The sequence below is a fragment of the Chiroxiphia lanceolata genome, chromosome 5 (assembly GCF_009829145.1).
Source record: "Chiroxiphia lanceolata isolate bChiLan1 chromosome 5, bChiLan1.pri, whole genome shotgun sequence".
NCBI classification, from domain to species: domain Eukaryota; kingdom Metazoa; phylum Chordata; class Aves; order Passeriformes; family Pipridae; genus Chiroxiphia; species Chiroxiphia lanceolata.
In genome coordinates, this window is record NC_045641.1 from 18,635,656 (window position 1) to 18,757,551 (window position 121,896).

The 121,896-nt window shown below is 36.6% G+C and overlaps 1 protein-coding gene and 1 non-coding gene across 6 annotated transcripts; one reads left to right on the plus strand and one right to left on the minus strand.

The window, feature by feature from the left end:
• Positions 1 to 5,849: 5,849 nt before the first annotated feature.
• On the plus strand, positions 5,850 to 5,921 carry TRNAD-GUC. Its single transcript has one exon. It is a non-coding gene; the product is annotated as a tRNA-Asp (tRNA).
• Positions 5,922 to 64,485: 58,564 nt separating this feature from the next.
• BRD1 (bromodomain containing 1) lies at positions 64,486 to 121,641 on the minus strand. Of its 5 annotated transcripts, none has more exons than XM_032688605.1 (13): positions 121,309 to 121,641; positions 115,542 to 116,922; positions 103,201 to 103,357; positions 96,624 to 96,755; positions 94,283 to 94,411; positions 93,008 to 93,320; positions 91,994 to 92,254; positions 88,309 to 88,797; positions 74,108 to 74,243; positions 73,301 to 73,428; positions 71,576 to 71,685; positions 69,115 to 69,269; positions 64,486 to 66,381 (listed from the first exon to the last, which is right to left on the minus strand). In XM_032688605.1, the coding sequence occupies exons 2-13, from the start codon at positions 116,906 to 116,908 to the stop codon at positions 66,198 to 66,200; spliced, it is 3,561 nt and encodes a 1,186-aa protein (XP_032544496.1). In that variant the 5' UTR covers positions 116,909 to 116,922; positions 121,309 to 121,641; the 3' UTR covers positions 64,486 to 66,197. The 5 variants fall into 5 exon arrangements, with proteins under 5 accessions (XP_032544496.1, XP_032544497.1, XP_032544498.1 ...); XM_032688606.1 differs by lacking the exon at positions 121,309 to 121,641 and adding an exon at positions 120,424 to 120,593; XM_032688607.1 differs by lacking the exon at positions 121,309 to 121,641 and having other exon boundaries at positions 88,309 to 88,413.
• Between the last annotated feature and the right edge of the window lie 255 nt (positions 121,642 to 121,896).

Below are 121,896 nucleotides of genomic sequence, written 5' to 3' on the forward strand. Positions count from 1 at the left end.
CCCAGTACTGAACCTTGGGGGACACCACTAGTGACAGGCCTCCAACTAGTCTTTGTGCCACTGATCATAACACCCTGTGATCTGCCATTCAGCCAGTTCTCAATCCACCTCACTGTCCACCCATCCCATCCACACTTCCTGAGTTTGCCTATGAAGATGTTGGAAAAGATGTGTTAGATGGTCTTCACTGTAGATTAATATAAGATAATAATATATCTAGGGAAAAATAATCTAAGCCATGCCTGTGCAATGCTCACCACAAAAGTAGCAGTTGTAATTCAGGAAAGAGACATTGGGATCATTAACAGTTCACTGAAATCATCAGTTCTGTATGCAATAGCAGTCAAGAAAGTCAACAAGATACTTGGAAGAATACTGAGACCAAGAAAAATGTATCATTTTTATGTCATATAAAACTGAGAGATGACCATATCCTGAATGGTGTGTGTTGCTCTGGTCTCTGTATGTCAAGGAGGACATGTTAGAAATCAGCTGAAGTGCTAAAAGCAATAAAGCAGCTACTGTATAAGGAGAGATTAAAGACTCTGGCTCTTCAATTTGGAAAGCAGAGAGATAAGAGATATGATGAAAGTTTACAAAACTCAAGTTGTCCGTGGCTAAGACAAATGCAAAACAAAATTCACTAAATTCCTCAATGCAAGAATAGGGAGTGTTTGATAAAAACAGTAGGAGTTCCATTTAAAACAGACAAAAGAATATTTATTTATACAGAATGTAAGAATGAAAGTCATATTTCTTTTCAAAATGTACTAAATTTCTGGAATGTGCTACCAGAGGACATTTTGAAAGCAGACACCATCAGCAGGTTTGGAAAGGTAAAAAAATTCATGGGCAGCAAATTCGTAAACAAATCCAGGTAACTCAATAGTAAGGAATGTATCCTCTTCCACTTCTAACATAACAGCTATGGGTGCCAAAGTGCCTACATGGAGAACAGATCACAAAAAAGTGGTGAGGCTGGTGCTCTTCCTAAATACCTTGTCTTGTTACTGCTACTTTTTTCCAGATTTCTGGAAGGACTGCAATCAGTACAAGGTAATACACAGATTATACAGAGCTAGCTTCCAGTACCAACCTCAAAAATCTATCTAATATATAGTTCCCAAACCAAGGACTACCAGTTATTAAACTTTTAATAGCAAATTGAAGACTAGATTCATTGGGTGGCTATTTTTAGTATTGTCAGAAAAGGTTAAAGCAACAGTTTCTTGATACCTCTTAACTAAGCTATTTCTAAGGCTCCCAATCTCCAGTACCATATCCTGTTTGAGTACTGTTCTATTTTCCACAGTTATATACTGAGGGCATTAGTTCCCATGCCTTGAAGAAACAGTAGGCCTCAATAGGTTGCATATACATCTTTGTCTTTTAGCCAATTCAAAACCCAATAGTTAATTACCTCTTTTTTTCTCCAGAAGTCCTCAGTTTTTCCTTTGGAAAGAGTACAACAACAAAATTCAGACAACAGGTACAGGCTTTCCCATGTGAAACCATCCTGTTCCTAATAACTTTCCTGCTTGTCTAATACAGAGCCTACAGAACCTCCATTCTGAATGACAGTAGTCACTGAATTTATGGTTCCATCCTTTTTGAAATACACCTTTATACAGTAGCCATTCTTGGGGGAAGAAATTTAACAGCAGCTAGCTGAGAAGATTAAACCCTTCATTTCAAAGCTTATTTCAACTTAATGTGCAAAACCAGAATGCTTCAAAAACATCCATGCCCCAAAAACTACTGGGAACTCAGAGGAAGCTGTAACTAGACACAAACTTAAGGGGATTCAGGTATTCTGCTGTGCACTGTGCAGCAGAGTAGCTTGGGATTTGTACTGTACAGAAAAAAACACATGCAGTGCAATACAAATATCCATCAGAAGCTGGAACCATCTGATTAAGCAACATCTTGTTTGCATAAGAACTAATATATCTTGGTTCTTCCTGGTTGGAGACTTTGCAGTGACACTGTGCAGGGACATACTGTTCCTGTATAAAGCAGGGATTTGTAGCTTCTCACCCAATGGGGTAATAATACTTAACCTCAGACATTGCTTGTCATTAGGCTCTGTTTGAATTATCCTAATGTATATTGTGAAAACAAGACTTTCATACACGTTTAGTCGCAAATTTGCAAGGCTGATGTATTTAAATTCTGACTATGCACCTTCAGTTTACGACTGGATTACAACTTAACTCTTACATGGTTAAAATCTTGAACAAGCTGCAGTTGCAGCTGTATGTATAAAATCTCTGACTTAGTTGAGGGTTCTTATGTACTTAAAACCTTCCATGAAGTGAAGCTTTAGCCTATCAGAAAAGTCAAGTATCTGAAGCTTTGAACTTTTGAAAAGAAACTCTGTAATCTCTTTGTGTCGCTATATACTTGATCTGATTATGTTGCTATATACTTGATGTGATTGAGTATTTACAAAGGAAAAAGGTGTATCCTGCATTACACTGGAACAAAATCTGTGATTTTTGCTACTCCCTTCAAAAAGTACAGCAAAAGGAGGGATTCTTTACGCTTTCATACCCTATCAGAAGAGCTATGGGCCAATGCATTCAAATTAGCCTGAACACAGGCAGAAGTTGAATTATATGAACCTACTAATATATATACATTCTTGACCAACTATCAGAACTATGTTATGTACTCAGATAAAATATTTTTCTTTCTTTTTTCTCCTTTGATAGAGCAACTCAGGCAGTCTACCACTACTTCACTATTTTAAATGTATATATTCTGAAACAGACTGTGATCATCTGCTGAAACTAAAGAGGAGAGGCATGTATGGTAGATATTCATTGGTTTATTAATACATTAGTTAGCTTATACATGCATTATGTTAGTAATGTATTTCCTAGGCAAATATAAAGAGAGAAAATATGCCTTTGACAGTACATCCATAGTATAAAGATAACAGGCTCTTCATCAGTCAGTTTTTTTAGCATCTAGGAAAGCAAGACATGCTGAAAGAATGACTATTGCACTGATTTTAGCAGGTGTCTTGCACAGGTTGAATGTAGACATTCTCTTGCCTGCTTCAAAGAACCTACTTCTCTAAATTCTTTCCTTCAACTCCTGTATTTTGGGCAAAAAAGTAGAGAGTCTTTGAAGACATTTTGCACCTCTTTGTAGTTTCATTCATGCTTCAAAGTGGCATAAAACATGATTTCTGCTTTTATTTCTCTCTTCTGGAAGTGTGCTTCATCCCTGAGTTCCAGTGAGCGCAGGCGAGTGCTACAGAGTGCCAGGAAGCCAGACTTTCACTGCCACTGGATTTCTTTATGACCTCTTCAACCACTCTTCAATCACCTTAAAAAAAGCATAGGGAACCATTTTCTTTTATACAGAGACTTTTTACTTTCTGTTGGCCTAAACATAAAAAATTTCACACCAACTCCTTCTGGTTTTCTCTTTGAAGTTTCACCAGTACCTGTAGGACTACTAGGGCTGCTGTAGTAATGCCAATACTAGAGTAATCCAAGAAACCGGATCTTTTTATTATTTACTATTTTCAAGAGATTTTTTTCTCTAAGTTTGTGTGTTTTATTATAGTTTCTAAGTCTTTAGAATATACTTGGATAACATTTCCAAGCAGTTTTGTGTACAAACTGAAGTGGGGATTCCCTGTATATTAGGAAGTTACAGAAACAATGTTGAGTGCCATTAACACTGGATCTTCTCAACTTCTTTTAGCAGAAAAGCACAAAAAGACATGCTCCCAAAGGAGTAAAAGAGAATCCTTTATAATCAAAGTGTGAATAAACTTGATTTTGTTTCATTTTCTAGAATTCTTCACTGTCCTAACTTTCTTTCTGAGCTGAAACAAGTAGCACCCACCATAGATAATATAGGTAGCTTATGTGAAGACTAATTTCCCTCTTCCTGTCAGTATTATGAGAATATTTCCTTGAAGACCTTATGGTGCCTTAACCTCATGGTTAAATTAAGAATTTCATCTGACTTCAGTACAAAAAAACCCAGTAACGTGGCTCAACCAAACTAGAAATTTGGGGTTCATGCTGCTTAAAACCAACACACCAGGAAACTCTCACAAAGTTCCAAGTAGGGTCAGTGAAATTCTGCACTCAGTTCTCCTTATGAGGTTTTTCCATACTTCATTGCCTGAGTTAGTTCTTTATCCTCAATATCGTGCTGCAACAAATCATATAAAGAGAAAATAAAACCTTCCAAATTATTTAAAAGTATTTATGTTTATGGAATAATGATACTGAGTTGCCTAATTTCTCCTTTTCCTAAGTAAGTTTAAATACCTCCATAAAAGATAAGATTTTGTTGTTACCATAACGTTACTCAACCTGGCAGGTTACCATTATTGCCTGCAAAATCCAGCTATTTTTGCTCAAAGCCAAATCATTGACATTTAATTATTAGGGAGAAACTTTGTTTCACCAGACAGACTTTATATAAAATTAGATCTCCCAGTGTTTTGTTTTATATCTCATGAAAATATAAAATGTGCTTTTGCGCTTTGATTCAAATGCAATCCATAGCTCACAAAACATATCACTGTTTAACAATGAGTAATGTGGTGGAAAAGATAAAATAATGTTCTCTAACCAATATCAGTGAATTACCAGATAAGGAAGCAATGATATATGAAACCTCCTTAATCTTGAAAAAGCTACAGCTTGATAGAGAAGGATTACATGACACAAACACATTATCTGACATTTATTTCTGGTTTATCATAAAATATTTGTCCCTCTTATACAGTAAGAGTTGAACCAACCTGGAGCTAAAAAAGAAAGGTAGGACTAAGAATAGTCTCCTTACTCTCATGTTCAACAGAGACGTCTAAAGCTGAACATCAATTGAATAGTTTAATTAAACTTATAAGTGTCGCTGCTTTAAGGTTTGTATCATTTATCAACAAGTTATCAAATGTTCACAAAACCTTTAATGGCACTGAGATTCTTAAGTGAAGAAGAATAAATCAGTCAATTCCTTCTGTAAAAAAAAAGTAAAACTAGAGAGGATCATTATTTTGGGGGGGGAAAAAAAGCCAAAATCAGAACAAAACCAAACCAAACATAAAAAACATTAATATTTCAGATAACTACTCCAGAAAAATCTGTTGTTGTACCCCCTACCCTTCTTTTGCAAAGATAATTGATAAAAAATTATAGTTCAAATTTTTCATGCACTTGAATAATTTGTAGTTTAGAACTGTTTTCTATCTTCTCCTTGATTAATTTAACAGCAAGTAGTTATTATAGCAGCTATTGTAAAAGATTCTGTTATTCTTGTTATTCTGCTTGCTCGTATGAATAAGAAAATTAAGATAAAGTTGCAACTTGGAATGAATGACTGTCATTATTAGATATAACCATTACTTCAAAAAACCTTATGGGGAGGGAGGGAGAAAGAAATACCTACCCATGATGAAAAGTGTAAATTTTAATTGCCAAAAAAATCTAAACTGAGGCTCACTCTACATGCGCTGTGGAAAATTACAGGAAATAAAATTATTTGTATGATTTATCAATATGCCCAGAAGAATGCAGAAAAAAGCTTTCAATCTCATGCAGCGTCCATTAAATAATCATTTAAGCTGTGTAAAATTGTGAAAGATCTCTTCGGTGTTTCCAATATGGCAGAAAATAATTCAAACATAAATTTAGATGGTTTATCTGAAAAGTACTTTTTAAAACAATCCACTAGATTTATAAATAGTCAGGTAACACTGATGAGGAGTCTGTTTATCGATGATAATCATTTTTACCTTTTAAATCCCATTTATGTGTTTGTGCAACTTTGAACGGTGGTGCTTTTCCAGAATATTAATAACTGTTCTTAGGGGACCCCTGGTGGTCTAGTGGTTAGGATGCAGCACTGTCACTGCTGCGGCCCGGGTTTGATTCCCGGTCAGGGAAACTCCCCCGGGCAGATGGAGCTCGTCAGCCCTGTAAGGCCATCCATCTAAGAGAAGGTCACTCTAAACAAACCTACATCCTGAGGACCTCGCTGCCACTGTCCGAGCTCACTCAGCCCCGGCAGATGAACCTTAGGATTAAAGGGTGGGCTCAGCTCAGCGCACACTGTGTCTCACCTAAAAAATCCACTGCGCAGGCTCGAAGGGTAAAGACCTTTCCCAAATCTTCGTTCGTGAAGACGGGCCATACAATAACTGTTCTTATTATTACTTAGAAAGACAAAGAAAAAGATTACAGTGTTCAGCTGTGTCATTTTTAGTTCCAACACGTCAGAAATATATCATGATAGAGTTTACATTGTTCAAATATTAATCAATGAATGGTGGAACGTCTGTTGATTACACTGCCCTAGAAAACAAAAAACAGGGTGAAATTTCTTTAAACACATTCCCAGTTTAAAGTGTCTATCTATGCATATGTATTCATTTCTATTTAAAAATACAGTAAAAAGCAATAAAGAGTACAGAACAAATCATCTACTAATGCCACTATCATGTGTGTGCTATGTCTTTTCCTGACTTTGGCTATGGAATTGGACTGAATATTCACAGCAATATCAGCTGGAATAAGGGGGGACTTACTGTAAATGACAGGACATATCATGGGGTTGAATCTTGGTGAATCTCAAATTTAGATAGATTGTTATGCCCCTTATATGGTATCTAAGGCCACTGCAATCCCTCTGTAAGCTCTTCAAGTGAGTATCTGCTATTCTATATGTAACATCTGGAACAAAAAAACCTCTGTTGGCTCTTGGGCACTACTGTAACATGAATAATAGCAAAGGCATATTACAAATGAGGTAACAGCTGTGCTAGGGAAACATTAAATGGAAGTAAAGTAAGGACCACATCACCTAAGACAATCTTTTCACTGAAGTTAGTTTTAAAAACTGCATTGTGTAATGTGCAATGTACACCTGTTTTGATGCAACAGGGTCACTGTCAAGGCAGGAATAACACAGAACCAATTACAACAGCACTACACGAGTATTTTGTGCCAGTATATAAAAGCATTCAAGAGCAGCTATTTAATCATAACCACAGTGACACAAAAAATCCAGTTTTCATTTCCATAACTGTGTGCCCAAGAGCACGATCACCTTTAAAGAATCTAACTGTAACTCTATAAGGACACACCTACCCAAGGCATGTGAAACTCAGCTGCAGAATCAATCATTATAAGGGATTCTGCTTGCAGCTGCAGCTTTATTAAATCCCATGTGGGGAGGGGTGGAGGGAAAGAATATTTTCATTGTAAATAAATGCTAGTCTTCTATTCTTGATGCATCTGAAATTTCTATGACAGTCAAGGAAGCAGTCAGGGAGGCCTCGCTATAATGACAGGTAAGTGATTTAGGCACTTTGAACACTCCTCTGTAAGGAGAAAGAGACCTACCCTGCCACTCTACCTATAATTTTAGCCTGAGTCTTCCAAACGTGAGAAGGCTGTGCTCCATCCTATGGACTAAATTTAAGAGTCAGGCACAATGAGCCAGGGTTAAACCACAATAGCTACGTGAACATTGGAAGGAAAACAAAAACATTACTTCCTGCAGTGGATTGGCATTGACTAGCACATGCCAGCTGCCCACCCAACCACTCCCTCGTTCTTCCTCCTCAACAGAACAAAGGAGAAAATATCATGAAAAAACCCAGGGGTTGAGATAAAGACTGGGGGAAAATTAATTTGTTGCCAACTAAAATAGATTTGTGTAGCAAGAAACAAAAATAAAAATTAAACCAATACCTTTCTCCCACCCACTTTCACACCTCTGTTCCTTACTCTTCAACCTTTTCACCTCCTGAGTAGTGCAGGAGGACAGGAAATAGGGTGTTGTGGTCAGTCCTTAAAACTCTTGTTTGCCACTTTGTCCCTCTCACCCTTTTCCTCTGCTCTAGTGTGGGTCCTATCACAAGCTGCAGTTTTTCAGGATAAACCTGCTCCACACCTGTCTCTCCATGGGCTGCAGAGAAGTCTCTTCTTCAGAGCCTCAAGCTCCTCCTCCTCTTCCTTGTCTGACCTTGGTATGTCTGTGGCTGTTTGACATTTTGTCACTCCTCTCTCAGAGCTGCTGCACAGCTGGTTTCACCCTTTTTGAAACGTTATCACAGAGGTGCCACCAGCATTGCTGATGGGCTCAGCTTTGGCCCGTTTGTGGTTCTGTTTTGGATCCAGCTGGAACAGCTGTGTCTGGCTCAGGGCAGCCCCATGCTTCCCTCACAGAGGCTGCCCCAGAGCCCTCAGCACCTGGCACTGACATTCCCCTACGTAAAATTACCAGTTAGGGGGCCTTGGTTTCATCATATTGCTTATACCGTAAAAGCCAAGAATGCTATAATACCACTCTGATTCAAGACTGTTTGCTACTTAAGTGATAATTTTTTACCATTATAAAAATTACTGTAATTTCAAAATACATCGATAAAAACTACAATTCAAGAGCACAGCTAAAATTCAGTACATATATGAATTTATATTTTCAAAAATATTTTAATGAGTATTATTAATCAAAAAACTTTTAGCTTTTTATTAAAGGCTTTGATGAACACACTTTATCAAAAAAGAAATGGAAATTTTTGGGCAAGTGTTTAATTCAGCCTCATACCCTGTGATTCTCTTGAGTAATATCTGAGGTTCCATTTTGGATGCAGCATCTAGCTCACAATAGTTCACAATGGCTTTCAGAAGAAGAGTTGCAAATGACTGACACATGCTATCACAGATGCACACATTCATGACAAAATTTCTTCCCCAAACAGAGTAGGATGCAGCCCTCCAGCTCTAAAACACCTTTATCTGGCAGGCTTTCAGGAGGCTCAATTAGAATAGAAAGAGATATCAGAGACTGCCCAATTCACATGTACTAACAATCAGGTTAAAGAAAAAGGAAAAAGAAATCAGAATATAAAATCAACCCCATAAGGTTGGACTAGACAGGTTCCTAAAAATGACACTTACAAAAAAACAGTAGTATTCAAAGTCAAAAAGCATTTCCAGTTTATACTCATGCAAGGAAGTTGTTGGGGTTTTTCCTTTGTTTTTTCTACTTTAAGCACATTAAAGTAAAATATTTCCATACTCAGTAAACCCCAACCAGATGTTGATATCCTTATTCAGCTGTAAAATACAGACCTATACGCTAAAAGAGTTTCCAGCATCATTCAGATTCATGGACAAAAGCATGACTTAAGTGTGGGTATCAAAATCCAACCTACAAATGTTCTTAACCCCTTTTTTTGTTCTCTTCTAATTTCACCGTTTAAGAGAAACTTCATTCAAGTTATGTTAAATGTAGCTTGCTGTCTCCAAAAGGGGCAGACCAGAGAGTTAAAATGGTTCCATAGAGAGGAGCTTATTCAAAACAGTTTTTTAAAGGCCATCTTTTGTAAGAATAGTAAATTTAAGTAATTGTTATTTGTATCATTCTGTATGCAAAAAGGCATGTATACAATTGCCTTGTGGTATGTCTATGTGAAAATGATGGGGAAGTGCATCATAAAATAAAATAAAAGACATATAGGCAGATGAGGAGAATATTTTTAAATATTTTTTCTGTAATGCTGATAGGTAGTGGACTTCTACAAGCAGCAGGTGTTTTCTTATCTTCCCCAGATAATCAGTAAATTGCTTGCATTGTGTATGTGTCAGGTTTGCCATGACTCTTTCAGTGTCTGTTTCTATTTCATACAATCTGGGAGTCTTTAGTGTAGTTCACTCTCCTGACAGCTGTTATAACCTCTTCCCATCACCTCCATTCTTGTAGTTTTCAAAAACATGGAAGTCAGACCTTTTATTTCAGGACAATTCCCTTTAGGAGATTTAATATTTTTTTCTTAGAAAGATAGAAATTTTACTGGAAAAGTTTAGTGCATCGTTTCGGTGGCTGGTTTGTTTGGATATTTTTTTAATGTTGCAAAACTATTACAGCATTCTAACTGAAAGTATTTGTTTCTTCCAACAAAAGAAACAATGTGAGGTTAGGAGCACAGCAGTGCTAAATGATCTTACATGTGGGGATGCTGAAGAGTAAGGGAGGAATTACATTCCCTTGCAGGGAAGAAGGGGCTTCTTTACCTCACGACAAGTCCAGGTGAGAAGTGCCCAGATTCAATACTTGATGACCAAGGAAGCCCTGAGTAACTTTCCCTAACACCAACCCTAACCCTGGGTGGGACTGTAGGTCGCTTACAACCCAGGCCAGACTATGATTCAATTTCTTGCTGTCCAAAGATACTATCTACCCCTTCCACTCCTGAAATCTTACCCATGACCTGCTTTGTCCTAGAGGTCCTTCACATTTCCCAGGTTAGAGCCACCTTTCTTCATCCTTTTTCAGACCAAGCTCTCTCCCATACTAGTGCCAGCTCCTTCACTTCCACCAGAGTAGTCTATTCACCCATCTCAAAACCTTTGTTTCTCTTGCTTCCATGCCAAATTCTTTAATTCAATTTCTAGTTAATTCTTTTAAACTTTAATGTTTTAGTCTTCTAACCCCAAAAGGAGATGGAGCATAAGTGTATGTATATGTGTGTGTGTGTGCAAAGGGGAATAATGGGCACATTTTCTGGATACAGAAAAGAGAAGTCAGCCTTCCTATGAGAAATTACTGACTTTCAGTGTTCACAGGGGTCATAGTCATTATTTGCTACTCAATAACATCACTCTTTACACCAAAACCAAACCTTTCTTGTCAAAGCTTTGGGAGGGAGGTGACTAAATGTTTTACTATAAAGCAAGGATCAGCTGACTCACAAATGGGTTATGGGAGCCTGGACTGTTGCACAGCCACTTTCTCCTATAGAGCATTCATTCGGCTTTAAGAGGGTTATAAAAGGAGGAAAAAAAAAAGTAAAGAAAAAAAAGAAAAAGAAAAAGCCAAAACAAGCCCCAACTGATTTAAGCTGAAATTAAGAAAATGTATGCAAACAGTTCAGTTATGTATTAGTTTCTTTTTTTCAGAGCATACCTTGTTCAACAACTGTGTTTCTTTGTAGAAGTCATAAAAGTCTTACAAAGAAAAAAATAATAGAGTTTGAAGTACTACTGTTCAGCAAATATATCCTTCTTCATTCTGAATTCTGAGATGCAGCGTTACGCAATAGATTTTCTCTGCATACTCAAAATTCATACATAACTACTTATCGAAAAGACACTTTGTGAGGTTAATTACAATGAGATGACTTAGCTTTCCATTGAAAAAAAATCTTGTAACATATTCTTATATATTTTATATCCTTTTCTTTTTCACTGAAAAAACCCTAAATCACCCATTTTAAAGATTATTTACGTTCTTATATGGTATCTTTTTTCTAAGATTTCTATTAAATATTATTTTTAATAACTAAGTGGTTTTATCAGGCCTGGATTGAGGACAAAATTACTAATTATTCTAAATCATATTTTTTAATAAAATTATTAAGTATAGTATAGTAAACAATGGAGGAAATGCGAAATATTTACACAAAAGCTATCACTTCTAAAAAATATTAACATGCGACTTTTCAGCAGCTCTTTCTATCATTTCAACCAATCATATCACAAGCAGATATCTTCTAATCCATATCTAAATAATTTTGCTATAATAAACTGCAGCACATGGATGGCAAGGTTAGACTAAACATCCATCTAAATATTCTTAATGCTATTCATTCATCCTTATAGCAACGTATGTTTAATAATAAAATCTAAGTGTATGTCTTATTTCTAGATATAGTTACATCCCCTGGGTCTTCAGTCAGAAAGGGCAATTTAAAACACCCAGATGAAAAGAAAAAAAATATAAGGATACATAGCAAGTGTGATGCTATGTCTGATTCAATTCAGTCTGAATAATAGAGGTTCTTATTTCAAGCTTCAACCTTTGCAAACACATATATGTCTTCTGTCAATGACTTCATATGCATTTTTCTAATAAATTAATACTCTAATAAATTAATATGAATTAAACAAAATAATTTAAAAAGTATTTTCATACATTTTTGAGTACATTCCTAAGAAAAAAAAATGAAATGAAGTGTTAATGTTTTAGTTTACGTTTGTTGATAATTTTTCAGAATACAATTTTCCACTGGTAAATTATTTCTGTTACTTCTTAGATAAGTAATCAGTAGATGTACTTTTTAGATGAACTTTTCATTCAAATTGCTTACAATTTTTAAAATAGCACAAAACTGTTTCTTGCATTTCATATTTTTCAAGGAGATCATCTCCAAAGCAGGTGTACATTAGAGTATCCAAGTTTTTTGATACTCATTATCCCAAAATCTTGAATTTTTTAAGTAGCTGTTCTCCACATCTAAACTTTCAAGCTTTTCCTCCAGTAAATAAAAAGACTAATTATATTATGCAGAAAGCTCAAATCAAGGAAATATTAATTAAATTATGCAGAAGGCTCAAAGTATGGAAATATATTTCACTGTACTTAATTCTGATTTGTGGTTCCAACAGTTACACTGTGTTTCTTGCTGAAGTGCTTTGCTGCTTTGTGTGTCCTCAACAGAGCAAAGATTTCTCTGGCACCATCAAACTTCACCATTTTTCAAACCTCTCTCTTCCTTTTTGATAAAAATATCTTCTTTCAACAAATTCAGCATGCAGCGGGAGGCACAGTTATTACACTGTTATTAAGTTTCTCATTTTGTTTCATTTATATAAATAAAACATTTGCACGTTCTAAACAGAATTTCTTACACACTGCAATGTTTTCCCAATCTTTTGTCAGTCATCTGAATCTCTAACGTAAGGTGCTGGAAAGTTCATCTTTCCTTCTTTAAAATATAGGACGAAGACATCTCAGGCTTTAATCTGCTTTCAAGGAAATGATCTAACTTTTTAGAGATGACAAGTAGAGATGTCAATGAAAAGTAAATATTATTAAAATTACAAAAATAATATCTAAAATATTATTTTAAATACCAGATAATTATATTTTCTTTCCAAGGCACCCTTTCTTTTTCTCTTTTGCTAAAACTAGAGCTAGCTGAATCTACAATGGTGCTGTAATTTATAACCACGGCTGCATCATTAGGCAAAAAGATTGCCTTGATGAATTCTTACAGTCAATGAAGTGGTCCCCAATTACTCCTAGATCCTGTTTTATTCCACATAAATGAGCAAATAATTTAAAATTCTACTACTACCTTTTTTCCCTGAACATTAAGCATCTGGTTATAGAAGAAGTTGAGACATCGACGCCTTGCAAATGGTGCAACTGGTCATCTAGAATACATTCAGGTGAGAGATATCTATTACATGTGCTTGTGAAGATTAAAATCCTTGTCAAATACCCTCCAGATTTGGCATTTTAATTATGCAATTGAAACACAGACACAAACTATGGCATTTCTTAATTTAAACTTTTGTTAAAAGCTTAAATGCTCAAAAGACCAAACTCATAAATGATGTAACTGCAAATTTTTCTTTCAGATAATTATTTTAGAGTAAATCTGATCTACTAAGAAGTTATATTAAGGAATTATACCACATGCAGTAGATGTTCCCCCAGTAATCCATTTTTATTGTATTGGACACTAATTTTTAAATAAAAAATATCTCCTGAAATAAAAGGAGAGAAATTCATCAGCGAAATTGTTTTTCATTTCATCAAAGGTTCAAATCCTGAATTATAAGCTGATTTTTTTTATATCATATGGTACCATTAGAGGATTTTCTTGGAACAGAATTACTGAGTTAGGTACAGTCCTTTGTACTCTTGGAATAGCCTGATAACTTTGTGCAGCCACAAAACTATAAAGTCTTTTAGCAAAATAAATTACTTCTCTAGATTACTTGACTCAATGCAAACTAATTGTATTCCACTCAGATATATATGCAGTTCTCATGACTTATTCCTGTACTTGACTAGCATCTTTTTGAAATCTCTAATATCTATTAAAATAACTGAGTCTTAGTCCATTCCCCTAAGAACTCTGTGTAAAGGGGTGTACAGACCCAAAATGGAAAAGCCTTGGCAGAATAAGTTGCTGTTTCTTCATTCTCCAGTTCTCACATAGGGAACTGTATATACTCCAAGATGTGCGTGTGACCAAAGTCCAAACAGGCAGACCAGGAGGTAGCCTTGACATAAATTAAGACTTGTAACATCACATTTCTTATCTCACAGGAAAATAATAGTGCTTTCGTCCCACGTACACCTTCATGTGTTTGTAAAGCCATTTGAGACTCAAGGCCTTGGATCCAGGTGCTGCTACCAAGCAAGAACAGTTTAGCTAACATTCTGCTGACAGAGAGCAAAAGGTGCTCAGTACAAAGTGAAAACATGCAAGCAAAGAACCATCACCAGCATACCCTGGCCCTTGACAGCTTTCAGAAGCCAGAGTTATCACAGTCCCTGTAATTGTTCTCCATCACCACAAACCTTTTGCTTTTTGAAAAAATGAAAGGGAGAAAAGCATTCCAAGAGAAAACTTGCAGGGATAGTTTCTGCTTTGCATTGTACCCTCAATTCTTCCTCATAATAGGAAAGAGCTGTCCCCGCATTTTTCTATACCTCAAACATGAAAGAAGATAATCACTAAAATTGTTGTCAGATTGACTTTTTCATTATCATAAGAGAAAATTTTAGTAGTGCATGATGCATTTCAAGCTATGCAATTATAGCAACTTTACCTTCCTAAATCCATTCCCTCCTCCAAGGTGCTGCTTAGCTCTTCTAAGGTGAGTAAGTACACTTAGTGATTTTAGGTGTATTCATTATGATTCAAAATCACAGAAATTTCACAATTGTAGTCAATTTTAAAACAGGTAAATTGGGGCAATTATTTAATGAGGCTATATGTTTAACTGCTTAGAAGTCTACTGTGGAATTTTATTCACTGCAATGCTGAGAAGAGTGGGAATAAATGATGCAGTATAGAAAGAATTAATATTGCAAAACAGATGTTCAACAAGTCTCTGTCTAGATTTGGGGTTTGCCGTAACAATCAAGAATTCATAACTGGTACGCAGATTTTTCCATAACAGAATCCCACTTGTGCATAAAATAACCCTTCAAGGTAGTTTTTACTCAATAACATTGTTATATATTGAAGGATAGATGAATCATCTCATTACTGCTTATTGTTTGGCACCATTTATTTGGTTATACTTCAAGTTGCATGTCAGAGAATATATCAAGAAAATTCTCATTCTAATATTCCTGCAAAAGCTGCATTAGGTTTTAGTCCAAACAAAGTCCAATGGATTTACCTGGACTGGTTCCAACAGTACTTTTGGATTTGTCTGATCTTAAGTTAGTGCAAAAGCTAGGCAAGTTAGCCTTTACTTTGCCTCAAATAATCGTAGTCAATTCATCTGTAAGTACTGGCAATCCCACAGGAAGTAGTTGTCATCCTTAAGACCTCAAAGAAAAGGATAAATGGAATATGAAAGGAATGTGTAATGCAACATTTAACGCTCTGGCTTATAATGAAAGAAGAAAGAATCAAAGTTCTCATTCCTAAAAACTCTGTTCTAACCAGAAGCCCAGTAATTTGAGGTAAGAGACACCCAGACATCTCTGTACAAGTATAGCAATTCTTAATGGGATATAGAGATGCTCTGGAAAAAATGAAAACGAGAGAATTACAGACCAACAACCAGACCAGTACATTGAGTCCCACTACTGAGCAAACACAGGCTGAAATAATTGTGTTTCTATAAAGCTTTCTAAAGCAACAGTTCTTTAATAAGCAGTAATATCCTCCTGAATACCAGTAACGCAGGAGTCAGCCTCAGGATGGTTTATCAACAATCCAACAGTGCCATCTATCAGATTTCATTAGAATAATATTTTTCCATATGGCAACACAACTGTGTAGTGCTAAACAATTGCAAGATTTGAACTACAGAAAGCGTACAAAAGACTAAACACTGATCATCTATATATTAAATTAATGCCTGTAGAGTTCTAGGTAATCATAAAGCTATCAGGATGGAAGGGGGGGGGAAGAAAAAAAGGCAAGACCAGCTTATCTTTCAAAAAGTGTTACAACTATTTACTAGAGAACATTCATTAAATTCTTCAGCAATTTCCTTATCTTCTCATGTGATCATCAAATGATTTTCTGCAGTTAGAGGTCTAAAATAATCTCTAAAACTTACCACCTAGCAGTCTTACTGTATCATCTAAAATACTGAAATGAGGTAGCTCCATGAACACAATTATTTTTTAAACTTAGTATCTGAAAAACTATCATTAGCAAAAAATATGTCTTCTCCTGAAAAGTCAGCAGACAGGATAAATAAAAGGTTATCCTACCATGAAATTCCCAAAATCTATGTAGGATGCAATTAGAACTTCAGAAGTACAAGACAGCTATGTTGTACTTGACTTTCAGTTTAATGTGCAGTTTCTTCCTTCAATGAAGTAAACTACATTGTGTAAACTTAAAGCAATTTAAATAAAAAAAATGTGCAAGTGAGTAGGAGGACAGGTAATACTCTTAAGACAGAAGGTTCAGGTAGGATAGATGTCATCTGCACAATTAAATAAAATTGTCCCTTCTTAAAATACATCAGAGAATGAAGCAGTGGTACTTGTCAGAACTCAAGTGGAACTGCTTTCAATTAAACTGGACTTGGAACTGATTTGTTGTAATTGTGTAGTAGTAAACACAAAAGAATATAAATGTTACCTGTTCAATAAACACATAAGTTCTCTGGTGCTCAAGGGAAAAGTGAGTAGATTCCACTCCTCTTTACTATATCTACACAACTTGCAACTAGTTGCAACTATACAGTACTGTACAAGGATGGTCCTCTTCCCAGACCAGTAAGAAGTACAGATCTATCACAAACAGATATGCAGATTTAAGTTCTCCTATGATGAAGCAGGATGAAAATTAGATGTTTCTGGTCTCAAATTTACGTGATGAGTTTTATTCTATGAGCAAATCAGATTAAATATTACTTGACAAATTCCATGAAAGTCATTACATACATTATTCAGTAATATTTTTCTTAGTGTTGTCAAATTTATAGAGATAGTAGAACAATTAGTAAATTATTCAGAGATATATTAATCTCTCTTCCAGGATACTGGCACTAAAATATTCTATATTGTATGCAGAATATCATATTCTTTTGCAAGACACCCAAAGTTATTTATAAATTCAACTAACATCTGAAATTTTTGATAATTCATGTCCATTTAAATTGACAGTATAATAAAGCAGGTTCCTGCTCAAAATGTCAAGATTATTATAACAGAAATCCTTCTTTTACAATGAATAGCAAAATTAATTTGGTTATGACATCTTAAATAATTAATGGTGTCTTCTGTTCTTTGCTGGAAAACTTCAGCAGGAAGATTTGTCTTGAATAGTGTACTGGCTGGCCTTGACTTGGACACTTAATTTCCTGACATTTAAACTTGGGTGAGACAGATTTCATCAGATACTTGGGAACCACTGAACTGCACAAACTTATAGTTAAACCACTAGTTTTCATTATGAATAATCCAATAGTACTTTTCAAATCTACGTAAAGTGAGATTTTCAAAAGCCCACAGTATTGGCCTAACTCTGCCCCCACCAATGTCAGTGGAAGTTTTAACACTTACTTGAGGAAGTACTCAAGAAGAAGAAAGGGGGTGATCGAAAGCCTCTGATGGGGGAAAATTGGCAACATCTGTAGAAGGTACCTCTGGTGAAGAGGAGAAATTTCTTGTTTGGAAGCAGCAGCTAGGAAGGACACCAGCCGAGGCAACAGCAGACGAGAATATGCTGTGAAGTGTTACTTTGTGACCATATCAGAATAGAGACTGTTAACTCAACCAGACTATTAGAAACTGTTAATGCATGCACTGAATTTATTGTACCCCTGGTTTTACCAAGCTCTATAGCATTTTTTCCGTCACTTTTATCTCCTATTTTCTTATTGGCTAAGATTCACTGCAATGCAGATGTTTCCCTTATTGATCCTTGTTCCATGCTCCCTCCTTCCTTCCCTGATTGATTACAACCTCTGTCAGTCCCATGCTCCTCCCTTCTTTCTAGAGCCTTCCTTACCTACCCTATAAATAGAGCGAACCACACTTAATAAAGTGTGATAGCTGCTTGAAGTTATCACTCTGTTTGAACCCCCTCAGTCGTCACGTGAACTTTTCCCGATCGACTGAGGCAGCATCAGCTCAGGACCGAGTGCTTTAAAGTCTTACCCCAAAGTTAAATATGTTCTTAGCTATTTTCATGCATTTACAAAGTATGAAAGTGAGTCTCATAAATAAAACTACTGTGAATCCATATGTTTATTTGGAACTGTTGGAGGGAGATATAAGCTAAATAAGAAAGCAGTGGCTCCTTTTTCCCCTATAGCAATGCCTATTCAAGAAACATTTTGGTAGAACAAACCTTAAAACCTCCCTCAACATTATATTTCACTATTTTAGCTGAGACTCGAACTTAAATCTTGTAGACTAAATTCAGACAATATGTGTGTGCTTTAATGATAGTATAACATCACCCTGAGCCTGTGTTTAGTGCAGAGAGGATTGTTTCTTGTGCAGGTTATTCCTTCAGATTCAAGACCAGTGTACCTGAGATGAAGGACAATGGGGTCACAGAAGGTATTGTTAGATCCCACAAATACATTTTAATCAGAAACATTTTCTGTTTCAGCTAGAAATGTTCATGATTTCTACCATATATTTTTGTCATGCCTACCCTACTTTATCATATGACATTCTACCATAATGAGCATGAATTCTGTCATCTTTGGGGAGACCACAACATGGGCATTCATACTCCACCCTTACAATTCCTCTATTCAAATTTATCATAATATTCATGTATCTAGCTAAAACACACAACCAGAAATTGACCTTCTGTGTTAGCTGTCTTCAGCAAAGAAAAAAAAAACCAAAGCCAATCATAACAGTTCTGAAGCAGTAATTGATGAAAAGAGAGTACTCTTTTAAATTATCTAAACGAAAAATTCCTCTGCAAATGCAAATATGCAGCAACTACAGTTCTAGCAGTGGTGTAGCAGTCCTCTGTTTATAACAAAACACATTGATATTCAATAAACAGTGCTGCATAAATTTCATCTCCCTGTAGGGAAAATTTAAACTTATTTGATTATTCCATTGGAATATTTTAAATGAGAAAAAAATGAAGATAAACTGCAGTTGACCCTAGGCATTACAAATGCCATTAAGGCTCTCGCTCTGTTAGGCCCATCTGTTGCTTTTCAGGCCAGCTATTCATTAACCTTATTAGCACCAGCCCCCATAGCCTTGAGTTGACATTTCCCTGGTTAATATGGAAAGCCCATTTCCTAGCACACATGAAGAGGCTGATTAAAGAATTTGTATGAATTTTCTAATAGATGCAGTAGGACAGAGAAACAACAGATCTGTTTTTTTCCAAATCCAATACAAAATTCCTTTCTGCAGGCTTCTAGGGGACTGCAGTTTTCTTGTATATTAATATGTAGCTTTGCACAGTTACTGTCCTAATCAAATCAGCAGAAAATCAGTCTTCTTGGCATCAGTAATAATCTCTGTCTGTTGCAGCAATATAAATCCAACTAGTATAGTATCAGATTTTGTACTAGATTTACTGATGAGCGAAAAAAAACCCAGTAAATATATTCATTTAACAGATATGCCCAGCAGCTTAAATTGATATGAATACATAAACAGTTTATCATGTTTAACCCATTGATACGAAGTCACAGTAAGGTGAATTGTTTAGTATTTAATCCCAGTGCTTTTTCATGCTGGGCATTCATGTAGTTTTTTAAATCCCACAGAGAATATTGTGAGCAATTAAATCCACAGAATGAGTTTGGAGAAAGTGTTTTTTCTCTCTCCATTTTAGCTTAGGTATTGCAAGCATAAACGAAATTCCACGTATTTCTAAACCTGCACATACCAAAACAAATGTTTCAGAAAGCAAACAATAACAATTCCTTTCACATGGGCTATTTGGTGACAACAGCTGACACCATTTCGCACACTAAAAGGAAATGATGAACTCTTTTTTTGTCAAGAAGTTGTTCTCATTTTTTTCTGAAAAGTCTAAGGGTGAAAGTGAAAAAACTAATGGGTTAAGCTAGACAGGAACAGTAGAGCAGCCTTTGGCACTTCTGATTCTTCTTGTATCTGTGGCAATACAAGGTAATTTCCAGATAATTTTTTCCCATAAGTGGAATGTCAGGATAATTTATAGAGGTGCCCTATTCTTCCCAACCAGTTTATTTAGTTAGAAGTAAGACTTTAAGGATTTTAAAGCTAGAATTAAGACTGTCTTTCCTAAAAACACCCAATTCAGCAATTCATCAACTCAGTTAATTAAAAATAAGATCTGACCTACAGAAACTACTGCAATCACTGTAGGTAGAATGTATTGGAAAACACAGAGCTGACCAAATCTCTTTCAGTGCAAGGACCTATTAATCAAGTATTCTACCTCTGTTAATCATTGTATGTCTTTTCTTGTGAAGTTATCTGTCTCTACTGTACCTGTTCTAAGCCTGTGTAAGACACAGACTCTCTTTTCACATTTGAGTCTTTTTCAACTATCAGCATCCCAGCATTAGCTGATAGGTAAAACAAAGCTAATAATAGTCATAAATGATTCTGGTCTTCATCAGAAGCCAGTGAAATCAATGGAAAGACTTACAGAAACTGTGTGTGTGTTTGGAGTACAGGGAGTCCACTGAGTGTCTTGCATAAGGGTGTGTGTCGCTGATAATTTTACCTGTGTACACCTCCTCCTTTTGACATCACTGGGATAATCTCTACCAACTCAATGTCTTGACTTATACACACCTGATGACTGAGCCAGCACCTGTATTCTCTCGAAGGAATCCTGATATTTACAAGTGTCAAGTAACCAAAATGTCACCTCACAGGAGCTACTTAGAAGTGGTGCTTTAATGCAAAGATGGAAAAGCAGTTTCTGTTGGAATTTCTGCCAAAAATGGATTAATTTTAGAGACACGATTCAAGCTTTATAAGTACCTCCAAGTTTGGACGTCTATCTGAAAGTTTTTGGCTAAAAATCTAAATGATTTGCAGCTGCTTGGTTTAGCTGGGTATTTCAGGAAAATAATCTGTTTCTTGAGGCATAGCTAGTAGATATAACTGAGGACATGGAAAGATAATTGTAAAGTACAAGGCCTGAAAAGAAGAACAAAAAGAAAAATAACTAAATTTCTTCAGACCTCAAAAACGTATTTTATTCAAGAAATAGATTAAGAAATGGATTGACTCATTCGTTTTATTTATGTCATCGCTTTTAGTTGTTAATATTACTTTAGTTGTTAATATTGAAAAAACCCAAACCCTACAGTCTGATAAAAACTTGCTTAGCATTTCAATGAGACACAGAGGGAGATGAAAAGAACAGTTTTTGCCTGCTCCTCTGCCTTCACTCCTCTGCAATGTGCAGAGCTATAAGTTGAAGCTCTGTAATACAAAACCTTTCCCCATTCTGGTGCAACAGATGTTTTCACAAATGCTTCGACTCCCAGAGAAGCAAGGCTGGAGATAACTCCCTCATCCTAACAGAACAGCACATTGCCCAGCAATCACGAAGCAGCCTTTATGTGAGATTTCATATAAAAATTATAAAGTACCAAAAAAAGAAATTTCACACCTAGGAAGCTACTGGGTTTTTTTTTTAATGTAATTATTCCTTTTTCTCCTGCATATGCAGCTCTTTCAGCTTCTGGGGTTGTGACAGTACATTTATCAATTTACTGGCTTGAAATTTGCGCTTTCCCTTAACTTGCATAATGCTACCTCATAGTTCAGTTCCGAATTCAAAACAAGATTTCTCTTACAAAGCCCTGTACATAGAGAAGAAAAGGCTCTGTGCCTTATCCTTTATAACTGAACAAAGATAAAATGGAGAAAGTGTGAGAAAGATAAAAAGTAGAAAGTGTGAGAAAAATAGACATTCTTATTCCTAGTTTTAGATGAAATGTTCTTCTTTTTGTTCTGCAGTCCTTTGTTCCCTACTACAGTAATGCCAAGCTCAAAACACCACTCAAGCAATTCTAGATAGTGCTGTTAAGAATTATCGAGTTAAGTATTAAAGAAGGATATTACATGGTGGGGTTTTTTCCTGGACAACCAGAAGAATAAGGAATCTGCTAATTTCCTTCAGCAAATGAAAGAAAAACACAGAGATAGTGGTTCTGTTTGAAAACAATTTTTCACTCAGTTCTGACTCTACTGGAATATAGATATTTTCTTTGGGGAATTTGAAGTTCATCTCATATCCAGCAGAATTTAATATATATTTCTTAAATAATCTATTTGAATACATATTACTCAAATACCAAAGAAGCTCATTCCATCTAGAAAAAGAAGAGGGCATGTCTCTCAGTCTTATAGGAATTGAAGAGATGGACTGTCAAGGTTTTAAAAGTGCAGGTAGCAGGTGAGTTTGTACTGCTGACAGCAAAAAAAAAGCAACCCAATAACAACTGTAAAGCCCTTCTTGTGAGTTATGTAAATTGAAGAATGCCCTTACTGTCAGCAGGTATATTATTTCAAAGAAGACAGACAACTGTGTTAATCTCCCTTCTGCTTAATCCCTGTCTCTCCACAAATCATCATGTTGGCAGTTTAAACAGATTTAGATGTGACTGAAATCGAGAAAAGGAGATAGTCTCAGGATGCCGAGGCTGACGCAAGCCTCCAAGAGGTAATTTTGTTTGTGGTAGAGAGAGAACACAGGAGAGAGAGTAAATCTAACAAATCTAACAAAGCAGCCCCCTGGCCCAGCCCTGAGGATCAAATCCAATTCTACCAAGATACACATTAAGCCCTGTCTATCACAGCTTTGCCCTTGAAAAGACAAATAATGATGAGATTCACCTCGTTGTGCTTGTCTCTGGAGAGAGGGGACAGAAGATGTTTAAAGAATCTGCACTGTTGCTCATTTTAAATTCCTTGTGTTATTTAATTCTTATTATCGTAGAACAGGGATACAGAAAATAGTTAACTCTGTTAGTTTAACCACTTACTGTCCCTTAAGTAAGGCAAAGGAATAGTCAATAGCAGAGAAAGTGATGGTCAGTGGAACAGGGGCTCATGCATTATGCATCTTGATCAAATTATTTTTTGCAAAATGCATCATTTATACTTTCTCTTTTGGATAAAAAGAACTGATTTCTACTTACTGTTCTGTTGAAAATCACTGTGGAAAACATTTCCAAAAGACTGCTGGGAACTGAAAAAAAAAAAGAACAGTACAGCTTTGAATATTTAATAATTTTCTGACAGTATTAAAGTTAGATTCACTCATATTCCTTCTGTGCCTGTACTATGTCAAAACTAGTCCTTTAGCACTATTTTTCAGTACCTAATAGTCAAGTTTTAGATGAAAGACTCCTTTTCAATGAGGATTACTAGGATGCCACTCTTGAAGTTTTTAAAGCAGAAATTCTATCATTAATCACTTTAGCTTTAACTCTTATCTGATCAAATTAGTATTTGCAAGATTACACCTAAAATAAAAAAAATAGTCTTTGGAATAATCTTCAATGCAAAGAAAATTATAATTACCTGGGTGGTCTGCATGATCACAGCTTGCAATTCTGTGTCTTAGAAGAAAACCAGAAAATTAATTAGTTCACATTAGTGATACTCTTGAAGATTAATAGCTATATGAAAGGGCTGAGAATTATTACATTTATTAGATAGCACAATAAACCGCTACTCGCAATTAAAAAATTGCAGTAATTTAACTGAACCTCAATGGGATGCCACTGTTGACAACTCCTTGGGCCAATGCCCCAGGGTCTAGCTGATGGGTTGAGGGGAAAGAAAAAGAAAATCTGGTCAGATCGCAGTGTACAAGATTGCAGGGATGCAGAGTGGCCAGGTGTCACAGGTGGGAATGGAAGGCTTAGACAAAATTTATTTAAAAGCCCTGCTGTTGAGTCGTGAGGTGCTGAAAGGACTCTTTTACTTTCTAAACTCCTTCTCAAAGAGAAGTGTAAGTGTGGATGAATCCAATCTTAACCTCATATTGCGTCAACACTTTAAATGTAAGGAATTAGAGAGATGTGATTGAACCACTTTTGTCCTGTAGGTTTTAATGAATGGTAAAATGAGAATATTTATATAAAATGAATCATTTATTATTACAAATGATCAGACAAAAGATTTTATTCAAAATTATTTACTACACAATATAAATGCTAAAGCTACTATTAGTATAGTATAAGATAGGACAGGATAGTGCACAATATGGAAGAAATTATTGACACAATTATATTAAAGCTAGCAAAAAGAAATTAAGTAGAGTTTGATGTAACTCACCCCTACCAATGTTTGTGGGGAAATCTCTTTCTCTCAGCCTCCAGGAGTATCCTTGGAGGGCATCCCCACCCAAGGGAGGAATCTCTACACATACATCCCAAGAAGGGTTATGTCACAAGGACCTGACTGCATCAGAGGGGACTGGACTTTTACAGTATAAAGTGATTGACTGCTAGTCACAAATTTAAGCCTGTCATCAGTTTATCTGTGAAATCCTGTTTCAAAAGCAGGATGTGTGTTCAAAATCTGGTGAACCAGACTGGTTGTAGCATACTCAACACCAAGGCAGCACCCTGGCCCAGCCGTTCAACTTGCATGGTAGCCTGCATGATGACTTCCATATTATGCATTCTCTGATTGGATTTTAGGTCTGATTGGGGTAGGCTCTCCTGCCACGTCAGGAGTGATTCTTGAGCATTTGCAAGAGCAAAATCCTCTCTGTGCCTTTCTTCCAACAAGTACCGTTTCCCTTCCTGCTCCTTGCTGTGGGGTCTTTTCCAGTCTGAAGAGAGGCCCATAGAAGGAAGAGGTGGGTTCACCTCACAGTATGGGAGATGGGCCTTGTGCTTTTATTCTCTTTGGAGCATTTATAGTCTCCTCTGAAACCTTCCTAATCAATTTCACTTAAAATTACTTTTGAGAAAGACTTCTGGTTTTAGCAAATTAACTTTGTAATGTCAAAGAAAAACTTTATCAAAACAACTCTGACCCATTCTAGATTCAGTAGTTCACTTCCTCGACCTTGAAGGTACCTCATTTGCCAGGCACTGCCTCTTCTAAGGCAATTACTATGCTGTATTTTAGCATTTTTATATTTGTAGCTGTTCATTCATTGTGTCCTTTTGAATATGTTTCCATGTTATTCAAACATGGTCCTATGTGGCAACTACCACCTAGAGATTTGTTTTATATGGTTTAAATTGAGTTTATAATACCTGTTGTAGATTTTGTTCTCAGCCAAGTTTCTTTATTTCGTGAAATATAATTTCTTAAATGCTTTTGATCACAGGAATGAAAGAGCTAAGGATGCACAACATGCAATATTCAAATTACATATAGTAATATAAGCATATAATTCAGTTAAGAAGGAATTGACAAATTTAAATTCTCCTTCTACATTGTGAGCCACCTTTCCTGGAACTATTCGTAACTCTGGCATATTAGAAGAGTCCTCAGCTGTGGTATTTTATGGACTGATGAATATTCATAATTTAAACTATACATTTTCTTAAAGGAGCTCAAAGAAGCTACATAATGAAATTTCTATTCACTGATTGCTTCATTTTCATGAAGATTTGCTTCTGTTTGTGACATCAGAAATGAGCTTTTATTAGTACATCTCATCACACTTAAAATTTCCTTGATGAAAACACAGTTTGGTGTCCTAGTTTGCTTGGCTATGTGAAACAATACTCTATTCTGCAGGTGTAAAGCAAATCCTGATGGCATATTAAAATTCTTTCTCATGGCCACCTTGAACTTTTACTGATTTTTTTGTGTGTGTGCATAATTAACTTTATAATTTTTAAATTGGATTTATTTCAAAAAGTGTGAAAGTTGTGAATCATTGTGCTTGTGTGTTTAGTGGCTCAACGTTTCAGTCATCACACACACAAATGGCACTGAAATTCAGCAATGAGGAAAACTGCAGACTCCTTAAAATTTAAAAAAAAAAAATCACACTGGCAAGAGAACTGGGGTTTTCAAAGATCTAGAAAATTTAATCATAATTAAACCCAGTAAGAAGAATAGTCTCAAAGTTAATTACATAATTGGAAACACAAAAACCCAGTAAGAGGAATAGTCTCAAAGTTAATTGAATAATCAAAAAGACAGAAGAAAGCTGCGCCAGCCCTATTGCTCTGAGCTATTTCTCTAAAGGAATTGTCTCTGCAGAGAGAACCCTCTTGCTCTATGCTGAACTGGAGAACAATATAGGCTGGTGGTTACTTTATGTTGCCTGTGGTAAACGCAACCTGTTCAGAGACTGAAGCACAGAGACGTGGATGTCTGCAGTTGCTGAGCCATCACGAGTGTTACAGCAACAGCTACATTTTATGGTGGTAGTGCTAGACAAGAATGCCCTCTTAGGGTCATGAGCCTCCTATTGGCCAGATGCTATATTAGTAACTGGGTGCCAGGTAGGAAAAGATTAATAATGCATCTTTCCAAATGCAAATAACATAGGATCTGTCTCTGTCTGCAAAAGCAAGGCACTATCATGAAGTCTGATCAGCCACTGTTTGTGCTGCCTGCTCAGCCCTGAAAACTGGCCTTCATGCGAGCCAGCACAAGGGCGTGGCAGCGGGAGATGTGTACTAAGTATTATCTCAAGGCACAATCACGCCCATTCCATGTTGCAATAAGAGATTTTGAACTCTTCTGCCAACCTTTATGCTGGGCTAACAAAGTACTGGTTCACTGAAGGAGGAGAATCAGAAGGAAATGGTCCAAAAGGTAAAAATATTTTAATGAACACTTTGCTTAAATACAGAAAATATTCACATATCTCTCAGGTGTGATCACAGCCAAATAATACATGTCACCATTTTCATTTCATGCCTTTGCATTATTAGATATTCCAGTGCAATTCTAGCCTAACAGGCTAACGGGTAAGAACAACAAAAAAAAAATGTAAGAGCCTGGATATTTCTGTATCAAGCTTTGCAGCTAAATTCCTTACTATTGCCCTTGCCTGGCACCGACTTCTTTGGAGCAGTTGTATTTATGTACCAAGTGGAACTATCTACCAGATGAAAAACAACTTGCAATGCTTTGGCCTTGATTGCTTTATATCTTATGAAAATATCAATTGCCTGGTAGCTATCTTCTTTCATTGTTTTAATTAAGCATTTTTTTAGGGAAATTTTAGTTCTTGCAGTGTGACACATATTAAATCTTCTTAAAAAACCTTCTTAAACCAAAAGTGATACAGTCATTTTGGCTTTTCCTCTTTTCTTGTATTTCTAAATTTTATTTCTCTGTTCTGCAATCTAGATAACACTGATGAACCCAAAGAATTGTCTTAAAGCTCTTCTGTTCAGTCCGATTTTTGGCTGAACTTTATTATGATATTTCTGTTGTTCATTCTTGTTCTTGTTATGCAAATATCTTTACATAGGCAAATTTTAGTGAAAGCAGGAGACTGTTTCCAGTATCTCTGTGAAGTCTTTGTTCTTTTATTCATTACACTGAGAGGAGAATGTTATCTAGAAAACCAAATATAGAGTACAATGAGGATGCCAAAATTTCAAGTGGAGGTTTTCCTGGTTTTGATAAGTAACACAAATAATTGTAGAGTGCACTCTCAATTCCCCTCAAAGTCCAGGTACTCCACTTTAAACAATCCAAATTTCAGACAGGTCACTGCTGCTTTCAATCTCCATGCACAAATATAACCAAAGCATACAGATGTGCCCCAGAAAGATTTTTGGTGTAGCATGCTCCTTTAGCATTTGCAAGTCTAATCCTCCCAAGGTTATGCACACAAACCATGATCCTGAGAAGTGTACTCATGCTATAGGTGGAAAAAATTATGCCACCACATTCCTATTCAATAACATATCCATGAAGAAACAGGACCTGCACAGAAGAGTATGACTTGCACTGAAAACAATGTTTAAGATAGGAATTGTCAAGTTTCCTTTGCCTCACTTCCAGCAGCTCTCAAGAACCGCACTGAAAAATGTATTCACTAGATGTCATAGAAATGGGAAAGGAAGCTGACATCCCAAAATTATCCCATTAATCCAGGTTTTACAGCCATTAACCCAGGAGTGAAGTAACAACAGTCCAGTTCAGTTTCACAGAGTTAATGAGATCAAGTAGAAAAGGGCCTTTCCTCTTGTGTATAATAGCAAAGACCTAACTTAATATCTTTGTGATCATATTGTAAGTTTTAATAAAGTAATAGAAGTAATTGCAGCTGATTAGTGGTTTTGATGTAATGTTCTTAGACTACTGTAAGGCCTTTGACTTAACATATTCTACTAACAAAATTAGAGAAACAAAAAGCCAGTATGAAACCTGTCAAAGGATTGAAACTGGCCAATAGTTTCATAAATGGGTATGAGCAGCTCCCAACTTCAGGAATCCACCTCACCTGCTAGTTGTTTGGTTCCCTTGGTTCTTTCTGTAGATGCCAGAGAGAAAAACAGAGAAACTTCTTCAGAGAGAAAAATGTGTTTTGCTTGCTTAGAAATAGCCTTGGAAAGAATTACCTCAATTCCGTAAGGAACTTTGGGAAACTGGTAACTGAGATAATGAAAGTTGCAATCCCCTAGACAGAGAAGATAAAATAAATATCATTATTTGCTCAAGAGTGGACAGCAGTCAGTTTTTTAACATATGCTGTGTGATATATCTGTGGTTACACAGAAGTAAGGACTTCTAGAGGACATAAAATAAAGTACTTTACTTCTAGAGGACATAACAATGTGTGGAAGGCGAACAATAAGGACAGGTCACACAGTAAGGGTAGATCACTTGGTAAAATGAGCACCAATGTAAACACTCAGTATGGCTTTGAGTACTTTTAATGCATTTAACAGGTCCAAATGCAGCCAATGGTTACAAAACAGAAGAACTTGTCCCTTCTTGTTTACCTAGAGGAAGAGATATAACCAAACACAAGCTCCAAATGCTATGGTGTGGTCAAAACCAGTCACAAGACCGTGTTTCACTAAATGGGATGTTTACTGGGAATAGATATCTGTATTTCTGTTCTTGGAAGTGGAACAGCACCTATGGGGATATTGTGTTGTCCAGTTCCAAGGCCTGCAATATTAAAAAGCTGTTCATAGTGTAGAAATGTTTATTCGAGTTCTATTGATCAGAAAATACTTCTCACAATACATGTTCTTCAGTAGCTAGTTCATCCAGTTTTTCTTAAAAAAGAGAAGGTTGGGGGATTGCACGCCCAAAGCCTCTGTGCCTACATGACAAACAGGCACTTCATAGTAGCAGATTCATAAGTCCAGCAGGTAATTCTGTAATGAGATCAAATGATCTAGATGAAGCAAGCCAAATTCGGATTGACTATAAAACACTAAAGACTAATAAAACATTAAAATAATTTGCTACTGATTATGGCAGACTTATTTCTAGAAACACTTTCAACAAGATTGGTTATTTTTTTAAATGGAACACTCTAGTTCACATGGGAATTAATTCAAAAATCTCCAGTGGACTGTGTTATGCAGGAGGTCACAGCAAATGACCACAATGGCTCCTTCTGGTTTTTATGATCTATGAATCTCTGAACTTGGTTCAATAAAATGAGTACAGCTGCCTAGCTTCAGGCACAGCAGATAATGGACTGAGCTTTCTCCTCACCATTGATATGTAAGATCACATTCAAAACTCCCAGCAAAGAGTCCAGTGAAATAAATTAATGTTCCTCTTGACACAGGTGGCTGGTGCCTAGCTCAGAAAAATCTATGCTGACTGTTTTACGTTTAGTCATCTTGGACCAGAATTAAAAGAAAATTTAAGTACATAGAAAAGGCAATCTTCAGGAATGGGATACAATTCAGCAATGGCTTCCAAACCCAAGAAATTCTCATAAGCTTTCTCTATAATCAGATGAGAGTTGTAGGCACAATCCCAAGCTAGATGTTCAGGAGAGCTGGAATGATTCGTTGCCTGATGGTGTCTTTCTCCCTCGCTGACTGTGGTGTACCACAAATGCCACACATACACGACATATCCAAAGTTCAGAGAGCTAAGCAGGTGAAATCCGAGAGTATGAGATTAAGGGTGAAATTGTCTTTCACACTATCAATGACCCTGACACTGGTGTTACCACTGAAAATATGGGAGGTGTACATATATATATATATATATATCAGCCAGAAAATTAGAGATCCCTGTGATAGAAACATTTAACAGAATGATAAGCAAGGCCAGTTTCAAACTTCAGAACAAGGCTTGACTAGATTACTGCTCATTAACAATGCACATTCACATTGGTTACTTCATAATCCCTATGAATCATTATCAGGACATATTCAAAACATTCAGTCCTTACCTATCATATCCTCAATTTGCTGTGACTACACAGTGCTACTGAACTGACACAGCACAGTTACCTGGCTGACTGCTATGGGCCTTGATAGCCTTAGCCATCTACACTGGCATAGCCATATCTAAGAGCTCTTCAATAAATCATAGAATCATGAAATCATACAATGTTAAGGGTTGGAAGGGACCTTAAAGATCTTCTAGTCCCAACCACCCCTGCCATTGGCAGGGACATCTCACACTAGACCAAATTGCTAAAGGCTGTATCCACTGCAAGGGTAGAGGCACCTACAACCTCCCTGGGCAACCTGTTCCAGTATATGACCACCCTCCCAGAAGCTTATGACTTCAAATAGTCAATAAATATCTATTAAGCTTTCAATACACATAAGGCTTAAGATCTTGCAAAAAGCATAAAATTGAAAGCACTTAACCCAGAATTTGTGTAAAACAATAACTGCTATTTATTGCAATTTTAAGTCTTACTTCTGCTACAGTTGAAATATCCATATGAGTAAAAGTGAGACATCCCTTGTATGTGGAGCCAGAAATTTATTTTTAGGCTAAATAAAATTTTAAAAAGTTTGTTTGTGGTGGCAGGGATTCCTTCTTCCTCAGCTGTATGAAGGTAGATATAATTTTGCTATTCCTAATAATGGACACCAAAACCAAGAGATTATTTAGACAGATGTTCCAGCAGCCTGCAATTACAACATGATATTTCTCTGTGTTGAACCTGATAAGGGAAAGCTTTCCAAATAGATAGAAAACTTACATGTACCAGCACAGCTGCTATTGCCAATCCATTCCTGCTCACTGGAAGAGATGACTGTAGGGATGAAGCTCCTAGATACAGTTTGCTTGTCAGTTATCACAGCAGCTCTTCTGCTGCACACAAAGATGCCTTATTTCTGCAATACCTGTGAGAGTCAGGGAAGATAAACCTTAGAGAGTAATAAGAATTGTGGTGTACTAAACACCTTAAATTCAAACCTATAAAACTGAAATCAAATGAGAATTCAAGAATGACTAACGAGTCCTTCAAGGTTGTGGAAGGACAACAGCGTATCAGTATAGACACGTGCAGCAACTTTTCTGCTGAGTTAGAAGATAGTTATTCACTGGTATGATGAAGGAAAAGAGGAACCACCTGAATTAGAGGAAGGGGAAGAATGCACTCAGCGTTTTACAGATCAACATCACAATGACAGCTGATGCTGATGGAGTCAAAATAAACAGGAAAGCAGCTGATCATCACAAGAAAGAAAGCATAACACAAGATAAGGAATGTGGTAAAGACACATCCCCCCAAAATAGTGTACCTTAAATTATAATCCTGAGGTTCAGTTTCGAGTATGAATAACCTGAGAAATCATAGAATTACTTTAGCAATCAGTTGAAGAAACGACTCTGGGCACTAATTGAAAATGTAAATTACATACTGTGACCAACTTCTTTCAGTTTTTTCACTTTTCAAAGACTTAGTCAAAACAGAAGCAGAATCAGCCTTTCACATTCACTTTTCTGACAATCTTGGATCACTGGTGGGAAAAAGTTAAAGCTGAAAACTCTGCAAAGTCTACTGTTTATCCTATACTATAAAAAATTGCTCTTAAACTGGATAAATTTATGGGTGCATGGATGAATGAATGGATGGAAAGAGAAAGATTATGTGTATGTGTATATACTGATGCACACACACAGCTTTAATATGTATAGAAATCTGTATGTACACATATATCAAAAAGCATATTTGCTACAGACAAAGCTTAGTTCAGGCAGACCCTGAGGGAATGTATTCAAAAAGAAAAAAAAGAAAAGAAGGCTATCCTGAAGTTAGCTGACAAAGATCCATTTCAAACAGATTCAAACTCTGTGATATGCAGGAATAGTAGACAGTTGTGGAAAATAGAACAGTTTTCTGTAGTAAGAAAATCTGGTGCTGTGCAATAGCTAAGGTAACATTTTTGAATTTTGGAATCAAAAACAAAGAACTGAAAAAAAACATAAATGAAAATGATGCAGTACAGCATATACAGCTTATTAAGTCAGTCACAACGTTTCTGATTTGTGCTCCTGTTTTAACCACAGACTTTTGATTTTTAAACAAAGCTCCTGATCTCATGCAGGGTTAGCTTAGATTTTAAATTCTGATAGAAGCGGTTTCATATGTTGGAGAAAACTCAATAGATGGAAAATAGATTGTTTTTCTTCAGTGATTATTTTGTTCCACAGATCACGGAGTTGCTAAAGGCAGTGGGACGCTCCCCTGTGGTGCTTGGTATTTGTCAAGTGAGTTGCAGAATTGTTCATCCGGTACTAATAAACAATCTCATTAATGCTGTCTGAGCCCTGCTGCCTGCTCCAGCAAATCTGTCCAAACCTTCATAGGCTAGTCCCCTTTACTGCAACATACTCTCTCTCCCTTGTGTGCAGGGAGAGCTACTCCTCTCTGCTGCATTCCTCATCTCCCCAGCTATCTCTCTGTGGTCCAAGTCATTAAATTAAAACAAAAGAATGATGTAGAGAAACTAACATACCAATCTAACAGGTGTATATTGCTTTCCCAAATTACAATACAGTAAGCAATATGAACCATATGATTGAGAGGACTGATAATTTTATTCCCCTATTATTCATGGACCTTGTTTACTCATTGCAAACAGACCATTAAAACTAGAGAGAAATCTGATTTACCAGCAAGGTTTCAAATCTCATTTAAAGGTACCTCGGACCTCAGTCCTCTATGAAAATCACATTGGTTTGCTCTGCTAGACCTTAGAGTCCCTCCAAAAATAAATAGATCTTGGTATTCATTCCTATTGTCTGCTTAGACATTCCTCTAAATAACAAAACCTTGCCCATGAGGACAACATTTGTGTGGTGGGTCCCTTGTAATTTCCACTACAGGTAGAAGGAAGGTGAAATAATAAAACTTTTCTGGAAAAGGTCTCTTAAATACAGAGGTATCTAAGGATTTTTATATCTCTAAATAAAGAGGTAGATAGATAGCCAGTTCTGTTTTTCTAAAAGACACCCTTTTGCTTTGAGAGTTTAAAAACTTTACCTTGGGTTTTCTTATTCAGTTACTGTTTTCATTGTATGTAGAGTTCTTTATATTATATTTGTGCAATAAACTTACAGTTCAAAAATATATTTCTCTGAGTTATGAGAAGAGAAAACATTAATGGCAAAATGATGTTAGACTATCCTTATAAGAGAAGGTCTGCAGATGTAAAAGTATTGAAAAAGAAATGTACAGAGCATCTAAACAATGCAAATATAAGATCTGAAGGCTCTGAAGCCTCCAGAGTGAACAAAATCAAGGAAAGAAACATGAAAATAACAAGAGGTCATTTTAGAGAATGTTTCTGTACAGCCAGAAATCTCAGCTCCTGTTTTGAGAGCAGACCTACACACAAAATATCCAGATGACAGATTTTCTTTGGGATCAGGGGAAGGCATTCATGTGTGTACATGTCACATCATCCCTCTGCTTAGTCCATTCAGGTAGTGATATTTCAGGACCCTGCTCTTATAAAATTGTGATGACAGAGAGTCATTCCTTTCTGACTAAGCTAGAGTGAATTCACAAAAAAAAAGTGATAGTTCTTTCCAAAGAAACAGGAAAATAACTGCTTAATGAGGAGCCAGGTAGCATAGTTTTCCCTTCAAACTTTGCTCAGAGCATCCAGGGCATCTGGATTTTTGCAGGCTTGCTCAGAATTATTCATGTACATCAAGAAATCTCATTTATTTTATTCTTGTAAAATATACTTGGCAATTTACTCATGCCAAAAGTGGGAAAGAAAGATGATTCTTTACCATTAGATTCAGATGGTGCTTCAGAACTGAAAAGCAGAGACATAAAAGTGGGTTGAGCTTCATTAATGCCATTTCATAAACTTCCTTCCTGTATTCTCATCTCAAACTCCATCCTGCCCAGCACAGCAAACCAAAGAGCTGTCATAAAACAGTGACACTTAGACAACGCCTGGATCCACCATTCAAGGTGGGTGAAATGGGAAAAGCCTCATATTCTGCTGTCTCTACTTTCTAGCATCAGTTTTTTACTAAAAATATATAAAACATAAACAGTTTTTCAATATTGTTATGTTTTAAAAGAGTAATCACAAGTGTAAATGTTTTTAGTAATTAGTTCTTAATGAATATATGGCTGCTTGACATAAAAGAGAGAAATTTTATCTAAACCTGAAACAGTTCTTCAATGCCTTCATCAGTGGAATTCATTAGTGGAATTCACATGCATAAAAAGTCCATGAAGCACATGATGAAACCCTAAAACACAATCCAATACATTCCACATTCTTAACTAAATTGGATACTTCTGGTATAATTTGATGATTAGCTGATCACCTTTTTTGCCACACGCACACATCTTCTATTAGCCATCAAGATAAATAATCCCAATACACAACTCTGCTGAATGACTAGAGAGTCAGTTAAGCCATTTCAATACAGCATAATACATAACACTCTCCCAAAAGGAGTCAGAAATGAAGAAACAAACTTATTATCAAATAAAACTAATTTATTCTTCACAAATTTTCTTGTTATTGCTATTGTCTATTTTCTCTCTCACCATTCCTCCTCATTTTCCAAATCCAATTACGCTTTTTTTCATCTCTTCTCCTATTTCCATGTTTTGTCCTTTCTAGTTATTTTCACCCTCTTTATATCATCCCTATTTTCTTTTTTCCTTTGAAATTCTAGTTTAAAGGACTTCCTGCATTCTTCATCTCTTTTCTATATAGTGATTCATTCAGTTTCTGCAATCTCCTGCCTCAATTTTCTATGCAATCTTTTGTTCTGAACATGCACTTCAAGTATTTATTTTTTACTTTTTTTTAATGAAGTACATTCACCCATGCTGATGCTAGATTATTCCGCTTCCTAATTTTTAATTCCAATAGACATTAGCAATGTATATTAGCAAATAGATTTGTTGTTGCCAACTATTATATAAATTTAAAAAAAAAAAAAAAAGAAACACATAAGGCAGTCAAATGTTTGGTACCATTAATATTTTCAGCATGATTGAACAACTGAGGGGAAAATCTCAAACATAATCGATTAATCATCTGCAATTTAGAAAAAGATTACATTCTTTACTAATACACATGTGCAACTGTTTGCATTTCTTTCAGTTCTGGATTTGCACACATGTGACCTTGATGACTGAAATATGGAGGTCTACATGGCATATCAGAGCCCAACACATTGCTCCCAGGTTTTGCAGTGGCTGCCACATTACAGTGAGGGGATGTGCAAATGAAACACCTCAGGTCTGGAAGCAGTAAAATGACTTCTGGGCAGTGCTGCACATGACTGCCAGAAGTCTTACCTAAACCATGTGTCCCTGTACTCACAATGCAGTTGGGCTCTTAAAATGACAAGAGACATGCTCTTCTTTAGCAGCATGGTTGATGGGCTTTTGTAATCCGAAAAGAAGAAAAGTTGAACCCATACCAATAGCATTGATGTAATTTTGCAATATTTTATAAATATTTAGTTAGGTGTTATGTATATTGATTTGTTTGTTTGTTTATGTATACTATTGAATGAATTTCTAAGGACCCTTAGAAACATGTCCCTAAATAAGAATGTCTCTGTGGTGGGGAACATATCAGAACTATATTGAACTCCATCTGGAAAAATATCACTGAGATGCCAAGGATTAGAAAATGTCTTAGAGAATCTGTATCTGAAGAAAATTCACCAAGTTATCCTAATAAATACCTAAAAGGCTTTAGCTGCCTATGAAAGGCTGTCCACAGACAAGCAGCATATCTCATTAATGCAAGCAGGAATCTTTGGTAGCAAAACCAACCAACTGTTTTGACAGAGTAGATGAAATCACTTCTGAGTTGCATGTCTGGGTCCCTGCAGAAATGTGCAGGGACCCCTTCTTTAAAACTGAGTATTCAGAATTGATTACTGTGATGTGCAATACTATACTGCTGCTTATGTTAGGTATTGCTTTATCCTGTAAGGGAAATCCAAGTCTCATGTTTTAGTCTCCACTTTATATTTATGTTCAGTCAGTCTGATTATCTGTCCTTGAGGATTAGCTGCAAATTTTGATGTGGAAATTTAAGTATTAACCAGAAATGGATGAAACTTCTGTGCCTCAGCACCAAGACTCATGACCCCATCCAAGGGAGACAGATAATTTGCAACACCCTTCTGTGCCAGGAAGCTAATCTAGCACATCAAGTACAGGACTACCTCCCAGGCTTGTGCATCACCACAGTGCTGACTATCATGTAATGCCTATCCAAGCACAGCATGTGTGTTATGTCAACACAGCACTGCCCCACAGGACAGGAGAATATTCTTAATTCAGCACTAACTCATGTAACAGCCACCTCCTTATTCACACAGAAGCAACACAATCACAGAAACATTCCTGTGTGTGACAGCCAAAGTGGCAGCCCTAATACAAGCGTATCTATAGGAATCCACCATTCCTGCACCTGCTGCACTTTGCAGACTCTGCTGTGGTTTTGCAGTGGGCTGACCTTGTCCATCTGCCATCTCCCCATCCAGCTGCGCTCTCATTGCACTCTCATCCCCCCCCCTCAACAGGACAGGGGAGGAAATATGATGAAAAGGCTCATGGGGTGAGATAAAGATGGGTAGGTCACTTACCAGTTTCATGGGGAAAACAGACTTACCTTGGAGAAAATCAATTTAATTTGTTGACAATTAAAATAGATTTGGACATGAGAAACAAAGATTAAAACAACACCTCCCCTCACCCTCAAACACCTCCCCTCACCCTCAAATACTTTTTCCCAGGCACACCTTCGCTTCTTCATTCCCAGTTCCTCCGCCCACCCCAGCCCTTGAGCAGTGCCAGAGGATGGGGAATGAGGAACCCTTTTCCTTCTTCCCCTACCCTTGTGGCATTTCTTTGCCCTTTCATAAAGACATTTTCACCACCAGTGTGGCTGAGGAGCTCAACCGTGCCCGGCAGTGGGTGGGCTGGAGTCAGCTGGAACAGGACATGTCCAGCTCAGGGCAGCCCCTGCAGTGCCTGGACCCCAGCACCAACCACAGGAGCCCTGTGGTGGAGGAATGAGCCATTTGCTGGCATGAAGATCTGAAAACAAAGACACAGACAGGTTGAATGAGTTGCCCCAGATCTTGACTTCAGTGTGGCAGAGCAGCATCGGTGGCTGCAGCTTGCTGTCTGCAGGACATTTACGCAAACAGTTACGCACAGATACAGCTGAGCACAATTTTCTTGACATTTCAGCATCTTTAGATGTTTTTGTCATTTTGTCCATGACCAGAGAGATATACTTATTACTTGAAATGTTGCAAATTTTTACATTTTTTTTATTCCTTTGATCTGTTTATTTCACTACAGGGTCAGCAGGATGTTTTTTGCTCAGTGTTGTTTCTTAGATTCAAAATAGGCCATGGCATATTCTGAAAAATGTACAACCAAAACTCTTGTAGCCTTCCTTACTGTAATAGCCAAATGCCTTGCAGTAGTGATGGCATTTACACAGTTTTATATTTTAATATAAGCCATACAGCTTTATCTGCTTTTAGGAACTGTGTATGTCTTGAAGGAATCTGATCTGTAGGGGCTAAGATGTATCTTTAGTGAGGCCATGCATATCAATGCATTCTTTGCCAGCTCTGACTTTAGTAAATGTTTTGCTTCAGATGCTTTTCTGAAGAATTAATGTAATACATCAAAGAGGGGAGGGGAGGGGAGGGGAGGGGAGGGGAGGGGAGGGGAGAGGGAGAGAGAGAGAGAGAGAGAGGAGAGGGAGAGGAGAGACAAAATACAAAATAGCTGCTGAGTGTGTTGGTAATCAACACAAAAGAGGGAGGGCAACTGAAATGCCCTCTTACCGAACCAGAAAAAAATCCTCAATTTTAACAAAAAATCATGGGTTTGTATATTAAAATAAAAATAATAAAAAAACCTTATTATCTGTTTACATCTGTTGTGTATAGTTAAATCAGGTGAAAGGTGAGTTAGGCATGCAACAGATGCTCAGATTTGTCCCTGGCCTTCACTGAAGAAGGTGGAACCAGAACGGCTTTAGATCTCTACAATGGTTGCCACAGGGACATGGAGAAGTTAATACAATGTAAAGCAGTTTTAGCCCTAATTTGTGCCACATTGTACCAGCCCATGCTCTGGATTGTAGGACCATCCACGGACTGGAAAGTACTGTACCCCCTCGATACAGTTTCTCTGTACTCCACCAGATCACCTCTGCACAGTAAACTTTTAGATACTTGGAAAATGAGACATTTTGTCCCTTTGAACCACTCTGAGAGAAGATCAGAAGCTAATCTAGACTATTCTAAAATGTGTATTTGTTTGCCCTCTGGAACTATCATCAGGCACATGAAGCCATTTAGCTGAGAGAGGTATTCGCTTAGTACTAGAATGGTTCAGGAATGTATTGTGGTCGAAATAAGTCATAAATTCCTTGTGATTGAATATATTCAAGACTGACGTACTATGGATTCTTCAGTGGACTGCACTGATGATAACAAAGATTTTGAATGTAGAAACTATAACTTTCTGCAGCTATGCAGCTGCCTTTACAAATATTTCCATTTATTTTCCTCATCTAAGATTTACATAAAGTATCCAAAAACCCAAATAGAATCCTTGAGTAGGTATTTCACTACTGAAGTTCTTTGATTAAATCTGTGTATTGGATAGTCTTCTCTGAATATAGCAACCTTCGAATGTCTGTATAATACTTAAACTGACCTTAATTTAGTAGCTGGACTGAATTAATTATCATGAACATCAAAAGGTTTCCAGAAATACAGTCATTAAATATTTTTTTCTTTTCCCAACCTTAAAAAGCAACTCCTGGCTTTATTAGCATAACTTTTCTCTTTAATTGGGTGTTAATGATGGTGCTTTTTCAAAAATTTTCATGGCCAGTACCTTGGGGCAAATAAACATGTAAATAGTTCTGGTAAGCTTAAGGGCTGAAATCTCAGGTTAACAGATCATTATAGAGAGGATATATATTTACTACTATAAGTACTCCCTTAAATTATCATTGGTACTTTATATTTCAAAATGACTCATAACATGACCAAAGACCTTAATATATGCCCAACCATTAAAGAAAAAAGTTATTTTCTTACATCTTAAGTCAACCTTTAAGCAACTATTTACTGAATTTCAGTGACGTTCATTGTTTTTCTTCTTTACAGTGAACTCAAAGCTGTTGAGTCAAAAGACTCATCCAGCAACAACCTCTCAAACAACTGGAATGTGAAGAAACAGGATCTCAGAGGAATATTCTTAATACGCATTTTGTTTTTCCATATGTTTAATTAAAGACCATTTGCTCACTATAGTCATAACTGATGTTTACTGGTATCTTGAGCCCTATAATTTGCATTGCATGCCACTTTGTACCCAAAGATTCCAGAGAGGTGATCAAGCTTCTGTCCTTCTTCATGACTTAAATGCATCAAGGCTAAGGCTCTTCCTTTTACCTTTTCCTTCTGGGGAAGAAGGAGGATATGGAGGAGTGAGGGCTGTCACTGAGGACATTTAGTGCGCAAGGTTTGTCAGTGATGGAGCACCATAAGCACTGGTCTTACCCTCCCTCAGTCTAATGGTAACACAAGCCATTATTCTTTAGGAAACCCATAAGAGCCTGCTGTCACTGTCCTTCAGTGTGCAAAAACACTGTCTTACACCAGAGACTATCTTTGTTCTCATTCTCAGAACATAATGACTTCTGTTTTGAGATTATGGGAGAAGAACAAATCAAAATGTTATTAATGTGTTTTATGCACTGACCTTAACAGCAGTGACTTTAGTTGGGAAAACATTACTTTTTAGAACACATTCTTTACAAAAAAAGTGCTTCATTCTGTGTAGCAGACTTAAACCTTCCTCCAGTTAAACAAGGAAAAAAGAAGCAGCAAGTGAGCTACAATTCAGCTCAAGTCCAAACTTTCTAGGTCAAATTTCCCTTTATAAGAGATTTTTGAATACAAAATAACTACCACTTGTGAACTTGAAACTCCCCATTCTGCAGGAACTCTGACATTTTGATCTAGACAATAAAGTGGTTAACCTGTGAAACATGAACAGGGGAAACAGTAAATTAGAAAAAGTTAATACTGATCAAGTTCATCTTCAAATTTTGTATCTGTTTAGGGCATTTTATTGTCTGCTTAAAATACTTAACATTTTCCTCATTAAATGAAAAACTGAGGATGATTTTTCTTTTATTTGTCATTGAAAACTTCACTGAAAGAAATAAGTTCAAAGGAAACATCTAAGAGAGGTGACTACTGTCTCTCAGCACATCATGAGGTGTTCAGCACTAGGGGAGTACTCAGCATAAACATGGACTGAAATTAAGGCAGCCTTCAACAGAAGAAAACAAGAGTGACACTTTCTCTGCACTGTGGAGTCTTGGCATTTCCAAGGTTGCTGAGAAACATTTCCAGTAGTATTGAATTACAAATAAAGTGTGCAAATTTATACTCACTCCAATGAAACTTTTTTCTTTTTATTTACCCCATAAACCATGTAAGTATAGAACATAATTCTTGCAGGTCACCCTCCTGACATTACCATGCAACTACTAAGTGTTACCTCCCAGTGGTGGAAATTTTCTCATTATAAAGATTTTCTACAGAAAAAAAAAGAAATCACAACTTCTAATGATTTTAATAAGTAAATTCATGTTGTGGGGTTTTTTCAGTGTTTAAACAAAGCAATATATCATTGTGACTGAAAAAAAAATCTGCTTCAAACCAATTACCCTCTATCTTTGAATGAGGTGTAATGACAACATCTTGCCAGACTGAGACCTGAACCTTTTTCTTTACAAGCAAAAAGTTTGCTCACTAGCATCTTTGTTCTTTTAGCTATAGAATGCATCACCTTCTTTAGCAATGCCCTCTGGTCAGCTGGCTTTCTGCACTAGACATTCCACTCCAGACAGATGTGGGGAATATTAATCATGCCAGTGTTTTACCTCCTGCTGCCCTGACCTTCACTGGGGAAAGTGAAGATATCGGACACAGAATATCTGAAAGAGCAGATTAATTTGGGATGAGTCCTCTTCATTTTGGGCCAGATCCCAAACCAGAATCAATCCAAAGACTGCTGAAGCCAACAGAATTGTGTTATTGAAACCAGTTGAATATCTTTTGCCATAACAGACTCTGCACCCTCAGGAGAAATTTTCAGTTGATTCTAAGATGCTTGAAATATTAAAAATACTAAAGTAAATATATCTATATTTTATGTCAATGGTACAATTTAAATTCTTTTGGAGTCAAACTAGAACTGTTATGGTTGGTACCTTACAAGTTTGTCTTTAAATAATAATTAATTTGATTCTTGCAGGATATTTCTCAGATAATTTTGTAAGCTACCTTCTTCCTATAATTGCTGGATTTTTTCAGCACTTTACTAGTAAATATTGTGAATGTGTGAAAATATTCAGTCTTGACTTCTTATTTTCAAGGAAGGTTCTAACTACATCAAAAAGCACAAAAATATGTCTCTAATACTTAACAACATAAAAACTTACACAGTAAATTAAAAAGAAAACAGGAAAAAACCCCTACAAGAATCCCCCATAAACCCCCTGAATATTGAAAACAAACTAATAATGCTCTTGAATGTTGTTCATCATATTTAAGCATTTGAGACTGGCAATGCAGCTGTTAGTCCCATTTCACAAACGAGGAAACTGAAGCAGGGTTTTGGATTGATCAGAGTGAGTTGCTTTTGAAAATGAGCCAAGTATTAGGGTTCAGAGGCAGGAGGGACCACTAAAGTTCCCAAAAGCACCAGGAAAAAGCTCAAATTATATTCATCTATCTTTTAGACTGTATCATCATGTAATGAGCTAATGCCTCAGAGAAAACTAATCAACTCTTGTCCTTTCAGGGTGATTGTAGTGACAGGCTCTGTTTTGAAAAGCCAGAGACCCTACCTCCAAACCAGAATGCAGTTCTCCAGGCTATGTAACCCAGTGGAAAATCTCAGTAACAGCTGATTAGCCAAATTTGTGTGAAAGTAATATAATTTATGCCAGTGTAAATAATATAACAAATCCTCACAGATTATTTAACAAAAGATGATACTGGAAGTTGACAAGAAGCCTTTCTGACAGGAGGAAAAAAATTAATTGGAAAGTGTATTAATGACTTCTATTTTTGACAAGGAATAAACCTGCATGAGACCTATCTTGTCAATAATTCATTACTTCCTCCAAAAGCAGCCACGGCTGGGGCAGGAGCAGAACAAGCTGCCCCACTAATGAGCCTGAGTTCCTATTTGAAGGAATAGCAGTGCCAAAGACAGGAGGTCGATAAAGCTCTGACATACAGGAGTGTTGCATGACTGACCAACTGTAGTTACCTCTTAAGACTGAGGAGCACCTGCCCTCTGGGGCGAACTCATGCATTGACATGAGATACCACCTGCCATCGGACAGCCTCCAGTGTGCCGGGAGCTCATGGCCCAGGATCAGCTCCCACACCGCTTGGGAGTAAAAGGAGTGACAGCTTCCATCCTCCCTGTCTGATGAGATCTTGTCACCGGATTCTGACTCAGCCGTGGTCCTGAAAGCGAGCTGCTTTGCGTACAGTGAACAGATCACATTTACACTGCCCAGGTTTTGCAGACTGTTAGAAGCCAGAATCCCCAGCCTGAGTAAGGCAACTCTTCCTGCGGGGGTCGTTAATCTCTACAGGATGAGGAGAATTGCAGAAAAGTTTGGAAACCTGAAGCACCACAGACCCTCAAGGTCCACATGACGCCATGGCTGCCACCATGGTGGGCTAGCAGTTCCTCGGCAAAAGTGCCATCACAGTGGCACAAGCACGGGTTCCCAGTGGGCTCAGCTCCTACCCCAACTCCAGTTTACAGCAGGGGGACACACAGGCAGTGTGTCCCTTTCTTTACAGTTTCACACTATTTCAGTGACTGTTCAACACCCATCCAGCAAATGAGCCAGGCACCAGACAGGATTCTGGATGCAGCTTGTAACAATGATGAGCACTTTTCACCATTTTTTATTGGTTTGACTTTCTGAAAACAAAGGCAATAAGATTCAAAAGGAAAAAATGTCTTCTACTAATTTTTTTTTCCTTCCTCCTTGTCTAGAGAAACCTCCCACAGCTTAACAGGGGCACCCAAAGTCCTGTATGGAAGAACTGCCAAGGGGCACTTTGTTTTACTTTGATGGCAGTGCACAGTTGGGTGCAGTTGGATGCTCATACTACGCCGCTGCTCCAAAGTGACAAAGAACAAATGCTTTCCATGCTGTTGTTCTACAAACCTCAGTTTACAATACAATGAGTTTTTTACCAGTAATTAATTTTAGAAAACATTTTTTAATAATAATATTTTTTTATAATAGTTTTCCTGTGATAACCTACAAATTGAAACAGCCAATTATGAAATTCAAGCCCTCTGAAGTGATTTCTCTTTTAATTTGCTTTTATTTTAAGCATCATTTATCTTGCATATCTTAGTGTATGCAATAAATAAAAGGATAATATTGATCATGCATGTGTTTACTGCAGAGAAATAGTCTCATTTTAATTATTATGTAAATAATACAACTTTAAATGTAGGAATACAAGCCAGAAGTGTTTGCAAGGTTATAAGAAATGGTAAAAGAAGAGAAGAAACTCTGCTCGTATATACGCAATATAATGTTTCTTCAAGCAGTTTGGACTGAAAAAGAGCTCCTGCTGGGGCTTCTTAAGAATAAAAGCAATTAACACAAGTAACTCTTGACTGTTTACATTCTCAAGACCTTATCTCTCTCCCATTAAAAACAACTGAAAAAATCCCCATTACATCACAAGACTTAGAGAAGACCTCTAATTTTTCTGTTGCCTTTCCATACTGTTGTGTAGTTGCATTGTTTTACTGGAATTAAAGATAAAATGAGAAATTACATGGGTAGGTTTTCTTAGATTACCTTTTTTATGAACTTTTTTACGCGGTTTTGAGGTTCAGGTCTACTTTCCTACTAGCATTTCTGAATCAGACCTTTCTTTAATAAGCATGAGCTACTAAGGGAAAATTATTGTAGCCTATTCTAAATTCATTTCACAATTAACTCTGCCAGTGGAAGACACTATAATTCAGTAATAATGCATTCTGGTAAGCTCCATTTTTTTCCCTAGAAATATTAGCTGAAATGTGCAAAATACAGTTTTTCTTACGCATTCATAACAAAAAATACTGCAGGTGAGGAACAGAGGTAAGATAGATTTATTAAAATACTTTGTCTAATACTTTGTCTCATAAACCCTTAATATCTCCAAAATTAATTTTGATTGGAATAGTAATATGTACAATTGTACAAAGTGGAAACTATCCAGATTGCCATAAACACACATCAGTGATAAATATCAAAGTGTTGATTTGTGGGAAAAAGCATTGAAGATTCACTTTTGTTTAAAGTTTCTCTATCAAATCTTGGAAATAGCAGGAAATTTGTGGAATAAAAAAAGTTATCTACAGAAATTTGAAATGGGATATCAAAAAGTGGTACAGCTTCAGGAAGTGCAGTTTCATACCTCTGAGTAAGACTAATGTAGATCAAAACATGAAAAAAAAAAGGAGAAACCAAGAAAGCAAATACATGAGAATGGGTCAGGCTGATGGTAATTTCCTGTCACCATGTGATAGCATCCACTCCTGCCAGTCTGCCTAGACCTCCATTGTCTGGACAAAGCAGCGATTAGAGCTGCCCAGACGAGTTCTTGTCTCTTTGCATGAAGGACGGGTACAGGATCAGACGAAGGCTTAGGCTAATACTGTTCTCCGTGGTTACCTTAGCTTTTGTCCCCTTTTCTGAAGGATATGGAAGAGAAAGCTGGATTTCCTCTATACTTTTAAAAAGATTGTTTCAAAACTAGCTGCTTGAATTAAAGTAAATAATACTGGAAACTGGTTAGACCAAAGGAACCTGGACTACCTGGAGCTGACAGTTTTGAGGGTACTGGGGCCCGTCAGAAAGTGCCTCGGGGTCGCTCAGGGTGCAGCCCCAGACATGAGCACAGCACACCAGGCTTTAAACCTGTTCCCAAAGTTGGAAACAGCCGGACTATCAACAGAATAATTTGTGGAGGCACACTCAGTCCAAGATTGCCATCTTGTGGACTGTAATTGCAAAAGAAAATTTTTTAAATCTATACTTACCATCCTGTTATCAGTGATGACAAATTTATTACACTCAAAAAAAAAAAAAAAGATTACTTTTTAAAGACATTTCAACAAATCTTTAAGATCAAAGGATGTTAAGTGCTTCTGAAACAATCAAAGAATTGCAATTTACAAAAAAATCAACAATATCTCAGAATAAATATTTTACAGCTGCAATGTTTTACCATTACAGGGAAGAGTTTTTCTGTGCAAGAATTTTCAATAATTTAACCCCCAGTATCCATGCAGGCTGAAGGATGAAGGGCTTGTGAGCTGCTTTGCTGAGAATGACTTCGGGGCGCTGGTGGATGAGAGGCTGGACATGAGCCGGAAATGTGCACTTGCAGTTCAGAAAGTCAGCTGTATCCTGGGCTGCATCAAAAGCAGCAAGGGCAGCAGGTTGAGGGAGTGATTCTGCCCCTCTGCTCTGCTCTGGTGAGACCCCACTTGGTGTGTTGTATCCAGCTCTGGGGTCCCCAGCGCAGGAAAGACATGGACCTGTTGGAGTAAGTCCAGAGGAGGGGCACTAAGATGGTTAGAGGGCTGGAGCACCTCTACTATGAAGACAGACTGACAGAGTTGGGGTTGCTCAGCCTGGAGAAGAAAAGGCTCTGTGGAGACCTTATGGCAGCCTTCCAGTACCTAAAGGGGGCTTATAAGCAAGATGGGCCCAAACCTTTTAGAAGGGCCTGTTGCGATAGGACAAGGGGTAATGTTTTAAACTAAGAGAGTGTAGATTTAGATGAGCTATAGGGAACAATTTTTTTCAGTGAAGAAACACTGGAACAGGTTGCCAAGAGGGATCATAGGTGCTCTGTCCTTGGAAACATTCAAGATCAGGTTGGATGGACCTTTGAGCAAACTGATCCAGTTGAGGATGTCCCTGGTCCTTGATGGGGGGTTGGACTAGATGACCTTTAGTGGTCCCTTCCAACCTTTCTATAATTCTATTCTAAGATTCTATTATTAATGTTTTAAAAATTCAGACAAACATTTTAGAGAGGGAGACTTGGTAAAGAAATCTCCTCTTTCAACAGATTTTAGTGAGCAAATACAGAAAAACTGGTCACCTATCAAGTTGCACAGGTAATTGATTTCTTAAAAGAGGTTAATAGGCATAAAGTATTATATTTAATCAATATTTTGATCTAAAATATTTGAATATATCTGCATCTTACTTAAATATACTTTAGAATGTTGATTAAAAAAAAATACAAAAACAGTCTGTGGTCAAGGAAAGATGTGTGTAATAAGGAAAGGTTTTAAACCAAATTATCTGGATCAGACAGCATATATGCAATATACGTATATGATGCAGCATTATGTGTATGATTTACTTAGTTTTACCATTGCCATACTTTTGAAACTGACTGCTTTGTAATCAACTACAAAGCAGACTACCCTCCTGGACTCTGATTGCTGGCCTTGGAAATCTCAGACAGTCCGATGCTCCCTCCAACAGGGCACTTCTGGAGAATGCAGGTTCATTATGGGGAATGCTAAGCCCTGCTCCCTGCTCTGTCATCTGCTATCAAGGAGACTATTTCATCCAAAGATAAAAGCTAAGAGCATTATTTTATGTTTTCGAAGACCCTGCAGTATGCGCAGCTCTTTCTTTTTACTGTTAATATGTAGCTTTCAATGACACCTCGAAATGCCAGATTCATTTGAGAACACAATGAGCCTGTGTTGAAAGGGCCCCTTGATCAATAATAGCAATATATTGGGGATACGTGATATAGAGAGTGTTAAACTGGGACATTACTGAACACATATTACTTTCATTTTAACATTTTGTATTTTATTTCAGAGATACAAATGAGACACATTAACAACTTTGAAATCTAATCACATAGTAGCAATCTAGTAACAATCAATTACTATCAACCTGATTAGCATTTCATTTACAGGTTCATTTTCTTAAATGGAAGCTTTCTTTGAATATTTTATGCTGTATTGTAGCCATTTTAAACTGTGCATTAAATATATAATATCAGCTAGTTAACTGCAAGAGAGTTCTGGTGCAATTTTCTGTAATATTTTACATAATGATCACTCATTCACAGTTAACTTTGTCTCTGCTCAGTTTACTCTGCTATTTGTTTGGTGTGGTACACAGAGGAGATTCCAAGTTAACACACACAACTTGTATCACAGAACTTGAAAAAAACCAAATGTATTCAACTATTTGTGTCCAAAATAATCAGATGAATTTTAACAGTTAACATTCATTTTGACTTTCCAAGTTGAAAGTATTAATACCTGATTTTCAAAAGCTATAAAATTGAATGAATAGAAATGTTGCTCCTCTTTCGAAAAAAAAATCATTAATATCTTGAATGGGCCATGTATGAAAGGCTGTTACATTTGAAAATGTCCAAGATGATGCCTCAGTGAACATCAGTGCACATCTGGAAAGCTCAGGTCTACAATACAGTGAACATGGCACTCTCTAGAGCAAAGTACCTGGTAGAATATTTCAGTCCTTTAAAACAAGAAAGGCAAACAAACAGGCTGACTCCCTTCCACCAGGCACTAAGGTGTGGATTTAGCTTAAAAAAGGTACTCCCATGCTAACATATTCACAACTCAAAAGAATAATTATCACAAATGCCCACTCATACAGCCCTAATAATGCTGTTATTAGTGTGTTAGCCCTAGAAAGCTGTACCTGTTGATGTGCACAGCCCTAACATATTGATTGCAGTGTGGAGAAGTTTAGCCCTTGCTTGAAAGGTGAAATAGTACAGGTGTATGCTGTTGGCGACAAAGATACACATCTAAAACATTTCCATGTTTTAGAAGAAGAAGAAGAACACAGAAGAAGAAATATGCCATAAGTAGAGATAAGACCAAACAGAGAATCCATCTCTTTCTGGTGTTTGCTGTTGCAGTAATCTTTGTCAGTCTTATTGCTTTTCTTCAAATTTTGCAACTTTTCACTACTATCAGCTTTCTCATACAAAAGCACAGGAGTAGAAGCAGATGTTGTGTCACAACAATAACAAATATACATATCCTCATGTGATGTATTTTGATATGTTTACATTACCACTTTTCTGTTAAATCATAGTTTTGAAGAAAACATCAGATTTGACATCAAACATTGTAAAAAGGAAAAGAAATTGTATTTACACACAATAACTTCATATTGGTAGCTCATCTACTCTCAGTGTCCCTGGATATATCAGCTGACAAAATCCAAAATTCTGCTAATGACTTCTTGCACTAAAGAGGCAATTATTTAATCTGCTCCAATCCTAATTACTATGTAGCACAGTGTTTCTTCCAACATGAACCAAAAAGCAAGGCCTATTTTTAAAGAGCTATTTAATGCAAAACTGCTGCATGTAGACCACAGTTTCTGCTGGAAAGGACATAAAGGAATAAAACCAATGAGCTCCTGAGATACAGCTACTTGTAGCTTGTACTTTAAACTACCACTCAGAGAGACACAGGGACACAAAAAATTCCACACTAAATGAAAATTCCCCTTCTACCTGATGCTGCCAAGAGAAGTATGTAAGGAATCCTGCTGTGGACCATGCCTAATAATTCCTCAATGAAATGGATAGGAAAGTGAGGGCAGAATTACTGTTTGTACATGTGAATAGTAATATGCAAATGTCAAAAATTTGAACTGTTACCAGAAAACAGCTCAGGTGGGGTTTACTCCTTTGGGAAATATCAGTGGAAATGTTTTAGATGTGTATCTTTGTCGCCAACAGCATACACCTGTACTATTTCACCTTTCAAGCAAGGGCTAAACTTCTCCACACTGCAATCAATATGTTAGGGCTGTGCACATCAACAGGTACAGCTTTCTAGGGCTAACACACTTTATTTATGCTAAGTTTTGTTGGTTTGGGGTTTGTTTGCTTGTTTGTTTGTTTAATTATTTTAGCACAGAATAGAGGCTAGTACTCACTGGGAGCAATTTTCATCTATCAAAACAATAGAGATTTCTTTAGATCTTCTGTGTGCACATATTAATCATCTTCTGGTTTGTATGTTTGGTGCAGACACAGGCTGAAATTCACTTTAAAATACCCATTGATGAAAAAAAGTCACAGCTATTTCTCGGAGATCTGCTTTTCTGGAAAGTCAAACTTAGTCTGTTTCACTTAGTTTAGCAGATCTTCTGTATTTACAAGGACACTGAACCATCATTGTGCAGAAGCTGATGGAGCAAAATTTCTTTGCAAACAAGCTTTAAGTTTTAACAGTTTCAGAATAGGCTTAAAAAGACATTTCTATAGCAGAATACAACACTTAAAGATCCAAAGGCTCTGATGTATCCACTCTTGCCTACGAAAGAATGCATTTTTAGTCTCTCTGAATATTAAGCCTGGATATGTTTTACCTATGGTCTCTATCTGTGCAAACAGATAATCCTGGTGGTAATAGAGTGATAATATTAAGCAATGCCACAGTATGAGTCTTACCATTATTACCCACAGGTCTACCACATTATGGGAATTTTCTGTGACCCAAAGATAAAAAGATATTAATTCTGCATGACTATATATAATCTTTGTACTTTGTTGCTAGACATTTTTATCATTCATTTGCTGGACTCTTCTGGCAGAACAAGATTCTGGACTTCTCTCAGTTGCTAATCACTTCATGGAGAAATAAAGCTAAAGCTGTGAGTGTTATTTTCCATGATTCTTTTGGGGCCAATAATATGAGCAAGCTGACCAGAGCCCTGAGGCAAGTGATTTCTGTCAGCAATGGTATCAGCTGCATTCCCACAGAACTAACCACCACAGGCAGCCTTGGTCTGCTTCCCCAGACCCTGTTCTTGATGAAGGGAGCAGGTGAAGGATGAGAAACAGCTACAGTGACCACAAAACTGCATGACATAGCACTGTGTGTTTAGACCAAGGCGTGTGTGCTGCTGCCAGAGAAACATGGCTGAGACAAGAGGGATTCACTGTCCCTGGGTCAGTGTTGCTGCAGAAGAGAAGTGTCCTCTGTGTTCTACTTAGGATGCATAGATACCCCCATCATACACTGTTCTCAAACAGTAGTGACTTTGGAGGAACAGCAGTGCCCCAGATGCCTAAAAATAAAAAAAAAAAAAAAAAAAAAAAAAAAAAAAAAAATTGGAGACACAGTGTAATGCAATATAATTAAATCCAGGTTCTGTCCTCAGTACATTTGCATTTTTTTCATGAAAAAAATTAATTTCAAAGTCCCCAGTAAACCATCTTTGAAAGGTGGATAGTGGTTCTGCACCTGAAGAACCCACAATTTCATCTTAGAATCATGTAAATATTTTAAACTAGCATATTTAGGATCTTGGAGAAGAGCTGACCATCTGTCAGAAATAAGGAGAAATCCCTCCAGATCTTGTTTTGGACAGGAAGCTGTGTTAACCACCTGTCTGTACATATGTCTTTAGGGACATTTGGGACCAGCTCAGTGTGACCTCTCTGTTCATTTAGATTTATTTTAACAGGCAATATGTTATGTTAGAACAAAACTGTCCCTGTGGCATCACCCATCAAACAGAATATATGCAGCATAAAGAGCAGGCCTTCATGGGGAAAAACACACAATTCTTTTCAAAGTTGTCAATATCCTTGAGTTTTTATTCAAATCATAGCTGGAATTTTCTCTGGGTAAAAGTTGGGTGCAATTATAAAGGGTATGTTCATTAGAAGGATTAAAATAGGATTTGGATGTGAAGTTAAATCAAGACTGACATTGGAAGAAAACCACAAATTATTATATTCTGCTCATTTCTGGTAGAAAACAGAAGACTCTCCTGGTTTTAAGATATAGATGTTAAGATATAAGAAACTTCCTATGAAGAAAGAGGTTTGGTAAGGTTTTGGTGACATCTAAACTACATTTGTAGGAAATTTTGGCTGTCCTTTTTGTAAGCCTCCAAAATGTTTCCAGGCACATTTTTTATCAGGTTGATAATAAGAATTACAATGTCAAGCTAGAATAAAAAGATTTACATTTCAACCACATATGGTTTTCCTGTTCAGAGTACTTTTATGAGAGTTCAGCTGATAGCAAACCCATAATAATGAAATAATTTCCTATTAAAATTATAATAAAGTGTGCTACACAATGTCATTGTAGCATAAAGATGTTCTTAAACTACTCTATTAATTTCAGTATTAACTCTAATACTGATCTGATAGTGTTATTTTAAATGTCAGTACTATTAAGTATTTCACAACTAAGATACTAAGAAATGTGATGAGACTCGTAATAAATATTTATATAAATATTATAAATATGAGTAGCATCAGGAACATACAAATATTGTTCAAATTAAAACATTTGTGTTTCATAGGTCACAAGAAATACCTTGAGCATGAATAAGTGCAGTTTCAATGGAGTAATTTAGCTTTGATCTTTTTTTTGGTTTTGTTTTTTTGTTTTGTTTTGTTTTATTTTGTTTTGTTTTGTTTTGTTTTTAACATAAAAAAAACCCCAGAAAAAGTAAGAAAATTACTTCTTTGTGTAACTTGCTACTGCTTACTGATGTGTTGGTGATTATTCCATCTCATAAAACGATTTGTATTTTGTTTTACAACAAGAATGTTTGTGATTAATTAGTATGTAGAAAAGGCAGCCTCAGGAATCAGAAAAAGTAAGAAGATAGCTCTAGCTGGTCGGATTGTGGACAGTGGGAAATAATAGCACTCTGGAAATAGCTTAAACAAAAGAAATTTAGAAAACATAAATAAAAAAACTTACTAAATAGCATCCCCAAACTATGCTAATTCTGTAACAGGAGTGATTCAGCTGTACATTTCAGGTGTAGGAGCTCAGAGTATTAGACTAATCCTTCTATAGCTAGACCTCTATGCTAATACTTCTGTAGATACCTGAATGGGACTTCTGTTGCAGAGAAATAACAGTTAGGAAGGAAAACAATATTTTTCAAATAAATAAATTTATTTATTTCAAATCTTTAATCTGAGATAAAAATTACCTTTTGGTTATTTACTCCAAGACTCTGTAAATGTAAGAGAAATGAAAGCAATTAAAATATCCACATGACATGTCTGACTCAAACCCAAGCTTTTCATTTAAATTCCTTTCAAATCGATAGATTTAATTGCTTAGCTGAGGTGATCTTCACTCTGGAAAACCTCAGAAAGTCTGCAAGGAAACCTGTCCATTCTCAACATGCTTTAAACTCCCTGGTGCACAATATATTGCATAAAATAAGGACTGAAAGACATAAACAAAAAGTCTTTGCCAGGTGAGTACAGGGTCTGTCTGGGTCAAATTTGCTGTCTTATTCCAAATCAAAGCCACACAGATAAGCTTAAACCATCATGGTTAATTATTTTGCCTGTGGTGAGAAAGGTCTTTCTCACAGCTGCTGAATTGACTCCACTTTAAATAAGCAATTAAATATTTATCAGGCAAGGAATCCAGACATTTTATATCAGTTTTGTTCCCTGGACTGTAGAGTGAGTCTTAGTGGAAACAGTTTAAAATCTGGCAGGGTTGAGCAGCTCCACCAGAAAACAAAACCATAACTATCTGCTTGCACTGTAGCCATGAAGACAGCAGTGAAAACATTTGCATTAGACACAGCACAGCTGCATTCAGATTCCTTGGCAAACTTGAGCACAGCACAGAGTTCATCTCACACATCTGTCCTGGATGGTTACTGCCAGCCTACTGGGATCATGAGAATTGCTTCCTTGATAGGTGGGGAGACAGACCCTGAGTGGATGCCAGGTGCCCACCAAAGCTGCTCTGTCACTCCCCTCCATAGCTGGACAGAGGAGAGAAAATGTAACAAAAAGCTCCTGGGTCAAGATAAAGACAGGGAGAGATCACCCAGAAGTTACCATCAAGGGCAAAACAGACTCAACACAGGGAAATTAGTTTCATTTATTGCCAGTTGGATCTGAGTAGGACAAGAAGAAATAAAATATTAAAACACCTTTCCGCCCTCCCTTCTTTCCAGGTTCAGCTTCACTCTCTATTTCTCTACCTTCTCCCCACCAGCAGCACAGGTGAATGGGAAATGGAGTCTGTGGTCAGTTCTTCACATGACTCTGCTGCTCCTTCCAGGCAGGACTCCACACACTTTTCCCGTGCTCCTGTATGGTGTCTTTCTCATGGCAGACATTCCTCCATGAACTGCTCCAGCGTGGATCCCCCATGAGGTCACAGACCTGCTCCAAGCTGAGTTCTTCTCCCCATAAGTCCATAGCTCCAGTGTGGGCCTCCCACAGGGTCACAGACTCCTTTAGGTGCATCCACCTGCTCTGGTTGCAGGTAGATCTCTGCTCCCCCATGGTCCTCTATAGGCTGCAGTGGCACACCCTGCCCTCACCATAGCTTTCACCACAATCTGCAGGGGAATCTCAGCTCCAGTGCCTGGAGCATTTCCTCCCTATCCTTCTTCACTGACCTTGATGTCTGCAGAGCTGTTTCTGTCACATATTCTCACTTCTCTTTCCAGCTGCTGTTGTGCAGCAATTTTTCCTCCCCTTCTTAAACTCGTTATCTACCACCATCCCTGACGGACTCAACCTTGGCCAGCAGTGGGCCTGTCTTGGAGCCGGATGGCATTGGTTTCACTAGACATGGGGAAAGCTTCTGGAATCCTCTTGCAGAAGCCACCTCTGTAGCCCCTTTGCTACCAAAACCTTACCAGTCAAATCCAATGCAATGGCTTAAATAAAAGGTCGATCTTGGGCCCCAGAATATTAATTTACTAAACCAATGTCAAAGTTTGTCTATTTCATGCAAGCTTGGGGTTCAGTAAGTGACCTTTTTTGATAAAACAAATTTTTTAAAGTGGAAACATTTGTTTAATACTTAATGCCCTAGACTTATCCTTGGTGAGCAAATCCTTCTTGGAGCACAAGTCAGGATTTAATTATGTCCCACCCTAGAGATTCCCATGATCTTCTAAATAGTTAACTTAATTTTTCAGTAATGATATATGAATTTTAGCCTAAGCCTTAAGTCTGGGCAAAATTCAGCCCATTAAGGGGAAACAATTTAATTAAGGTTGTACTCATTTAGTGAAAAGGAGTTATGTTTGTGAAAGATATATAATCAATTTATAATTTTAGTTTTCACAATAAGCTGGTCTTAATGAGAAAAGTTTTCCACAAGAAGAATTATGCCTAATATAGTTCTCCTATGTCTTTGTAGTATATTTGTACTAAATGAGCAGCCCATCCATCAGAACGAAGTACTCAAGTCCCTTAAAGACCATTGTGCTGATTCTGTGTTATCATTTGATTAAAACTCAGTGCCTCCACTTTTCCGAAATAAGGATTTTTTTTCTCTTTTGACTACTATAGCATATATTTTGGGAATAATACTTAACAACCTGTCACCTTTTTGCCCAGAGATCTAGCAATATGAAATTAACTTATACAGAATGTTAAAACATTCATATTTCTATCAGCACATAAATAAATGAAAATAGTTTCAAAATTAAGAAGTAGAGACTGGTAAAACCCCATAACTTTACACACAGTACAGATGAAATTTAAACTCCTTAACTACAAACACTAATTTTTTGTTTTGGCAGTCCCCAAATGCATTCCCAGGATGTGTAGTGTGTGAATATTTAAACCTGTCATGGCATACCTGTATAGACTGGATACTGGGAACAGCTAGTACCAGCTGTCAATATAGCAGTAAACAGATTAAAATCTCTTAGATAAGAGTCAAGATTCAAAGGTAGATAAGAGACAGATAAATAGTAGTATCAACGTGGAACTTTTGATATAACTATTAAGCTGGTTTTGGTAACAATTTTAATTTTCATTGAAGCATATTCCTTTCAACAAGGTTATTTTGTATAGAGATTTTTATTTACAGAATGGATGGCTGGTTGGGGTAACAGGAGCCCAAATACAGTATTCACAGGATGAAATGGGACACAGAGGATTCACAGGTACCCGTGCCAAGTTCGAAGTGGGGCCTTAAATGTGAGTCTCCCACAGCCCATGAGAGTGCTCTGCCTACAGCACTATTGACTATTCTGACAGGAGGTTAGAGGATTTTAAATAAAAAATAAAATTTTATCATAACAAGACCACTGATTCTGATGTAAAATAAAAGCAAATTGAAAAAACTTGTAACTTTTTAAACTGGGTCTGCCTGGAATGGAGTTAACTTTCTTCACAGCAGCTCATATTGTGCCATGTTCTGGATTTGTGACTAAAACAGCGTTGATCACACACCAGTGTTATGGGTTACTGCTGAGCAATGCTTGCACAGCACCAAGTCCTCATGGTTTTCACACTCTGTCCCTTCAAGTGAATAGGTTGGGGCTGGGCAGAAGGCTGGGAGGGAACACAGCCATGACTGTCAACCTGAACTGCCCAAAGGCATATTCCATATTCACTCATTAAACTGTTTTTATCTCCACCCTCAACTTTTCCCACTTTGGCTCTTCCTCTGCTCTCCCACACCCTACAAGGAGTGACTGAGCAGCTGTGCAGATGCTTTGTCATTGGCCTGGGTCAACACACTCTTTTACTAACAAAAGTCACTGAGTGGCTGAGCTAATGATTAAGTTCCAAATCTCTCAGCTGATTAAAAAAGAAGACATAATTTTTTCACTGAGGCAGAAATGTGTTCAGTTTGATTCCTAGCTGTGTCCCAGGCTTCCTCTGTGGCCCTGGACAAGTCACTGACCTTCTGCTGTCCTTGGAAAAGTCACTGAATTTCCACTAATGGGAGTTTTCTATTTTTACCGAAACTAACTTAATGGCAGCTGCAGCAGCACTAAGCCATGTATTGCTTTTGTCTTGCTCACAAACAGCTTTCCCTCTTGTTTGCATTCAAATTATTCAAGTAAGAAGTTGTCTAAACTTACAACCATACAGCCTGTGGTTTTATTTTATAGCAGATCCCACAAAGATCAGGAAAGATAGTGGTAATTTGATTATGTGTGCTTGAGTGGACTAACATCTACTGCAAAGGTTTCCCGTGTTCTCTTGCTGCAAACTCGACAGCTAACCAGGCTCAGCTTCAGCTTTGAAACTGTTTTTTTCACTTTCAAGACTGTTTGCTCTTTAGCTGGTAATTGTACACATACAGCTGACTTTTGAATACAAGAGCTAATATGAAATTCAGACTGTCCCTAGTCTGAAGACTTACCCTTTTAGAAAGACAGGTAATGAAACAGACTTGTGTAGTTCATTAGCTACACCTAACCTGACTGAATACATCACTGTCAACTCTAGTAACCTTGGACACACAAGACAGTGTCACACTAACTAAGATTAATGAAAATACTGAATGCTAAATGTAAAATAAGACCCGAGTTTTCAAAGCCAAAACTTTTTATTGCTGAGGTGCTAAAATGCTAATGGTTTATTTTTATGCAAGTAGCTTATGTGAAGCATGGGAGATTTGATAGACACTTTGAGCAATTGCAGTAATAAGTCAGCAGCATGAGCAGGGTCTCTGGCATACAAGGCTCTGGAGGAGCTGTCATGTGACTATCTGCTGTTGCTATTGTCTTTGACCTTAATTTTTTTTTATTCTCACTCTAAACTGAGAACTCTGCTCTTATTTTCTATGCAGTCTCCTCTCCCTTGCCTAGAAATTAGGACTTTTAAAATAACTATTTACTTGTGTCAAATTCAGTTCTCTTTGCCTTTTTCTTATATTTTTTAGTTGACAGACATAGTTGCTGATAACTCAAATAATTCAGTAACAACTCTTAACTGCTAACAGTTCTTACTGCTTATTTTGATGAGAGTGTTTTTCACTCCATTCCAGAAGGTTTTCCAACAATCAGAAAAAAATTACAATATTGGACTACACATTTTATTTACCTAAAATATCATCATTTTTAACAAACTAGAGCTTTTATGCCTCTTAAAGATGGTTTATATAAACACCACAATGCAAAATACTATAAAGTAAATAATAAACAAAATGTGAGAGTAAGTAAACAAAAAAGAGATCAAAAAAACACAGTATGTTTGCTTTTGTCATCCTAGGAACCATTAATTCTGATGGGTTTATTTCTGGCTTTATTTTAACATAAGAATTTAGGGGAGAGGAAGGAAAATAATTCATATTAGAATTAGACAGGAAAATTAGCTAAAAAGTCAAAACCAAGTCATATTTACCTGTCATGGGGCAGGTTAACAATTAAGAAGTAACAACACAGCATTGAACAGACTTTCTGGGCCATCAAGGGCAATGACCCGTTATTTCATAGCTCCTGTCACAAAATTATTAAGCTTTTTTTTTTGTTTTTAATGCCATTGCCTCTACCCTACTGCTTCAGTGGCCACATGTCAAATCCATTGCAGAAAGCTTTGCTTGCTTGCTTTGCCCATCGTTCATGTGCTGCATAAATCATGGAGGGGAAACACTGATGCACTGAGCACCTGGAGAGGGATTGTCCAAACCCCAGGACATCTGCTCTCGTCTGTGTAACATCTTGTGATGTTTTCTGGTTTTGTGCTTCCTAACAAGTGTTATTTTGCTGTTAAAAGGTTTATTTTCAGTCAAAGAGGAACAGCTGAGGAAGAACAGAGTTTTATGGTAGCACTAAAAATCAGAATTATTATAAAAGAAAAACTTATAAATAAAGCTGACCCTTTTTTCAAGTGATCTTGTTTCTACAACATAAAATGATATTATCTTAATTAAGATAATTATTAACCTAAATATTACAATAATATTATAATTATTGTAAGTATTCCTAAGTATTACCTTAATTCATTTATAGTTATTTAAAATTAATATATTATTTTCCTTATAAAACAGTACTTATAAAAGTGCTAAACAGAAAACCTTAAGCAGCAACACTTTAGGAACACCATCTTAATCTTCTATTATTTTTTAAAAATGAATCCTAAGGAAAGAAGATGACTGGTTTTCTCACAATAAAATTTAAACCAATTTACAGTGTTACAATACCCTTGTGAACTCCGCACACTGAAAAATGAGACGATCTTCAGAAAAAAGGCTAACAGTATCCAAAGTATTGCCAGCAAGTCAAAGGAGGGGATCGTGCCCCTTAACTCAGCACTGGTGAGGCCATACCTGGTGTGCTGTGTCCAGTGCTGGGCTCCTCAGGGCCACAGAGATGTGGACATACTGGAGAGAGTCCAACAAAGGGTGCTGACAATGATTAAGGGACTGAAGCAACTCTCCCATGAGGAAAGTCTGAGACTCAAAGTTCAACCTGGAGAAAAGAAGGCCCACGGGGAATCCTATCAGTGTACATGGATACCCAAAGGGAAGATGTGAAGAAGGCAGAGCCAGGATCTTGTCAGTGGTGCCCAGTGACAGAACTAGAGGCAATGGCCACAAACTGAAGTGCAGGAGGCTCCGTGTAAACATCAGGAAATGCCTGTTCACTGTGAGGGTGACTGAACACTGGCACGAGCTGCCCAGGAGCAAAAGCTGTCTGGATGTGATCCTGGGCAACTGGCCCTGGGTCCTGCTGAAGCCAGGGGTTTGGACAAGGTATCTCCAGAGGTCCCTGGCCACCTCAGCCATTCTGTGATGATTTTAGCAGTTCAACACAATCCTCCACTTCTCCTACCTAAACCCCTCAGTTAACAGCCTCAGCTCCCAGAAACAGGACTAATCTGTGCACAGTAATATGCAATATCTGGGAAATCTTTCACTGTCAGATTACACTGTTCAAAGACCAGAAGTGCAATATTTTCAGTGTATCTACTTACTATTAGGTGCCTCAAATCTACCCTTCCTTACTTTACACTGCTCACTTACCACAACCAGGGAAGTAAACTGAAGAAGAATCATGGACATGATTTGTAAATCTAATGGTCAGCAGAAGAATGTAAAAAAGTCTTCGTAATGGTGGTACGCAAAATGAAAAGAGGTAAAGGTTCAACAGTGCTGTCAACAAAATAAAATTATGAAGTATAACAAAATGCTTAGAAGATTTTGAGAAACTTATGATCCAGATGAATTTGCCAGCTGAGTAAGATCTTAGATTCTCTTGGATGAAAGTACTACTCTTTTGTCCAAAACAACCACCAAAGCCTGTGGGTAAAACATATTGTGTACAGGAAGCCATTTGATCCCTTAGTACAAAAGACTACAAAAGTTTCATTATCCATGAAAGACTAAGACTGCCATTTATTTACATACAGTTCAACATTTTTATGGCAGTTAAAGTATTAAATAACTAATTACATTCAAGATAAATTAAGGAATTTGAAGAGATCTTATAGAATAAAGTAAGTCAGTTTAAAGATCTTGGAATAAAAAGGGAACAACGGTAACTCAATAAAACATACAAAGTTGTGAGTTTCTAGAATACAAGTCAAAATCTGTATGTACATTTCTTCTTCCAGCCAGACACTATAAAAGTTCTTTTTTTTCTACATTGATGAAATCCCCTTTCAGAGTAACATTTTCCATTTTAAAGTTAGGGCTAATGTAATCAACAGTGCAACCAAGCCCCATAGTTTTCTCAGCTGGGAAAACATGTTGACAAATACTGGCTTAGACATTTTCAGAGAAAATAAACATCTGTGGAGAAAAGCAGACAATTATGCAGCAAATTAGATTAGCTTGGTTCAAAATATTTGATGAAGTTGACCTGAAAAACTGGCCTTCATGCTTCATCAGAATCTTACCAGCATCTTTTGTACATTCTCCCCATAATCATCATCTGGTAAAGTGCAGAGAAGTAACTTAAGTTTTCCTCTAAAATACATCAATTAAGGACTACTCAGTTGTACCATCATGAACATGGAGGTTATAGAAAAGACGTAAAATTTAGGTTGCTGGTTAAGTTTATGTACAACCTGACTGTAGTTTTACTTTCTTTCTGTTTATCTTGTAATTTTTCTTTTTCACAGATGACTTTTTCCACTGAAAAGAAACAAAAGACACTTTTAATACAGATCTTTACTGTGCCCATCTCTGAGCTACTAATTTTCTACCTAAAATCCTGCCACTATTGCTTCTCTCACCATGTCCTTGCACTGGCTTCATCTTTAGCAAGACTGGTGGACAATTTTCTACCCCTTTTTAAATGACAACACTACTTTAGCACTTTAGTTCTTTAGAAAGCCCAAAGTCCTGCACGAGTTCATGGTAAAAACTGCTCATGTTTTTCCTTATAGTTCCCTATAGATTATTGACAAAAATTACTAATGTTCCTGCAGTTCTCCCTCTACTTGAGCACAAGCATCAAGCTCCTATGGCCCTAAAACAAAATTACATAGGTAGATATTATCAACTTATTTTTATCAAGGACTAGGAGTCTGAAAAAATGAACTGTCACAATCTCAAAACCACTCTGTGACAAACGAAGACAAAAAATCAATCAGAACAACTCCAATCTTTCATCAGTTTTTCATCATCTATTAGCAACTTTGTTTTCCCATTAAAATGACAGACATAGATTTTCCTTTGTCCTCCTTGTACTTTCCATGTGTTTAGATAAGTTTTTTAATTTTTTTTTTCTTTTTTTTTTTTTTAAGGACATGAAGATTCCCATCCTCATAGAGCCGAGTATGGAGGAGTGAAGGACATGTAACTGACCACAGATGAGGAAGACGAGTGAGTTCTCCTAACTTAGACCAAAACCAATCTGTTACTTGAGACTGTTGCCAGGGAAGCTGAAGAGAGAACACAGTTAGATCTCCCTAGGATTCACAAAGAGAAGCCCTTCACAGAGGAAAATGGCTCCAGACAGCTTAGGCAAGACCAAAAATGGGCAAAAGTGCAGCTCAATAGGGGAGATGAGAAAAGCAGCTACCAATATTTAAAACATTGCATAAAGAGGAGCAACGAAAGACTGGACATGGAAACTATTCACATTACCCCAGACCTCTTTGTACACCCAGACATTAGCCCAGTAAGCTGACATCTCCCTGGTTTGCTGACAGTGCTGACTTGCTACAGTGAAGACATCAAAACAGATGATCAAAAAATGAGCTGAGTTTGGACGAACAGTTGAAACAATGAACAGAGGCAGCAGAGCACCAGTGTGATGTGATATTTGATATTATGGGGATTCATTAAAAAAATTTAAAGAATATTTTAAATTATTTTTTTAAAACATCCTTATTCTGTCCACTCTCTCCATGTAATATAAGCAGAAAATGGGGTGACAGCAATCACTGCAGTGTTAGTTTTTTAACACTATGGAAACAATTGAAAAAGATCTTGAATAACTTTAAGTACAGTTACTGAGATCCTGTATTTTCCTTCCTGACTGGGAGAGATTTGATAGCAGTTTCTGTGCACAGACAATAAAAGCAAGATGAGTAAGTAGTAGGTAAAAAACAATTAACAGCCCCTTCCCATCCCAAATATCAACTCCCAAAAGTTCAGAAAGAGTTTATCAATTTCATGCTATTCCAAAATATTTTTCAAACTTTCATTAGCTTGAATTTACTTTTCCTACCTTATAAGTTTTAGAGGAAATAAAACTTTCAAGAACTGATAAAATAGGTAAGTTGTAACAACTGAATGTTATACAAAAATGGAAACAAGCTAACTAAAAGGTGCTAAGCAGGATGCGGACAGTGATTTCTCCATTTACATTTCCCTTCTATATTTGTGTTACAAATACACAGGGGGTGAGGAAGTGCTTTTCTTACATAGAAAACCACCTTTACCCACACGGTCACAAATCTGAGATAGGTTTATTTAATTCCCTTGCACATATCCTCAAGACAACCCTCCCTTCCTCAGGCTGCTGAGCAATGGTCTCATAAACCTTCACCTCCAAACTTGAGTATTTTCATTAATTGCTGTCTTTGACTTGCAGTGTGCTAGCAGGAACAAGCAGCTTTAAGTTGTTTTCTAACACTACAGAATGCACCCCTAGCAGTGCACTCGTGCAAAGAAAATCAATAAAGTGTAAAAAGGTAGTCTGTCACTTTCAATTAGACACGAGAGCCAGAAAATCCAGAGCTGCCCTCTGTACTTGCTCTATAGTTAAAAATAAGCATTTCCAAACCAGCCCACTTGCAGCAAGAACCAAGAAAGCTACTTTTGATGGACTACAAATACTAGAAGCAAAAAAGACTGTTTACAAGCAGTAAGTTTTAATAGCAGCATTTTGAAAAGGAAAAACTGAATATTTATTTTCTGAGTGTTGATGGTCTGTGTGCATTGCTCCCTCTAGTGTAAAAGATATAAAATCACAACAAACATTCCCCCAAAAATCACTGAGCTTGGCAACAAACTTTTTTAAAAAAACATGATTCTCTATCCACATTTTCCGCCTAAATATTTATAACATACTTCCTCATATTTTGATACAAGAAAACACATTTGCACATAGTTTCAACTGCTGATGCTCACAGTTCCATCAACAGGAAATGATCGTACCAGAACAGAGTAGTGAATGTGCAAACTTACACCCTGTATCTACTCCTGTAATGTTCCCCCAGAAACTGGTAAGATAGAACGTGGTATTCTTTTTTTTCTCTCCACTAGAATACTGTTTTTCACTCTATGTTACAGTTATTAATAATGTCATAGAAGAACCTGATCTAAAATGTAGTGAAGCACATTCTGATACGTGCATATTCGTCTCATTACTGTATCTGATTAGGCCCTAGAATTTGGAAATAAAGCAGCTCTGGAGCTCAGACTTCTTCTCCTAAGTAGATATGAAATGCCTTAAAATCAAACAAGTCACACTGAAGACAGACAAGTGTGAGAAATTATTTTAGTCTACTTTAAATTATTTTAACCCAATCTCAGGAGCCACTGGACGATACTCAGCATCACAAGAGAGTATGGGAACAGCCACAGCCACTACTACAACCTTCTCTCAGACAGTATCTGGGAAGAACTCCTGGGACAGTTTCCATCAGACACAAAAGAAAAACAAACTCGCCTTTAATACCAGTTTCATCAAAAGAAGATGTGTGTTAAAATGCTTAACAGGCTGTAAGTTTTCTAGCTGAAAATTCTCCTAAGTCTGTACAGACATCTGTAAGATGAAGGCAGCATATTTTCCTTCTCCAAGAACTGATGGGTCTGTCTCTGAAGAGATGTAAAATGAAACTTGGAAGTCTGGGTAAAATTCAAACTAAATCTTTCACTGAAGATGTGATTAAAAAAAATTGTTCCAACATAATTAATGCTCTGTTTATACAAAAGAGGAGCTCTTTTTCCCCCCTCCAATGTTTCTAGTATCAGAAGCAACTGAGAATGTAGGAAGCCTTCTAACTAATCATTTTGCAACTGTATGTATACTTCTTTTGTACTGGGACTTCATATTTTACAGATTTCAACACTTATCATACAAGTACCAAACAATCATCTTTCAACTTCTACTGTAATGTAATTTCAGCTTTCCAAGGTCTAAGACAGAAAAAAAACATTTCTGTGTGCCAAAATGAGACTGTGAATCATGATCCAGTTTTACAAACACTAAACCTGAGTATATTCTGCAGAACCAGCTTGAAATCTGGTGCAGGGCATTTTGTTTGAAGACCCTTAACAGGCAGTCCTAACAGATGACAAACAAATCTACTGCCTCTGTGTGGCCCAAATTAAGCTCCAATCCCTTTAAATAGCACGGTTGTACAATAGATCCTTGAAGCCATGACACAGAGGTTTCATTTAAGGCAAATAACCAAATTTTCATTTTATTTTTCTACCTGACGTTGCTGTTGTGGCTACCAGAGCAGTGCAGCTCAATGATGGTCTTTCCATGATACCTGCCATCACTGTTCTCCCTAAAGCTGTGTTTCCTGTCAAGACTGAGAATACTATTTGCTTGATCATTTATGAAATTTATCCAACTCACTATTTGCTTGATCATTTATGAAATTTATCCAACTCATCTCTAATTATCAGAGTCCATCATAGGCAACTGGTCTCAGTTAACTACAATACCCACCATGCAAAGGGCTCAGTATGGATGATACTGCCACAATAGAACAATCGGCTTCTTGACCTAGTGAGTCTGTAACAGCTCAGTCATGGAGTAAGAAAATGGGCACTACAGCAAAATCTCAGGGGCTAAATTCAGGACAAAATTTACAGTTGAGAAAGAAATTTTATTTCAAGCTTCTACGGGGGTATTACAAACAATAGAGAATAAAAACATTAAAAACTATTTAAAAAGTAATTGTCCCTTTAAAATAAAGATTCAAGCAGGTTTAACAATGAAGTATGCTATTCAATGAAGTTTTAAAAAAAAGATTTAAAAAGTATTGGTTTTGCTGTATTTGCTAATCCTTTATAAAAAAGCTGGGCATAAATACTTCGTGCATTCATATGCATTATTTGGTGTTTCATATTATATAACTTGGTACAGTATTTACGATATCACTGCAAAAGAGTTCAAACACAGTGCATTTATAAATAATGGAGCCATTATAAATCACATTGCAAACATACCTTGCCATTTTCATTGTTACAAATTCAGTATCTCAGTGAAGGTAGGAATAAAGTAGCTACAACAATCAATATCTTGACTTTATTTTTTTTTCTTTTTAATATAAAAATGCAGTTCTGGAAACCCACCCTCCATCTTCCCCCTGCCCAAACATAATGCTTTACTTCTTAAAAATAAAAATAAAGTACTAATTCTATATACATCACATGTACCATACAAAAATGTATCCAAAGTTTCTATTGCTACCAAAGTGTTCTAAATTAAAAGTTACATAAATCCCCTCATTGGAAACAAAAGATTACAAGTTACCAAAAAACCAAATTACACACAAACCATCAAGTTATTTTTTACAATTTCCAATACATTTTTCTCCCAAAGCAAGTTGTCTTCTCATGTGCCTGTATAAAAATGCATATCAATATATTTGTCAATTTTATTTTTCATTATAAAGCAAATTAATACATTTTCTACAATAAATAAACACAGGGAGGCACACATATCAACAAAATTAAATCAACAGGAGATAAATGGGATATGGTTTTGAAAGAAATAATGTGCTTGCAGGCTTTAAGCCAGGTTTGTTTAAAACAAAAACAATCTTAAGTTATTTTGGGCAACAATGGAGTGTTTTTGGTGATTTGCAAGTGATGTACATAGTATAATTTTTATTGATGTCTTTCTCACAAAGTACCCTCCAAAATAATGTAACTTCCTTTCTTAAAATACATATTTGTAATTGTAAATTTACATCAATCTTAAATATGTGGTACTTTGTGCAAAGAGCAACAATTTACACAAACATTCAGAAGTCTTTTTCAGAAGCTACAGACCAAGGAAGAAATGATACAAGCAGCACCATACTGTATATGATTTAGGCAAACATATATTTGATGCCATTTTGATATTAGGCTTTAAGATCCACTAAACACCTTAAGCTGGAAGATGGTGCTTAGGTAACTTAAACTCAGAAAGAAAGAAAAAAAAAATAAAAAGCATGGAAACAGAAACCAACTCCCTCCCCAGCAAAATTATAAAAGGAATTAAAAGAGCTACTTCTAAAATCAGAATAAGTTAAGTGTTGAATATACATTTATGTACAATTATGAACACTATGAACAAGACATTTTAACAGGTTTAGTGGAAAATCCTCCAATCTACAACACAATAAAATAATTCATCAATATGGCAATGGTGATTTAGAAGAATTGCTCAACTATTTCAAGTTTGCAGAACTCAGCCACTGAATCAACAATTAAGGGGTTGTATCTTCAATACATTCTTTTAGACAAAGAGGTTCATTAGTAGAGTTCAAGTCTGTGTGGTATTTTTCATGCCTTGTTAGAATCTCAGCTAGTCAATATCACTGAAGTCACTGACTGGTTCTCCATGGACTCGACTCAGGTGATTCATAGCACGATCAAAAGCAATTCTTACTGCTTTTCGTATGCTTGAATTACGTCCTTCCATCATTTTCAACTTGTCTATGGTCTCATCTATCCCAAGGGGAACCATTTTGGATTTGGGAAGCCACTGCCTGTAAGAAAGGGTAAAATAAATGTTACATATAGAATAAAATCAAGAAATTTGTCCAGAAATGTCAGAGCTACTATTCCATGTTCCTCACACAGAAGATCAGCTTTACTATCTTAAAAAAAAATTATAAAATACCTTTTAAGATAGTACTCACTTGCCTTAAATATTTAAAGAACATGAAATATTAAGAAAGTCTCTTCCACAAAACAGAGAATACATTCCAATTCAATTGTTTGTATTTAATGATTAAATATCAACCGAAAAAAATTACTGTGAAATACTGATACAGATTAAGAATAGGCAGCAGCAACTAACAATGGACATAGCTCAAGATTCACCTGATACAGTATTATTTCCCCTCATTCTTTCATCTCTATTATTATAAGGAATTTTCAGCTGATGAATTTTTGCCTTACAATTAAGACATCTCAATTTGGTCTTTATGGGGAAGATGAACTGTTAGAAACTTCTGCTTACCATGCTTTTACCCTGCAATATGAAATCCCACTGACTCCATATTCAGGGTACTTTTCTGCTTTAAGCTCCATAAATAACTTCAAATTTTTGGCATAGAGGAATGATAATGGAAAAAGCTCTGCACCCCATTTTTTTTACTTAAGGAAAAAGCACTCTAAATATTTACTTAAAAGGTATAAATTAAATTTACTTCATGTCATAACTGCTTATCATAATCTTATTAAGTTACAGACATTAAGAAAAATAAAAATTAGGTAAATTAACGAATATTTATTAAAGTATGTTACTGTAGTCTGCAACCCCAGTCCTACAAATGGCAAAAGCCCTCCTTCTGCTTAAACTCATCAGTTTGGGAGACCACGTGGAGCTGAACCAATTGGAAATCAGTCAAGTCTGATATAAAACACTTTATTCTAAAATTTTCTTTTAAATGAGTAAAATTGGCTATTGAAATATTTTTTTTCTTAAAGCACTCTAAACTACAGCCCTACTGTACTGAGCACAGACACTGAAACAAAATGTGAAGAGTCAGTACGAGGACAGGACACAGAACACTGATAACAGCATGAAAAGCAGTAGTCTAACCATTATCAGTTTAATTCAGATCAGAGGAAGTTTTAAGAAGGTATTTTTAACAGAAAGCTTGCCAAGTCCTCAAGATACAAGCAGTGAAGAAGAAGAAACAAATACAACTATTTGAAAATCCACAGGTTATAGACATTTGTATCACAGACTGAAGGTGACATACACCCTGCAAATGAATGAAAATCACAGGCAGGGATTCAAGACTAAAAGGGACACAACAGAATTAGAATTATGAGTGCCAAAATAATCAGCCTAAAAGAACCAACATTACCAAAAATGTTGGTGGTGTGAGGGTGGAGGGGACAAGAGGAAAGGGACTGGAAAAAGTATTGAGCCTTTTCCTGTCCATCTATGCAGAGTATATTAGAGATAACTTTGTGCAATATCTGCAAGATTTAGGACTACCTGCATATGGTGATAAATCAGAAGGGTTTAAGTCAGAGAGGACTCCCCAGATCAAGAAGCAATGACAGCAATTATTAAGAAAGTGGCTAGGAAGAACATGCATACAATTGTGATATTATGAAGAGAAAAAAACAAGAAACAAGAACATTGAGTATATTTAAATGCAGATGTTCTTTATAAAAAAAGGCAGAAGAATGCAGGATCTCATGGAATTCTGTGCAACTGAACAATAATGATCATGAAGAAGTACCAATTAGTTAAGAAAATAGCTGAAGAACAGAGAGATTATGCTAAAGGATCTAAGGGGACAGAAGTGCAAACATCAGTTACAAATTTTAGGCAAGAAGCTATTTAGGTGTACTGGCACGGAGAGAGTCAGGAGAATGGCAGCATCACTAGACATTACATATAATCAGCTGAAGAGGAAATTGGTATCTGAAAGTAAGGAAATTCAAGAGAAAATCTGAGATACAAAAAGATTTACAGCTAGCTTGACCTGTATGGAAACCTGGAGAGGAGAGGGGTTATGAAGAACACAGAAAAGAAATATATAGTTTGATGAAAAGTAGATGCGAAGCTTCCATGTCTAGTAAAAAAAAAAAAAAAACACACCAATCCTAATAAATTAAAATACACCAAAAAACCCAGTTGCCTTCCCCCAACTCCCCCTCCAAGAAAAAACAACCCACCAAAACCAAAGACTACCCGGAAGGGGAAGAGAATGTTTTATTGTGTGAATTATCCCCCTTCAGGCTCTACACAGCGTATTGCTGATACTGAAAATAAATGGAAAAATTTAGAAAGAGCTAAGAACTTCAAATGAAAGTGTTAATAAAGGACTTAACTAAACAGAGGTTAAAAATTCAAAAAAAACACACTTGAGCAGACGGGGGGGGAAAGTCTTGTAATTCGGAAAGCAATGATGTAGCAAGATATAGATAAATGTTAGACTATTACTTTAAAAAAACTGTTTAGCCAAAGAAGCAATTTTATCAGGTCAATAAACAAAATTAGCTTGTAAATAAAAAACAAAAGACTGTTTACTGACTTATATTATTTTCTTCCAAACTGACCATAAAAAGATATCTTTCAGTGATGATATGCCTTGGTCCAAAAATAGACTCAAATATGAAACTTTAACATTAGTTTATACTTCCACAGGAATGATTTCCATGGAAAGACAATGTTCGAGTTTTCTTCTAGACTAAAGGTACAGGTTCTTAAAACTTTAAGTCACTGCATCAAACAGTGCATTTCAATAACATACCAACTTCTTTTGTTGTCAAAAAATAGTACTAAGAATAGTTTTTCATCTGATTTGGTTTGCATTTGTTCTCCAATTTTCAGTACATCCAGAGGTGGCACTGGTATAGTAACACCATTGTGATGGCCAGCAACACGAGGCATCTTAGGGTCAATAATCTATAAGAGAGAAAAAAGGACAGTTCATAATATTTAAAACTACATAATTTAAGAAGATATTACAAATAAAGTTAATGAGAAAAGAATCATAAACTAAACAACCGCTGTACGTAAACTGACTTTGTGTTACACAACTTTTTGACATAAGCTGAATAGGCATAGTGGTAGATTTAACTGAAAACACTGAAAAAAGCATTTTTTACCCATATCAGTTCTTCTTGAAGTCCCATTTGAATTTCACTTAATACAACATCGAGAGTGACAAGCAGGTTTCAGAATGAGGAAGCTGAATCAGGATTTCTAAAAGACATAACTGGCCTCAAATTTTGGGGTCTGAATTTCATATACCTTAAAGGAACAACCTATCTTAAGGTGTAAATATTTCTGCAAAATACAAGCTCCATACTTAAATTCTGGAGCAAAAAAATTAAAAAAAAAACAAAACAAAGAAACCCAAAAAAACTAACAAAAAAATGAGATATTACATTCAATTTCCAATTCAATGACTTAAGTCTTCAGCAAAACATGCAGTTGTAGCCAAATTCTTTGTTTAGAAAGGTTGAGGGAGGGGGGAATATGCTGCTAACATTAGACTAAACATGCTGATGGAAAAACTCCTCTGTAGGTAGATGATAGCACTATGAAGTGCTCAGCTTCCACCAAAAAAGCGTTATGTTACTCCATGCCTATTCCACCCATCTCCTACTCAACAAACTCCACGTAGGCACAAATCACAATCCACAGTAAACTGATCATAGGAACTACATGAATAGAAAGCTAACACTGTGGGGAGCTCATAGAACTACAACTTTCTTCTCTTGACTGAGGTTTAATTCCTCAACGAACTCATCCCACTCTTAGAAACACCAGTACTGACATAAAGGAGTAGGCAGAAAAGGAGCCCTTTCGTCTTGATCAGCTCAAATCTAGTGCTAATACCATTCAAGAGACAACCAAATAATCAAATTTTTAGCATCTGACCCAAGAGTGTTTGAGTCACCCACTGAGGGCACTTTAACTCAAAGTGCTCTGAATGTCATCTCCAGAGGTTTTAATCTTACTCTGGCATGATTACATTACACAGCACATACACAATAGAACAGTCATGACTCTCCAGTCTACTATATAAATCAAGTCAAAGTGTATGAACTGTTTCTATAACCCCAAATGCCTGAAGCCAAGCACTTAATCAACATTTTCTCTGCAAGCTTTGATGTAAGTAGAGCTGTGTCTATTTCTCCTGTAATAACTTGAGCAAAACAGCTTCAAGTTTCCAGTACATCATTCACAACCGGCTTCAATCAGTCAATTTATTCCAACTCTACCAAGTGTTTCATTTCTTTACTGAACTGCAGGATCAAGAGTATTTTTATACTCATTTTGCAGCAGAAAATATCTTATAATTCCAGCACTAACAAGATGTCTGTCAAATGCTTATTCAATTGATCCTTTAAATAATAATGTACAGTGCAGAAAAAAAAGACTACTGAGAGGTGCGCTGGTTTAAACTCAGACAGAGGTAATTTTCTTCACAGGAGGTAGCATGGGGGCTATCTTTTGGATTTGTGCTGAATACAGGGTTGATAACACAGAGATGGTTTTGTTATTGCTGAGCAGGGCTTACACAGAGCTAAGTTCTGCTTCTCACACCACTCCACCTGTGAGGAGGTCAGGGGTGCACAAGGACAGCCAGGACAGCTCAGACCAACTGACCCAAAGGATATTCCATACCATATGGCATCATGCTCAGTATGTAAAGAGGGGGGAAGAAGGAGGAAGGTGGGGACATTCAAGAATGATGGCGTTTGTCTTCCCAAGTAACCCTTCCATGTGATGGAGCCCTGCTTTCCTGGGGATAGTTGAACACCTGCCTGCACATGGGAAGTGGTGAATGAATTCCTTGTTTTGCTTTGGTTTTGTGTGTGGCTTTTGCTTTACCTGTAAAGTGTCTTTATCTCAACCCATGAACTTTCTCACTTTCACTCTTCCAACTCTGTTCCCCCTCCCACCAAGGGAGTGAACGAGTGGGGGGTACTCACTGTTCGGTGTGAGGCTGAGCTGCCAGCTGGGGTTAAACCACGACACATAAGTATTGCACATCTCCAAGGATGGGCAGGGTAGCAGAGATTATTGACTTAAAATCTGATACTGCAGTAACTTTACAAACTCAATGCATGGTAAAGCAGGCAGAATAAGCCACGTTCATTCAACCTGAATGCGAAATTATCAATTACCTTAAGTTCACACACTGTGTTTTCAGACCAGAAACAGTATCAACAGCATACTTATGAAAGCTGTGTACTTACCAGAGCTGGGTAAGAGGGATATCCGCTGCATTTGGCCCATACTACTTTTAGAGGCTCAAGAACAGATGTTGCGGCATCAGTTGAAATCCACATACTGCTATGCCCGACTTCTAAGAACAAATAAATATACAATTAAAATGTTCCAGGATGAAACTTTAGACAAATCTTCTGCAGTTCTTGGTTTCCTCAAATAGCTCATGATCATTAGAATCCAAATACCAATATCACCTTTCACACACATACCAATACTAGTACTTTAATCCAAGCCTACAGATAAAGAACAACGGTTTAGACACTTCTAGAAACAGTATATCTTAAAACATCTTAGTTCTTAGGAAGCATTTGCCAAATTCTAATAATCTTTTCCCTTTGAAAAAGCTCAAAAGAAAACATAAAATTACAGAACTCTGAATAACCAGTTTCTTTTAAAACTGTGATGACAATCCTGTCAGACAGGTGATGATTTTGAAGATGCAAGTTGCATCTTCAAAATCAAACAAACTGGTTTGTTTCAAAAGTGCTGGATACCCATAGAGAAATCAGCACCTGATAACTTGCAAGGCTTGTCTGGTACACCTATCTGTTTTTATGCCTAAATTCTAACTTGCATTTTAATTTCTATTTATTTTTAACAAGCCCTCTTGGTCTCTCTACCCTACCCTTTCCTACAGTAAAGTTCAAAAACATCAACAGGGTTCCAGGAAGCAGCTGCACTAGTGGTTTATTTCTTCTCATGAAGCAGCATAATAGACAACTGAGTTTATGTCACTGCACACTTCTACCAGAATCCTCCATTTTCCTCTCTGTTGCTCACCACTGGATTGAAGCCTTTCAGTTGACCAAAACCACAACTGGATACAGTCAAGAGACTGAGTAGAAGCCAGTGAGTTGTACACTCAAGATGGAACTGGGGGTGGGTGGTCATCAAAGGGTAGAAGGTTATCAAAGCTCATACGCTGTAAGATGAGGTGGCACTTCTTGTATGGGGAAATGTGGTACCAAAATACAGTTCAGAGGTTGCAGTTGCACTTCCTCTCAGCAATAAGGCAATACCTGACAGAAGTAGCTCTTTACTTGCCAAAACATAATTTACTCCTCAATTCTTCTCAATCTGCTCTTATTTAAAATGGGTATTGCTTATTTATAATGAAAGATGGCATGTTCTATTTCAACATTACAAAAAAGAACTGGCAGAAAAGAGTGGTTTAAGGCTTTGTAAGAGCAAGAAAAAAAGTGTTTAAAGCCATCATATAAAAAAAATTTGTTCAACTATTCTCTGCAATAAGTTGCTATTTCTCTGCTCTGTTAGTAACAGTTTGTAAAGTATTCACATGCCAGTTAGAAAAGGCCATGAGGGTATAGATTAATGCATCCTTCACTCACAGACTATTTTGAAAAATATGTATGTAGAACTGTATCTGGTACATAAAACCAGTACAAGTTCTCTTCTTCAGGGCAGTTAACAAGAAAGAAACCTACACTATTCTCAGCTGCAAAGAAAATGGTATTTTAATGTTGAGTAGGTCATACACAATCTGACAGGATGAATGCAGCCAGACTCAAAGACTTCTCAGGTGTATACACAGTTTCTGAAGTGATATCACTGCCACTTTCAGAATGCCTAATGTACTTAAGTAGTGAAAATAAGACTGCTAGAATATGTCAAATAAATGGACAAAATCATAGTTATACAATACTATTAAGAATACAATTATTTATAGTTACCAGCTGCAATTCTTGCTGCTTTGGCATAGTTTCCATTTTCAATGCATGATATCAATTCACTTCGGTCTTCCAGTGTGTGTCTCCGTATCAAGGCAGGTTTACCTTTACCACACTTCGGTAGGCTGAAACTACAAAAGTATTAATATTAAGCCCATTACTTGATAATTAACATTGTTCACTATGAACTGAAACTTTGAAAAAGAATTTAAATTCCATCAGTACAGAATAAAATTAGAGCAGCAAGTTCTAAAAAAATGTTATGTAACAAATACAAACAACAATGTAAAAGCCAAACCCCTGATTATTTTCATGCATAGAATTGCCTGGCTATCATCAAAAGACAAACAGTATTGCAACTGCACCTCAACTGCTGTACAGGTTGAGAGACATGCACAAATGACAGAAGCTGCTCTATCTTCCAGTGTTAACACTGCATACTGGACAAATGAAAACACGTTCCCCCTGCTCCAACAGTTCTACCACATAGGAAACATAACTATCCTCTCTTTAATTTTTCACAAATTCAAGTCTTCAATTGTGAAATGTCTATACACACAAAATGGTAAATTTGTTCTCTGTATGCTTGAATTTTAAGAAATCATGGAGTCTGAACAATAACCTGAATTCAACAAAAGAATACCAGTAATGTTGAAAGGTGGCTCAAACCTGACACAACTGAGAAAATTTTCCAAAAGATTTTTTCAAAAATTTATGCAATCCACTCCACGCACTCCAATATGGGTCACAAGCAATATAGAAAACTGATATATTCAGTCTCAAATTTGTATTTCAGATTTATAGTTTTACCTTGAGTTACACAAGAGACTGTTACTAGATGAAATACTAGATTCTGATGCACAGCGGCGACGAGGTTCAACTTTTCTTCCTGGAGTATCATCTAATGCTCTCTCTTTACTTTCATCTCCAAAGCCATTTGACAGACCTACAACATAACACAAAAAATAAATTGCATCAAACTGGAAACCCCACCATTCTCATTAACAACTTTTTGTATTCACACGATGTATCATTATTGTTCTGTACTTCAAGTATTCTGGTGTGATGAAAAAGAACATGAATATTAACAAAATATTCAATTTCAAGGCACAGTATTATAAATAGGGGGTTCCTGTTGTCCAGATTTTAAGGACAGAATGACAATTTAGCTAATGTAAAAAACCCCAAAAAAACAAAGTAAAGATTATAACATGGGAAATGCCAAATGGAGTATCAAATCTGTCTTTATATTTAATGTTTTCAACCCTTTAGACAGTCAGGCTGTCGAAGCTGAGTAGAAATAAACCCAAGAAAATAAATTGTTACAAACCAGGCAGCTTTACCAGGGTATGACAAAACTCATTTGAATAAGATGCTACAATCACTAAGCCAAGAAATACTGAAAATCCTTTTCAAATACTGGAAGTAAAGACTGGTATGGATTTCCTCATCATGCTGTCTTGTTTTTCCTGGAAGTCTTTCCAATTTAGTAAATTCAGACTGACATGACAATATCTGGTTTCTGTGACCAATAACCAATAATATACATGTTACTGGTCTTAACTAGCCTTCCCCTGGCACAAGTTTATATACATCCAAGGATATTATATTTTAATTCCATAATTGCAATGAAAATATTCAAAAGGCTTTTATATTACAAGCTACTGATTTGATGGGCTGCTGCCAATCCTGCTCTGGGTTTGCTAATTCACAAACAGTATAGTCCTTATTAAGCCATTTTTGTACTTGATTAAAGAGCCAAATGAAGAATTTTTTAAGATAGCATTCTGAAGACTTTCCAGGATGTGTGGGGGTGTCTGTGTGGGTGTAAACATTGGAACTAAAAAGGAAAGAATCCAACAGAGACTCTAGAGTATCATCAGAAATGCACTGGTTAAAGGCAATGGTACTAGCCTGCAGTCAGCTACTGTAAACTGTAGGCTACTAAGAGAAACTTTAACAAATTTAATTCTGAGCACACCTCCCACAATGCAAGAAAGAGCCATCTGTGCCAGCCATCCTACTACTGCCAAAGTCTTGAACATCATCATGATCTTTGTACATTCAGAGGTAGTCAAATAAAGTTATGTACCTTCATGTGCCCCTTCACAGTGCATTCTATATAAAACAATTATGGCAGAATTGCCTCTATTAAGTTTAATTCTTCCAGTCTGTTTGCTACAAAGACCTTTGCAAAGAAGGGTGACAACTAAGAAACTTGAGGTTAGCAAGTTACTTTGTACAATCCAGTCGTTTATCGAGGCATTTCCATACAGCGACTTAAGGGATTTTCCCCTCCACCCCAGGAGATCTTCCATTTGGATTATCAACACAATTTTACATTTTTAAGAGAAAAAGGAGAATTTAGTCATGTTCTGAGAGATTTACAGGTAAGCATTCTCTTTTACTGTCACTTAGTTGACACTGTAAACATTCATTTAAGCGTTTGCTTTGTAACTCCCATATTTGCCTTTGATTTCTTACAGAAAAAAATGATAAAAGTAGTATTGTCCTGAGTGTCAAGCACCAAACTACATGTTATTGACTAATCTTGTTTTCACTCTCAGCAACTTGGTAAAAATAGCTGGAGATTAAGGCGGAGTTCAGTCCTAGACTACGTGGAGACTTGTCAAAAGAGTATGCTTTATGAAAAAGCTTAAATTTCCCTATACACTATCACAGTACACTTCACATGGCATCTGAAATGAAAAGCTGAATAAAGATTCTGCAAAGGAGATCTCTTAAGTCTCTGCAAATAACTATTTTTTATTCTTCAATATCCTGTCAGATTTATTTTTCAAATAAGGTGTATAAACTGTTTTGTTTTCATCCTGCCACAAGCGGGAGACACATTACTCAAGTTATCATTCAGGTATCTAGCTAATATGAATCAGCTGTCAGCAGAAACAAGTCAGATCCCAGACTGAATTTTAAACTGAAAGACAGATCAAGTAATGACTCCTACCAGAACCAGGGCACAGCTCAGGTTCCCAACGAACTGTGAAAGTGGAAGGTGTTTCAGTTATTAAACTGTTCTGATCTCAACCCACAGGTTTTACTTTTTTCTGATTCTCTTCCACATCCCATTGAGGGAGGTAGGAGTGGGGAAGTGAGTGAATGTGTGGGTGGTACTTTGTTGCCAGCTGGGGTTAAACTATGACAAGTGGGGCAAAAAAAAACCAACAAATTTTTCTGACAAATAAGGAATATTAAAGTGCACAAGAATTCAGAACTTCTCAAACATATTTCTCTCTTGCTTGTGGAAGTATGAAAAGCAAAGTACATACAGGTTATCAGCAGGAGTAATCTTCCTCAGTAGCAAGCCCCAAATGATAGGAGCTTACACAATCTGTAAGACTCAAGTTTATACAATTCACGTTTCAGAAATTATAGGGAATAGGCATTATTTTAAGAAAGGAAGACCTCAGTGCTTACTTGAAACAAACACATACATATCTAGTCACAGATGCAGCAGTTCCCAAGTGATCTTGTAATCCAGGCAATAAAATCTAAGTGCTTCATGGTAGTAGCATTGACGTGCAAAAAAAAAATATCAGACATTCTACATTTATATTCTATAGCTTGGAATTTGGTTTCTTTTAGATCACTACAAAACTCTTTTCTCTCATGAATCACAAAACACAAAATGTCCTGTAGCTGCTAGAAAAAGTGAGATTAAAGAAGATTTCCATTTGCTTTAAGGAGTGTGCATTTTATTGAATCAGTAGATATTACTAAGAAGGTCAAATAAAGAAAATCCGTGGGAGAAGTAACTCATCTTGCTTGCAACTTTCCAAAAGCTCATGACTTTGTTAGATCAAATGAGCTTTCTCTATAGTCGTGGAGTGAAACCATGTCAGATACTGAAGTTCTTACACATACTCCCTCAGCAACATCCCTGATTGACAACAATTCCCTCCCATAAGAAGTCCTAAAGATCAAACTAAAAACCTTACATTAGTGGATAATTACTTTTTCTTTTCCCCTCTGTTCTTAAGTTTCTCCAAAAAAGCAGTCCACTCTCAGAGGCAGAATTCAACTTTTTCAATTTAAAAAAACCCAGGAATTCACAAATAACAAAGCCCACTATCAATCTTAAATGCAGGGTTACTGCCATTTCTAATCTTGAGCTCAACTTCAATTTACATGGAAAATTTACTTCCTTGTCAATCATGGCATATAAAACATTTCAAAAATAAAGAAATGCTAACTAAGAAGAAAAAAAAAGTAAGGCAAAGATGATCAGCTTGATAATTTTCCACAGGTCTCTAACTGTGCTGAAAACTGTACTTATCAGGCAAAGTTTTAACTTTTTCTCAACAACTGCAGTTTGTTCTTAAACTGCAATTAAAACTTTCACTGACTACGTACATCGAGCAAATTAGAATCTTGTTGCCCACACCAAATCAATGGAAGCAGGAAAAGGTAATTCCCAAAAGACAGCAGAAGTTTGGAAAAAAAGAGAGAACAAAACTCAGGGTAGTCCAAAGAACAGCATAGCATTCTCCATGAATGTACAGAATGCTGCCACAGAATACAGAATTGTCTATTTCAGACTATAATCACACCTCATGGTTCTGCTGAAGTAAAAATAAAGAAGCCAAACTTGTACAAAATTATTCTAAAGCAATTAAAACTCTACTATGCTTGATGAAAACCAAGCATATCCAAATGTAAGATGAAGTACTGTACTAAAACTAGAGCTGAATAGCTGAGATTCAACCACTAAAAACATTGGGAGCATTCAAAAAAATGGCTGTACACAGTGCACCAGCACTTATATAACATTATTTAGGTTCATTTTACCAAGTAAGGACTAATCAAGCCCTGACTTGTGCACTTACCCAGAACCAGTGATGTTAGCCCTCATTAAATATATATACATTAAAGGAAAACATATTTTATTAAAATAAACTTTTTTTTTATATGTTGCACTTCTCCAAGGAAGACAAGACTGTTTTTTTGGGGGAAGGGAAGAGGATGGGAGACGTAGCATTCTTAACTAATCTGTTGTCCCAGAACATGTTCTGGGAATAAGAACGCTGGGACTGGTAAAACTCTGCGACCAATCTGTGTCACATATACTACAACACGTACAACTTTGTAACTTACGGAAATGGGGCAATATATTGAATGAAGAGCATAGTTTCATATATGCCAAAGACTTCCTCCAAGTGTTCATTTCTATTTTTTTTTTTGTTTTGTTTTAAGGATGGGTGGTGTCTCCAACATGATCCAAAATAATTACTTCAAATGTAATTGTCTTTCTGCGTTCCAAAATGATCATTTAATTGAATTCCATTCCATGTTGAGGATAATAGAAAATAATTAGGATCCAAAGAGATAAATACCCAGCATGATATTAGTTAATATGAGAACCTGGAAGACAGTGAAAAAGCCATTAAGTCTCTCTGAAAGGAAACAGAGCTTTCAAATAAATAAGCCATCCTTACAGCACCGTCCAGAGACAGTGAGAATGACACAAGTGTCCCATGTATTCTAACACTAATACTCAGCTAAGGTTTCAAAAGAGACAACCTAAATAAAAAGTTTCACTTCGATTCAGGTCTCTTTCTTGAAAAAGAAAATACTGAAAGTCATTGAAAGCACAGAATACAACCTCCACATGCATAATATGCATCAAGAACATGGTTTAGAAATGTATCTAAAAATACCTCCAGTAAAAGTAAGAAAGGGGATGCCACGGATTTAAGGGGATTTATATATGCACAGACAGGATAAAGGAATACTTTAAGGTAATAAATAATCAGAAGTTACTGTATTCTTAAAAATGCAAACCTTGAAAATGGGCATAATGCAGCAATAGGAAGGCATCCACAAAGTTTTAAAAAGTGAACCTTAGAGTAACCCTATAAATGTCTACTTCAAATAGTAAATCTGGAGGGCTGTAAGAATATTAGACACAATTCTTTTCAGAATACACAGATGAATGTCTGAGCATGTCAAAGTTTACAGTACTTAAAACAGTCTTTAGTACGCAGGCAAAATAGGAGCCAGTTACTCACACAGACTATGAAGTCTGGTGTGAAGAGTCCCCTTGGAAATAAAGCTTTTCAAACTTGCTTAAAATTTGGTCTTGGCTAAAGACAGCAAAGACAGCTCAATGTGAGCCCATGATGTGGCAACTGCACACTAAACAGCAGCAGCTTTCAAGATCCTAACCAGAAAAATTTCACCTTTGAAGGTTTAAGTAACGCATAATGAACACAGCTGGTGGCTCAGTGAATGCTCAGTTTGATGGGTTCCAAAAGAACGCTTAAGAATTCATCCTGTAACTACTAATTTTCCTCAAATCAGGGAATAAGAAGTGTCTCTAGCTAATCAGATGAGACTGCTACAACAGCGGAATCTGATTTGCACAACAGAAAGGAAAACTAATAAACATTTAATAACTACAGCTCCCATAAGATAAGGACTGTTATGTTGCTCTGCACTACAATAGGATCACTGTACTGTAGGATGATTGTTCAAGACATTTTAAAATATGCAGTGGGAGGCAACACTAGTGGAGGAGTTTGAAAACATTCCAGAAAACTCTGAAAGGAAAAAAGAGCATACAAGTAGAAATGTTTCTCAAAAAAAGTTTCACAACTTCTTCCAAGACAGTATCAGCTGATCCAGTGGTACAGATGATAACAGCAGCAGTACAGCAGAAAACGCCCTTAACCCCCCCCCCCCAAACCTGAAGAATTTAAAACTACCTTTACAAACTGAATTCTATAGTGAGCTTTGGTTTATGTGATTTATGACACATAAAACACACACAGATGATTGCAAAAATACAAGCTTCAAGTGCCTGAATCACCCATAGATCAATGGAATGTCATTCAGGAACCAAGAAATTACTACAGAAAGTCAGTAATATTTAGGACCAAGGACTACTTAAGAACATTTAAGATCAGAATTTTTTTTCCAAACATCTTTTGCTGCATAAACACAAACGGTAAAGATCCTTTAGAAAAAAAACAAACTTTCTTACATATTTTCCATTTGAAGATTTCTACTTCCTCTCTACAAGAAAGAAAGCTTAAGAGGTTTCTTGAAGACTTAAATCAATAAAGGTTATTTGAATTCTCAACTTGTAGAATGAAAAAACATCATAATTATTTATCAATATATTGCATGAAAAATCTAGTGCCTAGCAGTCTTTCAGACCAGCCCAGCAGGACCTACAAAGGGAAGTTGTTCCATTTCCTAAATGGAGTTATTCCTAAATGGAACTAACTTTCACAAATTACTATCTACACAGATTTTACACAGAGCTTTTACCAAAACATTTCTTTTCTTTATTGAAAGTAAGGGTTTCTCTGTAATTGTAAGAATACAACTTTTGGGTATTGTATCCAAAGAAAAGGAAACAGATGGACAGAGAACTTCAGAGCTCTCATATGTAAGTAGGTCCAGCCATCCTACTCTATTAAAAGTAAACCAAATAATTTACCATTTATTTGCCTTTTACAGCTATTTAGAAAAACTGGTTCTTAATTTGGGCCTTATTCTAGGACAGGGGACAGAAAATGAAACTGAAGTTGCTACCTGAAAGAAAGATCAAGGCAGAAATGTTTACCAGAGATCCGCCACTCCTGAGACAACATACAGGACACACAGTAAACTGCAAGTCTTTGAATGACTTCATTAAGTTACACAGTTGCATTCCTGGTCCTAATTTTCCAGGCCTTTTGTACCTTGAGAGGTATTTCACGAAGGGAGACTAAAACTTCCCATGATTCAGTATAAAACATCCAGTTTACAGCCTCCTTCCATGATAGCTTGCAGTGTGCTTGAGGAAGTGCATGATCTGAATCCTTTCAGAGACTGCAAACATCGTACTAAAAAAATTATGCCAGCCTAGCAAAAATTAACGGTGTTGGCAATCCTAAGATTGTTGACTTCCTGGCTTCCATGAAAGGAGCTGCAAAGACCAAATGAGATGTTTCACTGTTCATTCAGTCAACCTGACAGTGCTTGAAGCACCATCAAGTGAAGATAACCAAGCGCTATTAAATACCATCCCAGCTTTGCTATTTTTAGGCAACGCTGAACAAAAGAGTTAAAATAAGGCTGACTTGCATGTTCACATCTTTGTTTCCAATCAGATGAATCTATAGTTGCTTTTTTCCCCTCAGACCAAAAGTACTTTTATCTTCTACAAAGAATTTCTTCACAGAACTCAGGAGTACTTAGCCATGCTTATCAGCTCTAGGTTAGTTCTCAGTGTTAGTTCTCAGCATCTGCTTTTGTCGCCACTTTTTTCCAATGACATGCTGTTGCAAAGTAATTTCCGAGTGACAACAGTATTATTACAGCTTTGGAGGGAAGGGAAAAAGGAAAAGTCAAAGAATAAAACAGAAAAAAAAAAGGAAGGAAAAGAGAGAGGAAAATGAAAGTGGGGGAGCATTACCACGATAGAATTATAGCCTGTCAAAGTGATGGCATGGCCAATGAAAACTTGAACCAACTTTGCTTCAAGTATTATTATTCTTGAGTAATACATGTTTCTCTGTATGGGATATCTTCTTAATGTGCACACTTTGTCTATACACACCAAAGAAACTAAGTCTGGGTACTAGACTTGAAAACACAAAGAGAGCTAGCAATTAAAAATGTCCCAAAATATTGGACTGCATGTATGATACAGTGAAAGAGCACATCCCACCATAATTACTCTTTATGGAAGACATACATCTGTGCATGCAACTACATAATCTATTCTCATTGAGTGGAAAAATGGGGAAAGGAAAAAACCCCACAAACTACAAATCCATGCACAAACCTTCTTCGAGAGGCACTAATTTGCAGTCAATCATAATGTGGAACTGTCCCACTCTCTCTGCTCATTAAGTGACTGATACTTTTGACTGACAGGTTCAGTGCATGAAGTTATTGTTGGAGTCACTGGATTACTTTTTACTATCATCCATCTCTTAACTCAGACCTGTAGATGAATATGTGGGGGTTGGGCTAGACAACCGTTAAAGGCCCCTTCCAACCCAAACTATTCTATGATCCCATGATGTTCCAAACAGGTCAGTTGATTGGATCAACTCTGGTACCTTATGTGCTTGTTACAGGGGACTTCATGATATGTAAGCCTGTGAATTTGAAGGTAGGTCATCTATACTCAGTCTCAACACCATGGCAAGTATCTTAAATAAATTAAGAACAAATATAAAAAGCATAGGGTGGATCTCAAAAATCACTGGGTTTTTTTTAATATCTTCAATAAATCCCACAGTTCTGTTTACCATCTGCACCACACAGAAAAATAGTCTTAAATGTCACAGATGAAGCACATAGGGGACTATGACATTTAATTTTTTAGAAAGCCAAACCTGGGCCAAGAAATGAGTTAAATATTAAAAGAAAAATGAAATACCAGAATAGAGTAAAAGGCTCCACAGCATCAAGAAAACAGAAGTGCATCCTGAAATATTTCTTTATTATTAGAGAAGACTCGGTTATTTCATCTTAGAAAACACAGGAATTTTAAGTTGGGTACTAATAATTAATATCTTACAAAATAACCCAAAAGACAGTACTTTCAAAGAAATTAACATGTTAAAGACCCAAGAAAAAAAATCAAAAATACTAGTGTATAATATACGTTATGTATGCACATACTTCACAAGCCTAGAAAAAAGCACAAACTCTCCATTTATCCAGGTGTTCATCAACCCCACCATTCTTAACTATGTTGCTCAAAATTCCCTCCATCTTAATAATATAAATCAAGAAACAATACAGGGATTTTTAAAGGTAAGGAAGCTAATACTATGATTCTTTAGATGAAATAAACCCAACTTCTTAAATGTCATTGCAAGTGCTGATTGGTATAAAATAGTTTCCTTTCCCCTCTTTCTGCCTTATGAACTTATGAACTGTACTACAAAAAACTTCTCCTATATTTCAAAACATTCCCAGAAACTAAATCAGCAAAAATTTTAGTAGAGCTGCCAGAACTCCTGCCTAAATTTTGAGTGGGCCAAAAACAAAATTAAGAAATTCGGCAGGGTTCTTTTTTTTTTTTTTTTCCAATTTCTCTCCTTCATTTATTTATTTTCTTAGCAAATGGTCATAGGTTTCTCAGTGGCCCATCAACTCATTAAAAACCCAACCAAACAAACTTATCCTGACAACTCAGCAGTCAGGTTGCCACAGTCCCCATGTCTCTACACTCACAAATTTAACAAGCCAGGGGACATTTCCTTTTAGGCCTTTCCAATCTCCAATATTCTGTTTGCTTGTATATACACCTGAAAATGTTTTACGTTTTTCAATTTCCTGAAGGTAGGCAGCTGAAGTTCTTAGACATTGCTAAGTGCTCAAATAACTAAATTTTAAATCAAAAATGAAACAAACAATCTCTATGCATCTAAAGAAAACAGGTAGTTTTAATTCAAAGTATCAGGACTGTGGATCTGTCAATAGATTTAGTCAAATTACTGCATTTTACCCATAGATATATATATATATACACACACACACTGTCATTCCTGTCTATGTTAACCAGAAGAGCAATTATGTCAATTTGGGTTTCTTTTCACTGACGAACCTCTAGGTGAGTTTGTCATCTATTCAGAGGACATAAATTTCTTAGATATGCATGTTTACTTTTATTTCCTCCATTTAGAGACTGGTAATTTAATGCTGCACAAATGAAGCCTGACTTTCAGTCAAATTAGCCTGTGTTCCAGAGAGTAAAAGCTTTTTTAAATAACAAGTACCAAAGAAGTAAAAAAATAACCTGTGTTCCATTTCACCCCAGACAATCTCTGTCCTTATCATCGCAAATGAAATTAGGTAATAGTGGTCATCACTAAAACATTAAATTCTACCAAATGCGAATGGAATTCATATACAGGTTACTTGCAGACCATTCTTGTGTGCCACCATTTTGTGGCAGTTGAGCAGAAACAAAGTCAGCCCAACATTTACTAATAGATTTAATAAGATACAATTATGTTGGTTGTACATTAATAACTGAAAGGAATGTATTAAGAAATGATAAAAATGTATCAAAACCTGTGCTTTTTCCTGTGTGAAGTATTCTAAATCAGTGATCCATATTATAAATATTTGTTTACATCTATTTCAGTACATTGAGAAAACCCGTGTAGCTGGAAGTAAGAATACTAAGTCAATTATATGTTTCACTGAAATTTTCCTTTACTGCTATTTGGTCAAGAAATAACAAAAACCCCATGTATTGCACTATAATAACCACTATTTGAAATCCTAATTCTATGATAAGTTAAAATGATTGCTTTAGCATAGCATATTTTAAATACTTGGTTTGCAATTAAAATACACAATACCAACACAGTAACTGTGCATTACTAACCTAAAGCTGCTATAAAAGCTTAAAGGTGACTGATAACAATAAAATACATGCACATTTCACATGAACCTAATCTAGATTTTGCAATGTTTAAAAGGTTTTTTAAAACAAAAACATGTTCCACTTGCTATCTTACCTATACACAACTGATAGAGGCACATGTTTTAATGGTCAGTAAAATCTACCTTCTATCCATTAATCAGCATCATTTTTCCTCAGATGAAATAATTGCATCAACTATTTTCCTGACAAAAAGGATTAATCTTTGTAACAAAAGAGCAAGGTAAGAATACAATGAATATTTTTAAAAGGTCACTGAAATTTTCCCAGTTAAGATTTGACATGCCCAATCTTCAAGAATCATACATCAATCTCTGATGTGACCAAAATTTCCTAAGTAAAAATAACCTATCTTCCTGTTGAAATTGCTATATACCATATGAAGCATACCCAAGATACATCAAGTATGCATGGGAAATTTTTAAGCACATCTCTCCACTATGTAGTTGTCAGCTTCCACATAATAACTACCAAGACAAATGTGCTCTGTGATAATGCCCTAGTAGAGCACTAGGAAATTTAAATTTAAGATTACATTACACTATTGCTTCATATATTTTAGAAATTCATATATAAAAGGAGGTCAGAGTATTAAAGTGAACTGCTTTCAGTCCTCTTTGAAGGTAAAGTCATACTATTCAATAGTCCTCTATTTCTGAAAAAAAGCAAACATTTCAATAATTATTTTGTGTATAAAAGCCAAAAACATATGGGATACCACAAAGTAGTGTCAGTGGATCCTGTATATGTCTTTCTTGAAACTAACTGGCAAAAATACCAACTCCAAATGTAATTCAAGAGAGCATAATAAAAGCAGTCTACGAGAATAATGAAACAACAAAGTGAGATTTTATTAAACTAAATAAGCTTTAGAGTCTTCCTTTGAACCTCTTCATATAAGAATACATGTAAGGGGGAAATATGGAGGAGACTGAATACAGTGAGGGACAGAAACTACAAGGCATCCTTAAGTAACACCAAAAAAACCCACATTGGTTATTAACAGGTAAGAAGGGAAAAAAAATGTGACAGCGCAGCTCTCCACCACTTAAAAATTTCAATGCTTTGCATATTAAGCAAAGTCTATTTTTAAGATTTTTTCTATATCCAGTAGAATTGAAGATATTTAACATTCATACCGTTCAAAGAAAACTATGCAATAATAATTCATTTTCAACTACAGGAATTGCTCACGAAGTTAACTCACAAGAACACACACAACAATGCTGAAGCATGCTTTTTTCTACGACTGGATGGCTTTGGAGGGAAAGGCTCAGGACTGCTGGATTTTACTGAATAAAAACATTTTTACCTGCAGCATTACATTAAATTTTGTAAAAAACAGCCAAATAGAAAAAATATATTACAGGATACATCATCTAATGTATTTTTATCATAACACAGAGATCCGCATGAATCAACACCAGTTGCATACACAAAACAACACAACTGGTTTTAACTCTTGGAAAGCACTTGAGGTTTGTGCTGGGTTCCTGCTGAATTGTAACTCAAGGCAGTTGCCAACTGCAAATTGCTTAAATTATTGTGGAGACACAAATTTGAAAATAACACAAGGATTAAAGTTTCCAACGTGAAAGCAAAATGTTTGGCTGCAAACAGGAAAACGAATCACAGGAATAAGATCAGATAAGCTGACACATCTGTATGAACTGTATGCTTAAAAACCAGGATACTATTAAAGAATAACTAGAATATTTTCAGGTGAATATTTTGGCTAAACTATTTCAATTCACATACTTAGTCTCTTCTTGAACAAGTACAAATCTTAACTATAAATACCCTGAGTATTAGTTCTACACAAATTTAATCCTGTATGTATCTTCACTAGCTTCAGGAAGAGACTACATATTTTTGTTTTAAAATAAGAATAAAAAAACCTTTTAATCTTTGGATTTTATTCCTGTACTGGGTTGTTTGTTTTGAAGATAATCAAAACCATATTTGACCCACATACATCTAAATCCAGAGAGAGAAAAGGAACAAAATATATTCAGAAATCCAGTTTTGATTTTGTTGCTGTTTTTCTTAAAAAATAAAAAAAAACAAACTTTTTTTCTTCAAAGAAACAATTCACAGTGTTTAACATGAAAATTTCAAGAAATTAGTATTAATGTGTGATCTAGCACAAAATGATTCACTGTGTGTGTGATAAAATGCAATCTGTATACAGGTACATAATGAAATTATCCTGATTACAGACTGGCAAATTAGAATATTTGGAAACCAAAGCTTTTTATATTACAAAACAAGTCAGTCTTTATTAATACCATCACACTACCTTTACTTTGTTCCTACTTCAGAACTAAAGTACCAGATCAAATCTGCATACTCTTTCCAAGCTGTTATGAAAAGGAATGGAAGGTGGGGCTTTCCAAAGAGGTAAAACAAACAAAAAACCCAAAAATATAAATGAAAGACACTTCCCCCCACCAAATCTTACTTAACATTTTCTCATGCTCACTCGATCATTCAAAAAAGCAACCAAGAAGCACCACCCCACACCCTAAAAAATCCCACAGTTCAAAAAAAAAAAAAAAAAAAGAAAAGAAATTACCTAAAAACCAACCAAAACTCCCTTTTTAAACACACATACACACACACACAAACTCAACAGCTTTTGGAGTACATCTTCACAATGAATGTTCAAATTAAATTCCTATCTCTTTCAATCAAAGATACAAAAAACCCACATTCTGTTTTCATAACTGCATATGGGTTACCAAAAGGACAATGAAACAGAGTATTTATTTCAAAGATTATATAAAAGTCGTAGCAATGTCCATGGATGACATTAAGGAAATGTACTTCAGTAATTTCCTTATGCTGCTTTTCTTCCTCAAAGCTTTTATACAAACTTCTCGATTAACTAGAACTACATTTTGCTAAGAAAAGGTGTGACTAATGTCTTGTGCTGTTCTGTACTAACATATCAAGATAATGTTCTCTTTAAAATGTTCTTTAGAAAAGTCCCATTAAGAGCATAATCTTACACTTCGATTCTTCAACTTAATTTTAAGTGTACAGACTAAAGAAAAGGCCACAAGAAGTGTCATTATACCTTGGGATTTTAACACTTCCCTAAAACACATGGATATACAAAGCACCTCACACACAGTCATCAGATTCGTAATGTGAAAATATGCTTAGAGTAACAATACAGTGAAATGAAGTCACACACAGAACATGTATTTTTCATGGCCCTGCTTGTAAGAGCTCTAGTTTTGGCACTACGTGTGAATTCCATGTAATTTAACAGGGAATTTGCAGAAAACCAGCTGATTCATCTTTCCTACTGGTTTCAACAAAAGGAAATAAATAAAAAATTCACTCACCTATATGTGTAATCTTGAAAACTGCATCACGAAACCACAGAACCAAAACTTGGTTCAGTAAAGTCTAATTGTATAGGGCCAACACAAAAATGACTCTGTAATTTTCTGAACTCAAGTACGAGGAAAACCTATTCTAAGTGCTAAAATATGAAGATTTACAATCACATGTATGTAAAGAAAATAACAGGTATGTCAACTTTCCAGATGCATCCATTCAAATAAGTTTTGTAAACATTTACCTGTATCCAAGCGCTTTACAGGGGACTCATCATCAACCTCAGAATCTCCACATGCACTCCTTGATCTTTTCCTTGGGTGCAGAAGTGTCTCCAACCTTGGAAGGACTACAGACAAAAAGGTTTTGGTCCCTAGCTGTGGAGAAGTTGGCTGGGTTTCAGTGTTCTTTGCAGACTTTTGGGGGCTTATACTTTTCGATTTGCAGAAGAGAATGGATGTACGTCTGTTTACATCAGTTGATGACTCAGCTACAGCAGAAACAGTCGACTCATTGAGATTACTGTCAAGTAAGTGTTCTGGAGTGTGTCCATTTATTTCTTTCTGAATGGAAGTGCTATATAATTCATTATCAAATTTTACTCTTTTGTAAAGCTTACTCTGCTCTGGATTGAGTTCTACTGGTTTGAGGGTTGGTGGTTCTGAATTAGTCTCCAAGTTTGAAGGAAGAGGTAATGCATCTGATGGTTCAAGTTTAGGGGGAGATTTATCTCCTGAAAAAATTATAAATAGAGTGTGATTTTTGAAAACTTGTAGTTATAAAGTCTATTATAAAACTCACTATAAATGTGCAGCCCACCAAATAAATTGTTGTCTGGAAACAAAGCATAACATTTTAAAACCAAAACTTGTCTAGCAACAATCTGTCCTAGTTAGTAGTTCCTACTTTTATACTGGGAACGTAACAGGGGGAGAAAAGTAGGTGTTTATAGTTGGTGTTAACAATTTATACCTGGATAAATACTTTTTACTTCTCATGCAGTTGTGTTAGTTTCATTAACTAAAAACTACAAAATCTATTTTTTTATTAGAAAGTTGGGGTGGTGGATGATTATCTGTTAAATGCAATTATACTGCCATTCAAGTAAAATTTTTGATAATTTTATCTATTTCACCTTATCAATATTCACCTTACCTGCCTAAGAAAAATTTTACCATACAAACAGTGAAAAAAAAAGTATTTTTAACCTGATGTACTCCAGTGAGCTAAAATGTGTTATAAAATCTACTGAAAGGCAAGATTTGTAAAGTTGTTTTTGCAGGTGTGGTTAGAAGTTTTATGTACCAAACCCAAAAAGGAATAATAGAGGAGGGGAGAAAAAAAAGACCCCCAAAATCTTACGGCTTGATTAGCCACTAGTTTACAAATACACACTTGACAATATAGATTTGATAGGAGAAATCAGAAAAGCCACCCTCTACCATTTTTTCTCCAACACCCCCCAGCCACCTTTTATTTTAACGTGATTGTGTCCCAGTCAGTTCCACTGGGAAAAGACAATGGAGACGTAACTGTGAGTGAATAGAAGTAGTTTCAGTTTTTCATCCCAAGTATTGGGAAAGAAAATAAACATTCTACTATTGCAGCATGCCTGAATACAAACAGAATGATGTCCTAACCCATAATTATCAACTCAAAAAGATGTTAAAACCTTTCTAGCTTCCAAAGAATCTTTTGAAATATAAGAAAGGAAATACTTATTCTAGAGTAACTGTATGAGACCAACATACTATTTATCTATCACATAAAATACTTAAAACTTAATTAATTTTTCTATCCCCTGAAAAAAGGAATAATACCCCCAAGTATTTAACTCCTCTATTTGCAGGGGATATGTCTATATTGCTTTGGTTTTGGCCCAGCTATGTTTACTTGGAAATCAATGAATTCTAAGTGCAGGAAAACCTCAACCCTGTTAAGGTTTAATCAACAATAGCATAGTTCATACTAAAAATACATATTTCTAAAATGTAGTGTGACTATGCTCATGTAATTTGATGGCACACAAGTATTAGAACTGGTAACTAGTATCAGGAAGACAGTAGAATAAAAGGTACAGTCAGACAAGCACATTTAAAGTACCACCAAGTAAAAAAGCCTGTAGTTTAGAATGTCCAAGGTGACTGTTCTTTGTGAACAAATTCTGATTTTCTTAAAATTAACTAGAAAATATTCACAAAAAGATTTAAGAACATAAAACCCCTTGAGAAGTCTTTAGCCAATAAAACCTAAATTTCATGGGATTATTCTGGTACCATCATTTTTCACATGATCGGAGATTGAAAACAAAATTGCAAGGGGGTAATTCACAGCACTTCCAAAGTCAGCTCCTGTACAGATCCTGGGTACAGTATTCTTCTACATTCCTCATCTTTTTTTGGCAATTTGTTTTCTTTACTCCTCTAAGTACCTTCTATTTGAGAACTGAAATTTGAACTAATTAATATTATTCTTCACTAGATGAGAACTATAAAAACAATGCCAATCAATCCTAGATCATGCTTTTCATTTTGTTTTGTTTAAAAAGCATACTGTAAATACAAGAAAACTGCTACTGTTCACTTTGGACTATTTTTTGGTAAACAGCTGAAGTGAAAGGCTGTAACATAAAAATGTTAAGTTACAAGCAAAAAAAGTTAAGTGTATTCATTTGCTGCCAAAACTACATTCCTAAAGAACTGTATTTAGTACCATCATCACTGGATTAAAAAAAACACCAAATTTTAAAAAAAATAAAAGAGATCATTAAACATTCTGAGAATCTCAGAACAAGATAATGTGCCGATTCATGGAAGCTTTTTCTATCATTGTTCAAATCTCAAGCAAGTTATATGTTTGGAAAGTGGTCTCTTAGCTACGCTAAGAATTAAACACTACACTGCTGTTTGAATGGCAGTTAAGGACAGTCATTTTATTGACTTCACCTTTTAAAAATTTTGATAGCATCAAGCTGCAACAGACAGAGACTGTTTTATTTATTACCATGCGTCCACTTTCCCTTGAGCTCTTTCCTCCTCCTATTCAATGCACTTATTCAAAATGAAACACATCTCTAACTCTCCTAAAGAAGTTTCATTTTTCAGAGATGACCATGAAACAAACTCAACAGAACTTTTTTTTTGAGAGATAGATTTTCTTGCATCATTTAAAAATGAGGAATAAAGACCTCAGAAATTCATTTGAAAGCTAAAAATGCGAATTATGATGTTCAATTGAAATATGAAGTTAGGTCTTTCTAGTACATTGCTATCATTGAAATCAATGGCAATCAGCCAAGAGTAGATACAGTTCTGAGACAAATGTTTTGAGGAGGAAGAGAACCAAAAGGGGAAGAGTTGGGCAGATATGACTGACTCGATTCTACAGCATGAAAAGTATTAAGTCCTATCAATAGTTAGCTTTATTTAAATAAATAAATAAATAAACCCCAAACCTACCCACCCTCCTCCCCAGAGTCTGGAGTAGAGAATAAAAAAGGCTACAAGAGACAATACAACAGTTAAGAGTTTTCATTACTATTGACCTAGGCTCACATGATCCCCAATACATATTTTGACATTTAAGTGTATTTCCAAAAGTACAAAGATATTTTCCATTCGGGCATTTCCAACTGTGTTTTGTATGACACTGTTTGCACTTTCATTTCTTAACATCTATATTTTTAAAAGCCTTGCTGTAGTGAAAAATAATGGAGGTAAGTTTTTTCTTGAGAAGATCATTCTATTCTTAAAATATTTGTTGGGATTAGGTGGTCATTTGCATATTTAAAATGCATACTTTTAATTTAAAATAAGTATTTTAAATTTAAAATTAATATTTATTTATTAAACCCTTTAATTCACATTATTAAAGCATCTGACTGAAGAGGCTCAGAACAGCACCCGTTTAAATGTGGTTTACAATCTTACCTTCTTCTTCTCCATCCTGTTCTAATGCTGCACTTTCTTCTTCAAAACTTCCAATACCTGATTCTATTTGAGGAGCTTGGTTGTGTTGCTGACTGAGTTTGTTGCGAATAATGCTGATTTCTTTCTTTAACAGCTTTGCTCTTTTGCTCCTTGACCCACTGGATTTCATTGCACAGGTCAGATCAAGTTTTTCTAGCAACTCTCTCAGCTGTTCTTCCAAGGACATATGTGCTCTGTTTGCAGGATTCAGTAACCTATCCACTGAAGTCAAAACACGCACAATTGCAAATGTATTAGTATTTCCCAGAATAATAATACCAACAGGAGGAGAAAAAAAGTAAAATTCACATGCCAAAATAAAAAGATATTGTCAAAAAGCTACTTAGATTACAGTTAGAAATGTTGAAATTAATTTCTACTATATATTTGCTATTCTTAATCACCATTTTGCTCAAAAAAGCTAAGTAACACTGCAAAGAATTAAAAGGTCAGAAGAAAGACATAATTAATCCTTCTCACCCTAAAAGGGGAGTTCCTTCTTGTAAATGAGAAGGACAAAATTACGGTTATAAAAGAAATGTGTTAAATATTCTCCTTCACTGCCAAAACCTCAGAAAACTGACGTGTATGTCAAAAGAATAAATTTTAAATCCTACTATTACAAACGTGCTTTGTTTTTTAATTGAGTAGGTTATTTAGGAACGTGCTGAAGTTTATGAGCACTTTTCATGGCTTAAAAGCATATACAATCATGTGAAAGAGAGCATTCAGCTTAAAAATCTTTTCCATGAAAGTTGTTAAATTAGGTTCTAACACTGCCAAAATCAGAATCTAGGTAACACTGATTTCTAATGACAGATCTAGTAGACACTAGAATCTTTCAAGTACTGTTTTTAACAGGGAAGTGGGGAATCTAGTCAGCAAACAGCAACAAACCTAAACATGTGTATGGAATGTACACACCACGTGTAATGAAAAAATGCAACTTTTAAAAATAATCGAAAAACATCTTACCATCTTCCCAAGAGAAAGGCTGGGGTGTCTCAAGTTTAGGCCGTTCAGGTAAGTGCATTCCAGTTTCATTATTGTAACCGATTCCTTCAGCATCTCGCCTAGCTTGCCTGAGAACTACACCTCCTTGATCTCTTAACCGCACTGCAGCTCTATAAAATATTGTATCTTTTGCATTGTATTTCATACAGTTATCTATGATAAGATTGAAGTCGTCTTCAAACTCACTGAGGTTTTTATAGCCTTGAGCATCTAACCGTTTTCTCATGGTAGAGAAATCCATAGGATGTTTAATATGATCCAAATAGTCTGGAACCTTTGAACAAATATTTAAAACACAAATGGGTAAAATTTTCTTATTACAGCCAAAGTAATATTAGTTAACTGATACACGTTTTAAACATATTTTGCAACACTTCAATGTAAAAAATTCAAAATGTAGCTCAGAATAGCACATCATGATATTGCAAATATTTGCATGCCAACAGATGTTTACATATTACAAGATTCTGTACCTTGGGCAACAAGTTTGAGTTTTACTAAGAGATGTTGAAACTGTATGTTTTTAGAATTCTGTGGGTTTATGTACCTCTTCTCCCAGGCAACTAGTGACAGGTCAAGGGGAAATGGCCTCTAGTTGTGCCAGGGGCAGTTGTGGTTGGATATCAGGAAAAATTTCTTCACTGAAAGGGTGGTTAAGCATTGGAACGGGTTCCTCAGGGAAGTGGTGGAGTCACCGTCCCTGGAAGTGTTCAAAACAACTGGATGCGGCACTTCGCAACACGGTTTAGTGTGCATGGTAGTATTAGGTCAAAGGTTGGACTTGATGATCTTGGAGGTCTTTTCCAATCTTAATGATTCTATGATTCTATACAGCATCTGCACACATATCCAGTTAATTTATATGGCAAGTCTACATGTTTTGTACACACATCTACATGTACATATATACATACTCTGTCTAGTTTCACCTGCAAATAAGAACATAGTATCAACATTTCAGGTTTTGATACCCTTAAGAGTTTGCTTCATCAAAATCATCTTATTGCAAAATAGCAGCATGTACCAATCATTCCATACAAGTATTTCCCAGATACTATTTTGGTATATAAACAATAAAAGGCTTTCATAGCAGTAAACCATAACTCACACAGTAAATTATCAGAATAAAGATTAAAAGGTAACACTGCTTCCAACTCTGCGTGCAACGACTTGTTTCTTGTACTTAAGTGCCACCAACCCATATGTAAACATCAGGAAACACAGCTGCAAACACACCTCTTTAAGGTTCACTGGCTGAGCAAATATACGAGCAGAATCCTTTTCCTGCAGCTGATCCAGAACTGATCGCAGAAGTACAGTGAATGGAGTAAGCCTAAGTTCCATAGCAACCTGCTCAATCTTGACCTAAAGAAGTAACAATTATCCAGTTGAGCATTTTTCATTAACATACTGTAATCAAGTTGTTTTGCAGCAACAGTATAAATACTTCAGATATGAAATAAAATATACATTTAAGTAAATTAGTTCAATACTACTTTCAGTATCATCAGTTGGCGTTTGATTTTACTTTTTCCCTTACAAAATCATCAGCTGAAAACCTCTCATTCCTTCAGCTTCCCAGAACTCAAATTTGTATTTTATATATAAGAATTTTGTTCCCTTCTAAATGCATTTCTTTTCCTTGAAAAGATGTTACATAAGAATAGCTTCGCAGTTCTCCAACAATGTGAAAATAGAAAGAATTTAATGGTAATGTATTAAATTTTAGTTGTACTGCTAAGTTCAAAGTTTAAATAAAGAATCTGATGAGCATTTATATGCTAAATAAGAGTAAAACAAAGAGTAATTGGAAAGACAATACTCTGTGTAAATTCCAAGAAAATAATTTAAAAAACCAGAATCAACATCTTCAAATACTTGAACAGTCTTCAGAATTTTCAGTGTTTTTACAATATTTCAACTTCTCTGCAGCTTAATTTTGAGGCCATTTAAAGAGTTACCAGCACTGAATGGTGTTTTTATAAATAAGGACCATCAAAAACCCCCAAGTGCAAATATTTTGCTTTCACAGTTTTCATATAAAATCTTATCTTTCGGCATTATCATTTCCTCTAATCTCTTCTGGTAATGTTAACTCTAGAATATTGGAGGTCTTAAGATGCAGCTTCTTTTTTTGGTGACAGAAGAATAAAAGTGCAACTCCATAGAAGCACGTGTACTGGGAAAGCCTGAAGAGATCAAATTTTCTACACTTCTTCAGAAACCAATTGTCTTTCCAAGTCTAACAGAATGGTTTGTTAAATACTTTCTCTACACCAATGCACACAGCATGAGCAACAAACAGGAGGAGCTGAAGGCCACTGTGCTGCTAAAGAGCTACAACCTCATTGCCATTACTGAAACTTGGTGGGACACATCCCATGACTGGAGTGTGACTGTTGACGGCTACAGGCTGTTAGGAAGGGACAAGACAGGAAGACAGGGCAGAGGGGTTGTCCTCTACATCAACAGATGAACAGATTGTGAAGAGCTGTCTCTGAAGAAAAGCAACAAGCAGGTTGAAAACGCAGACACTGAGGTGACAGAGGAAACCCTGTGGTTGTCCTTTATTTCAGATCTAGAGGAACCTATTGACAAAGCCTTCTTGGTTCCAGCTACAGGAGGCATGGTGCTCAAAGGTTCTTGTTCTGATGGGGACTTCAATCACCCTGACATCTGTTGGGGCAACTACAGGTACCAATACCAGCTGAGGGGTGAACACATCGAGTGCAGCCCTATTGAGAAGGACTTGAGGGTACTGGTGAATGAAAACCTCAACATGAGCTGGTAGTGTGCACTTGCAGCCCAGAAAGCCAATTGTATCCTGGGCTGAATCAAAAGAATTGTGGCCAGCAGGTTGAGGGAGGTGATTCTGCCCCTCTACTCTGCCCTCCTGGAGTATTGAATCCAGCTCTGGGGCCCCCAGCATAAGAATAGCATGAACTGTTGGAGAGAGTCCAGAGGAGAGCCACAGATATGAACAGAGGACTGGAGCTCTCCTTTGAAGAAAGGCTGAGAGAAGTGGGATTTTTCAGCCTGGAGAAGAGAAGGCTCTGGGGAGACCTTACTCCAGTCTCTCAGTACTTCAAGAGTGTTTATAAGAAAGATGGGGACAAACTGATTAGTAGGGCCTGTAGTGACAGGACAAGGGGTAACAATTTTAAACTAAAAGAGGGTAGATTCAGACTAAATATAAAGAGTAATTTTAGGTTTTTTTACAATGACGGTGAAGCACTGGAACAGGTGGGCCAGAAAGGTGGTAGATGCCTTATTGCTCAGAAAATCAAAGGTTAGGTTGCATGGGGCTTTGAGCAACCTGATCTAATTGAAGATGTCCCTGTTCATTAAAGAGAGGTTGGACTAGATGACCTTTAAGGTCTCTTCCAACCCAAGCCATTCTATGACTCTATGAAAATTTTATATATTTTAAACAGTTTGAGTGCACACATGCACATACGTTCCTTGATCTTACATGAGGATTAAAAGACAGCAGTCCTTCTACTGAAAACTACATGTGAAAATATTTAAATTATTTCCTTCAGAAAAGTTTCACCAAATTAAAAGATGCTGTATTTACCTGTTCTCTTTTTAATTTTTCACGCTTACGTATAAGTTCTATCAACAAACGTGCTCTTTCAAGATCGTGGCGCAGCCTCTGCCAGTACTTCAATTTTTCTTTTAAGGCTTGCATTTCTTCATCATCTTCTCTCTAAAAAAGGAATCAAAAAAGTTTACATGAAATGAAAAATGCGCACCTCTTTTTATAAGACAGTTTTATGCAACTACAGGATGTATGCACATAAAGGGAGAAACTACTGTCTTATAGTTATGGCACTTGATCATAAGCTTCATACTGCAACAAAAGAAAACCTCTGGTCGGGGTATCTTCTAAAGTTTCTCAGGGGTCTATCTGAAAACAAAATCTATAAACTGGAAAGCATTCCTATGGTGACAGCTATTTACATGAGAAGGAGCAATACAGCAAACAGCAACCCAAAAAGATAACAAGCTGCAAAATACAATATGGCATTTTCGCATCAAAATTCAAACCAGGAAAACTACATAAGTTTCTTCAGAAACTCCAGGCTGGTAGAAACAAATTATTCTTGTGGTCAACACAGTCCACCTCCCCCACATCCAGCAGAATTAGGACACGCTTGTAACAGAACAAAATCATTATGGCTTCGGAACAGAGGAGAAGAAAAGCTGTTTATGAGATAATACGGTAACTTCAAATGGTACTGCAGATAAATAATGCAGTAATAGAATCTTTTAGAGAATGGATGACAATTTAATTTACACATTTTTAAGAGTAAGTAACGTTTAAACACTTGCAGTATTTAATTTGATTTGTACATATAAACCTCAGAGCATTTCTTGTTAGCCTTTACTATTTTTCATAAGGAAAAGGGAGGATATTGGAAAACTCACAGAGAATTCAAATGGTATTAATAATTCTCCAGATATGAGGACATAAAGAAACCGAAGTCCTGATATTAGTACCAAGTACACAAAAGAAACATCTGCTTTGGAAAATTATTATTACTATATTTTTAAAATGAGTATTTAATAAAAGAGTCTCCGAAAGACATCCAAAACCTTGTAACTTGCATAATACAACACACTTGATAAGCAATCCTTGGGGGGGGGATTTAAAAGCTAAAATGAAAACAGTAAATTCCATAAGTTATAAAAAAGTAGAAGACAGAGGAATAAAGAAAAGTGACTAAGCAGATGAACAATAAACAATATTACAAATTATTACACTAAAAGCAATAACCTCTTTAAGGAAAGACAATTTAGAAGTACCACAGGTCCTCTAAAGAAACCTTGTGCAATTTTTCAGACGGAAGGCTCAAAAAATAGAATTGCAAAAAATGGCAGCTTAAAACCATTATCTAATATATTTACCAACACTATGATTCTATCATCTGCATCATATTTTATTGCTTTATATACTTTGTAAAAGTAAAGACAAGTACACATGAAAGCTACAAAATTAGTTTTATTCAAATCTCTGACTTCACTGAAGTGAAAATCCTTAACTATAAACTATCTCTGCATTAGAATACAGCAATCTGAAAACAACAGTTTGTTCCTCTTTTCAGTAAGAAAAAAACTAAACTCAAAAAACAACAAAAAAACCTCACAACACACAAAAAAACCCCAACCTAAAAATACGAGTTAAGAAACTTCTAGTTCCCTTTCCCAATGACTATTACAACTGAAAGTTATCAATTCTTTTAAGGACTTAAATCTTGATGTAGACATAATAATTGAACTGGTTGGGGTCAGAATAGTTCAAAGTAAACTCTGACAGAAAAAAAAATTAATATGCACATTTTCACATTAAAGTTCTCAGAGACTCATTGAAAAAGCAAGTTCTACCCTGCCACTAGTTGCTGTTCTCCTGCATCCCTTCGTGTCCATGTACAGATCCCACGTGTGGAAAAGCAACCGAACTCCTAACTGACATAGATATACTATTTTTTCAGTTCTACCGTTTTACAGGACCAAAATTAAGTTGTGGTGATGGCCAGAAGTGGACGGCTTGTCTTCCCTTTGCTTGCAAACGTTCAGTCGCTCTTTTTCCCTACATAACTGCACAATTTATGGAACTGGGCAACTGAGCCTGCTGAAAGCTCAGTCAACAAAACCGTACTAATTTTAGGATGGGTCAAGAAATTTAAATACAGCAAGAAAAAAATGTTACAGCAGGTCTTAGGGTAGTTCATTTGACAAAAGTATTTGGCTAAACCTCAAAGTACAGCTGCACTCAAAAAAAAAAAATTCTTGTACTCGAATCAGTTGTTTGATCAATTTAATTCCATAAAATCCGCCTAAATTTGCAGATGTGACACAAAGTATCAAGAGCACTCTGTTTGCCTTTCACACATTCATTCCTCTCCTGAATGTCATTCTGGTTTGGGGATTAAAAGCAAGCCTCCAATTTTTTGACATTTCTATGCAAAGTTATCCTGGCAGACTGTTTATAATAGCTAAGATCACCCTCCTTTGCCCTAAGCTATTTATTATCCGACATACAACATACACCTTAATTAAATTAAAAGATCCAGGTAAGTTGAAAAGAGCACTGGTTTCCAACACCCAGTCAGTAAAAACTTAAGATAGAAAGAGTTTCTCTCAAAACTTTTAGCTTTCTGACACAGAAAATTTCCAATAACTTTCTGGTAAAGAGTTCATCATCTTCCAAGTCTTTCTTCCCATAACTGTCCTGAAAGCAAGGAAGTTTCATCTGGCTAATGACACAAGAAAAATTTATAAAGAAACTCTCATTCAGAGAAGGATTCTTAATCAGGAACTGTACTGATAGGACAAGGAATACTGAGTTCAAACCGAAAGAAGAGAAATTTAAGTTAGATATTAAGAAGAAATTCTTTAATGTGGGGGTAGTGAGGCACTGGAACAGGTTGCCCAGAGAACCTGTGGATATCCCACCCCTGGCAGTTTTCAAGGCCAGCTTGGATGGGGCATTGAGCAACCTGGTCTAGAGAAAGGTTTCCTTGCCCATGGCAGGGGAGTTGGAGTTAGGATCTTTAAGGTCCCTCCCAATCCATTCTTTGATGTTATGATTTTCTGATGGACTTAGTTCTTGCTGAACATAGTATTATCTAGCAAAGCTAACACTTAAACATTTATGAATACTGAGGGAAAAGGGAAACACTTTTAAGTCTACACAGAACACGCATCAAGTGAGAAATGGTCTCACCAGTAATATGCTACGAGTCTCTCTGCATGCTATCAAGGAATACTATAGCAACACATCCCTCCTTATTGTGGATGTCAATACACCAGAATAGCCTCACTCCTTACAGAGACTGTAACTTAATGTAAGCCAAACAAAAACAGAATTCCAGTGATGAAACTGGACCTTGAGCAATACAATTAGTTTTATTAAGACCCTCTGCTGGCACTTGTATGCCAATCAGTCAAAAACATTTAATTGGTTGCAACCTGTATTTTTACTGAAATCTTCAGTGAAGGTATGGTCTTAACTCACCAGCACCTTCTACTTTATTTCTCCTAATTTCACCTTTCAACCAACCTCAGTACAGCAGCAATAGGCTTCTACACTTAAATTTCATGCCTTATTTTTATTTGAGCATTTTTTAAGTACAGAAAAAAAGCTAAAACAATGGGGACATAAATTTATTAGGAGTATTCCAATATCTTTCCTGAATTTCTAGGTGGAGAGAGAAGTGACAGTATAAAACATTCTCTCAGAAAATGTGCAGTTCCTGCACATGGTGAGGCAGTGTATATTCGCCAAGACCTTCTCTCCTGGTTTAGAACTCTTAGTTGATATAAACATCACCTTCAAAAGCATATCAGAGCACTGAGCTCTGAAACACGTTTATTTGGAAGTAAATATAAATCACAAAAGCCTCTCCCTTTGTCAAATTCGTTCTAGTAAACAAAGAGAAGGGATCAAACCCCCATTCCACCAGGCCTCTTGAAACCATTTTCAGGGTTTTGGTTCCTCATAAAATTTCTTTTCAGTTTAAATAACAATAAAAAAAATCTGCTCTGTATCTATATTACATCAGTGTTTATGTTTCTTTAATTGACTGAAAACCTATTTAGGTTTCTTGATATTCTGACCTCTCACATAAAATAAAAATAATTTTCCCATCTGGATTGAAATAAACAAAACAATCATCTCTATCTCAAAAATTCTGAGGTGCTCTCACAACAGCCATGCCACAGCTGTTTATTAAGGTCTTGATTATAATTTGGTTTATACTTCAGGGTAACAAAGATGACTAATGCACTAAATGCTTTGCAGTTATGACTGCTTTAATAAATACATATTGAAGGTGCTATGGAGAAGACACAATGTCATACACAGGACACTTGCTACTCACTGAAAAGCACTACCTACACATTTTTCATCAACAGAATCATTTAACATTCAGCTCAGCTTGAAACTTTCTTCTTTCTTTTCAAAAGAATAGCCTCAGAAGTGCCCCAATTTTTAACAAACCAATATAAATAGCTTCTAATTTATTTAGAAAATATTTTCATTATTTCCTTACTTAAGAATCATTCTAAATTTAGAAAAGAAAATAAAGAAATAGTGTTTGTCCCGAAGTGTAAACAGGCAATGGAATTTTAAACAGGTCCTATGTAAGGCCTATTTTATTTTAATCAAACATCAACAACAATAATCGTTTTATTGTGGTAGCGACTATTTAAATATTTAGAAATGTTGCAGACAGTTGCATGTCATCTCAGTATAAAACATACTTCCCAAAGACCAACTAGCATGTCTAATTTTTTCAGACAATAACAATGGTCTAGTTCTATACTGCCACAACAGCCCTACATTTCTGTGCTTGACTTTACTATTTTTAGGGACTCGAGTTCATTTAAAAAGTAGTTTATTTTCTGAATAAATGAATTTCAACTATTTTTAGGTAACTGCCAGGTTCTACTCTTCAGAACAGTAATTTCTCATGCAGAAGTAAAAGACTAATCAAAGATTAAAAGTAGAATATAAAATTATTTTACAGAAATTACAACCCAAAAAATAGTATCAAAATGGAGCAATACAGAAGCAATGAAAAAAGATAAACAAGTGGTCAACTTATATTCAAAGTTAATTCCACCTAAAAGGAATACACCTAAATGGAATTTGAGAATCCCAGCTATGAGGAAAGGCTGAGAGAGCCGGGACTGTTTAGCCTGGAGGAGAAAAGGTTCAGGGGGGTAGAAATCTCACCAATGCACAAAAATACCTGTAGGGAAGACGGAGCCAGGCTCCCTTCAGTGGTGCCCAGTGACAGTACAAGAGGCAATGGGCACAAACTGGGAATGGACATCAGGAACACTTATCTTTTTTTATTTTTTTTTTTTTTAAACTGTGAAGGTGACCAAGCACTGGCACAGGCTGTCCAGGGACATTGTGGAGTTTCCACCCTTAAGAGACATTCAAAAGCCAGCAGCACGTGGTGCTGGGCAATCTGTTCTAAGTGGCCCTGCTTAGAAGGAGGTTGTACCAGATGACTTCCAGAGGTCCTTTTCAACCTCATTTGTTCTAGGAATTATTAATTACTTTTTCACATGAAAAGCTAAAAAAATAGATACACACAAATGTGACTAATCAAATAATCAGGAAGCAGTGTTGACCATGGTATTTTTATGACATCAATAATGACTTAATCAGCAAATAGAAATACAATTCTAACAAAAATAAGAGTTCAGCTTTAAACGGAGGAGAATCTCAATTTAATACAAGCAAATTATTATAAAATTAATTCCTAAGTTTTAGAGGCTATTCTACAAGAACAACACTCAGAGAATGGAAAGAACACAGCCAACTACATATTCCATTCAGTTACAAAAAGGTAACCGAGATGCTCCATAACATGATGCATCAGCATTTCAAGGTCTACACACACGGACCTATAGACACAATTCAGGAGTCTTAATTATTTTTTAAGCTACCCAGAGACTTGAAATCAAAACAATAGAATATCTGGAGTCACTGCTTTCATGTTTTTCAGCACTTGACTGGTAAGTGTGTACAACTTTATAACCAATCCAGACATATTGCAGCTAGGATGAGTCTTACTGGAACAATGTATCAGCATACATTTATGCTTGTCTACAATCCCACAGTTGTGTCAAAGGTGAAACTAAAAGTTGAAATATGTCTTTGAACTTCATCAACAACTTCCCCTTTGTTCTCTTATTACTGAATACGGTGGGGAATAAGGATCTGAATTTGAAAACTGTAAACTAGCTGTCTAACCCTTTACCTGGTTTTTTTCAAGTGTCAAACATGACATATGCATTGCACCTTTTGATGAATTTAAAATAACTTTTTTTCTTATCTAACTCATACCACATTGAGTAATGAGTTACAGAAAACCATAACACTAGTCAAAACATAGTGCTATTATGACAGTTTTGATGACAGCATTTTTGTGAAACATTTAAGTAAAACAAAAGAAAAATCCACACAATTTTTTTTAATATGTTACAAATTAAAAAGTATTAGATAATTCCCAACTGCCAATATAGGTAATATCACTTCAGAATAAGGTAAATAATTTGCTCAGTCCTGAGTAAGAGAAAGTTTTTACTTCCTAGTTAATTTTTTACTTATAAGTAAAAAGTATGTCACGTACCTGTTGTGTGTTTCTTTGTGACTGTAAACTGGACTGCAGCCTTCTCAACAGTGGAACACCATTCCTAGACAGTCTTTTAAGCAACCAGTAACTGTGCACTCGTTCAACAAAATGCTTCTTTCGCTGAATGGCCACCTGATTCATAATCTTATTTAATCTAAAACACGGAAAAACTGATATTGTATTTTTCACAACAAAGCATAAAACATATTTGTCTATACATCAAGTATAGAAGTTAAACATCTGTAAAAACTGTAAAACCAGAAGTAATCACAATGTTACTAATTTCTTTCAATTTCTTTCAACAAATAATTGTCCCTTCCAGTACAATTATTTCTGAGCAGTAAACTACAATGAAATACATCTGCTTGACACCATATTTTCTACCAAATATATTAAGGTACTTTATAAAGCGAATGGGAATCAATTTTTTCATGATCATTATTTGAAGATCAATCCCAGATTAGGGCTGAGAATAAAACTTCATATACATTTCAGAATAGTTTTCCTATTGAAAATAAAATAAAAAATAAAGCTCTAAATCACTATGAAAGTCTTCAGATCATTTGTTGCCATCTACACAAAGAATTAGTAGTTTATTTTAAAGACATATGTCTTCAAACTGTTTACATAAAAACATGCAGCAAAAGGCTTGTATTACTCATCTATTAATATCAATTTTTTGACAAATAAACAGAACAGAAAATGTAAAACACAAGAACAGTTATTATTTTATCCCATACATATGATGAAAACAGCACACAGAAAAGACACAAGTGAGGATGATAGTTAAGCAAACTATCAAGATCAATCAATATTTTCTCCAAGCTTCTTTTTAACAAATGCAAATACTGTTTGCATATACTCATTTACAAATACTCTAGGAGAGTGCTATATTAACATCACACACAACAATATTGACTCTTATTTTTCAAGTAATGACATGTTAAAACATCCAAGTCTCACACATGACACTGGCCTTTCAAAATATACATTAAAAAAAAAAGTTTATCTGGAACAGATCTTCACCCCTCTGTGCCTGCAGTATCTTGAAATCACAACCAAAACAAAGTTAAAAAACGTTAGGGGTTATGTATGATAATTCAGGTATTTGTTACCGGTGGCAGCCCTTGCAAAATTAACACGAGATGCCCCAAGGCACCAATCACCTTTATTGTTAGAGAGACTGTTCATTCATTTGGGGGCAAGGGTGAGTTGGAGAGAGAGCTGATGTAAAACAGTTACAGAAAAGATAATAACAATAAAATCTGTTAATTCTTCACTCAGTATATTACTACCCACAGCAAAACTCTACAATCAGTAGTAGAGGGATTATCAGGTATCACATACTAGTATTTTGCTGCTTTTTCCCTTTTAATATTAGGAATAAAACAGTAAGGATGAAAGTAAAGTAGTCAAATACTTAAACAAAATGTCAGGTTCTAAGTAAACCTTGGGTAAAATGATTTTTAAGAATGTCTGGGAAACCTAAATATTTTTCAGACAGACAAGTGAGTCTACCTGAGTTCACTAGAAGTCATCCATCCCTGGTGGGTTTTTGTGAGCTGTGTAGAAGATAAGGTGCAATAGGTCTACTCAGTGCTACACTAACTGTGGCTACAGAGCTTTCAGTCATCAATGGGTAAAAGCAGAACCAACAGAAATTTTCCTCAAAATGCAATGTCATTGTGTCTTTCGGTTCCTCAGTGACATTGTTTTTTCAATTAATAACTATGCCAGTTAGGCACTCTTAAAAAATTTTAGTTTAAAGCTTAGAAAGCCTGCAGATGGACTCCAGACTGTCTTGTAAGTCTTTCACTGGAGGGCAGATACAGGCTCCAAAAAGATTTACTCACTGCAGAACAGATGTGACCATATTAAACTTGAAACAACCTAATTACAATTAATTATGGAATGCAATCAAAATCAAGTAATTACTTTCACATCTCTTGGAAACAGTAAAACCTACTGAACCAAGTCAAAAAAAGCACAGCCAAATACAAACCGATTTGGAAAGATCAGAGAATCATAACACGAAGAAAAGTGCCTTGGCTTCATGCCCATCTGATGTGGCAAGACTAAGCAAACATCTTTCACTACAGCTTTAAGTACATTTACCCATTCGCATAATGAACTGATCTATTCATAGATAATTATAATAGTAAAGTGCTAAAATAAGCATAAGAAAGATGTTCACAGCAGATACTCTCCAATTTGAAAATTACAAATAAACAGAAGGTAATTCGGAGTGCAGAAACTACTTAACAAGGTGTTAGAAACTACTCCTCTCTGCCTTCCCTCCAAATAAAACCAAATAATGGCTGCTCTTATTCCATTTAGATAGTGGAAACATACTTCTCAAAATACAGAGGTTTGAGACTCTTCACATGGCAGGTATCTACAGAGCCTCTACACTATGAACTTACTGATGTAATGAGGAAGTTACATCTGCTGTTAGACCCTAACAACCAGTAACTGTATCACAGTTTTTTCAATCATATTTTTGCTTAATTTGATACTTCCAAGTAGACTTTTACTGTCCCAAAGGCTTTAAATTATGACACGCAATACAGCTGTAGAACCCTAGAAGTAGCACACCCCGGGTACTGATTTTGAAGTTCCCATCCCTAACAGAGTTTGCTGCACATTTCACTTCCTTTTTTTTTTTTTTTCCCCGCAACAAATTACTGAAGAGCAGGTAAGGGAGAGCTGTTTGAAGACTTTATCATTTTGCAGTCCAGGATCTGACTTGCGCAGGACAGGATTAATTGCTACACTATGCTGACAAATCCCCCATGCAGAGGCAAGGTTTATAGAACTTAAGGCACCTCTGAAAACTACACAAAACACCTCAGCAAAGTCATTTTTTTCCTAAGGTATCCATCTGCCCTTGAACCTTTTCCCAGTACAAGCACATCAGCAGAGAACAGCTTTCTGTATTGTTTTAATTTCTAATGGCAAGTCAAGTATACCAGAAGTACTGGTAGAAAAATGTAATTTTCCCTCAACTTACCAATGATTTAAAATGAAGTACATTGATAGAGGAATTATAAAATTCTTAAAAAAGTGCCTGTGTTCCCATGAAATTCAGTAACTGCTGCTATATAACTGGTTCTCATAAAAGAAGCATTAGGTTTCAAGCTGATGACCACTGCAGCCTTTTGATGTTTTGGCAGTAACAGTCATACCCACTCTTCTTTTCCTTTTTTTAGAGCTACATACCAAAACTACACAGGTGTCAACACATTTTTCAGAACTGTTTTATTCATGCCACAGCCAACTGAGAAAGTCAGTATTAGTTCCCTTCCCCAGCCCTGCCTGTATCCGACTGTAAAACACTGGTGTGCACTACAAACATGATCTGGGGATATTGTACAATTCCCTGCTTGTCTTTAAACAGGGAAAGGTATTTTTTCAACCGAACCTTTCAAATAATGCCTACAGTCTCCTGCTCACATGGACACATTCGAGGGATAATCTATCCTGTAAAGGGGTGATATACTTAATGCACTGGTCAATGCACTAAGAGAGCTGAATGTGTTACTCAGTTCTTGTTTCCTCACCTTTTATACAAATGCATAGAATAATTTTTGTCAGTGTAAGAGATGTGCTTTTGTCACATCACCAATCTCACAGCTTTATTCTTCAACTCATGACTACCTTTCTCTCCCAGTTTCAGTTATATGTCCCTGGGGCAACTATGGCAAATGGTTACAGGGAAAAGTGAAACCAGTGTTTTTGGTAACCAAAAATGTGGCAGTTTAACTTAAGAAAGCCAATGAAAGATAATCAGCCACCTTTCTATTAATCATCCCTAACCACTCCACAGACCATGCATGGTTTTTAACCCCACAGCTACTGTTTTAGTATTACAATACATGAAGATTTCTATAACATCTCTCCATTTTTTGGTTTTTGAAACATAAATTGGAGGGAACATTTCCTTGAGCAACTACGTGATTTTGACAGCATTACTATAGTAATTCAAGCACAAGGAACTTAATAGGAAAATCTGTATAAATCAGACACCCACACTAAGATCAAATACCCATTAAAACCAATTTTTAAACATGAACTAAACCTTGTATTGTAATTACAGTACTTGTCTTGAGCCTCCAGTTCCATCCGTTTGTTATTTTTCATCTTCCTTTATCCAGCACGGTAGTATTAAACGTACATGCAAGACACCAAAACTGTATAATACTCTTAAATTTCATTCAGTATCACTAAAATATCCACTTCTCTTGACCTATGGTAATACCTATAAGCAATCCAATTATGTTCTACTTAACTGAGCAAATAAAATAACCCTATTTTCCCAAACAAAGATTGCAGACACATTTCCAAAACCCGGTAGAACAAATTGTAAAAAAAAAAAACAAACAACTAAATTCCAGAACACTTGAATTTTCAAGCCTTGCTCAGCAAAGTTCCACAAATACCAAGACTCAGGGGAAGTAGGAAAGACACAAAAATTATCTACGAACAATTATAGTAATTCCCATGACACATAGCAGAAAAACAGAATAACAAGCTATGGAAGCATTTATTTGGGAAACTGGAATTAATTCTGGAGCCTTACCAACTATTCCTCCTAGCTCCAGCTTCTGAAGATCAGAAAGCCTGCTTGGACAGATGAAACTCTCCCTACTCTTCCCATGGAAAACCTTTGGCAGCAGCTGCCAAACTCACCTTTTAATATATTATTTTTTTCTTTTAAACAGTGAAGACATACAGTTTTGTTATCCCATCTCTCAATAAAAAATAAAACTACATCGACTTAAAAATAAAAAAAACCAAACTGTTCTGATCAAGTTTAAAGACAACACATATAAATGAATAACTATGTAAAAATCAGAATCCATTTGCATGTCTTTATTTCCTTTTGAAAAAGGATAACACTCCTTTTGTACAGAGCAGAAGTCAGCTATGTACCCAACAGGGTACATATCAACTCCTGAACAGACTGAAAAAGATTTCATTTAAACTTCTGGGCAACACAAATCTGCGGAATCCCCAAGTAAAAAATATACACTTTCCTTATTATAACTACTTTCCAGATTTTAGTCCTTTTTGTCTGTATATTTTAAAACTCTAGCTATTGATTTTGCCTTTCTGTGCTAGGCTAAGTGAGAGTCCAACATTTTATCTACTGATACATCTTCTGAAGCCTGAAAGTCCCTCCAGGCTGCTATTCTTTATTCCACATTTACTAGTGTTTAAATAGTATTTGACTTTGAGCGAGCATGTAGGAAGCACTTTCACTTGCTCATGACTGAAACGTTTATGTTTTTTCTTGAGCAAACAGCTTGTAAAATTTTGTTTGGACAGGAAAAGTAGAACACTGAAGAGGGAAGAAAATGCTGTGTTATTTCAGTCAAATCTCTGTTAGTCATAACAGGCTACCTTGTTTCTATTCTAATAATTACATTTGTGATGTTCCAAATCTTTGGATAAGGGAAAAAACTCAAACCAATAACAAACAAACAAACAACAACAAAAATATCCAAACCAAAAATGATGCAAAAACCCCCACACCCTGTCACACTGGAAAACCTCTTCTCAGAAAAATCACATGCGTAATTTACTTCTGTCACTTCCTATATATCTATAATGACTTTTCCTTAAAATTATTCAAAATATTTTCCTTTACTTCTTTTTTTTGTAGTAATCATAACCAGACATGATTCTGAAATCTAATATCAAAATGCTAAATTCACATCAGATGTATTAACTAAAAATCACCTTCTGATCTGTAATAAAAGAAAAGTCAGTATTTATCTATTAATTTTTGTGCACTCTGTAACTTGACCATTGGAAAAAAAACTGCCAGGAGACAGTTCTTCAGACGATACATTCTGAAAATTACGTTTTTGTATAGCACAAGACACAATTCCCTTTAATTGCCACCAAAAAAAAAAAAATCTAATATAAATTCACACAACTGGTGAAACTCAGAAGTTCTGAAAAATAAAATCACTCAAATCTCATCTTCATAAATGCATTATCACATATATAATCATTGCAGACCAAACCCTCTAGAATACTAACGATGTGCCTTACAGAACTAATGTATTAATCTGTTTTAAGCTTCTTTGCCCTGTACATGCAAAATAAAAAGAACAAAAAAAATTATATGTACAGCATATTCCTATATCTATTTTATAAAAAGGTCATATTTAAATATGAGACAGCACTGGATTTTTATTTTTTTTTCCAAGGTGGAGGAGAGGAATCACCCCTCAGGACATCAACCACGTGACTTTTAATACCAGATATATACTATTATTTTTACTCCAAATCAAGATCTACTTTTACAACTCACTAAATAACTTATATTTTTTCAAGCATATTAATTAATCCCTATTTAATAAGCCAACCAGAGTCAAGATAAACTAGCTTCAAAATAAATAAAATGCCACTGAGGCAAAATTACTGAACACCACAGTAGCTCTTTTCTTGATTTAGGGAATATTTTTTTTTTTTTTTTATTTAAGCAAAGAGATCAAGATGACATCAGCAGTAGTTTCTACATGTAAAACAAAAGTTTCAAAGTCAAACAATCTGACAAGAAAGATAAGTGGGTTATAACTGCGAGCATCCCCTCCCACTTCATCCAGGTGATTCTCTCACCTAAGTATTAGGTACACCTAAGTATTAGGTACAGTCACACATCATGCACCCCTGGAATTAAAATAAGTATTTTCATATGGTTTTGTGAATGTATACATACATGTAAAGTCAAGGATAAACAGTTAACAGACATTAATCTGGATTTATTCAGCTTCCAATTTCTTTGCAGTGCTGGCTCTAGCAGTATTTTTCAATGGCTTTTTTATGCTGAATTTTAAGCAGAATTTCTTATTCTTTTCCTCTACTTAAAAACTTTCTGAATGTATAAAAAAACCCAAAACACAGTACCCAAAAAACATTTAAAAGATCCCCAAAAGAATCCACAAGCCACAAATATGATTATGAAGCATCATCTGTGAATGCAGACTAACAGTGTCCCAAAGACTTTGTAAATATTGCATTTCATCAGTTTCTGGTTGTTTTTTTTTTTTTTTTCTTGGTCCATACTTCATTTTAGAGACAGTCAAGATTCCTCTGTAGCAAGGATTACATTTAATTACTTGGTGAGAAAGTTCAGGATAGCTCAACTAGATAAATTATAAACCAAAAGAAAATACTGATTCTGCCTCGAAACACACAGTGACAGAAATCCAGTTTTACTACCAGGAGCAATATGCTTTCTAATAAAAGCAAAGGCCAACATAATCGATTAATGTGCACAACATAAATGTTGATTTGTAAAGACAGCTGAAAACATTTCTGTAAGAGAATCAGTAATTTTTGCTCTCAGTTGTCTGCTACTACTTACCTACTTTCATAACAACCTTTTAATTATCTTCTAATATTATGATGCAACACACCTGATGCAATAACCTACAGTGTTCCTACTTCTTATGAAAGCAGGGCTTTTTTGCTTGTTTTTTGCTGTCTGTACAAGTATTGCATTTCAAATACTTTATTAATTTCAAATATTTCATGTAGAAACAGAAACTAAAGATGAAAGTAAATGTTTATATACTTTAAAATATCAGCTTCCACTTAACAGCAATACTTGCACAGATCACACAGGATCTGTGTATATTTTGCAAATATTGAAGATTAAGTATTTTATAGCACATTCTATTTTCCCCCAGGTATAGAGCCACAATATCATAGTTTCACAGCATTTTTAAAGAACATGGATATTGACACTGGCTTTGGAAACAGGTGAACACATTTTAAATGCCTCTTTTGACACATAAGATCAAGAGACTACAGAAAAACAATGCTATTTGTACTAAAAAATCAAGCACTCCAGGAAAAAACAGATAGTTTTCCCAGGTAACACTGTAACCCTTTTGGTTTGTGTATCCATTCTGCTCGCTGAATAAGGTAACAGTTATAAAGAACACGGATGAGCAGCAACAGAAAGAAAAAAAATCCACAAGAAAAGAGCAAAGAGTCGGTCCAAGACAACTGGGAGAGACAAGAAGCTAGATTTAGACTGGCAGGTCAACCCTAAAAGTCAAATCTGGACCTGCAATCAAAATTAAATGCTTCTAGCATGCTTTTAGGAAAAAAAAAAATCTATCAACTAGGCAAAATTCAACCATTACACATCACCTGTAGGAATACCACACTGCCAGAACAAATTTGCCACTTTGTTCAGCCTAACTAGCTAGTGGGAGGACACTTTTCTCATCACCATTTGCCAAGAAGTGCAGGTACTGTCTGTCCCTCTCATACAGAGGGACAGCTTGAGAAAGTCCTTCCCCATCCTCCTCCCCACACAGCACAGCTGTTCTGTCCTGCGGGAAATGTGACTTTTAGTCTAAGCTCTTTTCTGCCTTTAAACAATCAAAAAAGCTGATGAATACAAGCAGTATTTTAATGTAAAAGATGTAAGCAACAACCTTGAACAGTTCTATATTTCAGGAAAATTTAAATGGAATTTCCTAGTAAAGAAGCAGCACATTTTAAAGTCAGAAGATCTGATGTACATCCTACGTATATACTACAAGTGCTAAGCGAGTTACAAGTCAGCATTGACAGCACTGAAACCTGAAGCCACCTTAAGGTTCTAACATGACCTACTGCACGTTTGGAAGTAGACACTCAGGTATAGGCTTTCTAAAAAAACCTAGGTAACAGGACAGAATAGAACCAGCATTAAAAATAAATAAAGTTAAAAAAAAAAAAAAGAGATGGGAAGCAAGCATTCATCTCCTATGAAATTCATCTCCTATGCTAACCATGTGTCATGGTTAGCAGCTTCCGATTGTATACTCTTAAATCAGTAGTCCACAGATGAAAGTCTGAGAGGCTATATAATTAGATTATAAATTACCTACAGAGTGACTGTGATGGTTTCACTCTAGGCCTTCCTGGAGACCAGCTTGTAACCAGGAAGGAACTAGGAAGGTGATCCCGGAAGTGACACTATCTATGTAATTTAACAGCCAAAAACTTAGAGTATGACATGTGTGTAAGAAATTCTGGTCAAAATCATTCAAGGCAGTAGTATAGAAACCTGACCTAAAGGTAAACAGAAATTCACGAGCTACAAAAAATTCTGTAGGAATTATGAAGTATGTTGTTCTACAGCAGTCTTTTTAACACATCCTGAACTTTAAGATAAGTGTTTTGGAAAACAGAATTATTAAAGACGATGTTATTAAAATACCCAGTCTTTCATATAATAGTCACTCACTGCCTGGGAAAGGAAACAGCACATGAACATTCTACCTTAAACTAAATATAAATGGGAAGATGGTTTTCCTCAAGCTTCACCAGGTGTGCTCAGGGGCTACATCTACCAAGTATTTGAAGATCACTGTGATCTTCACATTGGTATACTTTTTCAACTACCAACTCTGAAGAGTCAGCAATATGCTAAGGAGACATATAGCCTAGTTATTAATGATTAAGAAAGTAAACCAAACCAAACATCTCCACATCTGTCTCAATTTCAACAGATCATGAAAACATTAATATTAAATTCTTCAGGAAAAAAGCACTAGTGATTAAATACTGAGTGTATACGTTTCTTCTCTGGTAATATAAAGACCTTAATCGCTCTTCCTTGAAATCTTTGAAAAGATAAATCATACTTCAGCTCCAAGGGAAAAAAACCATATTAAAAAAGATTAGAGAACAGGGATCATTTAAATGAAGACTGCTGTAAACTGATCCACGTAATTCTTTATTAGTTTATGGGTATGTATTTAACTCCTACAGATACAATAGTGTTTCCTAAAGGGAAAAAGAAAATTTAAAAAGAAGAACAGTCAAAGAAAACTAGACAATTTGGCTCTGCACCATAATCACTTTTTCTTTTAATATGCCTATTACTGTTTTGCTTTTAGTTCAGGTATCAGGTATCAGTTATCTAAAACTAAGCATGCTCACACTATAATGAGTACTTAAGCAAGGGTCTCCCTCAGCTGAAGACAAGCGATTTATAATAAAGCTCAACTTTAAAATAGCTTTAAACTGTGCACATTTTTTACACATCTGACATAGGAACTAGACTTGTTTTGAGAAATATGAAAATAAGCATAGATAGAAGAAAGCTGAACCTCTCTGCGGTCTTGAAAAGAAATTTAGTAATTAAAAAAAAAAAAAAAGTCTTGGTATTTCTGTTCCTGGCATCTAATGACACCATCAAAAAAAAAATCAAACTGAAGGTAAAATATTTTTAGTCTGGTTGTTTTAAAATTTACCAATGGGAAGAACTGCCAGAGGCACAACTGAGAACATACATTCTAATCCTCAACTCTTAGCTCATGTTCTTCCTTATATTGTCTTAAAAAAATCAAAACAAAACCACACTAAATTATCAATTGGGACTGTACTAATTAAGATAAAGCCAAATTCTTTTACACCAACTCCCCCCTTCCACGGACAACAGTTCCTGTTTAAATAGCAGTATTAGTTGCCTACTGTCAACTTCAGCTTTGCTGCAGTGCATCACTAAATAAATATACCATTTTACCAAGCAAATTATAACAGAGAACAGTGCAATGAATCTGACGTTTGTAAGCACCACCTGGGAGCTTTTTGTCAAAGTCAGTCAATAGCTTCTTACGTGTACAAAACTTCTTGCAGGAAAGGACTGCTGTCTCAAAACACGTACTTATTTAGATTAATTTAACCAGCTATAATTGTCCACCATCTGACACTTGCGAGTCAGCTATTTAAAAGGCATAGTTTACTTGCATTATTTTAAAAGCCCTCATTGCCTTTGCATTCAGAGTCCTGTCACTCTGAATGCAAATGAGCCTCCACATGGAAGTGGTGCCTGTTTTGAGAAACTTTCCAAATGACTGTTCTTAAATTACTAAGAATTAAATTCAAGGGGTAAACAAATATATTGATGTTGTAAGTGCTAGGGAAAAAAATCAAATACTCCAGAAAAAAAATTTGGTTTTTGTCCCAATAGTCCAATTTTGCCTCAGTCCAAGTATATTATGTCTCAAACATTCAGAAAAGCCAAAACTGTATCTCTCTACCACAGAGACTTCTGTCATTGCTCAAATCCCAGATGCAAATTGTTTCCACTGCTGAAATGCATTAATTCAGATTAACAGAAAGAATTCTGAAGAGAGATGCTACTGTTCTTTTAAATTAGGATACAGATAACTGAAGTTTATGTTGAATTTTTCAACTCCTGAAATAAAGATATTAAAAAATTAGTTTCTACCCCAATTCTGTTATTACTTATGAACACATAACTTGTGACATCCCTGCTTTCTGGTGAGTCACATCACCAACCACATCAAATCTAGAGACATCTGCCAGCTCCCTGATCACAACTGTTAAAATACAAAAACACAGCATGTTAAATGTAAGAAGCAATTTCAGTTCTGGTGTTCACGGCTTATATTTGCACTCAGATAAAAAAACTCCTGGAAGAACTGCAAAACACACACTAATACTCCTTATGAAGTATAATTTTGCAAGCAAAGACACGATTAGTATTAAAACTGTCAAATGCATTAATTAATTTTTGTTGTAACATGAGCATTTCACTGAAGTTACATGACAGATGTTTGATAGCATCACTGAACATTTCAGGTTCTATGACTACATTAAGTAACTAACTTACCATCACGTACTTGCTAATTTTTCTTTAAAAAGTCTGTAAGTTACCAAATTCATTCAAGACTTGATAAACACTATTGCACTTGCAAAAAGAAAAATACAAATTTCAGAAAAAAATCCTGAGAAGTTATTCTGCCCCACAGGAAAATACTTCCTTGAAGGTTTTTTGCCCCACTAACATATAGACCTTACAGGATAAGTTCAAACTTAATTTAGGTGAGATGAACAGGATTCAAAATGTAGAGACACACATGTAATTTTCATTTTGGGGCTCTTAGATTAGAAAAAGAAGTTCATATTCCAAAACTACAGGTAAAATTAACCTGGAACTTGGCTGGTCTTTTTAATATTTTTTAATATATTTTAACATCTGCTCTTCTGAATTCAGTGGTTAATTCTCCAAAGTACAGTGAACGACAACTGAATACACAATATGACTTGCTCTGACAAAGAGAAAAGAAAAGGATTTCTGAGGACAAGACAGACCACTTGATCACTTACTAATTTAATTTCTCTGAGGAAGTTACTGCATTTTTAATGCAACTCCATCAAAGTACAACGTACATAATTAACACTAATCCTCTGAGAAAGAAATGTACAAAAACTTCAAGTCGGCATCTAAAAGCACTGGTTTAAAATCAAGCAGATACTTAAGTAAAAGTTTCTCGCTTGCATAGTTTGCTTACCTCTGGGGGGGGATATAAGGAGCAGATACTGTTGGCATAACTGTACAGGGTTCAACCACTGTTTTCTTGGCTTTTTTTGTCTTTTTCCTGACTTTTGATGTAGACCTAGCAGTTCTGACTGATCCCTCCTTTCTACAAACACCGTTTTTGATTTCAGCTTCTCCATAAATATTCAGAGGTCTCCGTGTGCAACCTGGTGGAGTATGTACATCACAATAGGCAGTCTTTTTCACAGAGAATGTTGTTCCACTGCCAGTTAGTTCTTTCACAGGTTCCATTTTCATATACAGACCGGCCTTTTGAGCACACGTCACATGGAATGCAGTATAGCAGTTTGCTTTGTGGCACTGGATGCAGGCACCAACACCTTTCTGTTTACAGAGGTAGCATGTTAACTTCCATCTGGCTGGGGGAATGTTCCTGACACCATCAATTGGCTCAATAAAAACTGTATTGGCAAATCCAACTTCTGGAATCCACAAAGCACACACCACGTGTCCCCAACGATCATCATCAGTCTTTTTAAAGGCACCTCCCTTGTTTGGGCACAGCACACAGTCTACAGGCCGAGAGCGGGACTGCAAACAGTGTCTGCAGAGCCACTGGCCCTCAGGTATATATGGCACCCCATAGCATTCCTGATGTACTGCTAAATTACACATATCACAAAACAGGATCACATTGCTGTTCTGACATTCACCATCCATGCATATACAACACACTGCATCTTCATCAATTAAAGACTGATGATCACCCTGTTTTTGGTTCTCACAATAGGACTCTTTTTCAAACCTATCCATAAGGAATTCAAACATATTTTGTGAAACAACTGACACTCCATCACTTTTCCGTTTATCATTTATCAATTCTAACCATGCATAATCTTCTTCATCCATGTCATACTCAACTTCATTATCAAGTTCTTCTGCTGACTTCTCAATGAATTTGTAATAAACTGGAGGTCTCCGAGGAGCCGAAGGGGGACTGTATTCAACAATCCGTACTTTTGGTTCTGGAAGAGGAGCTGTTGTAGCAGGTATACCATGCGAGCTCGGAAGAGCTTCATTTTTCTTTTTCACTTTGTTATTTTTATGCCGCTTGCTTCTTAGACAAACAGGTGGTCTTTCACTATTTTCTTTATTGCTGTTGCATTCACTCATTTCCTGGGCAGTAAGATCATCTTCTAATATAATCTCTAAAGGATCGAAGATACTGATCCTGTGCAGGCGACCTTCAATTTCTATTTCAACCATCCTTTGAGCTTGAGCATATGTCAAGGTTTCTCGCGTGGGGGAGTGTTTAATACTGCACGGGGAAGAAGAATGCCTGGCTGCCGATACTCGATGGCATCTTCCTTTTCTCCTCATTTGGTAATGTTTACCTAAAATTAGAGCAACAGTTAATATTATGAACTCCAAACAATCATATTAAAATACGTAGCAAGGAAAAAAACCCTTCAGTTCTATAGCCCCCAATATATCTACTCAATTAAAAAGAAACAAAACCAAAAGACTGTCACTGTTACTCAACAGGACTGCTCACACTGCTTTGTACAAATTTAACCTAATGATCAATTGATCTTCTAAATAACAGCTTCTCTGAGTAAACACAGCTATACAAAATCCTTGCTGCAAAAATCTTGCAAAAGTGCTATCTGCAAGATTGCTGAATGAGAACAAAACATTTCAGAAGTGCCACAGATAAAAAAATCCAGCATTTGTTATCTTATAAGAAAACCTTTAATACAGTATTTCCTAATACCTTAAGAGTGCCTGCAGTTAGAAAATTTCTTCAACAGGTACAGATTACTTCCTCCAGACCTCCCTTCAAAAGAACTAATGCAACTGTGAAAGAAAACCAAGTTTTTCCACTAATTTTTTTCCAGTGCAATTTGGAACAGCCACATTGTCTACTATTATAATTACTACATCTATACTTAAAACTAGAAAAATGCACATACTTCTGAATTTGGTAAGTATGCAGTTTGACAGCCCTTTACTTTTTTTAACTTTCCACAATTCTTAGTGAGCCTATTATTCTTCATAACGTGAAAAGAACATAATCGAACTTGCAGTGCCCAATATGGTGCAGTATGGAGTGCAACTAGGAAATATTCCACCTGTAAAGCAAATTTGACTTAGAGCCAAAACGTGCTCCCTGCTTTTAAGTATGCAGGTACACACACCCTTCTCCCTCAACAGATTCTTCAAGAGCTGTTCTCAGATCAACAGGATAGATAAAAGCCTCCTCTCTTTAAATCCAGTCCCAAGCTCTTTAACACAGTTTTCAAGTTTATGACCTACTGCAAAAAGATCACATGCCATACAAAAAGATATCTTCCCAGACAAGCATGAATTTTGGTCACAAAATTTCTAAATTAAAAGCTTCCATACTTCTGCCTTTTGACATCTTCACACTGTGTGGGGTTTTTCTCGTATGAGGGTTGAAAATATTATAATAATTATAATAATTATAAACTAGCAAACATTTGCAAAAATATTATAATAATTATAAACTTGACTGATAAGGTCAAGTATAAAATTCTATACCACTCTTTCCTTCTTCTCAATAAATCATTAATAAATAGCATCATTCAACCTCAGCTGCAGAAAAAACCCACAACCTTTAATCACTGCCTTAAAGTATTAATGGGGCCTCACTGTTTCAACTCCGCACTGAGTCAGTGCTGCATATTAGTTAAAATAACACAACTATTGTTAGCATGTATCGCCAAAATAGCAGAGAAATACAGAGATCAAAACACAACTATTGTTGAAGGCTAGTGTATCTATTTCAAGGAAGAAAATGGCAAGCAATGGAACAACAAGAACTACTCCAGGTCATCTGTCTTTTCCTTAGTCTATGATGCCAATCTTAAAGATTCACCTCCAAAGTACTGACGGAACTCCTTTAATAGGAAGACTAAACAATTTAAGCAGCTAACCCTAAGACTAGTTCCTGAGAGGATCTATCTGCTCTCACAAACCGACCTTGCTTTCTCAATGTGAATTGGCAACACTGTTCCTCACAGATCTGACTTTTATACAAACAATTCTTAACTCTTACTTATTTTTATAGCATAAAACCAGACAACAGTCAGTGCTTAATCATGACAGATCTCTGATCTGCTCTATATAAACAAAAGATGAAGGTTCTACCTTTTCAAACAAGTTTGGAAGAAATATTTAATAATTAAATTCTGTAAAATAACATGGGATACAATCATACTGATTTCTTAACTGTGGAAAAAAGTTTAAACCACTAATGCTGCCATAGAAGGTCCAATGACTAAAAACAAAAACAGACTGATAATTTAATGGACATTAAAAGTTAGTTCCCAGTTTCCATATAGATTTTATAATTCAGAGGTAATAAATATATACTCAAAGGTAATACAAAGGCTCTGATTTCTGTTTATTACCGTGAGCAAATAATGACGGATTCTTCATCTAAAACACACTGATGTGTCAAGGTACAGCAACTTACTACAAATCAGAATGGATTCATTTTATATGTCTTTACTCACCAATCTCAGAAAACAGAAAGGCTATATCATGTTTCCCTCATATAATTGCATTTCAATTCTGTCTAGATGTGAGAGCCTGTTTTGATATTTTTAATGCCCCTTTCTACATCTTAGCTGGTTGTGTATCTGTTCATAGCAGCTCCTGAGAATAGAGACTGTTTTGAAAACAATACCAAGGAAGGGACAAGAGGTGACCTTTAGAAATCAAAAACATGTGTAACTTGTCCATGCTATTTATCTTAGCCCAGTATCACAGAAAAATACATTAATGCTCAGTTTCCAAGCTCTCCAACCCACTCGGTTCCCAAGATTTTCAAGCATGGCCTCAAGCAGACACTAAGAACAGGAAGAAAATACTCAAAAATATAAGCATTCCTGCTTAAATATTTAGGACTGCTGTAGCAAAAGTCAAATAAACCGTACGAACCAGAATGATAAAAGATGATTGGACTAGCAACTAAGCATCTTTCCTGCAAACACTCAACAGTAAATACAGCTGAACTAGGAAATAAATTAAACCTCAGCTAAACTCAGAATGGATACCCTACAAATACAACGCACTGCACACAGGATCGGAATTGGTAGTTCTCTGGACAAATTCCATGCAAATTTAGTGTGAATAACTTAAATGCCCCGGAAGCCAAAGTAGTGTTTTGTTTCTTCAAAATCCTTCTGTTTGCAAACGTTTGCAATACTCCAGATAAAGACTATATTTCTGCATAGCAAATTCACAGAATCACAGAATATGCTGAGTTGGAAGGGACCCACAAGGATCATCGAGTACAACTCCTGGCCCTGCACAGGACCATCCCCAAGAGTCACACCATGTGCCTCTGCATATTGTCCAAACACTTCCTGAACTCTGTCAGGCTTGGTGTTGTGACCACTTCTGGTTTGCTTCTCCTAGGTAATTATCAGGTATCTTTCTCCCTCCTCCCTGCTCCCAGTATCCTGTAGATCGACAGAAATTACCATGGATTTAAATTTGAAAAAGGGTAAGCTAAGACAAGTTTCCATTCAATATTAACAAAGATACCACACTAACTGCAAACAATATTGTATCAATGCACTTCTGTAAGCACTTTTCTGCCTCTTATGACTCAAAGACTGCAGGATATAAACCAGGAAAGTTATCCACAGCCTTCCTCTTAGAATTACATCAGCTTCTTGGGAAGGAAGTCACTAGTAGACGTTCTCCCTCACCATCAACAAAAGTACATAAAGACAGCTATTTCGTGTGGTATGAGGCAAAAAAAACCCCCAAACAAATAAACAAAACTAAAAAGGTGCAGGATAGTTAAACATAAAAAGCACGATAACATAAACTTTTTGATTACCAATCTCTATCCTAGTTACCTTCCTCCTCTTCAAATAAATTGCCTTTGGTCCCTGGATCCCCTGCTCAATGGAAAAGGGAATTCCATTCTCAATGGGCACTTTCATGCAGACCATTAAAAAGAGAAAGACACAGGAATGCTCTTTAATCCCAGACAATGAGGGACGGTAAGCACACCGTGCTTACTCGCACTTGGGGCAGACACCAGACACCGCTCCAGCCGCACAGCGGGAACGACCCCCGAGCGATGACCCCCGAGCGATACCCCCCGGGCGCGGCACGGAGCGAGGCTCAGGGAGCCCAGCGAGCCGGCCCGGGGACGGCCGAGAGACGCGGGGCCACCGGAGCCGCTCTCCCCCGGGCCGGCGGATGGAGCCCGCCGACGCCAGGCCCCGCAGCCATCCCGGGATCCCGCAGCCATCCCGGGATCCCGCCGCCCGCGCGCGGTGCCCACGCCCCCGGGCCCGCCTTCGCCGGTGCCGCGCCAACACTTCCTGCCCACGCCCAGGGAGCCTCCAGCGCTCCCTCCCCTCCGCGCCGATGGTTCCTGCCCGGCGCGGCGCTCCCCCCTCCCGGCCCCCAGCAGGATGGTTCCTGCCCGGGCCCATCATCTCCAGCCCTTCCCAACAGTCACTCCCTCCCCGCCGCGAAAATACTCGGCCCACAAATATGGCGGCTGACAAAACAGCTCCAGCGGCGCCCTCCTCCCTCCCTCCCCCAGCCCGCCGCGCTCCGCTCGCCTCCCCGCCCGCCCGCCCTCCCCTTTCCCATCCCGGGCTGCCGTGCCCATCCCGCTTCGCTCTTCCCCCCACGCCGCTCTCCCGTCCCGCCACGGAGGGACTCGCCGGCTCCCGGCCCCGCAGCCCCCCGCCCGCCTGCTCCGCCGTCCGCCCGGCCGCACTCACGCTGTGGGAGCCGCCGAGGCGCGGCTGACAGACTTCCCTCTCCGCCGCTGCGGCCGACGCTCGGCCGGGTTAATGGCGGAGGCCCCGCCGGTGCTGCCGCCTGGCCCCGCGTCCGGCAGCCGCGGGCGGGCGAGCGGGCGCTGCGAGGGCCGCGCTGCCCGCGGCGGACACCCGGCGCTGGGTGCGGGGCTGCTGCTGCCGCCGGGCGCGGCGCATTCGTGAGGCGCGGCGCGGGTCGCCGTCCGGCTGCGGGCTCGGCGCTCGGCTCCCGGGGCTGAGCGGCTCCCCTCCCCCCGCGGCACAAACAATGCGGCTTCACCACAGCGCTGCGCCGACGGGGGGGAGGAGGAGAGGCGGGCGGGGAGCGAGCGAGCGAGGGAGGGAGGGAGGGAGAGAGCGAGGGAGGGAAGGAACGCGAGGGCGCCAGGCACCGCCCAGCCCCGCCGCTGCCGCCGCCGCGGGGCGGGGCCTGAGCGCCACCTCCCCCCTGCCCGGGGCCGGCACCGGCCGCGCTCGGGGCTCGGAGCTGGAACGAGCCGCCCCCGGGGCCGCCGCGCTCCCGCCCAGCGCCGGCCGGGCCGGGCCCGA

What these genes read in the sequence shown, in the direction of transcription:
- BRD1 (XM_032688605.1), bottom strand. Translation starts at nt 116,908, where the DNA reads ATGAGGAGAAAAGGAAGATGCCATCGAGTATCGGCAGCCAGGCATTCT. An exon ending in AAAAATTAAAAAGAGAACAG is followed by an intron (nt 94,412 to 96,623) that starts GTAAATACAGCA and finishes TTACTTCTTTAG; the next exon opens with GTCAAGATTGAGCAGGTTGC. An exon ending in AGTCTCTTGTGTAACTCAAG is followed by an intron (nt 73,429 to 74,107) that starts GTAAAACTATAA and finishes ATACTTTTGTAG; the next exon opens with TTTCAGCCTACCGAAGTGTG.